This window comes from Diceros bicornis, chromosome 10 (assembly GCF_020826845.1).
Source record: "Diceros bicornis minor isolate mBicDic1 chromosome 10, mDicBic1.mat.cur, whole genome shotgun sequence".
Taxonomy (NCBI): Eukaryota; Metazoa; Chordata; class Mammalia; order Perissodactyla; family Rhinocerotidae; genus Diceros; species Diceros bicornis.
In genome coordinates this window covers 56,353,981-56,498,159 of record NC_080749.1, presented here as the reverse complement: position 1 = coordinate 56,498,159, position 144,179 = coordinate 56,353,981, and the positions used below count along the sequence as shown (strand labels likewise).

At 40.6% G+C, this 144,179-nt stretch overlaps 1 long non-coding RNA gene across 2 annotated transcripts; it reads right to left on the bottom strand.

Annotated features, from left to right (window-relative positions):
- Nucleotides 1-66,220: 66,220 nt before the first annotated feature.
- Nucleotides 66,221-122,177, bottom strand: LOC131410847 (uncharacterized). 2 transcript variants are annotated; one of them, XR_009221423.1, is made up of 3 exons: nucleotides 122,012-122,177; nucleotides 114,464-114,750; nucleotides 66,221-66,914 (listed from the first exon to the last, which is right to left on the bottom strand). It is a non-coding gene; the product is annotated as an uncharacterized LOC131410847 (long non-coding RNA). The 2 variants fall into 2 exon arrangements; XR_009221422.1 differs by lacking the exon at nucleotides 66,221-66,914 and adding an exon at nucleotides 84,273-84,584.
- Between the last annotated feature and the right edge of the window lie 22,002 nt (nucleotides 122,178-144,179).

Below are 144,179 nucleotides of genomic sequence, written 5' to 3'. Positions count from 1 at the left end.
CAACTAACCCCAGGTCATGAAGATTTTCTCCTAATTGTTTTATAGTTTTACATTTTATCTTTAAATCTGTGATACATTTTGAGTTAATGTTTGCATAAGGTGTGAGGTTTAGCTTGAAGTTCATTTCTTTGCATACAGATAGATGAACAATTGTTCCAACACCATTTGCTGAAACCTGTCCTTATTGATCAGCTAATAAATATGTTTATATTTTGAAAACTGCTTATATTTAATAAATATAATATAAATAAATAAATAAATATAAATATAATAAATATAAACATATAATATTATATATTATAATCATATGTTACAATATTATATATTATAATCATATGTTACAATATTATATATTATAATCATATATTATAATATTATATATAATATTATTTATAATCTATTATATATAATAATAATATAATATATAATAAATATAAATAAATATAAATATATATAAATATAAATGTATATAAATATAAATGTAAAACCAGTACCTTTGACTTTTCAGGCACCATCACTCAGTCAGTCAATAAGTCAGTCTGACAACCAATCAGTCAGGCATTCAATCATTTAGTTACTCGACAAACATATATGGAGTGCCTGCTTTGTGTCTGGCATTATGCAAAGTGCCCGCACTTCAAAAGTGTCTGGAACATGGTTTGTTTTCCTCCAGGGATTCATGGTCTGTGCAGGGAAACAAAGCAAGACAAACATCATATCAATCTGTGTACAAAATAAGACTCCCTTTGATTTATGTTATGACTTTAGAGATTCTTTATTTAATATCTAATTATCACTTGTGTGAATTCCTAACTCTCTAACTTTTGGCTTCTTTTCCTCACATCTGGGATCTAATCTCTAAATACATAAATGGTTAGAAGAGTACACTCTGTGAGGGAAGCTGAAGGTGATCCTTTTGCTAAGGGAAATAAATATGTGTTTGTTTTGTGTGTAAATACTCTTGGTTTCTCAGGTTTAAAGTTTGGATTTTTGTACAGTGGATTTTCTTAAAATGAGGCACACTAGCACCAAACTTACCTCTTTTCCTATGCAGAGGCTACAGCAGTAAACCAGGTCTCCTAAATGTGATGTAGATTAATACAATGCTGGGGCCCAATGGTCATGTAATTCTAGTTATTTTCAATAAACTTATGATCAGAATAATGCTGAGAAATAGAAAGTTGATGGTATTCCCTAAAGGTTAGACTCACTAAATACGTTGGCCTTTGAGAGAGTAGACAGGGGATCAGATTTAAGTCATGAAGCATTAGAGATCTCTCGTGTCTTAACCAGAAAGCTCTTTTTTTTTTCTTTTCCATTTAAATTGACATTCCAGGGTTGTTAGGTTGATAATGATGTGTGGTGGAGGCAGCTGGATTCTAGTTTGGGTGGCACTTAGGCTAGTCAGCTTGGGCTGCTATGCCTTGGCACCTTGCCTACCCTGCTTAAGTTAATGTGTGCAGAAAACCAATAGGAAGCAAGAAGAGCATGACTTATAGCACATAATAATAAAATAGTGAAAAAAACCCAATCATAATAGTAGCTAACTTTTATTGAGTGCTTACTATGTGTCAGATACTCTTTGAAGCTCTTTACGTAAATAAACACTTTTAGTTCTTTCAACCATCTAATAAAGTAGGGGTCATTATCATTCCCATTTTACAGATGAGAAAATTGAAGTACAGAGATATGGTGGACAGATTGTAAGATAGCCCCCAATGATCCCTGCCTCCTGGTATTTATGCCCTGTGTAATCCCTCTCCTTGAGTGTGGGATGGCCTAGTGACATGCTTCTAATCAACAGAATGTGGCAAAGGTGATGGGATGTTACTTCTGTGATTAGGCTACATAAAATAGTGACTTCTGGCTTTGATGAAGAAAGTTGCCATGTTGGGAAGGTCCATTGTCAAGGAATACAATTATTTTTCCACACAGAAAGACATTTTAGGGACTTTTGCACCATTGTCATCCAGCAAGAGGGTCTTGATAGGATCCCTGCAACCACAAAGTCTATAGGTTTTAAGTTGCCAACAGCCACTTAGGAACTGACACCCTCAATCTAACAGCCCTTGAAGAATAAGAACTAAAATTCTGCCAACAACCATGTAACTGAGCTTGGAAGCGAACACTTCCCCAGTTGAACCTTCAGATGAGACTCTTTCCCTGGCTAGTCCCTTGATTTCAGCCTGTGAGAGATCCTGAACAGAGGACCCAGCTAAACTGGACTGGATTCCTGATCTACAGAAACTGTGAGATAATCAACATGTGTTGATCTAAGCTGCCAAGTTTGTGATAATTTGTTATGCAGCAATAGACAACTAATGTAAGAGAGATAAAGTAATTTGCCCGTAGTCACGTATCCATCTGCAACATGCTATGGATTCCCTCTTAATGATCACCTCACATACAAATATCCCCAAAGTGTTTGCCACATGGGATTGGATTTCCCATTTAGAACATTGGAAGTTTTTGCTAACATTCTTAAACAGTTCTTTGAAAGAGAAATTGTATTTTTAAAACCTCAAGAATCTGAAGGAAAAGGAACCCAGAGAATCTTCTTTGGAGTATGGAGTAAAGCATCAGTCTTTACTTTTCCTTACTATTTTTATTTTGCTGTTCGGGGGACCACTAATTCTTTGGATTTAGTATCAGTCTATTTTCATTATATAATGATTCTAAAGGGAAGTAAGACCAGACAGAGAGGAATTGATGCTAGAAGATCAGTTGAGAACGATTTTTAACATCCAAATACCAGCCAGTTTAAAAAAAAGAGGCATGTGGTGGGTGAGTTCTTTCTCAGAGGTGCCTGTAATAAAAAGTGGTTTGGATTTTTTTTTTTTTTTTTTGCATTTAGAGACTTTAATGAACTATAACTTCATGTCTTTTAAATTTCTGGGAAAAAAATCAAATAATCATGCAAATCAACAATGCATTAGCATCTCTGATGGTACCTGTGCTCTTTCCCTCTCCGTGGCTAGCATTGCTTTAATGGCACACGATGTGCTTAGAAAACTGTCATGATCCCTGTGAAGCCCCTTCCCCTGCCATAATCACCTCTCAAGTAAAAAAATCCAACCCTCTCAGGAAGCCTTCATCTCTGGAGAGCACCTTGCTCTAGTGACAGAAACATGTAGAATTATATTTTTCCACAGAGAAGGACACGTTAAGCACGTTTTAACTTCAGTCATCCACGGAAAGAACTTCGGCAGGATTCTGCAACCATGAAGCCCACAGATTTTAAGTTGCTTAAGTCTTCTGGGATCGTGATGGCTTTCTCAGGCTACCGTTTCTTCTGTTAATCTGGATGGGCTGATGTCCTGAGTAGAAAGTTTCAGACAAACTGGATGTCCTGGAATGCAGCAAATAAAGCAACAAATACCTGTGGCAATTGGGGGTGTTTTGAAGCCAACCATCAGGAGAAAGTGTGGTAGATCTCTCTTCACATGCTCTGCATTTTCTAGTTCCAGCCTCCCACGGCAGTCACACCCTTCTCCCTTGTCTCTCTCAATAGATGAGGCTAATATTCAAAATACTTTGGGTTTGAAGATGAAAATCCTGACACAAACATCAATCGGTCATTACTCCTACATGCTGTGAAGTATTCATGATATTTTCTTAGAGAAAAAAAGCTCTAACCTGAGCTATAAATTGAGGTTTTCAGACAAGTCCTTTCTGACTTCGGACTAATAAAGGCTCATTCACTGGTTAAATTTCTGAGCATTCTTACACTTGCAGCTTTGGAAGCGTCCATTATAGAGCTGAGAGTGTCTTTTTTGGCGATATTTCTGGCCTCTTTGGACATTTTGGTTTCTAAGTTTAAAATTTTAAGATGATCTAGTTCCATTTACTCTTGGCATAGCTTGAAGAAACACCAGGTTAAAAGGCTCTTGGAAAGCTTTTGGAAGTCATTTTGGATGACGGCACATTCAGACCAAGACTGGGACAAGTTAAGTGTCAATGAATTAGAAACACGTGGATGACGTTTCCCTTAGCGAGTGTGGGAGATCAAGATTTGGCCCCCCTGAAATATATCTCTTTACCTCGATTGTTTTCTCTGAGGGACATTTGACCTCCCCCACTAACTGCCTAAAGAATTTGACACGGTGGCTCCTTCCTAGAACAGATCTTCTATCATGATGGCTGTAATGATAATGTAAAATAGATGTTACAATGGGAGGGGCACCAAGCCCCTTTTATCAAAAAACTCTATCTCTCCCTGACCACATTATCTATAGATGACCCTGAAAAGAATTGTCTTCCTGCCCTCTGAAGTCCCAGGCCCCTACCCGCCCCCAACACACTCCTCGCCTTTAGCTGCAATACTTAAGCAAGCAGCTTAGACAGAGGGACGAGTTGCTCATTTCTGAGTTTCTCCCATGTATACATGTTATTAAACTTGGTATTATTTTCTCCTGCTAACCTGTCTTGTTAATTATTTGGCCAGCCATTAGAACCTTAAGGGAAAGGGCAGAGGGAGATTCTCCCTCTTCCCTCGACACGAGCAATTGTGCTTTTAATGTGGGACTGGAATGCAGGAAGCCAGAGACGATTTCATTTGGTTAAATTCACAAGGCAAAGGGACATTGCTGAACTCCAGGACATCTTGCTACCGCATGGAGTCCCCAGTAATGCACGTTTCCTGTGGGCAGGACTTGTATCCCTGGAGTCTCACCTGTGCATCACAGGTGCTCACCACATTGGTTGCGGGCTAAAGCTCTACGAATATTCAAATCCCAGATTCTGTCTTTTCACCAATGATACGGAGGTTAAGTGTGTGAGCTCATGAGTTCAAATCCCTCCTCCTCCACTTACTAAACTGTGTGACCTTGGGTAACAGTGATGTAGCCTCTCAACCCTTAGTTTTTCATTCTGTAAAATGGAGATAAGAATAAAACAGAAGCCATTACCTAGCGTTGCTTTGAGAATTAATTGAGGTTGAATGTGGAAAAGGATTTACCGCAATTTCTGTCATAAAGCAAGTTTTCAATAAATGTTAGGTGTTATTATTGCTGATGTTATAATTCCTGTAATGGATCTAGATGGATTGTGCTGTCATCATCAGAATGTTTTAACATTTGATTTGGAGGTCGACTGAGATGCCTGGCCAATAGGATTATCATCCAGTGTGATACCATTGGCGCACAAGCCCTGGCTGGACGGCCTTTACAGTGAATTCAAAGCCTGGCACTTCCCACCTGCCTCTGCCTGGCTTTAGAACACTGTGGAATAATCTCAGATTTGGAAATGCCGGTTAGAGTTGATGACAGCAGGCTTTAGCTTCATTTGTTGAGAAAGCCCCATGACAAGGCATCTGTCCACGTCAGCGCTCTGCAGCGGGCCTCTTTTTGCTAAATGTGCACAGACGGGTGGTTCTTTTGTTAGCCGCTGTGACTCAGGTGCTCCATTTACATGCGCACTTTGTCCTCTTGCTGGCTGCTTCGCAGATCTCTTGTGCTTCACAATATAGTGCTTTCACTGGTGGGGCTTTTACAAAGCCTGAAAACGCTAGAGAAAGAAAAATTTGGTGATTCAGGAAAGCTTCAACCCAGCAAAGAGGCATTCATCCACACCATCATCACCCCCATCTTACCTGCCAGCTCTCTCTCTCTCGTTCCCTGGAACTAGCTTCCTGCCTTCCAACAGTCTTGGTTACTGACAGCCCCCGTGTCCACACCACCCTCCTGTTAACAGTCCACTTGTGTGGCAGATGGGGCAAAACGTTCAGAAGGTGCTTTTAGCATCCGAGTTCAAAAATAAATGCTTCCTTCTCTGTCTTCTTGTTTTAATCTCTGTGCGTGTGTGTGTGTGTGTGTGTGTGTGTGTGTGTGTGTTGATGTTGCACCTGACAGCAGCAAAGGCTGCTCTTGATGATGGCAACATAAGGGGGCTTGGTGGTTATTCAGAGCCATCATTTGTGAAAATATGTCTATTTTCGAGAAAAATAGATTCTGCAGCTCATGCTCTCTTTTAGCGCTAATCAAACACGTTTACTCACTGCTTTTAAGAATCAAGATGCTGTTTTGCACACAGGCTGTTTAGAAATTACTTGTTCATGTTCTGCTGATTTTAGTTAGTCTTGTTTAAAGTATTCCAAGCAGACCTCTCCTTAGACATTGGATTCTGAGTCCAGTTCATTTTAGATGCCTTCCATTTGGGAATGGGTGTAAGATGTATCAAGACACGTCCTCCTTGTCCCCATCCTCCAGCTGCATGGAGTCTGACGAAGGGACTCACAGTGGTCAATCATAACTCTCCTGGCTGTCTCTAGACTCCTCCATATTGGGCATTCGTTCACAAATGAATTTTTTCACTCAACAGACATGTTTTAATTTAGTGGCAATCAGATTGCAAGACACTGGGGATAAAAAGAGGAAAGACAGGGTTTCTTGCAAAGTAAAATGTGTTGTAATAAGGCAGGAATATGAACAAATTGGTCCATGCCACTTGCTAGGGGCTAACAGAGGTAAGCAACAGTCCTGCAGGAAAACAGAACTGATGACCATGATAAGAGGCTCCCTCCCCCAGGGAGGATTTTACAGGAAGGTGATGTTTGAGCTGAATTTTGGAGGCTGAGCTGGAGTTCTTGAGGACATGTGCAAATTCTAGGAGGTGTGAATGCGACTCCCGCAGGGAATGGCCGGTATTTTAGTAAGAGTAGTGTCAAGGGCTTCCAGAACCAAACCTCAGCCTCGGACGCCATGCATGTAAGATGTTTCTGCAAGGGATAGGGGATTGGTAAAGGTTTAGACTAAGACAGTGACATAGTTGGACTTTGAAAAATAAATCTAGTGGCCGAGTGGGAGGTGGGACAGGGAGAATGGCTCGCTGAGATGGCAGACAGGGAGGCCAGTCAGGTAGTGGCAATAACGACAGCCTGAAAGCAGGTAGAGGCTGGAGGAATAGACAAAAAAGATACGTTACGAGGAGAAAACAAAGTGTTTACTTTAAAGAGGAAATGACTGTAGCAGCGTCTCTCTCTAGGGTTGTGGGAGAATCCATCAGCTAGAAAAATTGGTTAGTGGGCATATTACGTTATACAAAGGAGGCCCCTTTGGGAAACAGTCAAATTAAAGTGTTTTACACAATAGAGCCACAGGAATTTTTAATTTTCTCCTGGCCATATGAGAGATGAGTTTTGTGGGGACTCTGGAACTTAGAGGAGCAATGGGAGACCCAGCTGTGGCCTGTATAAGGAAGGGGAGAGGGGCCAAAGGAACAGTGCAGATTGGCTTTCAAGGAGTTAGAAGTTCCCTGAAGCAGGAATAAGCACCTCAGACAAATGGAGACCAGTGTAATTTTCAGTTGTTTGCTGATCTGTGCTGAACCATGTTGTCTCCTTCTATTATTCCACAAGTCTGGCCTGTGTGAATGGTGCTTTGGGGAATGAAATGGTGGACAGTATGTGTGTGCTTGGGGTGGGAAAATGAGGGGGTGTTCAGGCTTCTCTGGGCTGGCATGGAGGTTTCATGTCCCCAGAAGGCCCAAGTTCTGGAAATTCCGGCAATGACCAGCAGAAAGTGAAGAGAGGCCCCAAGTAGGCACAAGAGCCAAGTTAGGAGCCAGGCAATAGCTGAGAAGCAGGCAGCAGGGTTGACTGACTCAAAGGCAGATGTGAAAATAACTCCCTTCTCTTAAATATACCAGAGGAAAGTGACCTCTGCAGGGATTGAAGAAGCTGGGTCCTGCTGCTACATGGGTAGGTGTCTCAGAAGGCAGCCATTTGGGATTTAAGAGATTCGTAGGAGGTGGGGTCATCAGAACATGGTGACAGACTGAACATGGCATGAACAGAAGAGGTAGGGATCAAAGATGGCAAAGGATGCCAATTATGCTACTAAGCTAGGGAGTTCAGGGAGGGTGGTGATAGAAATTCTTTTTTTTTGTGTGAGGAAGATTAGCCCTGAGCTAACATCTGTGCCCGTCTCCCTCTACTTTATATGTGGGACACCTGCCATAGCACGGCTTGATAAGCGGTGTGCAGGTCCAACCCAGGATCCAAACCTGCAAACGCCAGGCAGCTGAAGCAGAGCGCCTGAAGTTAATCACTATGCCACTGGGCTGGCCTCTAGAAATTCTTTTTGAAAGGGGGATTAGGGAATGAGAATAGATTATGAAGTGGTTATAAAATGTCCAAGTGGAGAGGTCCAGCTGGCGTCTAGAACCATAAATGTGGTAGCAGGGTAAAGGTCCATGATGAAGCTATTGTTTTCTCTTTTTGTTCAGAGGAAGCCAGGTGATTAGAAAAGATCACCCAGAGAGGGTCCAGAAGGAGAAGGAAACAGGCAATGGCAGAGACCTACATGGGCCAGCATTCAGGAGACCCTTCCAGATGGGTCACTTCTGGGCCGCCTTTCTGTAACACTTTGCTCTGTTTACTTGGACATTGCTTATTTCCTCTCTTCCCTCTAGCAGTGCTTCCAGGAGAAGGAGCTGTAGACGGGAATTACTCCTCTACCCAAGGGACAGTGAACTACGTTTTATTAGTACTTATTAATCTTCTATGAATCAGGAACTTTTCATTAAGGGCCTATTGTGCTCAGGTGCTGAGAATTTAGCAACGTGCTTCAAATATTAGCTCTATCTAAAAATGGTCACAGTTTATAAATTTACTTCTTGTACTGCTGCTTCTTGAGGAACTCTGAACAGGTCACTTCTGATGCAAAAACTAGAGTGACTTTGTATCCTGTCCTATCTTGTCCTCTCCTGTCCTGTGCTGTCCCATCCTGCCCTGTCCTGCTCTATCCTGTCCCATCCTTCTCCACTTCATTCTGCTCCATTCTATCCTATTTTTATACAAGCAGCCTAAATGAGCAGATTGTGTTCCAGAGGTAAATTTAGAAGTCAATTATTTAAAATTTGGATCATATTTTCTCATAGAATTAATGTTATAAAAACATGGTTCAACTCCTAGGCCTTAGCATAGGCCCTGGGGCAGATCCCCCAGTATGTGGCCAGAAGAGAAAGCCGTGAATGAGGGAAGACGTTTTCTATTCAAGGCTCTGGGGTAAGCCATCACCCCTTCTCCTCCATCCCAAGCTCCCAAATACCTGCTGTCTTTATAAGCCAGCCATTTGGAAGGACTGATTAAATAAATTAGTTGACTGGAACTCAAGGAGCAAGTCAATCAATTAATCCCTGAGTCAGTCCATTCCAAGCTACAAAGTCTGCTCTAGACTCTTCATATCTTTCCCCAGCAAAAGCCATGAACAGGAAGAGTATTCTAATTTGGAGACATCTATGAGATAAACCAATTAACAGGTTTAATATTGAGTGGGGCTAGAGGTGATGAGAAGTGTGGAGCTACAGTAGTACAGGGACGCAGCAGATCAATCTGAACTGATTGGAGGAGTTGATAAAACTATAGCAGGCGAGGTGGCAGGTACGTGTGGAAGCCTTCGAGTCTAAGGTTAGTATTTAGATCAGAGCTGAGGGGCTCTTCCAAAAGGACCAATACATTTTAAGTTAATCGGAGTAGCATTAATTAACTAATCAACTGTTTGTTGAAAACTGTGCAGGCGGCAGGGTGGACAAGATGGGCACAGACTTTGGCCTCTGGAGAGCTTACAATCGAACACCAGAGGTGGGTAAATTCTTGGCTGGGAAAAGACAGGGTGCTATGGAACCACCTAGATAGGAGCCAGTCCCTCACAGGCAGGAGGCCAAGGTGTGTGGGGACGGCTTCCTGGAAGAATGTGAGTTAGCCAGATGAAGAGAGGCAGAAGAAGGTTCCCAGCAGAAGAAACAGCATAGTGAAAGTGTGGATGGGAGAGAGAACCTGAAGGAACTTCGTTTTGCTGGGAGCTAGAATGCAGAAAGGCTGGAGAGATAAGCGTTTGGCATTTAGCAGTTTCTAGAATTTTGTTTCCTTGAGTCAACTGAAATTTAAAACTTTCATGTAAAAAAAATTTATGAAATTCCTGCAATAATGGAAATTGCCTAACCAAAAAGAGAGTATAAAGTATTTCCTAACTAGTATTAAAACTAGTTTTCAGAAAAGAAACTTATTTAATTTCTGCCACCAATTAGATTTTCCTAATGTGAACCTTGCATTGGATCTGGGAAGTTCTTTTGTTATTGAATTTATCTAATTTTAAATCTTTAATAAGCGTGCTAACAGAATTCTCTTTTTATATCTAAGAGATCCTAAAACCAGAGGCAAAAATTGTAAGAAGCCAAAGAGGATATTTTCATTCTTTCTTATTATTTGTTTAAAAATAGCAAAATGGTATTTTTTTCCTCCTTAAATGATCAGGCAAACATTTTCTCTAGGGAAATCCTTGAACCAAACAGGATTGTTTCAGTTTCCTTTACTTCCATCTTAAACATCCAATCCACTTTCTCTCCTCTCACCTGCTTTGGCTTGATTATAAGACCAGCATCCCGGTGGGTATCAGACATAGAAATGAACTGAGCCCTCAGGAGACAATTTCACTACCATTTGGCTCGAAAGCATAACAGGTAAGAAGTTAGCTTTGTCAGCCTTCACATTTAAATGATAATCAAAACGCAACTCCTGGTAACGTTTCAGAGGATTCTTCCTTGTTAATCATTCACATTCCTAAATCGATTTAACATTCTTGATTGGAAATGGATATATTTACATATAACTTGCAAGGGCCATTTTCTCTCTATAGGAAGAGGTTAGAATGTTTCAGGAGGGGAAACAGTGGTGCCAAGCAATAGTTCACTAACGGAGTTAATTTCATGGTCTCAAGTTTAGGTGTTGCCCCAGAATTTTTTTTTTCATCAAGTTGTGTGTGCGAGCATGAAGCCAATTTAATATTCATTTCTAAAAGATGTTTAAAACAAGAATTTGAATATTTGAATGACGGAATTTTAAAGGAAAAGTGCAGAGATTTATCTAGTTCATTCTTTAATATGATTCGTAATGAGTCATGTACCGTGTTTGTCTCTCCATCTTCTTTTGTAGCTAAGTAACCATGATGCCACCTGTTCTTTGCTACAGCTTTGATGGGCCATGAAGTACCCTCAGCCCCTTGATGATTGCAGCTAACATTTATGGAGGGTGTACCATGTGCCAAGCATTGTGCTAAGTGCCTGACATGTCGTATCTTGATGAGACTGCCCAATAATCCTGTAAGGCAGGTGTATATTAATATATTCATTTTACACACGAGGAAACTGAGGCTTGGAGAGTTTGAACGAATAGCCCACAGTCATGTCATTAGTAAGAGGAGGAGCCCAGATTTGACCAGGATGAACTGATTAAATAATCAGAGTTTCAGAGCCTGTGCTTTTAATTTCTGCATATTGCCTTTCTTGACAAAAACAACCATGCGGAATTTCATCCAGAAACATGGTGTTTTGAGATTTAAAGACAGAATTTCCCTAAGTGGACTTGATCAACCTGGTAAAGAATCCACCCGGATTAAATATCCATGAAGCAGTTTATAGACTCCCTCATGGTGATTTCCCAGAGACGTGGATTCCTGAATGGAATCACTCATGGAGACTTATACACTTGTCAGTTATGCAGGAATGCAATAAAACTGCTTTAATTATTACCCCACTTCACTCTTGTGCCTACAAAATGGAAACCTCCCTTTACAACAACCCTTTAGAGATGTCTTTATGAAACATTTGGGTCGTATTCTTGATAATTATTCAACATTAGATTGCCAAAGAAACTTTATTTTGAAGCTGGTGAGTGTGAAATGAATCATTAGGAACATAAGACAAATTTTCTGTAATAAATGGGAGTTCCCAGCCTTTATTTATTATTCAGTTAAAAAATTGTGTCTGATCTCAAGGAATTGTAAACTAAAAGGCTTTTTTAAAATGTAGCTAAAAATCACTCTTTAAAATACATCAACTTTATTGAGGCATAATTTACATATGATAAAAAGCACCCAACATAAGTGTGCAGTTAAAAGAGTTTTGACAAATATATACAATGATGTAACCACCACTATAATTAAGACAGAAACATTTCCATCATCTACTTCCTAGTCCACACCTAGCCCCACACCCGGGCAATCACTTATTTGCTTTTTGCCACTATAGATTAATTTTGCCTGTTCTGGAATTTCATGTAATAGAACCATACAGTGAGCATTAATTTGTGCTTAGCTTCTTTCATTCACCATAATGTTTTCAAAATCACCCATGTTGTTGCATGTTTCAGTGGTTTGTGCCTTTTTAGTGCTGAGTAGTATTCCACTATACGGATATGCATACCACAGTTTATTTATCCATTCATCTGTTGATGAACATTTGGATTATTTCTAGTTTAGTTATTATGAATAAAGCTGGTATTAACATTCATGTACAAGTGTTTTTGTTTTCTTTTCTCTTAGTTAAATGCTTAGGAGTGAGATTGCTGGGTCATTCATGTTTAACTTTCTGTTACGTTTAACTTTATGTGTTTTCCTAGGTGGTTATACCATTTTGCATTCCCACCAGCAATGTATGTGAGTTCCACTTGCTCTATATCCTTGTCAACACTTGATATTGTCAAAATCACTGTCTTTTAAAAATGTATGTTTTTACGTCTTAAAAGCAAGTAAAATACAGCCTCTTCAGAAAGCTAACTTTAAAAGCCAAATTCTGTCCATATTGGAAAGGTCAACAAATTCACTCTATGGCAGTCGGGGGTGGGGAGGAAAATGATTTGCATCTGCTTCTCTGGAACTAGGCTATTGGCAGCATTAGCTAGAGTCCCTTGGCTTAAAACCACTGTCAGGAAGCTTTTCGAGGGGGAAAGGGGAGGTGATTTCTTGTCTCCCCAGAGGCATTACAGAGCCACACTAATGACTTAAATGATGGTTGTTCCCTCATATCCAGCACTTTATACGGTGTCCAGATGTTTCACATGCTTCAGAGATTGTTGTGGGTTAGCTCTGTCTCCCAAACTTAATACTCAGCTGGGAGAGACCATCTGTTTATTCTTCCAGATATAGATGATGCTGGACACAGAGTAGGTGTCCAACAAGTCCTTCTTGTTTCTGATTCACTTTTCATAAGAGTCCCGGATGAGTAAAGAGTCAAACACAGCAGCAGTGGCAGGGCGCCCAGTTAATGTAATAAACGTGACATGACATGGATCTTGCGCTGCCTTGTCATTAAGGGACTGTTGACCACAGTTTGAGTTCTTTGCTAATAAGAAAAATGGTGCCAACTTTTGGAATAGAACGGCTAAAGTTTAGAGGTGGCTTATGTTTGGCCTACTTCTGACGGAAAACTCAGCAGTTAAGCTGACTGATATTGCTTAAGATAGACGCAGAATAAATTATAGTTTTTAAGAATTAATGTTGGGCTTTCAGAATCTAATCCATGTCTGCTGCTGGGGCAGGCAGTGGGGATACAAAGATGAAAGATGCACCCTCCCCTCCCCTCAGTGGAGGAGAAAGACAAGTTAGCCAACTACACAACTAAGTGTGCATGTACTGTAATAGGGCTAAGTACATGGTTTCCTGAGAGTACAAAGAAGAGGCAACTATCACAGTTTCAACTCCATTCCACAAATAGTTGTGTAGCTGTTATGGAGCATGCACTGAGCTTGTTGGAGCCATCCACTTTCATAGAACTTCTCGTCTAGTGGGAAGAGGGACGGAAAGCCAGTAAAGCAAGTGAAGCAGGTGGAGACTGTCACAGAGAAGAGAGGGAGCCTATGGCAAAGAGATTCCTCCTGCTTTGGAAGGGGAGGACACACTTGAAGAATGGTGGGAGTGAGGGTAAATGCTCTGATGAGCTGGTGGTGAGGGGAGGAGGGTTCCAGGCGAAGACAGCAGCACATGGAAAGTACCAGAATCCAGTGGGAATGTAGAGTGTGCCAGGAAAGGGAAAAAGACCCATAGGACCAGAGTTCAAAAGTGCTTGTCATAACACATGAGCAGTTCTCCCGTGTGGACGAACAGGGGCCAAACCAGAGAGGGTGAGGGTAGATGCGAGGTTGTAGTACAGGATGTCATCTCGGGCTTTTAAAGAAGGGGAGCTATGGGTGTATTTAAGGCTGGATCTGAGTATGAAGCAGCTTAAAATAATAGTTCTATCAGCATCCCGCTCCCTTAAATACACCACATCTAAATATGTTAATACTCACACATTTTAGCCAGCAAACATATCGTTTTACTTGGATCTTTAAGTGAAGCCTCCTTTCCCCCATATCATATAAGTTAATGTTTCTCCTAACACTGTTTTCCATGAACAGAACTAGACATAGCAACCTGTGACCCTTTAATAGAAAAAGCCACGGAGACCCGTGACAGAGCTGACCTGAACTCAGTGCTCTGGTCATTCTTCTCCTAGTCTCTCCTGTAGGCATATTTTCTCCAATAAAAGGCCTTATCAAATTGCCCAGAATCTGGAATTTCTTGACTTTCTTATTTTGGATTAAGGTTTCATGTTTTTCATAACTGGACAAATTTCAAAACTCCCCCCATTTCAAAAACTCCAGATGTTTTATTTGTTTTCTTGCCCAGATTATAGAGCGGTACTTGGAACATAGTAGGCCCTCAATGAATATGTCTTGAATGAATGAATGAATGAAAACATTGACAGTTAACAGATACTAAGAAATTTGGTCTGATTTTGCGTTCTTACTAACATACACAATCACCTTTATTCTCTACAAGACTTTCCTCCCAGTTTGAACTCCAAACTTTAGTAAAACAACCCTTGAAAATTCAGTTATTCATTCTGAAACCTAAATATTAGTCCCTGTCCCCCCATAACTACCCCTTCTTATTGCTTTTCAGAAATAATCAACCATTTGGGGGGAAATGCTTTCTGCTTTTTAAAATCTATATTTGATTGTTCCAAGGGCAGAATAAAAATTCTTCCTGTGTCTTTTCTCCTAATTTTTAAACTATATGATGAAAAAGTGTTAGCTTTATTTATAATGTGCTCCTAATCTTGTATTACTTCACAACCATCAATTCTTATTGCCTCCAGGTGGAGGAGACAGTGTAGATTTATAGAAACCACTGGCAGGTAGGCAATACTTTCTCATTTGCCTGAGCTATGAGATTTTCTCTCTGGAAAAGTGTTTGTTAATGAAAGGGAAGCAAATTACATTTTATATATCAAAAGTGTCATTGTCTTTATTCAAAGATGCTGCTGCAGCCACCTGCTAGACAGTAGAATCGGGAACAGCTCTGTCTTCAGAATGGGTTGGAAGGCAAATAACACAGGCATGGAATGTTCCTTTAGCCCATTTGGAAGTTAAATTGGAGAGTTTAAAACTCAGTGTTTTTACCATTTTCCTTTAAACCTCAGGTAAAAGTCTCAAGTAGGCCCCTGCGAGGGTGGTGGCAAGCTAGCTGGTTCTCCCAGGCTTCTGACTAATATGATTACAAATATGGACTGATGACAAGTCCCCAGAGGCTGGCAGTGAGGGAGAAAGAGCCCTGGACTGGGACCAGGTGTGGGGTGGTTTGGGTTCCTGATTTAGCAGTTCTGCGACCTTGGGAAATCCACTCAACACTTCTGCATCTAGCTTCCTCTTTGGCTAAGTGGACAGCTCAAGGCTGCATCTTCCTGGCCTGTCTTCTGGAGCTATTGTGAAAGCGCTTTGACAAGACAAGGTACTATATAAATGCAAAGCTGCATTCTGGAATGTGTTGAAGTTTTGTGGGCTAGGCAAGGAGAACCAAAGGTAGTAATTCTGAGAAGAGAGCTGTCTGGGACCAGGGCGCTCCACAGGTGTCTGAGATGGTCCCAAACTAGTGACCAGAAGAAATAGCAAGTGTCTCATGTGGAAATGGGATAGCCTTCACCCTTTCTGGACCCAATCACCAGGTAAAAAGGACTTCCTTCATCTGGCTGCACTCTCCACCCCTTTTAGGGTGACCACACACCCAGTTTACACCTGCTGTATCCATTTTACTCTTAATGGTGTCTCAATTCAGATGATAAATTATATGGTCACTCTACCTACTAGGTACTTGACCAGGCAGTTATATGGTAAATACCAAGGAAACTTGAATGTCAAAGGATTTTCAAGACTCTGAGGCCCAGTAGACACCTCTATTCTGGACCAGCAGTCTGCTTTAGCACTTATCTTTTCCCTGCTGTTTGATTACTCATCATTATCAATCAATAGTTCTTCATTGTTTTATTTATAAATCTTCTTGCTCATGGAAGCAGGAAGGAGAGTCTGTTTTCTGAGAGCCTCTGTTCAAAGGGTAAACATTTTGGTCATGTAATTTAATGAATAAGTGTGAATAAATTTAGGGCAGGCAACATAATGACATGCCCCCCTCCCCCACCAGCTGATATGTCCACATCCTAATCCCTGGAATCTGTGAATACGTTACCTTACATGGCAAAAGGAATTTAGGTTGCAGATGAAATTAAGGTTGCTAATCAGCTGACCTTAAAATAGAGAATTTATCCTCGATGATCTGGGTAGATCTAACATAATCACAAGCTTCCATAAAAGTGAAAGAGGAAGGCAGAAGAGATCAGAGTGGTGCGATGTGAGGACTTGTCTTGCTGTTGATGGCTTTGAAGACAGGAAGAGGGCTGTGGGCCAAGGAATGTAGGAGGTTTCTAGAGGCTGGAAAAGGCAAGGAAATGGATCATCCCCTACAGCCTCCAGAAAGGAATGCAGTCTTGCCAGCACATTGATTTTAGCCCAGTGAGACCTGTGGTGGACCTCTAACTTATTAACTGTAAGATAATAAATTTGTGTTGTTTTAAGCCACTAAGTTTGTAGCTTAATAGAAATGTTAGAAAACTAATAATAATAATGGAAAACTAATAATAGGAAACTAATACAGCACTCATCAATCAACAAGTATCTATTGGATATTTGCATGTGTCCACTACTATACTGAATGCTGTGGGGAAATCCCAGGGAAATAGAATACACAGAGCCTGCCCTCAAGGAGCACATTAAGACTACTGCATGCAGAACATTGAGAGAACAATTAATAAGAGCACTAATTAAACGCTAAGTATACTGGGCAGAAGAATTTGAAAAAAGAGATTGCAGGAGAGTGTGTATGAGCAAGAGGATAACGGGAAGAACGATGAATGAATGGGAAACTTTGGGAGTTTCTAATTGATAACTATCTCAGACTCCCAAGGAACTTGTTAATCAATGGACTTAGTTGCTGTGTAATGGAATTCTACATGGCACACTGAGTAAATATTGCAATTCCTCTAGGCACAGCCTTAGACCCCTTTCTCTTCTCACTCTCTATTGTCTCCTCAGGTGGTTTTATCCATATAACACATACATGCTGTAGTGGGTTGAAGGGTGGCTCCCAAAACATGTGTCTGCCTCTTCACCCCTGGAACCTATGAATGTGACCTTATTTAGAGAAAGAGTCTTTGTGGATGTAACTATGTTAAGGATCTTGAGATGAGACCATCCTGGATTATCTAGATGGGCCCTAAATAAAGTGACTAAGAGACAAAGAGAGAGACACACATACAGAAGAGAAGACACACAGAAGAGGAGAAGGCAATGTGAAGACAGAGGCAGAGACTGGAGTAAGGTGGCCACAAGCCAAGGAATGCCAAAGATTGCTGGCAGCCACCAGAAGCTGGAAGAGGAAGAAACGATTGTTCCTAGAGACTTCAAAGGGAGCATGGATCTGCTGACACCTTGATTTTAGACTTTCTAGCCTCAAAAACTGTGAGAGAATAAATTTCTGTTGTTTTAAGCACCATGTTTGTGGTAGTTTGTCAGGGCAGCCCTAGGAAGCTCATACACGTGGCTTCAGTGGCCAACCCCACATAGATGTCTCGTGGATCATGTCTCTGGCCCAGAGAGCCCTGAGAGCTTCCGGCCTGTTTATCCAACTGCCTATCGGACATCTCTGGATGTCTCAGAGCCATTTCAAATCCATCATGTTCAAAACTCTTCCCTGTTCCCAAGCAAGCAAGCCTGGTCCTTTTCCAGTCCCCCCCGTGACATCACCATCCATTCCGCTGGGCACATCAGAAGCTTAGGAGTCATTCTTGACACGTCTCTCTCCTACATCTTGAAAGTCCAATCACCAAGTCCTATTGATTTTACCTTTCAAATATTGTCAAATCTGTCTACATCTCCTTGAATTTCAACCATCACCACTGTTGTCCTTGTTCTCATCGTCTCTCACCTGAATTACTGCAACTCCTCCTTAACTCATCTCTCCACAAAGATGGGACTTGGCTGTCCCCAATCTCTTGTATATCCTGCAGCCATTGCGGCATTTGCAAAATGCAGCTGTGATTATGTTTGCCCCTGCTTAGAAACCTTCAGTGATTCCCATCACTCATATGTTAAATACAAAACTAATATGGACTAAGGAGTGCTACAGTGTTGAACCTCAGTCTTCACTAGGCTCCTCTTCAGTCAGCCTGGCCTGCTTTAAGTTCCCTCCTGCCACAGGGCCTTTGCACATGCTGTTCTCCCTGTTAAGAATGTTCCTTCCTCACTTCTTTGCCTAGATAACTCTGACTAAGCTTCTGATCCCAGTGTTACTTTCTCAGGGGAGTCGTCCCTGACTTTCCAAACTAGGTAAAAGCCTTCTGATTTTCAGACTTTCACAGTATTCTGTATCTCTGCTTCCTAGCTCTTGTCCATGTTGCAATTTTACATTTTTTGTTATTATTTTGTTAATGGATGGCCTCCCTTACTAGAATATATGCTCCACTGAGAACAGGGAAATTACGTCCCAGAGCCTAGCACAGTGAATAATAGGTGCTCAATAAACATTTCTTGCATGAGTCAATGAATGAAATAAGTAGTGTATAATGCTACCCATATTCTAAGAAGGTTCTTGTGTCATCTGCCTTTCCATTTGGGGTTATAGTGTTATATGGTTATAGTGAAGGGAGCTAAAAATGTGGTCACCAGGCACACATGTCAAGAGAAAAGATGCTCCCTCTCCTCCCCCCATCACCTTTTCTTTTTTTTAACCATTCAGGGACTCAGCAGCATCATCTGTCTTCTAATTTGCTTGAATATTACAAAGTGTCTCTCAGACCTGGTTTGGGAGGAATAAGTGTATAAAATCTATTTTCAGGAAGCATATGAGTCAGTTAAGCTTTTATTTCCCAAGTGCTATGCCAGCTTGTTATGATTTCAGCAGGATGCAACAGGTGCACATATTTTTAGCTTTTATGACAAGTATTGTATATTTATCCTCAGGAGTCCCCAGCTTGAATGTCCTTCATTGAAATGACGCCAAGCAGGGAAGAGCTTACCATGGCACTGTGCTAGTTTGGAGAACAGTAAAACTACTAGCAAAACCCCCCCCAAAAACAAAGAACAAAAAGCTCGTTACCCTTAATAGAAGCAAAGGCAAAAACATGAAGCTTTGGCTTATGAAGAGAGGGCACGGTTTTAGGAAAAAAGAGGCTGATTTTCAAAATTCAGACCATGATAGCTGTGAAATTAGCATGGAAACAATTGATTATTGCCTGAAAACAAGACACAAGCCCCTTAAATGTGCTTTGCTGCTCCTCCAAATCTCTAGGGAACTTTTCCCGTGTCAGGTGAAGATTTTGAAAAGTACTGTAATTAACTTGTATCAGAGAGACCGTATATAAGGAACAGTGTAAAGATTTCTTTAATTAGTGAATTTTATCAGGTCTTTTCCAACGTCCATCAGTAAAGTAGTTGGTGGGCTGCCCAGGTCCTTGGTGGTATATTCAGTCGATAAGCTATTCATGACTCTAGAAAGTAGCTAGGTTTTTAAACCAATGGGAATTTGGTGGACAATTTCCCTTTGCTAGCTTTAGCTACATGGCTAGAATCTATAAACTGTTCTCTTTGCGGGAAACAAAGTGCCAAGATGAGCATGCGGCCAGCAGGGTCTGCAGCAGACACATTAATTGCCTTGTTGAAGAAGCGTGGGCACGTATTTACTCTTAAATGTAACTAAAAAGAGGCTGTAGGATTATATTTGGTGGGGATTGGGGGCTAGGGGGAGAGAGAGGAATACCATTGTGCGTAACACGTATAGTGTTAATCCAAAATCATTTTCTTTTTGGTGTAATTTTGAAGAGCCACATGCATTTCATTGTCTTTCCAGAATGGCAATAAAGCCTAGAGAAAGAACTCGCTCTCTCAGTAAATCAAAAGTTAGCAGACAAAAGGTCAAAATACCCAAAGCCACAAGAACATTAACACTTTGGATATAAAGATTCCCTAAGAAAGAAATGCTAGCCCTCACTTTGGAGAAAGCAGACGCCTTATCTTTGTGAGTTTACAAAATGGAGCCAAACTGTACCCGTAGCCACTTTAACTAAACCAAAGCCTGGCTCTTTTAGCAGCCCACAGTCATTAAAGCTCTCAGAAAGCCTCCCAGGAGCCGATGTGCTTGCTTAAGTATATGCTGTAAAAGGTCCCAGAGATTTACAAGGGACTGCTCCACGCTAAACCAGGCACCATCTGATAAACAAGCAATTTTAGCTGCAGGCTAAATGATGCTCTTTGAGGCTTTGATTTACAATGCTGAAGATGATATATTTGTAGTTCGGGGATAGGTTCTGCTAGGGGCTTGCTGTGATTACTCACCCATGAGCAGAATTCAGGGCTCAAGTCTTCAACTTGGAGGTCAGAAAATTGCCAGTGGAATGAAAGAGGGTTGATAAGGTTTATTGAGATGCTAAATAGATATAAAAAAAAAACTTATGAAGCCAGTGGTTTTGAACACTTCTTAAGCTTTCTGGGGACCACAGTTTTTGTTAGTTTGCTTAAGTCCCAAAGATACAAAAATAATCAGCAAAATTGATCTGGTGGTCTAATTTTACTTTCATTACATCTAAAAAGCAAATACAGACTTAGTTTATTATTGCTGACATTTAAAAATAAGAAAAAAATGTCCAATTTAGCATTTACGTAATTGCTCGAAAGCTAAGAAATCTAAAGGCAACTTTGAAGCAAATCAAATACCTTCAAGAACACTGAGGAATAGACTCAGAGTACTCGAACCTGAATTAAGAACTGCAAGAATGCTTTTAAAACTCATGGTTCCAAGAAATGATTTGGCAACCTCCTTTGCCCAGAAGTTTTGTATTTAATGAATATGTGAGCGTCCACTAATATTGGCCCTGTACTAGTATAAATAAAAATAAAATATGGTCTCTCTTCTTTAGAAGTTTACAGGCCAATGGATAAAACCATAGATAATTTCAGTAAAATGTGAGAAGCATTAAGAAGGAGCTCTGTAGGATGCTGAGGGAGCACAGAGGAGAGGAACTAACCTGTTGGACTTAAAGGGGATTTGATAGACAGAGAGACACCTCCCTGGGTTCCCTTCTTCCCGTCCCATGACTGGCCAGGCAGCCAAGCACAGAGAGAAAAGACGATGGAAGGAGGCATTTCCAGCACCATTGGTATTCTAGCCTGCAGCACATTCAGAGCTATGGCCAAATGTTCCTTTACCGAGAAGACCTCAGACTCCTGGAGTTCTGGTTCAGGTGATACAAGGAAGATTCAGAAATTATAGAAACAACTTACTAGTAAAGGAATCAGTGGCTAATTATACATAAGGCAGTAGGCACAGACCTGAGGTCTAGAGCTGGCTCTGGGCTAGGATGTGGGCACCTACATTGGATTTTGGTCCACTCTGCCTTTGGAGGGTACGGGGAACACAGCCTCTCCCTCCTATCTCAGGAAAGGACCTGATGAAGTTATGCAGATTGTGGCATGCATGCCAGACACTTGGAAGGGTATATTTCTTTCCCAGGCAACTTGAATTTTTAGGCAGCCCAAAGCTGGAAGCCATGGGACTTTGATGATGCAATAGAGTACCATGGAATTGCCTTTTGGGGAGATTACAAGTAAGGAGGGTAGTTCTCTCTGCCAATCAACTTTCACCGTGCACTATTTCCTTACGGATAACAAAGCCCTGGCTGGGCTTAAAGGTTAGTAATAATGACTAACATTTATTGAGTGCTTACTATTTGTCAGGTACTCTTCAGAGGGTTTTATAGATATTAAGTTGTTTAATCTTCAAAGCAACCCCATGAGGGAGGTACTTTGTAATTTCTATTTTACATATAAGGAAACCATTAAACTTGCTCGTGGTCATATGGCTGATAAGGTCACACTCAGCTGCCTCCCAGGACAGTGAATGCAACAGCTAATTTTGCAGACAAGGACTCGTAGATTGGAAATTCAGGGCCTCACTGCCCTGACTCCCCAATAGTTGAATCCTTTAGATTGATGTTTCAAGTCAGCACTCAGAAATCCTTCTATTTTAGTCATCCCTCACCCTGAGCACCATGTTGCTTCTCTAAGCCTCAGTTTCACAGTCTGGGAAAAAATGCCCCCCTCCTTCTCCCTCTAAAATAATTGGAACATCAGCTATATAATGCCTGTAAAACACTTAAGACTATGCAAATGAAGTATATTATAGGGACACAAGGTGATGGTATTTTATAGCAGCCCATTAAGACATATGATTGTAAAGATAGTGGGTTGCATTGTTACATCCTTTTACCAGATCCTTTCCTGAATTTTAGCATGAAGTTGCATATGCTTTTAAAATCTGCCCAAGCTAATTGTCTTTATGAACACAGACCTCTGCACAAGCTCGACTGGATCTCATAAATTCCCCTGGCCAAAATATTTTTCAAGTATTATAGTGTAATTCACTTTATCATGTCCAGTCTTGGTCTAATAATGCACAACTCCCAGGAGCCAAGTATATTTCATGAAGCTTACAATTACTTTTATAAAAGTTGCAGTAAAGTGTAATGATTTTTAATGGCATCAATGATACCATTGTATATATCGGTTTCAGTTTTGAAGTAGACTTAAGTTCAAAGACCCAAGGGGACCATTCTCCTCTCGATGCACTTGTGTTACTCCCATTAATGCTAATGGGACAGACAAATGCTGCTCTGGAGGAGAATATATCTGCCCTTAGGAAGGTAACAGGTTTTAATTAGTAATGCTTTGAATCACACAAAAGCAGCTTGCCCTCTGTAAACAGCGAGCGTTCTCAGAGATGAGAGCGGGGATCCCAGCCCGGGTTACTCATGTGGAATCTTCAGATCTGAGCTCTATAAATGGTGGAGATGTAAGGATCTCGTCAACTGAGAATGAGAGAAAGAGCCCCAATTTGGGGGAGCTTTGTTGAAATAAAATCACAGAACGACAGCAGTATTTATTAAATTTCTGAGTGCCAAGTGGATCTCTGCAGTGGGATCATGACAATGACTCGGTCTTTGGAAAGCAAAGCTCAGTTAACCTGACGCTCTGGAAGTGAGGGCCTGATAGAGTACGGTCCGCCTTTATTTAATGGCAAGCTCTAAATAGAGAAGGTGAAAGTCTAGACAGGTTTACCCGGCTGGAGGGCCCGGGGTGGAGGTGGGGTAGGGGGTGAGTGCTAGAGCTTGGTCAACAAAGCACTGTCCTAGGAAGTGGTTCTTAGGCTGAAAGGATAGACACAGGACGGAGGAAGGGAAATAGAAAGGAGCTAGCATTTTAGCTCGTTGGCTGCTCTGCCTCATGTCTAGGCAGGTGTCTCAAACATGGGCTTCAGAGTCAGGAGACCAGAAGGTCAGTTTCCACATTCTATGTACACATTCCTAGCTTGCTTTCAAGTAACCTTTATGTTTTTGAATTTTTTTTAAATTGAAATATATTTGACATACAACATTGTGTAAATTTAAGGTGTACAACATGGTGATTTGATCCATTTATATATGATAATATGATTGCCATTGTAGTTACGATTAGCACCTCAATCACGTCACATAATTATCATTTCTTTTTAGTGGTTGGAATAATTAAGATCTAAAAGAACACAAGTAATTAAAAAAAAGAGAAAAAGAAAACAGTATGTGAAAATATAGTTTTTAGGTGTGACTATTCACCCTACATGATATACCACAGGTTTCAGTTAGAGTGTTTAAAATATAATATGTTCAACACAGAATTTTTGGAAATAAATTTGTCATGAAGTAAGATAAATTTACATGTATCACCTAGCTTAGGTTTTGTAAGGCTAGGCCCAAATGACCATAGATTTTGTGTTAACATTTAATGTATCAGTCTGGTTTTCTCTCTGAACAAGCAGACTGGCTTAGGATGACAATAATATGGAAGTAGGTATGTGTTTCTCCTTTTTGCTTTTTTAAAAAATCTTTTTAGATATAAGGAGGTTAATAAAAAACAGTATTCATTGTGCCTGACCATAATGTCTGGAACAGGAAACTTAGTGTTGGAAAGGCTAACAGTATGCAGAGGAAATTCTGATTGCAATAACATTCTACTGGTTATAAGCATAAAAATTTTTTCCATATAAACAGTTGGGGAATACTTTGCTTTAAAAAGACTTTGAAGAAATGCAATTATGGAAGAGGACACTCTCTGCCATTTCACAAGGAAAAATAGAAATATGTAAGGTAAGCAGTGTGTTTCTACTCACTTCTGTGGCTCTGTCTTACTTCCCCTCCTGTGACTCTGAAAAAATCCCATTTATATAAGTATTAAGCTAATGGTAGAAGAACTGTCATAGGTACATTCTCAAGCTCATGAATTCATTATCACACATATTCAGGCTGGAGATGTGAGGTGTAATGTCCTTTTCTCTGAGATGGCCCCAAAAGATGCACTCTGCTGTCAGGATGATTTCATTTAGACCCAATATCCCCAGATCTTTGAATGCTGCAGATGACTACTTCTGTTCTCTCCACATTTCCCCTTCTGACTTACTAGAGACTGTAAATGTATTAATTTTGAAGTGTCTATTTACGTCACTCTACAAACCGTCACCCTCCCCCACCATCCAACAAAGGTTGGGGTTTTAAGTCTGCACATTGGAAACAGCCTGTTAAAATCTTTTCAAGCTTAAAACAATCCCACTGCACAACACATCAGGTGGGGCTGAATTTGCAAACATCAGTCTGATTTCTGCCCAAACAGTAGCAAACTTCTTAATGCAAACGTCTTGGCTGCATTTCACTATGGTTGTATCATTTACATTACCATTGATTTTTTTTTTCTCTCCCTGTTTTGCTATCTTGAATCTCAATGTTTTTCCACCTCAAATGTTCTTCATCAGCAGCATACAAATTCTGAGAGCAACTTGGGGATACATCCTTTGAAAACACTCTGGATTATAGAATTACAGAATTCATTTGGGAAGTGTGGTGGTAGGCTCGATTTTGGATATTTAAACAAATTCAAGGCCCTGGTAATTTCTTCACCTAAACACTGGACACTTCAAGATTGTGCCACCCAAATTGTTCCACCATTACCACTGCTTACTGATTGTGGCAATGTATGAAACCGCATCAGCTCTCTTGGATCCGGAAATGGAAGCTAGGTGCAGAGAACAATGGAACTACTCTACCAGCCTCTGGACTGTTATTACATTAGAAAGAAATAAACTTCTCATTTGAGCAACCCCAGCTTTTGGGATTCTGATACATCACCTTAGCCTGCACACTAACTAGTATAATTCATAAGAAAAGGGAGTAGGGAAAAGCATTATATGGATTATGCACAGCTTTTGAGCGAAGGTGGGAGCTGGGTGGGTGTATGGGTGTCTGAGGCTGGGGAACAGGTGTTCAGGACTGCAGACCAAACCAGTGAGGGTGTGTCTTTTCATACATTGCTAAGCTTGGTTCTCATCGACTCAAGGTTTGGAAAGGTTGAGCTGATGGGGGGCAGGTCTTCCAAACCTGCAGCTGAGCAGTCAGGAATGCTTGTACATTGTGTTGTGCCACCATATAATGTCATGTCTTGGCCCCATCTTCTCAACTAAATTGGGTGTTCCCTGAGGGCAGGTTCTGTGTCTGCCATTTTGGTATTATTTATAGTGCCAAGCATGTATTTTCCATTTAGTAGGGACTCAGTAAGTAATGGTTTGTTGAATCACTTAAGTGGATGATACATACATTAGAGCAAGAATTAAAGAACTATAAATACCCAAGTACAATTAATGTCTTTCTCACCCATAGAAATGAAAAGAAACAACTTGCAAGATCCTCTATTTCGGCCTTACTTTTATAGATGAGGAAACTGAGGTCAAAAGAGGGAAGTGACTTGCCCAAGGTCAGGCAGTTAGGGGCAAACTCAGAACTGGTACCCAAAGCTTCTGTCTTATAAAAATCACTGTTTACTGTAACTGTGGTTCATTCAGAAGCTGGTCATGGCTTAGCTAGCAGATATGAGACTAGCCTGTTCTCCTCTTCACGTTTAAAGGGTTCTACATATAATAAAACATATTGAAAAGGAATGTCCTTTTTAATTTTTAAGCAGGAGAAAGTGATTTTTCCAGAGTAGTTATAATTTGGAAAAATTAGGATTCTTTGGAAAATACATTTTTTATTCCTTTGGAAGAGGTATTGACTAATGGGCTCTTGCTTTATTTGTACTTAGCTGGATGCTTAGAAAGAGAGTCTGGGACTCTAAGAAGTATCCTAAGGCAAAAGAGACTCCTATAACTCAGCATTACAGTGCTTACAATGTTAAAGAGTGCAAAGGAAGTGGGAACTTTTGGGAGGGAGTGTCTGTTGAGCTCATAATCAAACTATTCAAGGTAAAATTTAGTAATAGACTAATCATGTGATAGAGTGCCAGATTGAATCACTTCAAACTCCTTGGGAGTTCTAGATGATATCATGTCTAACCATACTGAAAGCTTCCCACTTAATGTGAAGCTATATTTTAGAACTCTATATTTCACAATGCATCCTGCTGTCTCTGTAGTGGGCTTTGTCTTCTGGAAATCATCACAGTACATTAAGGAAACAATGAACTGTTACTTGGATAGATTACCTCTGAAGGGCTCTTCTAAAATCCTCACTGGGCCTTTATTTCTCAGAGACTAACTTTGCTCTTATCAATACTTAAATGGGTCCCAAAGCTTGATAGCACAGGATGTGGTTTACAACGGAAAAAAAAATTATACAAGGATGCTTGCTGGTGGTGGTGGGACAGTGCTGAAGAAAGATAACCAGTGGGCACTCAAAACCTTAAACTTCAACCGCTTGGAAAGGAAAAGTGTATATTCTGTTAGTCAGGTTTCATGAAAAGTAGGTTTCCTCTGACAATGGTTTTTACAGATATAAGCATGTCTAAATGAAATCTAATTATGTAAATGGTAAAACTTTTTCTAATTTGCTCTCTCATTCCATCAGTAAACCTTGGTCTAGTTTTTATTGCTTTTGGCCAAAGGCCATTACAAGACTTACTGAGCATTGAGCAGGTTCAGTGAGATCTTCAGAATAAATTAATTTACAATTAGAAAAACATGGTTGTACGATACATTTGAAGGACTAAACTAGCTAATGGATTAAACAGGGTATGGGTTTTGATTTTAACTAGCAGGCTTATCCCTAAGATTGGCCAAACGTCCTAGCAAACATGGTTAACAAAGACTCAGGGGCTCCCAGTGGCGGGGGGATCACTTACAGCAGGGAGGGAGATTTGCTTTTCTTTCTCTTCCTGTGAGCTGATCCCGTCCTGGCTACCAGTGTATGTCAGCAAGTTCACAGCCTTTAATTCATTGTAAGTCCCAAGTTATTGCATGCCAGCATACTTCCAAGAAGAGAGATGTCATAGAAATCCAAGTTACATAATGGGACACCAGTACTAATCAAATCTTATGGTAGCAGTACTGTCCCATAGTAATTAGAATGACGCTACCAAGATTCTTGGCATTTATGCAGTGACATTTCCTGGATCATTTGACACACATTGTAGGATATCTTTCTTCATAAAGGTTTATCTTAGGCTCTCTATGGGATATAGATATCTGGCAAAAAGGACCAAGGCTGGGCTGTCACCAGGGCCTTCTAAACACTTGCTATTTTTTCTTACAAGTGAAATCAGCATAATGGTGATAACCTCTGAGTGTCATTGCAGCTCAGCACTTATGATACTCCAATCCCAGGAGTGGCTCAGAGGACCCAGACCTACGGGCATGAACCAGTGAAGACTCTGGGGTTCTATTACCCTAAAAGGAGGTCATCTTGGAGACATCTCACTTGCCTTTTCAGGATGGATCCCAGTTAGATTCTGAGTGGTTGGGAGGACGTTGAATTTTTTGCCTTGTTATCCAACTCCTTCTCCTCTCTCCTTCATTCTTAGGGAGAGAGATATAACCAACCTCCTTAACACTTAGTGGCATAAAATAACAACCATTTTATTATGCTCATGGATTCTGTGGGTCAGGAATTCAGAAAGGGCAAAGGGCTCTTCTCTGTTTCACATTGCCTGAAATGCCTCAAATAATTGGGGGTATCTCAAATGGTGGAGGCTGGAATAGCTCAGGCTGGAGATCTACTTCTAAGCTGGCGTCTTCACTCACGTATCTGGCACCTGGCTGGGATGGTTGAAGGATCCCTCACCTGAGTATCCGTATGTGGCCTCTCTAGTGTGGCAGTCTCAGGGTAGTTGGACTTCTAACATGGTGGCTCAGGGCACCATCGTGAATATTCCAGCAAACAACATGGAAGCTGCATGGCCTTTTATGACCCAGACCCTGGGGTCACGGCATCACTTCTGGCATTCTTTATGAGTCAAAGCAGACATAAGCCTTCCCCAATTCACGGACAGAGGACATAGAGCCTACCTCTTGATGGGAGGAATGTCAAAGAATCTCCAGCCATGTTTTAAAATTTCCACAGGAAGTTTCAAGTTAGTCTGGAAAAGCTCCAAGCACCTATGGTGGCTGTGGACTAGAGCAGCCCATTCATGATCTAATCTCTTTCTTCTCTAATCTTACCCTAAGGTAAGAGACTTGCCCCATACTAGTTAGGGTAAAGCCTGAGTAACTGAAATGGAGACATCCCAGATAAGATAGAAGTTTATTCTTCTGTCATACAACAGCCCAGATGTAGGTAGTGAGATCCAGGGTAGTCAGGAAGCTCTGCTTCCTAAGGTCATTCAGGGATTCAGATTCCTTCCATCTTGTTTCATCATTCCTCAGGGTGTTATCCTCTTCCATGTTATCAAAGGTGGCTTAACATCACCAGGCTTGCATTCCAGCACAGGGGAAGGAGCAAGAGAAAGTGGAAGGTAAACAACTTCCTTTTGAGAAAGCGACATAGAAGTTGCACACACCACTTTCATTCACAATCCATTGGCAATAGTTTTTTAACAAGGATATACTTACCTGCAAAGGAGGCTGGGACATGTAGTCTCTGGTTGGGTGTCCATGAACCCTGATAAAACTTGTGTATGTGTAGAGTCCTATCACTAAAAAGATAAAAAGGAGAATAGATACTGGGGAACAATTAGAAGTTTCTGCCACCAGCTTTGGAAACATCCCTGGACTATTTGCCAGGCATATTCAAGAACAGAGGTTGGCAAACTTTCTGTAAAGGGGCAAATAGCCAATATTTTAGGCTTTGTGGGCCTTATGGTCTGTCTATATTAGTTTTTTATTGTCACTATAACAAATTACCGCAAACTTGATAGCGTAGAACAACAAAAATTTATCTTACAGTTCTGTAGGTCAGAAGTCTGGCACAGGTCTCGTTGGGATAAAATCAAGGCTGCATTCCTTTCTGGAGGCTCTAGGGGAGAATTCACTTCCTTTCTCAATTTCTTCTTATGCTGCCATCTCTCTCATTGGCCACAGGTGGGGAAAGATTCTCCACTTTTAAGGACTCATGTGACAGTTTGAGGTATGTAAAGTAGCATATTCACAAGCTCTAAGCATTAGGATGTAGACACTTTTGGGGGCAATTGTTCTGCCTACCACACTGTCTCAATCATTCAACTCTGCCATTGTAGCTCGAAAGTAGCCATAGACAATATGTAAATGAATGGGCATGGATGTGTTCCAATAAAACTTTATTTACAAAAACAGGCAATGGGTTGTATTTGGCCTGTGGACTGTAGTTTGGCAAACTTCTCTCAAGAGTATGGAAACCAATTATTGACTTAGGCTCTCAGGCAGACAGAAATCTCTCCTGACTCCAACACCTTGGCACTTACACATGCCTTCTTCTGTGTTATCAGGGAAGCAGTTACTTCCTTTCTCTTAAAGCCACCTTTACACTCAATTGTAATTATTTCCTTCAGTGTCTGGTTTTTGTCCCCAGCTTGTGAGCACATTAAATGCAGAAACCTTATCTAATTTGTCTTTGTACCTTCCCTAGTGCTTAACAACATCTAGCACTTAGTAGGTGCTCAGTGAATGTTCATTAAATAAAGGAAACCTTATGTAATAGTTAAATGAGGAAGGCATGAGTTGAAACACACACGCACACACACATGCATGCACACATACACACAGACACAAGTATTTTTCATATGCTGGGGAATATGTTTTCTCTGGGCAGAGCTTCAATTTTGATAAGGTTTGACTGTTTTGGTTTTATTCTGCAGGTTCAGTCTGACACCTGTGAGTTTCTGTAAGGGTTCCTGAAGATAGAGCTTAAAAAAAGTTTAAAACCAATTTTTTGTGGCCTAATGAAACTTAAAGGGCAAAGCCAGAATTATACATTAGCTGGTGGAGCCAGTAGTATGCATTTGACAGACATTTAATTTCTGCCTGCTTTTGCCAAAATAACAATGTGACCAGAAGGAAATTTGCAAATGGAAGTAATATTTTCCTGAGTGTTTTCCCAGACATTGGACTTCAGCGTGGGTTGAAAAGTGCACAGAAAGGTTTTTGACCCATGAAGCCATGAGTTCAGCTGTTGTAGGATAAACACAGAACTCTGATGACATTAACAACATCTGAGGCTGAAGTGGGCCAGGAATCCATCTCTATCTTATTTATGTGAAGTGTTCTCCCACTCACAGCCTATAGTCAAAATAATAACTTTATAGGTGTATAGGTATTTGCGGTCTTTAACTGAAAGGCATTTTATATGTAAAGTATTATGAGAACAATTCCTTTCATCCCAGATGTTCAATGAAATTAAGATACACAGAGGGCAATTTATCTAATAACCAAGCACCAGCCCTGGGTTGGGACCTAGCATGGATGCTTATTAAGTTATATAATTATGTAAGACATGGCCATAAGACTACTCCACCCAATTGAAATGGGCTCAAGTCTCTTAGGTAAATTGAAGGAAAAAAGCCTCCATTCTTAGTACAAATGTCATGCATTTAAAGAACTCACGCTTATATTTCCACTTCAAGGCGGTAGGTCTAGAATTCCCTTATCTCTCTCCCAGTCTAAGAGAACCTTCTGAATACCCCACCTACATATTTTCTGCTTTCCTGGCCTCTATCAAACAAACCTCTTTCCCTTAAATTATTGTCGGTGGCGTAGTCAGCATGTCCTTTGGATCATTGCACATGCTAATAAAAAAGTTAAGATATCAGACCAAGGACTAGCTTTCTGGGACTGCCCTTATGCTGACATCAAACCACTAAAATCACATTTTGGAGCACAGCCCTACAACCAACAATAGGGTCCTGCCCATGTCATAAAAACTTTTATGTTAAAATTGTCAGCCTCAATAAAGTCTACGTATACTGTTTCTGTTGCTTTCTCTGCTTTTCTCCCTAGTTCTCTAGTATGACTTATACAGAAAATGAAAGACAACGCTCAAAAAAAAAAAAAACCAAAGCCCCATCTGATATAATTTACCCTTCGCAACAGTTTATTAGCTACCAGCCAGCCCCTTAACTCCTTCTGGAAATTTGGCATGAAATTGATGTTTTCTCTGGCACAGCTCAAGCCCTGTGATTCACAGGGCACACTATGCATGCCATGCCAACTTCTCTCCCCTGGCCCCCCACCCTCTGGAAACTCTTGGAAGTATTACCTGTTAGATCCGGACATTATGGTTGGCAGTTCTTTGAAGCTCTATGCTAGTTTACGGCAGGCCATGTTGATTAAAAAGCACCTGGCTTTTCCAAACTGTCTTCCAACCACCTCCTTACCAATTTTAGTTTGGTGTTTCACCTTCCTGTGGTAGGCTTTACATTTTTATTACTTATGATCTTAGGTAATTTTTCATAAAGTAAATGCAAGTAAAAGAGACTTTTTAGTTTTTTGTCTTTGTAAGGTCATTTACTGTTATGGGCTGAATTGTGTCCCCCGCCAAATTCAAGTGTTGAAATCCTAACCCACAGTACCTCAGAATGTGACTTTATTTGGAAATAGGGCCTTGAAAGAGGTAATTAAGGTAAATGAGGTCATTAGGGTGGGCCCTAATCCAATATGACTGGTGTCCCTGTAAGAAGAGATTAGGGTACAGACACACGCACAGAGGAAAGACCATGTGAGGACACAGCCAGAAGATGGCCATCTGTAAGCCAACGAGAGAGGCCTCAGAGAAACACCAGCGCTGCCAACACTGATCTTGCGCTTCTAGCCTTTAGAACTTGGAGGAAATAAATTTCTGTTGTTTAAAGCAACCCAGTCTGTGGTATTTGTTATGGTAACCCTAGCAAACTAATACATTTACTATAAATTTTTGTCTTTTTTCCTAATGGACATTGAGTATGCTTTTAATGTTTATAGATCATGCTGTAAGAGATCTGGGAGCATGTTCTGGGCCATGAGGAAGTGAGATGATCTCATGTAGGTTCTCCATGACTTGATTTTTAACAGCCCCCAGCAGAATGACCAGAAACTTCTATCATTACCAGTGCCATTACCGTTAACAATGGCCCTCAACCATAACCTGGAAGATAATTTAGTGTGGGCGTGACTGTTCTGGACTGTAAATTTTATAGAATGGGTTACAAAGTGCTATCCTGGGGACACAAGTCCTAATTGGGGAGCTCAAGGACCATGTTTGCCACAGACATGTTTGGCTCACAGAGTATTTTAAAACAAATTCAGCCACATAAAAATCCAAATTTCCTCCTGCTCTTAAAAATTTAGAATGCCTACCCTACTTTTCTGTGAACAAAGCTGAGCAAAATAGCTGCTCCCTTAGTAGGACCTACTCTCTGAAGTGCCACAGCCCACCCCACTCCCCTGTTCTCCCCATTGTTTACTTAAGTCTGTCTGCTTCTCTTATTACCCAAGCTGCCTGGTCCAGATAATGGAAATAAGCAGATTATCAGCTCCTAGTTGATCAAGTCTGAAAGATGCTCATTGAAAAAGGGGTTCTGAGGTGAAAAGTATTTGGGAAACTCAACAGATTTTGTATACACTTTCCTGGAGATTTTCAATGTACATTAACATATTAAATGGCCTGAGAAGTTCTGCTATAGAGAAATCTACTTACCTTTGTTCTCCAGCATTTCCCATTCCTATTTGACTAGGAAATCCCATTTCTTTGAATAACATATATTTGACATCCCGTGGAATTATTGTTCTGTGGAACACACTTTAGGAAACACAGAAATGGATTCTTACAGTCTGGTCCCACCAAGGCAAAAGAATGAATTAGAGAATTAGAATTCCTTAAATTATTAAATAATTTACATATGCATAAAAGAACACTTGAAAAGTAAACATAAAAACAAAGTAAATGTAAAGTTATTTTATGGTGAAGCAATATTATTTTTGTGATGTTATTTGATGCATCAAGGGAATCTACATAAATGACCACAAGCTACCAAATGCATGACCAATGTTATCTACTGCGGGAAACAGTCTTTATAAAAGTGAAATGCTTTGCTCATTGTGAACGAAAAATAGATTTTAGTTTTCAGAGAACTGTATTCCAATTATTTTTGTTGTGTTCCAGTGTCTTTGTTATTGCACCACAATGAACGCGTCACTCTCTTCATATTTCAGGTTAATGATCTTATTGGACTGTAAACATTTTGTTAGACAAAACTTATACCCATTATACTTGCAGTCATTTAAAACAAGGAATATGTGCAAATGAACCCAGATATCCTTTTGTATTAGCTATTTTATTAGAGTAATAATGTGCAAATCCTGATTTGCATGTTCAACTAAATGATTGCAAACAGTTTTTGACACGTAAATTCACAGCTGTTCTACATGCTTCCACTGAGTTTGGCAAAAGCGAATTGGTCTATTTGAGTTATCCTCCTTTGATTTCTCCAAGAAAATCAATATAATAAAGTAATTCTTTCCTGCCATCCTCTTCTTTGCTAAGCTCTTCTGAGAACAGTCAGAAGGTATTTTTCCTTCAATTATTTCAGGCTTGTTTGCATTAAATCCTTTCCAACAGGCGCCAGTAAATGTGTTCCCTTAATAAGGATGTCTCCCTTTGAAATAAGCTAAATAAAATTTTACATTTAAGGTGAGTAAGAACCAGTTATGGAGAAAATTGCTCAATATCTGTTCTATTCTAATTTCTTTTTCCATGCAAAGCGTGCTGCAGCTCTATATTGAGGAACAAGTGTGATGATGTGGCATGCATAATTCATGCTTCTGGCCTTCCACATGCACTTATTTTTTCCATCAGAATTCCACATATTTAGATAAGGTCAAGGATTATTCTTTACTGTTATCAATAAAACTTATTATTTTTGTGTGTGCGTGAGGAAGATTAGCCCTGAGTTAACATCTGTTGCCAATCCTCCTTTTTTTTGCTGAGGAAGATGGGCACTGGGCTAACATCCATGCCCATCTTCCTCTACTTTATATGGGACACCACCACAGCGTAGCTTGATGAGCGGTGAGTAGGTCCTCGCCCAGGATCTGAACCTGCGAACCCCAGGCAGTCGAAGTGGAGCACGCGAACTTAACCACTACGCCACAGGGCCAGCCCCAAGAAAACTTATTTTTAAGGACTATGACATAAAATATGTGGGTATTTTATTCTTCAGAAGAATGTTTGATTGTGGTAATCTCACAACAAAATATTTTTCCTGTGGGTACTTTAGATTTTGTTTGTTTTTTGAGTTTTTGTTTGCTTTGTTTTGTTAGGTGGCTGGATCCCATTTATTTAAGTGGATGGCATCCTTGTTTGTAAAGATGTCTAGAATGAAAGCTCACTTATTGAGAATTAGGACAAAATCATGGCACTCGGTTCCCACAGAGTTCACATTCTATGGAATTTCTCATATTGTTCTCCTTGCCAAAATGGTATTTTAATTATAAGAAAAGTACATCAAGTCTTCCACTACATAAAGTTCATTTCCTGTTCTCCTTTCTCAACTCCATTCTCTTACTCCTATTATGGCTGTTTTCATACTTCATTAAGACTGTTGATCTTCTCCATCTGGATAGCCACATGCATGTCCAACTCCATATGTTTATAACTAAATCCATCATCTTCCTCCTCAAACCTGTTTCTACCATGTAATGAGTTGCACAAGCCAGAAACTTGAGCGCCATCTTTGATTCTTCACTTTTCTCTGCTTGACACATCCAGACAACAGCCAAGTCCTGTCAATTCTACTTTCTCAATATTTCTTGAATCTGTCCTCTTCTGCTTTTTTATTCCACATTACCACTTCCTGGCCCAAGATGCCATAATTTCTTTCCTGAAATACCTTGTCACCTCACACGGACACATAGGTGCACATACGACAAACATTGCTCCTGCCCACAAATACACGCTCAAAAATCTAAACCAGATTGTCAAAGTGGTTGGAGGGACTGTAGAGAACTCCCTGTCTGGCATGTTTCCTTGTCCAGCCTTCTCCACTAATCACATTTATTGAGTGTCCACCATGTGAAAGGGCCACTCCATTAGGGGCCATGAAGAATCTAAGAAGAAGTTGTGATCTCTGCCCACAGGTAATCTAGATAATCCAGTAAATTTTTGTGGATGGTTCATGGCACTGGGGATGCAATGAAAATCACTGATCAAGTCTCAGCCACTGTGGCAATATTTCTGCATTGACAGTTTTGTCAGAAAAAATGTCCAAAGAAGCTCAATGGCCTCTACAATTTCCTAATTTGCCACCTATTACATTGTAATATTCTCAAGCATAAATTTTAATTTTTGAGATTAGGATTTCAACAGTGCGGGTTGCATCTGATTTCAAGGAACCTCCAAAGGTCAACACAATACTAAAATTGTGTCATCTCCACTCTGGTGGTCTGGTGGTTATAACTTCCTACCTCATTCTGTTTCCTCCTCAAGATCACTCAGGCCTCCGAGTATAGCCACATGAAGGGAGGAGGATTTTGGGGTCGCTTTGTGCAATTCACTCCTTTCTGAGATACCTTCTCGATAGCAATGGGTTTTCCTAAAGATCCTGGACGCATGATGCACGCCATCAGATTTTATATAATATTTCTTCCAGATGGTTTCCGAGTTGTCAGGGAAAGTTTTGCATCTACAGAGTTGTCAGCTTACCCATCTTCTCCCCTGCACCCCGATGCCCTTTGGCCCCCCTCCCTGTCCATTCTGTGTGCAGGATTCCAGGAGTGGAGCAGCGGCATTCCCATTAAACAGCAGTAGATAACTCAGATCAAATCTCCGTGGTAAATCGGCTTCTCAGCATCTGGTGCCATTCCTTTAATGAAGCCTTTTTCTCTCCATGATATGAATCCATTAGACACTGAGAAGCTGGAGTATGTAAAATATTTTGTTTATCTGGACCTTCTCAAAGGTACTGTCTGTCATCATAGATGTCTGCAGTAAATATAGCAACAGCATCACTGGATGTGTGAAGCGATCAGATTTATGAGGCACATAAACTGCAAAGCTTCTAATAACCATAATTCCTAACTTCAATCATAATACCAGTATTAGTGTCATGTTTTCTGGAGGATTTTATGTTTCTAAAAATATCTTAATTGTGGTTACCATATTTACCCTATAATTCCTTTAATTTGAAAGTGAAAGGGCTCTGCCAGAGATGAAGCTAGAGAAAACAGCCCATCCTTCTGAATTGTTTATATGGGCAATGGAGCAAGATGGATTGCCCGTCTCTCATGTTTTGCAATTAAATTAGATAAATTTCTCTGGAAAAATGAGAGTGCATACTAATAAGGAACAATTGATGAGAAAATGAAATGTGGGGGTGGGAATAAAGGGTAGGATTTTCATCCTGGCCCCACTCTCCCACCCCAATCCCTATCCCAAGGGAGAGTCTGTCTGAATGCACTTAGCATGATCTTCTAATTATTTGGCATCATTTGAGAAACCTTTGAAAGGATGCCAACCATCAGTCGATTTTCCTTGTGACCCAGGCCTGAGATGTTAGTTCAGGTGCTTGACACAAGATTCTTGGCCTGTGAAGTCTGTCTTTCACTTTTAGGAATAAAAGGAAGACAGACCCTCTTAAGTCTGCTTAGAACACACACACACACACACACACACACACACACACACACACACACTGTTTTGAACAATCTCTGAACTCAAGCAGAAAAAAATGTGTTGCATTATCCCGTGCAAAACTTGGTCATTGGGTCTTAACTATTTACGGTGTAGCTCTTTCAAGTCCACCACAACAACTGAGTGAGTGAATGGCTACTTTTACATCTTTGTAGAATTTGGCACATTTGATGGACAGGCTGGATTTAGCCATGGAAAGATGACTCTGTACGTACATCACTGAGTTTAAGACCCTGACAGGTGACATGGTGGACTTTGGCCAGAAGAAGGGGCACTTGCTCAGTGGATATTTTTAAAAACTTTTTTCTGAATAGAGACAGAATATAAGTTTGTCATGTAACATTCAAATAACAGAGATGTATAAAGTACGTAGTTTCACCCTCTACATATAACCACTGTTAACAGCTTGATGAATATCGTTTTAGGCTCTTTTCTAGTAATATCCAAATACATCATTATGTTACATAAATGGAATAACACTATACATCTGTTTTTATGGCTACATTTTTAATTTAATAACATAATGGACACTTTTCTGGGGAAGCGAATATACATTTGTCTCGATCTTTTTAACTCTTCTATGGCATTCCATAGCATGGTTGGACCATAGTTTATTTACTCTTCCCCTACTCATGAGTATTGAAATGGTCTTCAATTTTTTGTGCTTACAAATAATGTTTCCAAGAACATCCTGGTCCATGTATCTTTAGATTCTAATGAGAGTGTGTCTGCAGGATAAATTCCTAAAAGTGGAATTAAAACATTTACAGTTATTATCAAATTGATATATAGATATGTGTTAGAAAGTTGCTTTAAAATTGTGTACTTTTTTCCACTTTTACCAATGTTATATGAAAGTGGTGTTTCTCCACACTCCAATATGGGGATTAGTCATTCTATTTAAGTTTAATCTATCTCTTCACTCTTTGTTAGGTGCTCAGATAAAAGTATCTCACTGTTTTAATTTGTTATTAGTTGAATTAATAATAATGTGGGGAATCTTTTCATATAGATGTGTGTGTTCTTTATTTTCATTATTCTTTATTCATATCCTTTTTCTATTTTCTATCAGAGTTTTCATCTTTTCCTTATTAATTCATAGATACTTTTTGTATATTATGTTCATGATAGAAGCTGGAAATCATTTTCTAAGTGTTTTGTTTATTTTTCAACTCTATTTATGGTGTGCTCTATCATACAGACATTTCATATTTGTTTGGTAAAATCTATCAATCTTGTTCTTCATGATTTCTTGCCTTTGTGTCCTGATAAGAAAGATGTCTTCCACCTTAAGATGATAAGCATATTTGCCTATATTTACTTCTAGTAATTATCTGGTTTTTAAAAAATGTTGAAATCTTTAATAAATCATTATTTTATAAGAACAAAATAGATAAGAATCTAACTCATTGTTTCTCTCCAAATGGTTATTAATGATCTCCACATTATTTAATGAGTCAGCCCTCCTTTCCTTACTAAATTTAAATGCTATACTTAACAGTCACTAAATACTCATATATTCATGAATCTGTTTCCACATTCTCTGTTCCGTTAATCTACCCATACCAATACCATGTTGTTTGAGTTTCAGTTCCTTTAAAATATCTTTGAATCTGGTAGTACAAAATCCACTTTAATTATATTTCATTTTCAAAAATTTATCAGGATCCTAAACATTTACTCTTACAGATTAACTTTATTATCAATTTGTAAAGGTTAACTAAAACTGGAATCTTTGGAATTTTATGAATATACAGTTTATTTTGAGAGTTGTCGTTTTCTTCTAAGGACATGCCTCTGTCTTCTCTTATTGGGTATATTGTGAGTACTAACTGCTCTCCCCAAATGTATGTGTGAAGATGGTAGACAAAAATAATGTGGGCTAAAAATGTGGCTTTTGAGAAAGATAATGTTATGATTGGCTAGGAGATGACAGATAAGTCAAAGCATTAGTGATACAGGGAAATGGAAAAGGGTCTAGATGGAGGGAAGTAAGTATAGAGCAAGTGTATAATGTGAGAGTGAGCGGAGAATGGAAGTGAGTATAGAGGGAAGAGAGGGAGAAACAAGAAACCGAGGAGAAGGATTGATTGAAGGGCGACATAGAAACACTGACCTATGCCTGACTGGGCAGGGAAGGGCTGGAGGGGCTGGAGGGGTCCCACAGTCTCATTCATGTTGGGTTGGGCTGCATAGAACTTACTGAGCGATGGCTAAGTGGCTCTGGGATTACCAAGCCAGTGGTGGAGAGGGGCCCTGGGAAGGTGGAGGTGAACATGGAATCCTTTTGCTTATGATCTGAATGCTTGGCCAGAAAGAATGTTGAGTTCAGTCAGCATAGGGAGAAACAAGATTAATGGGGTACTGTGGAGTGGGATAATATGGGCCGGCAAGAGGGCCTAGATTAGAACCTGAAGTAGGAATTTGGATGGAGCTCTGCAAAGGGCTACAGGCCCGGTACACACCCAGCCTGAACTCTAAGGTCAGGGGCTTCGTAAGGAATATTCCTGACCATAGGGACCTTGTTAACTCCCCCTGCCCACCCTCTACCCACTTCCGCTTCCCATTTTCTGGGCCCTGCTACAGGGTTATACCTGTGCAACATAACTCACCCAGTCTATCTGTACCCGATTCGTGCAATGGTGGACACTTGACCAAAGCTGGGCCATGCACTCACTTCTCAAGGAGGTCTGGTGTTGGAACAGAGAGAGCAGATGAATCTTTCTAGAAGCAACTGCCTTTCAGTACATAAATTTCTGGAGGTCTTGGTTACTGGGCTTCAGCATGAGGACTGAGAGGCAGAGAAAAACAATCTACTTTAAGAAAGAATAAAACATATACACAGAAAGAGCAGAGACCAATTCTTCCTTCCAGCTTATCTTTGAGATCCAGCTGCATTCTATACTTTGAGCTTCATGGACACTCCAGAATCCCCCTTTGGTAATAAAGCTGGCTATGTAACACAAACACACTGGGTTTGTGTTACATAGAGTCCTAGAGGTCATAAATAACACGGGGACTAAGGAAGATAGGATGGCGAAGCTATGAATTTCCTTTTTAACGAAAAGCCAAGATCTAAATCAAAAGACTGAAACATCATTGGAATTCCAGAAAGCAGGGATTCAACAGGTTAGATTTAGAAATAGAAGTTAGGGTTCTGCGTTCAACTAGACCAAACTTGGCAGCTGGGGTGGTGGAAAGAGCCCTGGACAGTGAAGGAGAAAGCCAGGCCAAGGCCATGGAACTCTATAGCCTTGAATGAGAATTGCTGGACCTCTCTGGCTACAACAGGGCAATTGTGCTTGCTTTATGGTCCCTGCCACACAGGAATTTTTTGAGATGTGTGGCAAGGACCAGGTATACTCAGTCGGCTGTAAACACTATTTCCATGGAAGTCATTGCTGCAGCACCTTGCAGAACCTGTGTTATGATGCAGTGCTCTCTGGGGTAAAGTGCTTGTAAGCTTGGTAGCTGACTGATGTGTGATCGTGCACCGTGGTAGGAGGTAGGATAAGAGATGTAGGTAGGGCTGGGGTTCCACGCAGGGCCTCTGGGTAGCACAACTCCAGGGGGTGCCATTCTGGGGTAACCAGTAAGTGGGAATGGTGCCCTCTGGGACAGAACATAGAATACCGTGTGAATGAGACCCCCCAGAGTTGTGTGATATGGCAGTCTTGGTCCCAGGGTCACATCTAAAGAGAATGCCCTCTCATGCTTGGATTGTTGGCTGTGGAAAGGACCAGTGATTAAATATAAAAACAACCCTCAAATGGAGAAATTCCCCTGGCAGCTTCATCATAGCTGTGCTGTCCAAACCTTTGGGAAATGGCTGAAAACATTAGGAAAAGCATGGATCTGGCTGGTACTCGAAGGCATGCACCCCATAAACTGTGTCAGCACCCCATAAACATGCCACTTTTAATGACGAATGCATGTCCCTATTCACCACCATCATTTATTCTACCACAAAATCTCCCGGAACTTTGTTTCCAGAATTCCTTTTATCTTAACTATTAAACCAGCCTTTGGGAGATATTGAGGTCAGTAGTCTTGGACCTGAGTCATATCTCCCCCGACCTCACCTGAGTAGTAATAGCGACAAAGGCTGTTGAATAATGCTAACAGCCGTGTAGAAGTTTTCCTGACCAGGCTGGCATATGCGGAAAGCTGGACCTATCAATTGTCCCATAATCGTTTATGAATGTTCACCCCGAAATAGGGATACTTTAAAACATCTGCTTTGGTGATGATTAACATGTGTAGGTGCCTGGAAGTTAGAGGGTACATTAAAAAGTCATGCACACCATGTGGAAAGAGGGGCGCACAGCCCAAGATGCACATAAAAATGTGGTGTGATGCTGGGGCAATCGTGTCAGGAGGGCTGAAGTTGGAGGTGGAACTGGGGTTTGCAAAAATAAAACAAAACAAAGAAAAATCCAATGAAGTCAAATAAACCCACCCGCCCCCTAAGGAAAAAGAACCAAGAAAGAACAATGAAAAGAAATTTTTTTGTCAATGGGGAGCAAAAAGAAGAATAAAAGAATGGGACCCTGCTAAGTGGGAAGCCGTGTGCCAGAGCAGAGGCTCATCCTATGAGCTTCCAAGTTTCTATAAAGAGAAAGGGCTTCAGACAGCCAAGTCCAGGGCCAACACTGAGGGGGCACTGATGCTCGTGGGAGGCCAGTTAAACTACATGGATTGAGGTGTCCAGGCTGATGACACCAGAGCACTGAGGAGGAAAATAATTTGCAAATGTGGGGTGGGGATAGTAGAACTGTCAGCCATTTTTGAGAATTCATGGAGGATGGCCGAAGTGTCAGAGATCGGAAGGCAATTCTGTCTTGATTTCAAAAAAGAAAACTGACAAATATAGACCAAGGTTACTGCTCTCCTGCCTAATTTTGGAACAGATTCTAACGTGGTGTGGGAACCCCTAGAAGTAGAAAAAGGCTTGTTTATTAGGGAACTACATAGATTCACAAGAATAATTCATTTCAATGCAACCAACCCTTCTCTCCTCCCACTCTTCCTCCCTCTCTCTCTCTTTTAAGTTGGAAGTTGGACAGATAAGGGAATTATGGAGGTAAAGTATACCTATTTTCCTAAAAGGCATTTAATATCTTTCATATTTTTGTGAATAAGATGGAAAAATATGCAAAATATATTTATATATAATAACTATATCATTAAATTAAAGCATTATTATATAGTCAATATGTTATATTAATATATGATTATTGCCATAGGCTGAATATTTGTGTCCCCTGCAAATTCATATGTTGAAACCTAATCCCCAATGTGATGGTACTTGGAGGTGGGGCCTTTGGGAGGTGATTAGGTCCTGAGGGTGGAGTCCTCACAAATGGGATTGGTGCCCTTATGAAAGAGATCCTAGAGAGCTCCTCTGTGTCCTCTGCCATGTGAGGACATGATGAGAAGACAGCTGTTTTATGAACTAGAAAGCAGGTCCTCACCAGACACCAAATCTGCCAGTGCCTTGTTTTTGGACTTCCAGCTTCCAGAACTGTGAGAAATAAATGTTTGTTGTTTAAGCCGTTCAGTCTACGGTATTTTGTTATAGCAGCCCCAACAGACTGAGACAGAAATATTATCATATAATAAGTATTATATAATATTACATTAGAATATAGTTTTAATAATGTATGATAAAATTAACATATAATAATTTAATATTACTTTTTTATGTAAAAAGTTCAAAAATATCTGAGTAAAATGGAAAACTATGTAGTTAAGTGGCTACAGAGATGCTTAATGGATTAGTGTCAACCAGAGGAAATAGGATGGTAGAGTGTAGGATTTTATAGAACCCTCTGTGGATCTAATTAGAAGTACAAATCCCACCCACCCCAGACCTGTCAAATCACCAGGAGTGGGCCCTGGGAATCACTATTTTAAACAGATCTGCAGATGACTCTCAAGCACACTCACAAGTCTGTGTCTTTAGACCTGACTTCCCCCCTGAGTTCTGGACTTGTATACCCAACAGCCTTCTCATCATCTCCACTTGCATGTCTAACAAGAATCCCAAACACAACTTGCCCCAAATAGAATTCTTTATCCCTCTAAAACCTCCTCCTCCTTCAGTAAATAGTACCACCATCCATCTAGATGCTTGGCCAAAATCTAGGAGTCATTCCTCTTTCCCTCAAACCCTATATTGGCTTTACCTCTGAAGGAAATCATGATTCTGCCACTTCTGACATTGCCACCCCCACCAACCCTAATATAAATCAACACCAGCTCTCCTCTGGGCTACTGCAATTACCACCCCTGGTCTCCTTGCCTCCAGTCTTGTCCTCTACTCATTCTTCTTAGTGCAGCGGGTCTGATCTCTGCCACTCTTCAATAGCAGCTTACTGCATGGACAACTGATCCCAAATTTCTTACTTTGCTCTACAAGACCTCAATCTGGTTCCTGACTACCTCGGTTCATCACTCACTCTCTGACTCCCCATGTGCCCAGCTGCCCTAGTTTCTCTTATCCTTTGAGCGCAGCAAGCTTGTTTCTGCCTCAGGGTCTTTGTGCTTGCTGAACTCCTTTGACTTGACGTGACAGCGTCTGTTTCATCATTCAGGCTTCCTCTCAAGGATCATCTCCTCAGAGAAGCCCTCCTAACAACCCGAATTCACTCTCTACCTCATCATTGTTTCATTTTACTGTCTGATATTCTTAATTATCTATTTATTTACGTGGTTGTTATCTGACTCCTCAGTCGAATATAAACTCCACATGAACAGAAAATTTATGCCTATAACATTGCTTAGCATATCATAGGTACTCAATAAATATTTATTGGTGAATTAACCACTGGTATAACAGAAAGGGCTGGACTTTGTGATCAGACCTGGGAACAAATCTCTATTCCATGGCAATTCAAGCTTCCAGCCCAATACCTAAGCCTTGTGCAAAAACTTGGCTCCTTTGAGGCTCTTGCTGTCTGTCATCCATCATCTAATCACCCCCTTTCCCCACCCCCTGCAGCACATTTACTGATGGCTTTACCTGCCTCATAATCTTCTTCCTCTCTCCAAGGACTCACATGACCCAGGGGGTCTTATTGTCCACATGGTTGGAATAACCAGCATTGTAGCACCATAGTTCTCAACAGTGGCTGCATATTAGAATCAACAAGGAAGCTTGAAAACAATACCAGGTTTGAGGTAGCTGGAATGAGGTACCTAGAGGAGTTAAATTCATAGAAACAGAAAGTAGAATGGTTGTTGCCAGGGGCTGGGGGGAGGGGGAATGGGGAGTTGCTGTTTAATGGATACAAGGTTTCAGTTGGGGAAGATGAAAAAGTTCTGGAGATGAATGGTGGTGATGGTCGCACAATGTGAATGCACTTAACACCACTAAACTATACATTTAAAAATGGCTGGGGCCAGCCTGGTTGCATAGTGGTTAAGTTCCCATGCTCCACTTCAGCCTCCGGGTTCCGCAGTTTGGATCCCGGACTCAGACCTACAAACGGTTCATCAGGCCATGCTGAGGTGGCGTCCCACATAGAGCAGCTAGTAGGATGTACGACTATGATGTACAACTATCTAGTGGGGCTTCGGGGAGAAAAAAGGAAAAAGAGGAGGATTGCCAACAGATGTTAGCCCAGGGCTGATCTTCCTCAAGAAAAAAAAATAAAAATGGCTAAAAGGAAAAATTTTATGTTATATATACTTTACAATTAAAAAACCACAGAACAAAAAACACTAGCGTCCAGGCCCATTAGCATTTCTGGGGATAGGGCTAGGTTGTCGGTATTTTTAAAAAACTCTCTAGGTGATGCAGCCAGGCTTCACAGCCACCGCCCTCCCGACTTGTTCCCTACCTTCATGACTCCAGCCACCAACCTCCGTCCTCCATTTCAGCCACACCCTCCCGTGACCACAGCGGGGAGTCATCTGAGGGGGAGCATTTAAACTCAGCTTTGTCCTATGGCCACGTGTCTCTGTCTTTCAGTCACCTCCTTGTACACTCACAGCCCCTGTTCTTCAGTCCGTCCATTCTCCCGATAAGCACTTACCAAGCGCCTACCATTGCCATGCACTGTGCTGATAATGAGAGCACAAAGAAAAAAATACGTGCGATTCTTTACATGGCAGCTCCTGAATATCTCTGGACATTTTTGTTAATCTGACTCCGTGTTCATTGCTGCAGCCCTGGTATAGGCCCTCACTCCGGATTTTACTGTAACAACTTCCTCACTGTTCTCCTGGCCTCCAAACTCCCCTCCCCCCAGATCCATTCCTATTTAAAGCACAAAGCTCCTCAGGTCACTCCCTTGCTTATACTTCTTTAATAACATTATAGTATCTTTAAGATCCGATTTCTAATTTCCTCCTTTGCCTCTTTTTTCCCTTACCCTGAATAGGCAAATATAAAGGAATTTCTAGATTTTCTTTTTTTGTGTGTGTGGTAAAATATATCTATACAATTTACCATCTTAACCATTTTTAACTATACAGTTCAGTGACATTAAATATATTCACATTGTTGTGCAACCATCACCACCATCCATCTCCAGAACGGTGTCATTTTTCCCAACTGAAACTCTGTACCCATTAAACACTAACTCCCCATTCCCTGTGCCCCCAGTCCCCGGCAGCCATCATTCTACTTTCTGTCTGCAAATTTGACTACTCTAGGTATGCCATAAAAGTGGAACCATACAGTATTTGTCCTTTTGTATCTGGCTTATTTCCCTTAGCATAATGTCCTCAAGTTTCATCCATGTTGTAGCGTATGTCAGAACTTCCTTCCTTTTTAAGGCTGAATAATATTCCATTGTATGGATATGCCACATTTTGTTTATCCATTCATCTGTTGATGGACACTTGGTTTGCTTCTACCTTTGGATATTGCGAATAATGCTGCTATGAACATGGGCTTGGAGAGCAAAAGGCCGATGAGATGCGGAAGAAGGGAATGAGCCATAAGGAGTGCCATCAGGCCTTTAGGGGACCGTGATGTAGAAGAAAATATATTCATGATGTGTTGCTTCAGAAGGCAGTATTGGAACAAAGGACTAAAAGTTACAGGAAAACATTTTGACTCTGTTTAAGAAAGATCCTTTTGGAGCTAAGCGCAGGAAGAGAAGGAGCTGCTTTAAGAGCTTTCTGCCCCTAGAACTATTGATCAGAGACTAAATGACCACGGGCAGGAAAGTGATAGAGGGTTCCACGTCCCTAAGACCAGGTAGAGCCTGTGAAAATAATAACCCACCAGATATCGAGGGGGAAGTGGTTCAGCAGTGGTGTCCTTAACTTCCACTGCACAGACAGTTTCTATGTAATAAGGGAACCCATTTTCATCTTTCATTTCAAGAGGATACAACCCTTTTCACAAAAGGGACCCAAGCCATATAGTTTATTGACACAGTTGAGAGAGAATGTTGAGGCTAGAGCCAGAGATTGCTGGCCTATAGATAAGAACCAGATTTTTTTTTTTATATTATCAATTTTTTTTATTGTGAAGTTTTTGTTGTACATTATTGTTTATCAGTCACCATATAAGTGCATCCCTCCACCCCTGTGCCCACTCCCCACCCCCCTAGCCCCTGGTAACCACCAAACAGTTCTATCTGTCCGTGTGTTGGTTTATTTTCCACATATGAGTGAAATCATGCCCTTTTTGTCTTTCTCTTTCTGGCTTATTTCACTTAACATAATACCCTCCAGGTCCATCCATGTTGTTGCAAATGGGATGATTTTCTCTTTCTTTATGGCTGAGTAGTATTCCATGGTATATATATACCACATCTTGTTTACCCATTCATCAGTCGAGGGACACTTGGGTTGCTTCCATGTCTTGGCTATAGTGAATAATGCTGCGATGAACATAGGGGTGCATAAGCCTCTTTGGATTGTTGATTTCAGGTTCGTTGGGTAGATACCCAGTAGTGGGATAGCTGGATCATAAGGTATCTCTATTTTTAATTTTTTGAGGAATGTCCATACTGTTTTCCATAGAGGCTGCACCAGTTTGCATTCCCACCAGCAGTGGATTAGGGTTCCCATTTCTCCACAGCCTCTCCGGCATTTGTTGCTTTTTGTCTTGGTGATTATAGCCATTCTAACAGGTGTAAGATGGTATCTTAGTGTGGTTTTGATTTGCATTTCCCTGATGACTAGTGATGTTGAGCATCTTTTCATGTGCCTATTGGCCATCTGTATATCTTCTTTGGAGAAGTGTCTGTTCATTTCCTCTGCTCGTTTTTTGATTGGGTTGTTTGTTTTTTTGTTATTCAGTTGTGTGATTTCTTTATATATTATGGAGATTAATCTCTTGTCAGATATACGGTTTGCAAATATCTTTTCCCAGCTGATGGGTTCCCTATTCATTTTGATCCTGGTTTCATTTGCCTTGTGGAAGCTCTTTAATCTGATGAAATCCCACTTGTTTATTTTTTCTTTTGTTTCTCTTGTCTGAATAGACATGGAATTCAAAAAGATCCCTTTATGGCTGATGGTGAGTAGTGTGCTACCTATATTTTCCTCCAGGACTTTTATAGTTTCAGGTCTCACCTTCAGGTCTTTGATCCATTTTGAGCTAATTTTTGTGTATGGTGAAAGAAGGTGGTCTACTTCCATTCTTTTGCAAGTGGCTGTCCAGTTTTCCAAGCACCATTTGTTGAAGAAACTTTCCTTTCTCCACTGTATGTCCCTAGCTCCTTTGTCAAAGATTAGCTGCCCATAGATATGAGGTTTTATTTCTGGACTTTCAATTCTGTTCCATTGATGTGTGTGTCTATTTTTGTACCAGTACCATGCTGTTTTAATTACTATCACTTGGTAGTATGTTTTGAAGTCAGGGATTGCGATGCCTCCAGCCATGTTCTTCTTTTTCAGGATTGCTTTAGCTATACGGGGTCTTTTGTTGCCCCATATGTATGTTAGTATTCTTTGTTCTATTTCTATGAAGAATGTCCTTGGGATTCTGATTGGGATTGCACTGAATCTGTAGATTGCTTTAGATAGTATGGACATTTTAACTATGTTTATTCTTCCAATCCAAGTGCATGGAATATTTTTCCATTTCTTTATGTCATCATTGATTTTGCTCAATAATGTCTTATAGTTTTCATTGTATAGGTCTTTCACTTCCTTGGTTAAATTTACTCCTAGATATTTTATTCATTTTGTTGCAATTGTAAATGGGATTGTCTTCGTGAGTTCTCTTTCTGTTAGTTCGTCGTTGGTATATAGAAATGCAACTGATTTCTGTAAGTTGATTTTGTACCCTGCCACTTGGCTGTAGTTGTTGATGATTTCTAATAGTTTTCCAATGGATTCTTTAGGGTTTTCTATATATAAGATCATGTCATCTGCAAACAGTGAGAGTTTCACTTCTTCATTGCCTATTTGGATTCCTTTTATTCCTTTTTCTTGCCTAATTGCTCTGGCCAGAACCTCCAGTACTGTGTTGAATAAGAGTGGCGAGAGTGGGCACCCTTGTCTTGTCCCTGTTTTCAGAGGGATGGCTTTCAGTTTTTCCCCATTGAGTATGATGTTGGCCGTGGGTTTGTCATATATGGCCTTTATTATGTTAAGGTACTTTCCTTCTATACCCATTTTGTTGAGAGATTTTATCACAAATGGACGCTGGATCTTGTCAAAAGCCTTCTCTGCATCTATTGACATGATCATATGGTTTTTATTCCTTGTTTTGTTAATGTGGTGTATCACATTGATTGATTTGCAGATGTTGAACCATCCCTGTGTCCCTGGTATAAATCCCACTTGATCATGGTGTATGATCTTTTTAATGTATTGCTGTATTTGGTTTGCCAATATTTTGTTGAGGATTTTTGCATCTAGGATCATCAGGGATATTGGTCTGCAGTTTTCCTTCTTAGTATTTTCTTTGCCTGGCTTTGGTATCAGGGTGATGTTGGCCTCATAGAATGTGTTGGGAACTGTTCCATCTTCCTCTATTTTTTGGAATAGTTTGAGAAGGATAGGTACTAGGGCTTCTTTGAATGTTTGGTAAAATTCTCCAGAGAAGCCATCTGGTCCTGGACTTTTATTTTTTGGGAGGTTTTTGATTACTGTTTCAATCTCTTTACTTGTGATTGGTCTATTCAGGTTCTCTATTTCTTCCTGATTCAGTTTTGGGAGATTGTATGAGTCTAGGAATTTATGCATTTCTTCCATTGTCCAATTTGTTGGAATATAGTTTTTCGTAGTATTCTCTTATAATCTTTTGTATTTCTGTGGTATCTGTTGTAATTTCTCCTTTTTCATTTCTAATTTTATTTATTTGAGCCTTCTCTCTTTTTTTCTTGGTGAGGCTGGCTAAGGGATCATCAATTTTGTTTATCTCCTCAAAGAAACTACTCTTTGTTTCATTGATCTTTCTACAGTTTTTTCAATTTCATTTATTTCTGCTCTGATTTTTATTATTTCCCTCCTTCTGCTGACTTTAGGCTTTGTTTGTTCGTCTTTTTCTAATTCTGTTAGGCGTAGTTTGAGGTTGCTTATTTGGGCTTTTTCTTGTTTATTAAGGTGGGCCTGTATTGCTATGAGTTTCCCTCTCAGGATCGCTTTTGTTGCATCCCATATGAGTTGGTATGGTGTATTTTCATTTTCATTTGTCTCCAGATATGCTTTGATTTCTCCTTTAATTTCATCAATGATTCCTTGGTGGTTTAGTAGCATGTTGTTGAGTCTCCACAGCTTTGTCACTTTCTCGGTTTTTTCCTTGTAGTTGATTTCTAACTTCATGGCATTATGGTCTGAAAAGATGCTTGTTATTATTTCAATCTTCTTAAATTTATATAAGCATGCCTTGTTTCCTAACATACGGTCTATTCTTGAGAATGTTCCATGCACGCTTGAGAAGAATGTGTAATCTGCTGTGTTTGGATGGAGTGCTCTGTATATGTCTATTAAGTCCATCTCATCTAGATTTTCATTTAGGTCCATTATTTCCTTATTTATTTTCTGTCTGTATGATCTGTCCATTGATGAGAGTGGGGTGTGAAGATCCCCTACTATTGTTGTGTTGTTGTTAGTATCTCCTTTTAGGTTTGTTAATAGTTGCTTTATGTACCTTGGTGCTCCTGTAAGGGGTGCATATATATTTAAAAGTGATATGTCTTCTTGGTGGAGTGTCCCTTTTATCATTATATAATGCCCCTCTTTGTCTCTCATTACCTGTTTTATCTTGAAGTCAACTTTGTCTGATCTAAGTATAGCAACACCTGATTTCTTTTGTTTGCCATTAGCTTGGAGTATTGTCTTCCATCCTTTCACTCTGAGCCTGTGTTTGTCTTTAGAGCTGAGATGTGTTTCCTGGAGGCAGCATATTGTTGGGGCTTGTTTTTTAATCAATCCCACCACTCCGTGTCTTTTGATTGGAGAGTTCAGTCCATTTACATTTAGGGTAATTATTGATATATGGGGGCTGGTTGTTGTTATTTTATCACTCTTTTTCCAGTTCTTTTGCATTTCTTTTGTTTCTCGTCCCATGTGTTTCAGACTACCAATGCAGTTTGGTAGGTCTGTGTGGGGGTTCTCTTAGTTTTCTCTTTCTTTATCGTATGTGATTCTGTTCTGATTATTTGGTTAGTGGTTACCATGAGGTTTGTATAAAAAAATCTTGTGGATGTGATAGTCCATTTTTTGATGTCCTCTTATTCCCTTAGACTAAGTCAATTTGATCCCTTTTCTCTTCCCCTTCTATCTTATTGTTGTCACATCTTATTCCTTCTTGTGTTGTGAGCTCATGTTTAACATGATGAGGTTATATTTATGCTTGGTGCTTACCCTCCCTTGATCTTTGGTTTTATAATTAAGTATTTGCTAATCTATTTTGATGGAGGACTGCAATTTTTCTGGTTTTGTTGACCTATTTTCCTCCTCGTTCAAAACTTTGAATCCCTTTTTTCTTTTTTTCTCAGGGATGAGGGCCTTCTTGAGCACTTCTTGTAGTGGGGGTCTTGTGGCAATGAACTCCCTTAGCTTTTGTTTGTCTGGGATAGTTATTATTTCTCCATCATATCTGAAGGATATTTTTGCTGGATAGAGTATTCTTGGCTGAAAGTTTTGTCCTTTAGAATTTTGAATATATCATTCCACTCTCTCCTAGCCTGTAAAGTTTCTGTTGAGAAATTGGCTGAGAGCCTGATAGGAAATCTTTTGTATGTTATTTTTTTTTTGGTCTAGCTGCCCTTAATATTTTTTCTTTGTCATTGACTTTTGCCAGCTTTATTACTATATGCCTTAGAGAGGGTCTTTTCATGTTGATATATTTAGGAGATCTATTGATTTCATTCACTGGTATTTCCAGGTCCTTCCCCAGGTTTGGGAAGTTCTCAGATATTATTTCTTTGAACAAGTTCTCTGCTTCTTTATCCCTCTCTTCTCCCTCTGGTATACCTATAATCCTTATGTTGGATTTCCTAATTGAGTCAGATATTTCTCGGAGAGTTTCTTTGTTTCTTTTTAGTCTTACTTCTCTTTCCTCCTCCATCTGGAGCATTTCTGCATTGCTGTCCTCAATATTGTTAATTCTTTCCTCCATATTGTCAGGTCTAGTGCTTAAGGCTTCCAGATTTGTCTTGTCTCCTCTATTGTGTTTTTCATCTCTAAGATTTCTGATTGGTTTTTTTTTTTATAGTGTCAATCTCTTATGTGAAGAAACTCCTGATTTCACTGAATTGTCTGTCTGTGTTTTCTTGTATTTCATTAAGCTTTTTTATGATGGCTATTTTGAATTCTCTGTCATTAAGGTTATACATTTCCGTGCTTTCCGGGTTGACTTCTGAGTGCTTGTCATTTTCCTTTTGGTCTGGAGATTTAATATATTTTTGCATGGTGCCTGTTGGTGTTGGCTTACCTTTCCTCATAGTGAAAATATATGGTCACAGTTTCCTCTTGCTGCTGCTGGGTGGGGGTCAAGGGCTGTGTATTCTGGCCCGCCTCAATCCATGGGCACTCTTGTCGGCCTCTGGCTGATCTGCGGTGTGGCTGAGTGGAGGCTGCCGGGGTGGGGGGGAAGCGTGGAAACAGCTGGAGCTGGAGCACAGCTAGGCTGAAGCAGCTGGGGCTCAGGTGTGGGTGGGTTGAAGCAGCTGCAGCTGAAGTGCCACTTGGCCAAAGAAGCTGGAACTGGAGTGTGCTGGGCCAAAGAAGGAGGAGCTGGAGCACCGCTGGGCTGAAGAAGCTGGAACTGGAGTGTGCTAGGCCAGAGAAGGGAGAGCTGGAGTGCCTCTGGGCCAAAGAAGCTGGAACTGGAGTGCAGTGGGCCAAAGTTGCTGGAACTGGAGTGTACGGGGCCAAAGAAGGAGGAACGGGAGCGCCACTGGGCCAAAGAAGCTGGAACTGGAGTGCACTGGGCCAAAGAAGCTGGAACTAGAGTGCGGTGGGCTGAAGTTGCTGGTGCCAAGTCAGCTGGAGCCTGGGCACAGGCCAAGCCAAAGCAGCTGGAGCCGCAGGGTGGGAGGGCAGTCAAGCCGAAGGAGCTGGGGGCGGGGCACATTCCAGCCAAAAGAGCTGGGGCCATGGCATGGTGGTGCTGGGGAAGCTGGGGCCGTGGCTTGGTCCAGCTGGAGAAAGTGGGACAGTGGAATGGTGAGGACTAAGCTGCCGCTGCCTCTGGTGCTGGGGTGCAGGCTCGCCCCACTGCTGGTCGGGCCAGGCACCTGGGGGCTGCTGCCTCTGGGGACAGGGCTGAGCTGAAGCACCAATCGGGTGGGCCGGGTGGGGGACGGGTGCTTACTTTCGCCTCCCTGATCTCAGAGGTTTCTTGCCTCGCTGTTGCTCTCTGCTCTCCTGAGGGGCTAGCTTGTTGAAACTACCCTTGCAACAGATCTGCTTCCTCCGTAGGGGGATCCCCTTGGGCTGTGAGGGGTCTTGGAGAGCGCCGTTTTTCACGCGGTGAGCTGCCCCTCCCCCTCCTCTGAGAGCCGTGTGGTCTTAGTCTCTGGGTCGCAGTCCTTGGGGAAGGAAGGGAGCTCCTCTTACCTCCTTCCACTTCCTCTGGAGATTCCAGCACCTCAGTCCTCGGGTGTATGGCTGCCTGGGTGCCTCAGATGTCCCCAGTGTTGTGTGAATAGGTTCTGTTGGAATATGAATGTCCTTTTTGTTGTGTCGTACACGGGGAGAGTTCAATGGGGGAAGCTCACTCCGCCATGATGCTGATGTCACTCAAGAACCAGATTTTTTTTTTTAAAAAACCTAGCCTCATCTCTGGGGCAGTCAGGCTGGAGGGGCTGATTGCTGCTGCCAGCAGAACCTTCCATGGAAATCATCTGAGAAGGCCTCATACCTAAAGGTTGTGCTTCACCAGAGTGCATGGGTTTACATAAAGATTTAGAAACAAGAGCACTCCCTGAAGCAAGACTTGAACTTCACCTTGCAGAGTGTGTGGGTGAGAGCCATGTGGGATGCAGGAAAGGACACATAAAACAGTCCTCCAGGAATACTTGCCGAGTTCTTTCTGGGGACGATCCACACACTGAAAAATTCTTCATGCTTATGGCAGAAACATTAATGCCAAAACTTGCATTAAATAAAAGAACACAAGATTGTTGGTTTGTTTGTTTTTAAATCTTTGGAGGGGGGAGCATTTATGGGAATTTCTAACACTAGCTTTAATTTTCCTGTAACCCAGAATTGGAATTCAGCTTAGCAATCTTCATTTTCACCCCTCATCAATCCTGGGATTTATTAGGCTCAGTTCAGGCAGAGGGACGGCCGGTGCTACCTACCTCTTTCTCTCCTTCCTCAACAAGATTTGTCCTGAAGCTTTGGAGCACCTTGTTAAGATATGAAACTGCAGAGGCAGTGGGACTGTACTAATTACCTGTGGGTCTGCTTAGGTGAGCTGTGGCACTTCTCTTTTTCTGACCCCTTCCTAAGTGCCAAAAATTACTAATGAAGTCATAAAAGGAAATATGACATGTCAATGACTCCTTTTTCAATGGTATATGGAAAGAGAAAAACAAAAAAACCCCAACCCAACAGAACCCTTTGTTGTTCTGAGCTCTTATGGATATTTTGTCGCTGCTGATTGTTAATTACTGTCAGATAACACTTTGGGTGATTAATTGACCTTTCTTAGCCAAAACAATAAAGGCCGCTTAACTAATACAGCAGGAAGCTGAGAGCGCTTTCTGTTGCTCTGCTATTTCTGTCACTGGGTGGTTCTCTGCCTTGCCCTGCCTTCTCCTTGTTTCTGACCACACCTACTTGGGAAACAATTCTACAAACACTTCCTCCACTTCTTCCTGGGTCCTCGTCAGAAGGCTTCAAATCTATTTGCAAATACTATTTTTGGAGTCATTAGGACAGATTGTTTTACTCTGGAGATGAGTTGTTTCCTTAGTAAGTGAAAGAAAACAAGGAAGAATGCACAAGCAGGACACTATTCTTGTTTTTCTTGCAAAAATCTTTCTGGGCAGCAGTTCACCTCTACTTTAAGTTGGGCATAGTGGACTTTACATCAAAGCGTGTATCTACTTTCCTGGCGCTGTTAATATCTCATAGGGAGTTTCTATATGCAAAACGCTTAAGAGATAAAAAAATGAACCATGTCGATTTGACCCTTCAGGAACTCACTATGTAGCCATGAAGACAGACATATACGCAGGGTTTATTCGGGTTGCCCAGAGTCCTCGCTCAAGGTAGCCCTAGCTCTGACATGGCTTCTCTTGAAGCAGGTAACTCCCCACATTGAGCTCCTGCCCCGGCCTTGCTCCTGGCATCTCCAATGGAAAATGCCTACCCAGAACTCTCTGTGTTCCCTTCAAACCCACTCTTTCTCCTGAATTCCTTACCTCAGTGAATGGTGCCTCCAGTCACCTGGAGCCATCTGGGCACTGAGAGCCCCCTCTGCTTCAGTTACTTCAGTCTCTACTTCAGTATGCATTTGGATTTACCCCCTGGTCTTGTCACTTCTCAATAACTCCTCTCCAGTCCCACTACTACTGCCTTATTTCATCCTCTCCGCCCTCCATTATTTCTCACCTTGACTTTTTTTTTTTTTTTGGTGAGGAAGATTGTCCCTGAGCTAATATCTGTGCCAGTCTTCTTCTATTTTGTATGTGGGAGGCTGCCACAGCCTGGCTTGATGAGCAGTTTGTAGGTCCACGCCCAGGATGCAAACCCTCAAATCCAGGGCCGCCAAATCGGAGTGCTTGAACTTAACCACTATGCCACTGGGCTGGCCCCTTTCTCACCTTCACTTTTGCAACAATCTCCTAACAGACATCTTAATCCAGCCTCTGACTCCCACAGTCCTCTCTTCATCTTGCCCACCGTCGGAAGAGTGATCTCTCAAAGGAAAATCTTATCCTATTCCACTGAGTCTCTTTACAGTCATTCAGTGATTGTGGGTAAAGCAAAAACTCCTTAGCGGGGCAGACAAAAGCCACCCTGCTGGTCTGGACCATGCCTACCACACATGTCGAACTTTCTGCATTTCTGTTTTCTGCCTCTGTGCCTGGCCCTCATCATCCTACTTCTCTACTTGCCCCTTCTCCAGTGCCCACCTTCCACATCCTACCTCTCTCCCATGCCCACTCTTCTGCTGGAAACCTTCCATGTTGATTCACTTTAAGTGTGGTCTCCCCTAGGAGCATTTTCTGAGTCCGTTTAGATTTGGCCTCTCCCTGCGCCCCTGCTGCACCCTGGACTTGCTTCCAGCACACCTTAACATCACATGAGTCTTATTTGTCAAAGGTCTGACTTTCTCATCATCTGTAAAGTCCATTATGGTATGTTTATCCCCAGTAATCAGCACAGTACCTGTACCTAATATGTTCAATTATTTACTATAGAGTAAATGAATGGATTAATTACAGCTTACAGTGCCAGCCTTAGGGAAATTCTTAAATAGTGAATTTTTTTTTCTTTTTCTTTTTTGCCTTCTCTTTTCTTGCTCCCAAGCTTAGGTATTTAATGCTTTTTTTTTTTTGCCAGTTACGTATTATTTCTCCACTTCCTGCCTCAGATGCTATGATAATAGCTGAAACAAATAGAAAAAAACTCCAACTCTATAAAAATAGGTATCAAAGAATTAAAATGCTTTATTTTAATAGGTACTATGGATATGGTATCTTAAATCAGAGGTGTTGTGGACTGTATGTTTACATCCCCCCCCAAATTCATATGTTGAAGTCCTAACTCCCAACGTGATGGTATTTGGAGATGAGGCCTTTGGAAGATAATTAGAGTTAGATGAGGTCATGAGGTTGGGCCCTCATGTTGGGATTAGTGCCCTTATAAGAGGAGACACCATAGAACTCTCCCCTCACCCTCACCCTGTGTATATGAGCACACAGCAAGATGCCTGCCACCTACAAGCCAAGAGAAGAGGCCTCAGAATAAAATCTGTCTTTCTGGCACCTTGATCTTGGACTTCTCAGTCTCCAGAACTGTGAGAAATAAATTTCTGTTGTTTAAGCCACCCAGTCTATGGAATTTTTATGGCAGCCTGAGCAGACTAAGGCAAAAGGAAATATTTTACTGGTGTAATTTCATGTATTAGGGTAGACTGATGTGGAAACATATTTTGCAATAGCTCATCTATCTGTTCCCTTCCTCAAATCACACCATCTAGGGAGTTACCTTGGATAACTACAAAAATCTAATGTAATCTTATATAATATCTATTAGAATTACTAAATCTGGCCCAGTCCAAGAAAAAACAATTAAGTTTATTCTCATAATTCTGAACACATTTCTGGGATGAAATTTTTTGCACCAGTATAAGAGCTGATCAGAAAACCATTTTCTCTTGAACAGGTTCAAAATGAAGAACAATGTACCCAAATGCCAGAAATATCCGGGAAGTGGTCTGATTTTGTAACTGCTCTTGCTAAGCTCATGGCTCTTGGGCATATTGCATAAGCTAGGTCTGATTTCTCTAACCATACCAAGAGACGATGAGGACTCCTCTTAGCTTAAGAGAGAATGGAAAATCAGCAAAGAAGAGAGAGAGAAAGTGCAAATCATAGGACATAACCCATCCATGCAGGTTATTATGAGGGAGTATTGAGACATTCCAGAGGAAATGCTGCTCATTTCTTCCTACTTCTTATTCAGCTGCAGTGATGACAGTAACTTTATCTGTCCTCCTCATTGACCACCCCACCTTTCTCCTGCCAACAAACGGCTTGGTAACAGGTGTCGGGAAGGGAGACAAGCAAGGGCAAGATCTGACATGTCCTTTTGTGCTTCAGTGTGAGCCAAGATGGTATTCCAGAGCCAACCAGAGGCCACAGGGGATCAGTGCAGCTTCCTTGGAGCCATGATGAAGAAACATTCAGTGCCAAATAAACAGTCATGTTCTAAACTTCTAGCTTGAAAGGGCAGAGGTTTATGTTATTTTAATGGCAGTGTCCAAATGGCATCCATTGCTATTATCATCTTACTAGGTCTTCCTTAGACTTGGAAAAGAATTCACCTCTCTGCAGTGTGTTGGGCTGGAGTGTGTTCCATGTTTTTAGGATTGCTAGATAATGAGTAAACAAATAATAGTAATACATTTCACACAAACACGTGTACCTATTTATTATGATCTATTTAAAGTCAATCTCTATTTAAGCTACAAATCATCAGGAATTATGTATCATAGCACATTCAAATATCACTGCAAATAACTCATTTTCATTTCTAGTTCTTTTAAACCAGTGCTTATCAAACTATCAGTGGTGAAAGACCATTTAAAAAAAATTTCCAATACTTTCTAGATCCATACTTTTGTAAAATACAATAAATATGAATCATTAGGAAAAAAGACATAGAAAATACAAATGTCAATGTTTTATTATCAGATTCAGCAGACTTTGTTAAATTGCTATAAAATTTTTTCAGTGCTTGCTCTCTATTTCCCTTCTTACCTGTCGTTGACCTGTAACACGTGGGCAAATGACCACACTTTGAGTAGTGTAGACCAATTATTAAGTAAACAAACAGGCCCATAGGACTTCTCCTTGGCCCTGTCCTCAGGGCAGAGGGCTCATTATCTTAGAATTGCCCAGAAGGTTCTGGTCTATCAAAATCTGGGGGCTTTCCTCTGGGTTCACAATCTCCAGAATCTCTCTTCCCATGGGAGGGCGGTGCTTTGAGACATTGCTCCAGATGAGTTGGTTTGTAAGTCTCCTTCATGCTGGAACTAATTTAACCAGACAAGCAAGCTTGCAATGTCTATGAGCAGCAAGTTCAGGAAAATGTGGCTTAAGTGGTATAATGCCAGGTGACTTTTGCTCCAAATGATCTCTTTTGTGTATTGAAGACTTTTTGGAAAGAAAATCAAAACACACAAAAATGGTAAAAACAGCAAGTTAGTAGCTAAAGGTTATGGGGACTGATTGAGAGTGAAGCCTCATGGCAATGGGACGAAGGTCAAAATTATCAGGAGCTGGGGATACCAGGAGCAGAGAGAGCAGAGATGACAGGGAGCATGAAAGCTCCCCGAGAAACTCTTCCGTCTGGGGTTGGTTTTATTAATAAGGATTTCAACATTTTTTAATAGTTCGCCTCAGTGGTATGATAAAGAGACAGCGCCCAAGGACCAGGCCCTCACCCACTGCCCCAGGGTAAGCACAGGTTTAAGATGACAGAAGTCATCTCCTGATTTTGGAAAATAGGAACAAGCTACGTATTAGTGTGACTCCTCTAAAACAAAACCAAAATGTTATTTATAAGATTCATGGTAATCTTTACTGTCCATCATTTAGTCAAGAAACGATTCTTTAATACTCTTGCTTTCAATTTACTCAGCACATTATCTTCTTAAGAATTCCAAACATTTTCACCTATATTATCTCATTTTATCCACACATCATTGTTGAGATATTATTATTCATTTATATATTCAATCTATTCAGTCAACAATTCTTTATAGGGGCTTTCTGTATAGTGGTTAGCAATCTACCAAGTGGGTAGGAGCCCTAACAATGTCTTCTAGATTTGTGAGAATAGACTTCAAGAAAGAAAACATACTTAATGTTTTATGTATTTTTAAGACTTAAAAAACCATTATGGGGCCGGCCCCGTGGCTTAGCAGTTAAGTGCGCGTGCTCCGCTACTGGCGGCCTGGGTTCGGATCCCGGGCGCGCACCGACGCACCGCTTCTCCGAGCATGTTGAGGCTGCGTCCCACATACAGCAACTAGGAGGATGTGCAACTATGGCACACAACTATCTACTGGGGCTTTGGGGGAAAAAAAAAGGAGGAAGATTGGCAATGGATGTTAGCTCAGAGCCGGTCTTCCTCAGCAAAAAGAGGAGGATTAGCACGGATGTTAGCTCAGGGCTGATCTCCCTCACACAATAAATAAATAAATAAATAAATAAATAAATAAATAAATACCATTATGAATTTTGATACACGTTCTAAAGTGAAAGCAATGAGACAATCTGTGTTTTTTCCTTATGTTAAAAAGTGCTTGCTGGCTTCATCGTAAGGAAGCCTGTGAGGTTTACCAACAGGGAGAAATTTTTGAGTGTTTTTGAAAGAGTTTGCTAAACATGTGTTCCTGATTGTTTTTGCATTTATTACTATGCAGGTCCTAGCAACATAGGACCTGTCAGAATTAAGGAAGCTTTGGCTGAAATTTGTTTTCCTATTTGAGAATCCACCTCTTCCCTGTGTATAAACTTGCCCTGATTCAGTGCTTTTCGGCTGAGTGCTGTGAGAGGCTCATCCTCCATGAAGTGCCATGTGCGCTGGGTTCTCACCTGAAGTTAGCGAGCTGCAAGCATTTATATTTAACTCAGGATTTCCCACTGAAGCGTTTAAATGAAGTTGAAATAAATGAACACAACTTTCTATTCCGTACACACTAAATTGTTTCTTGTCTATGATTGATGCTCAATGTGTACACATTTATAATTACGAAGTGAACATTTTTATTTTTTGACTTCCCAAGTTTGAATCCCATTCCTGTGTTTGAGAAATTCCCACCTTAGGAGGCAAGGTAGGAAGCAGAGCCCACCTCCCACTGAGATGCTGAAAATGCTGGACGTTTTTTTTCTCAGTCTCCCCAGGGCTCAGCCCACCAAGTGCCCCGCCTGGGATTTGGCATCCAGAGTAGTGGTGCAAGGAAGAAGGAGCAGTGGAGAAATCCCTCTTGGGCAAGTGCGGGCAATGACTGGGGAAGGTGAGGCATCCAGTGTTCACTGGCTGTGGCAGAGGTGTCTTTGCTGGGCTGAGTCTACGTGTCATTCTGGTTCTTGTCCTGGCTCTTACTGGACACACATCTTTCCTACCTGTGTTCTGAGTGTGGTTTTCCAGTCTTTCCAGCGATTCTGTGAGCTACTCAATAAATTGCTTTCTGTTTAATCTCTCAGAGTTGGTCTCTGGTGCTTGCAATTAAGAACCCCAACTGATACACTTTTAAATATTGAAATTATAGGAAGTTGATCATTGGTATAATGTGTATTGTCCTCATCCCAAGTCAACCGAAGGAACAATTGCTTTTAGAGCATTTTGTGGAAACTTTCTGGCAATTCCTAAGACTTAGCTCTGGCCATTGTAAGGTAGAGCCAGGTGAGTCCTGCCCAATGTTGGGCAGAGCAGGCAATCTGAATTATTCTGGGATGCTCACACAGCCCATGCTTGGGTCCTCCGTGAAATGTTGCTGTCGGGGGCCTCCACTAGCCCATTCAATACCTCTAAGAATTAGAAACAGGGTCTCTTCCCCCAGATGGACACAGCCCCATTCCAGGATCACACTTGGTGGGTGGACCGGTGCTGGATTCTTGTCCTACTTCCCCTCTCAGTTGGGAGCTTGTGCAGGACCTGATCTGCACAATCATGTGTGGTAACCCTACTGCCCTCCACAGTCATGCCCCCCATAACTCTGGAAAAGGGCTACAGATGTTGAAGACTTCCTGATCTCAGACCTCAGGAAGTTTACAATCCTTGGAAAGGCAAGATAAAAACATGCAGAAAGGCTAAATAACATTAAAACTAAAGGATGATTATGAAGGCTGAAAAGTCCCAAGATGTGCAGAGTGAGTTGGCAAGCTGGAGACCCAAGAGAGCTGATGGTGTAATTCCAGTCCAAAGGTTGGCAGGCTCAAGACCTGGGGAGAGCCAATGTTTTAGTTCAAGTCCAAGGCAGAAAAAAGCCAATGTTCTGGTTAGAAGGCCATAAGGCAGCAAGAATTCTTGCTTACTTGGGGGACAGTCAGCCTTTTTGTTCTATTCAGGCCTTCACCTGATTGGATGAGGCTCACCCACATTAAGGGGGGCAATCTGCTTACTCAATCTACCTATTCAAATGTTAATCTCACCCAAAAACACCCTAACAGAAACAACAGAAAAATGTTTGACCAGTATCTGGGCATCTCATGGCCCAGTCAAGTTGACACATCAAATTAACCATCACAAGGTCATATCAAAGATTATGCATAATTAATTTCCCAATGAATTATGCAGATAATAATTACTCTGAGATGTCTGAGGGAGGCGGGAACTTGAGGCTGTGGTAGCCTTCAGGCAGATAGGTGAAGACTGATAAACTTGGGAACAGAAAAGTGAAAGATAAAGCCCAACACCTCAACAGGGAGTGTCTGCCTGGAACGTGGGACAGTGAACACCTCCCCTTTCCAAAGATAAAGCACCTAGCTCCATAGCATGGGAATAAAAGTCTTTGCAATTGGAGCCAAATCCAATCATTTTCATCTAATTTCTAAGAGGGGTCTCTTTCTGAGCTGTCCTATCACTCCATTCACTTCTTCAGCCAACATTTAGTAAGTCCTACTGTGTGTGAGACATGGCGCTAGATGCTACAGCCAAAACAGTTGATTCCTCGTCCTGCCCACACTCCTTGCCTCTTACTCATGTTCTATCCCCTGGGAATGAACTCTTTCCTTGCCTCTCAAATCCCGTTTTAAGATCCATCTTTACCGTGTAACTCTCCATTAACACTCTGTTTTACTATAAACACATCCCCTTTGAACATGAATACAATTATTTTTGGTGCAATTCATTTGAAAATAGTGGGAAATCAACTATTTTGTCTTGAACTGTAATTGAAATATTTTGTCTTTGACCTTTTTTTAAAACATATTTTATGTTCCTTTCATCTCTCCAAATGGATTATAGAATATGAGACCGTGTTTTCTGGTATCTTTTGTGAATGCTTTCAAAATAGGCATGGGCTGTTTGCTGCTTACACTCAAAGTCTTAGCTAGTGATAATGTAAAAAAGGGGCACATCAGCCTTGCTCATAGTGGCAGGTACACAGATTTGGAGTTGAGAAATCTCTCCAACCCAGCAGGGACTACTTGGGCAGTATCTTCTTTTTTTTTTTTTTTTTTTTTGTGAGGAAGATCAGCCCTGAGCTAACATCTGCCATTCCGCTCTTTTTTTGTGCACAGGAAGACTGGCCCTGGGCTAACATCCATGCCCATCCGTGGCCATCTTCCTCCATTTTATATGGGACGCAGCCACAACATGGCTTGCCAAGCGGTGCGTCAGTGCGCACCCGGGATCCCACCCGGCGAACCCTGGGAGCCGCAGAGGAGCGCGCGCACTTAACCGCTTGCGCCACCGGCAGGCCCCAGGCGCTGTCTTCTAAAGCGAAAGACAACCTGCTCAGGTTGTCATAAAGGTGATTCCTAGTTCAAATTCATCTGCAAGAATGAGGAATAAATGAAAGGGAGCGCTAGCAGGGCATAGCCTCGGAAAGCAAGGCCTAATTGAAGTTCAATTTGTAGTTCCTTTTAGAAACAGCAGTTTTTAATTGCAAGAAATATATAAATGAGTTTCCAAAGGGGCTTCAGTGCCTACTAAAAGCCCAAGTATTGAACAGAATGAAGGAAAGGAAGCACATTATCCTCCTTCTTTTTCCTGTACGAAGCAAACCACCAAGTTATCTGACATCTTTACAATTTCACTTAGAGGTCACCAATGATAACTCATTTCCTAATGCTGGACACTTACGTAGAAGCAGGTTACTGTGCAAGAGTAGAGTAAACAGCATTAGCAATAAAGCCAAGCATCAATTTTTCATTTCCAGCCTCGCCACTAAAGTTTTAGCCGAAACTGCATGTGATACATTATAGGTGTCCTTATATATCAATAACATTGATTTGAACAAGTTGAATCAAACCCACAATTAGAGTGAAATTGGCAACACTAATATGTGTTAATGATAGGTGGACCATCTAATTTTGAGAAATAGTAACAATTAGAATGCAGCCTTGAACGCTTCTATTGGACGTATTAGTGAACTTAACCTTACTTCTGGTTTTGGCTAGAGTAATACATACTTGGTAAAAGGAGCTCTTTTTCCGAGTTATAAATTGAATATTCTGTTACTGCTTGAAACCAAACTACTCAATGGATTGTTTTCTAGCTAAAACAAGGATGAACTGCCACCTCTAATTTGCTTAGCTGTACTTTCTTTATATAATCACTTCTACCTACATTTCATTGGCCAAAGCAAGTCATGTGGCTGCTCTGGAGGCCAGTGGGGGTGAAGACATAGAATTCTCCCATGAGGAGGAGCACCACAAGCTGCAAGGCCAAGCCTAACATCTGTGGGCTGGGGATGTATAATCCTTTCCCAGAGAGACGGGAACATATTTGGAATATTATAAAATCTACCTTAAAACATGATTGCATTTTTCCCTTCAACCTTTCAAAGATCTTCAAGAGAAGACTTTTCTCAAGGCTAAAAATCCTCCATTCCTTTTGCTGTTTTCTAAGACATAGTTTTAAGTTCCTTTCCGTTCTCTGAGCATACTTCACCATGCCTGCATCTGCCAGACGATGGCAGGGACGGTGTCTGTTTTGTTCTCCACCAGATCCCCAAGGCCAAGGAGAGTGCTAGAAGGCACTCAGTGTATATTTATTGAATGAATAAAATGTTCCTTTTAGGTTGTAATCTGGTCCATGCAGGTGCAACAGCAATATTGCCACCCTCATTGTAGACCTTGCACATCTTTTAATATAGCTTAGAATCCTGTTGTAACCACATGACCCTACCAACTTGTTCTGACTCCATTGTTGACTACAACATTTTCTGTAGTTATTGTTTTTAAATTTTGTTTCCCTCACATATTATCGCATGATTGGTTTTTTAAACGTATATGCACACTTTGACATTTACCTTCTTATAGTAACATCTTATTTCATTCAGTCCATTAACCCAGCCTGTCAGTATTTTCTGTAATCCTGATTTAGTCACCTAGTGTGTTTAGTGTCCTTCTCATAGGTGTTATATGCAATCATATGCAAATTAGGTAAGTTTACCGTCCATGGCTTTGTTCAAGAAACTGAAAAAAGCAGCGCAACAAACATCTTCCAAGAAATGTTTTGTGGCACCCTCAGAAATGTCCTTCCAGTCTGCCATCAATCTGTCATTGGAAACAGTGTTCATAGGGTTCCCCAGACACGCAAACCCGCGTGAGCCCACAGTACTGCAGGAGCCTGACTCCACCTCCGTCACCTTCTACATGCTTCTTGACATGTGTGAGCCCTGGTTTTCTCTCTAAATAATGGGAGAAGGTGGATTGGAGACGGCAAATACATTGGATTCATCACAATAATGTCTGTGAAATGCTTAACTCCAGGTCTGGTACCTGGTGCTAGAAATACGTGTCCTCCCTTTTCTGCTACCTTAAATGTCCTATTCACGCTCTTCTTGGATCTCTTTTCACTGGTTCAGAATTAATGGCAAATTTACTGAGCCTTTGATTCAAGTACAGTCCCTACACCCAGAATACCCACTCTGGATGTTGAAACATATATATAAACCCCCACTCCATGAATTGTCCATTCTCAGGTAGCGAGGAATCTTGGAAAAGTTTTCAAATTCACATAGATACAAAAGCACATGTATGTATATAATCTTAGGAATATCTTCAGAAACAGACCTGGATATTTACCTGGGAAACTAACTTACAGTTTCTAGAGATAAATACGCAAACTAACTCTAATGATACTTTGGGGCTACACTTTTGTCTTTTCGTTTTTATATTCTCCTACCTAATTGTATTTTGCTCAAGCACATCCAAATTAGTTTGAGTTGGGTAACAGAGGGAAACACAAGAGTGTTTGTCTCTGAAAAGCCACAACCTGGAAAATCTACTTATAGCTAATAAAGAGAAGCTTAGATGAGAAAAGAGAGGGCTCTGGGGATTTCAGGATGTTTCCCTTCTCTTTTCTTGATCTCAAATGTGAAGTTCATTTTAACCTGAACTTCTGACACATTTTTACTAATGAAATACCTACATATGTGCTCAGGACTGAACTGAAGTAGTAAATTTATGGTCTAACAATTATTCTTCACTTTAACTGGATGCGGAAGAATGCCCGAGTTTTAGTGCATCACGGACACTGCACATCGGTTTAAGTACCATTTTATTTGTGCTGGGTTATTCAGTCATTAGCCTAGTTAAGGTCCTTCTTCTGCTTGGGCTCAAACCCCACAGCTGGGGCCAAGGACTACGACGCATCCTGGGTCCCAGTGATAAAAGTGCTTTGAGATGCTTTGGCAGAAAGCCGCAACGTACAGCTTGAGACAAAGGCTGAAACACTTCTGGCTGAAAAGAAAGTGCAGGAAATAAGAGGGCTGGGCCGGGAATTACCCAGTATGAAAGATTTAGGCTCACAGGGAGTCACGCGGAGAAAGAAAGTGGAAGGCGACTGGCTCCAAGCACCTGAGATAAGGGCCTGGAAGAGTGAGGAGCAAGGGGCAGCTGACAGGCAAACCCACCTGACCAGTGGGGGTCAATCCTAAGCGCTTCTAAGATGTCAGGCCTCAAATCCCTGCTGTTTATCAGCCATTTCCTATCATTTTATTATATTATTTTGTGCATATTGCCATCCCTCTTGTGAGAAAAAACAGAGTAGGAAGAGCTATAGACCGTGTCAAAAAGTCTAAGTCAGATTACAGTTGCTCAAAAACAGCCCTTCATTGTATGGTAGTTGAACTTCATAAATTTGGACTCCAGGAACTCAAAATTTATTAAAATGGAGGCAGAGGACTTCCTGGTGTATTTTACATTAAAAAAAGAAAGTCTCCATGAAACAAAGAAATAATGGAAGTGGGCTTACATATCAACCTCATTAGGAAGGTATGCTGTTCCCAGTATTTCAGAAGCAAAAATTTGCTCAAAAAGTTATCAGTATGCTAATTAAAAGACATTATTATCTATTCATTAGAATAAGTCTGTAAGCATCCTTACTTTCAATAATTTGTAAGCTTCTGTCTTTTATTGGGTGTAATATTTTTTATTTTATAGGGTAGTTCTTTTTAAATAGTCCATAATTCAGACTAGGCTATCCATCATTAGTCCAAATCATTAAATATTTTTATCTTACACTAAAATGTCTATTGAGGGGTTTATAAACAGACCATTTTAAAAGCTATTTGGGATGTGGCCGTTCCTATTTAATGGAATAAATATCTGTCCATGGAAATGGAATAAATACATTTTGTATGGAAATTATTCCAGAGAATTTAAGAGATTATATTAAGGAAGAGGCACTAAAAGTGAGAAGAATGAAACAGGATGGGAAGTAACCCATGTCGAGGTTGTGAAATAAACCTGCTAGAGAGTTGGTGAGAAACCATATATTATACAGTATTTTGGTAACTTAAGAACGTACCAGAGAAAAGGAAATAAACTACCAGATGAGAATGAGAAGAACAGTATCCCTAATAGTACCGTCAGTTAAAGTGAATTTTAGGGGAAAGTATTTAGTCACAGACCTGGCTGTTTCCTGAGATATCACGTTGCAGACTCCATTTTCATCCTGAGTGATGGAGTGCAGACGAATGGTGGCAAGGGATCGAGAGGATTATATAAAGCGGAGCTATTGAAAAGCTCAGTGCAGAGGAGATGTGTTCCAGTTGTCCAGCATCCATTCTGGAGACGAGAAAAAAGTAAAGATGACTTCATACCCAAATGCTCAAGTCAATGCAAAGTGTGGGATAAGCTGACAGTCAAAGCCTCTGTTCCTTGTTGGGTGAATAGTGAACCATATGTGATAAAATCAGGACCAGATGGCCCAAAAGCTAATGCCTCCACTCCTCTGGAATATGCGCATGTGTGTCTATATATATGTATACATGGCTGTGGCATAGCACATAGGGAAGAACCACCATTTCATCTTTTTATTATGTAAAGCTTCAAACATTCACAAAGTAAACAGAATAGTAAAATGAACACCCAGGTACCAATCACTCAACTTCAGTCATTATCATTATTCTGCCTTCTTGCTTCCTATCTAGTTCACTCATTCCCTATCCCCTACTCAGTGTTTTGAGATAAAATTTACATACATCAAAAAGTCTGAACTCTATAATTTTGACAAATGGATATACTCATGTAACCCACATCATCATTCCATTTTAAGCCCCATGGTTTTCTACAGGGATCAAGACTGAATTACTTGGGTCTCATTTTAATGTCAGACTGGCCAGCCCAATGACAATGGCTTAGATTACATGAACACTTAGTAGTGGATGTGTTGAAGGGATGGTGGGATAGGGAGGGATAAAAAAATGTATGTATCCTAAAAAGATCTGAGGAGCAGTAAAGGAAGGAAATGTACCCTGCAAGTAAAGAAGTTGGACTTGAATAGTCTATGAAGGAAGATAGGCAAGCCACGAGAGAGAAGAGATTTCATAAATTCATGGACTCCACGAGGAAAAGAAGACACTTCCTACTTTTCACTTTTAGACGGCAATTAGAGGAATCCCAAAACAGGGCTTGAGAGATTACCTTGACCATCGGTGTTTTAAAGCTTCTCCATAGCCTGTTGAAAAGGCCTAGAATGAAGCTTTGCTCGTGCTTGGCACCAAGCCTTCAGTGCATGTCTCCCCTCTGTCCTACACCCCCAGCTCCCTCGTCATGGGCACCTTGCTTCTTTCCAGTGTGGCTTCCTGACCTGGTCGTGTTTTTGATCATTATTGACATTCCTATTGCCTCTCAAATCTCGGCATTTGAGGAAGATAAGGCACTAGCAGAAGCACAGTCCAGGAGAAGATCATATGCCCACTCTCAGGATGCCTTCTCCCTCTGCCCTTTCTCAAAGTTTCTTTCTGCATCAATTCCGTTTTTAGGGCAGTTGTCTAACAGGAAAGACCCATTTCTCTTTTCTACACAGTGCTGTTGAAGCAAACTGCTAGAGGGGATGCATCAATATGCTGCATCGTTTCCTGGTGAATTTCACCACCTTCATTTTTTTTTTCTCTGGATTCCATCTACATTTGTCAGATGATTGCTGTGTCTTAGCTCCAAGACTACTCTGGTGATTGGTTCTCAGTTCTGTGGCTTGGAACTATACTCAGAAATCTATTCCAGATGGCCCCTCATCTGCTAATCTCTAGCTCTTCTCCTCTTCCATTTGGTTCTGGATTGGTGGTATGGACCAAAGACCAGATTCAGCAATAGCTTCTTGCTTGATGGTAGGCAAAGGCAAGAAAGTTTGAGCAAATGACTATGAATTAGTATAGCAGGTGTAAGGGCAGGAGACAAGACCATTTTTCTGTTGATAGAATAATTTTCGTGTTTTTTAAAGGCATCTTGTTCCCATGTCTGTTGGTCTCCCCAGAAGAATATGGTATGGTAAAGCTTTAATATAATGCCCTCTATTTTCTTTTTTATGCAAAGAATGCAAACTATGTCAAGTTCAAAGACTCAGTATTCTATTTTTCTCAAGGTAGTGTCTTGTTTTGTAGCTTGATGGAAAGTGAGCTTTAATATATTTTTGGGGAGTGAATGACCAATATTGATCGATGAGGTGCTATTCATTCTTTCATTCATTTTTATAAGCTCACACATTTGGTTATGAATATTAGATTTGCCCCATAGATCTAATCATAGCACCTAAGCAGCATTTTGGAGGCTAACTACAACCAGTGGAAGTGTATTTAGAACAATTTTGGTTTTCTTCAATAAACTCTCATTTAACAACTTAAATTTTAGAAGTTGACTTAGAGAATATATATGTATACATACATCATATATAATATATGAGCACACTATTATTCTTAGAAAAATGAGTTTCTTTATTTTTGTATTCCTCCATAAAGTTCCAAGAATTGCTAGAATTTGCTAAATCGATGTTTATGCTACCCATGTATTTTGCTTTTTGATGTTTGGTTTTGTTTCTTCTCCTCACCCCCATCCCCATCCAGTCTTTGACTTTCTAGATAAGAAAACCCAACATTTCTTGGTACATAACCACATAGAAACTCTTCTAGCTCCTTGGCTATTTTAAAGAAAAATCTGGCATGTTTCTTTGTTCTATCATTCTTTGTGACTCTCGTTGAGCAATCCTGAGGTTTTGTTTGTTCTTAGTCATTCTTTCCTTCTCCCAGTGCTTGAAGAGTACAATCTGATCTTTGCTGAACTTAAAATACATCTTTTTTACTACTCAAGTGATACTTATCTTATATTTTTTGCACCACTTACATGTTCCTCTTTTTTTCCTCCACAAGGATTGACTTTCATGGTTCTTAAACCTCTTTAGTCTTTATGATATTTCCTTGTTTCCTCCTTAAAAAAAAAAATCTGGTATCCTCTGACTACTGGTGGCTTGATTTCTGATGGTTTCACTTCATATGAATACACAGTACTAAAGTGCTTTTGAATTGTGTATGAAATCCATGTCCTGATTTTTAAAAAATAAATTCACCAGATATATGCCTTTAAGGATCTGCTTTGTTTATTTCTTCCTGCAGCTGAGGACCATTGCTGGTTTAGTTTGGGTCCATGGGAGCAAATGAGCCTTTGAGTGTAAAACTGTATGTCATTTGGAACTGAGCTGCTTTCACACATTTCAGATGCAAAAATGCAAAATGATGAAAGCCTGGCATTGGTATAATTGCTGGAGGTAGAACTGCTGAGCTAGCTAAAGGTTGAAACTCCAAATATTCTGCAGCTAAATTAATCCCCTCATTTATTTCTACCTGGATTTCTTTTTTCCTCCTGGGCACTAAAGCCGTTTTCATAATGTGCAGTGATACCTGTAACCTGTATATTCTTATGTTAAATCTGAATCTATCCAGGTCGTTGTTAACAGAGAGCAAAGTAAACATATCTTGGTAGTGGTAAAATAAGTTTCAGCCAATCAAATTTTTGCCCAACTTTAACAGTAGCAAAAAATATAATTGCTGTGCTTCTAGCTTAGCAGTATCTGTGAAAATGTGTCCAAAATCATGATTAAAGTCTTGAATTTCTCCATCTTTGGAGGAATCTCTCATGAATACATTCTGCAGATCTGTTTAACAAGAAGAATCTCTAAATCCAGCCATATTATATTCAGAAAAACTCCTTTCCTTCCACAAGACTTCTTGATTTTTCTGGAAGAGAAATTTCAGAGGGAAGTTGGGAGGATCTTGATGTTGTTGCAGTGGAAGGAGGTCTTCTTGTCCTCAAAAGAAGAGAGCCTTGCTGCTCAGGATGCCCCACAAAGCAGGGATGGTACAAGGAAACTCCAGTTTTCTCTCATGGTGTGGATCACGAGGACAACCCTCCTAAGAGACATGGGGTCACTGGAAGAGTTCACAGCTGCCTCATCCTGTGCTCAAAAATCCATCCCTTTAAAGGAAACAAGGATGCTTTAGTTAGCACCAAGTCCACTGTCTTTTTTTTTTCTTCTGAATAAAGAAGCTGGAAGACACCATGGGAAGAGTGCCATTCCATTTTCCTTTTTTTTTTTTTCAAGTATTATACCCTGCAGAAATTGTTTAAGAACAATTTATCCTTAACCACTTCACCCTCAGAGGTTGCCAGCTTCAAGGTCAGGTTTGGCTTGGTTTATCAGTTCCAGAAATGGGATTCTAGCAGGTCGAAACTACAAGAAGCGATCTCAACCACGGCGCTCTAGTTCTGCCTTTGTGAATTTGGTAGGTCCTATAAAATCCAAGGAGGAACCGGGCTGCTGGAAGCTGGCACCTCCCTTTCATTCAGGCCGATTTCCCATGAGAGGACAGGGCCCCGCATGGAACTGCTTTACGGTGTGTGCGGTAGTTGTTTACTTTCATTCATGTTTCATTAACTTCTCCTCTGAGGGGTGTCCAGCTTTTTTTTTACTACATTTGTGTTGTTTGTTGCTACTGCCAGAGTATAAACTTGATATAGACTTTGGTTATGTTTATGGGCCTGAGCCGCTCAGGACTATAGTATTCAAAACTCCCTGGCCTTCTTCCAGAAGTTTGCTTTATAACCTTCACAATGATATGAAATGAGCTCTTAGAAAACAAAACCTTTCATTCAGACAGCCGTGTCAGATCTCGGCTTGCTTTTGCTTTTCTCTTACAGCGGATACCAGTGGATGGCGGATCTTCTCACGTGGGGGGTCTGAGGAAAATCCCACATGATTGACAGAGGCCCACATCAGGTCACTCAGGTCAGACTTGACATACGATCAGGTGAAAATTCAGCTCCAGAAACTTGGAGAAGACCTCAGCTCCGGAAACCATTTTTAAAGAAAATTAAACTTTCTGAATGGTTTAAACACATGTTTTTAATACTTGTTAAATGTCTTTTCTTTCTGGAAAAGACATGCTTCAAGAAAATGAAGAAAAAGATAAATATTTGGCCAAACAGTCTTTTCTACAAATGCCGCTGGGTAAAAGCAAATGAAAATTGTACTTATTATCAGGCTGGACTCTGTTCTACACCTGCATTTTATTTTTCTTTCTTCTCTCTTTATTGTGTATATAACAGTTTGCTTCATATGATTCTTAATTAAATATTTAACAGCACACAACAGTGGAGGTTGGGTAACGTTGGGCTGTGTTTTACTGCAGTAGCTTAATGTGTATATTTATACTTTGTGGGGGTGTTTCAAACCACATAGAGGGCTCCCTTCCGTGCAGAGACCTGAGTGCATCTCACAGAGGGGACTATGACCTCTGTTAGCTCAGAGAACCAACCTGCTGCAGGGCTAACATGCAAACCCTAACGTGTCCCAATTCAACTGCTTCCTTAGGGCAGAGCTCCCTTTCGCTCAGTGAGAAAGGATGCTTTGTTGCTTTGTCCTTCCTTTTAGAAAGCCTGATTTGTCTCTGTATAGAGTGGAAGAGGGGGATAGAGATGGAGGAACAGTCTACAGCAGGCAGGGCAAAATACAGTTGATTATTGGCAACAGGGAAATTGTCATTGACCTAGAGTGAGTCACAGAGTAGCCAGCTGGGCTTCAGAAGGATTTGGCAGCTTGCTATGTGTGTGGTGATACGTTGCGGTTGTGAGGGTGTCAAGGGGGGAAATGCCAAGGGCCATTAGTTGGCCCAGTGGATTCAAGAGCAGGTCATTAGAGAAACGATTTGTTCAAAGGTGAGTTGGCATTTGGACAGGGAGTCTCCTTTCTGCAAGATAACTGACTGCAGTGGTAGAGCTAGAGGGATGTGTGGAGAGGAAACTGAGGGGCCTTTCCCTGGATACAGGGGGAAGAGCCAGGCATGAAGTGAGGGTGCCAAGCAGAATTCCCTGTCACCTTTTGCCAAAGTCTAGAGCTGTGTTTCCTAAACCTATTTAGGTCGTGGACTCATTGAGAATGTGCTGAAGGCTTGCTATGGAACTTCACTCTAGAACAGGGTTTCTCAACCTTGAACTAGTGATGCTTTGGGGTGGGTAATTCTTTTCCGTGCATTGTAGGATGTTTAGCAGCATTGCTGGCTTCTGCCTACTAGAGGCCAGTACCCCCCGCCCCCAAGCTGTGACACCACTACTGTGTCCAGACATTGCCAAATGTCTCCTGGGGGAGGGGCAAAATTGACCCTGGTTTGAGAACCAGTGCTCTAGAAGTATATAAATATATCCAAAATTTCCAAGGGATGAGGGTTTGCTGATTCTTGAAACCTATTCATGATCCTCCCTAGGGTTAATAATATTAAAATATCTCTAGCACCTCCTGTTCTGACTTCTCAGAGAAGCTAATTCTCTATTGTCATAGAATCATGGGTCTAAGAGCCACAAGGGGCCCACTTACTCTACTAACTTTCTGAAAGGTATGGAGAATTTTTATCCATTAAAAACAGGGGGTTCATAAAATTTAAATTACTTAGCTCTGATCGCACTTAAATTACTTACTGATGATATTATGGGGTATGAGAACCCAGATTCCCTATCTCCTGGGACAGATATATCCTTGTCCAGTGGTTCTAGGCTACCGGCCTATGAAACTTGGGTGAAGTCACTGTGGCTAATAAGTACATCATTAGACTGCACTGCCTTTTTCTCCCATATTTCTCTTCCCTCATGTTCAACCCAGTGGGCCCTCAGATGTGGCTGCTTTTCTACCAGGTACCCCACACACAGAGGTGAGTGGAATTCTCAATGAATTATAGGGACTGCTCTGTTTGTAGCACTCCAAGGCAGCATTTCCTACAGGAAAGCAGGCATTGTTGTCAGTGCATTGTCTGTGGGACTTGCAGGTGAACAGAGATATCTAGGTCCGTTGTGAGTAGGGTAGACGCCAGCTGTGTATTTGTGGCATGCTTTCTGGGATAGCCTTGATATAAGAAGTCAGATATGGCCAAGGGGCAGGTACGTGTATGTCTCTCCAGGTGTGGATATTCTAGAGTCACTTACTGTCTCTTTGACTGAGTCTATAATACTTGTTTCCCTGTGAGGAGTTGAATTGATGACCCTAGTAAATGCAAATGCTTATGTTTTGTGCAATGCAGATATTTTCTGAAAATAGTGTTTTATTCACTTGGGTTATTACCAACTCTCCTTCAAGAACGTGGATACTATATAGCAGTGCTTAACAGTGGTTGTACTGCCTCCAGGTGGGGAGAAGGGGGGCATTTTGGAGATGTGTGGGGGCAATTTTGGTTGACACATTGATTGGGGGACACTACTGCCATTTATGAGCAGGGGCCAGGGATGCTAGATATTGAAGATTTGTGCCATGATCCACATGAATTTTGAATGTCTCACAAGATCTATTTATAATTTTTTGAACTTCAAACCTAATTCCATTTAGTAGAGAAGCACAAAGTAGTTTTGCTCAGTTTTAATGATCACTGAAATTTCCAGGAATGAAACTACCATTTAATTAAGAGGACATCATCCTTTTTGTTTGGAAATTTACAAAGAATTCTTCATTTTCGAAAATCATGTTATTGATGGCAATTGCTGATTTCAGTTACTGTGATGCAATTTATATGTATTAGTCTGCTTTGGAGTAGTTATGTTCATGATAATTCTGTGTGTGTTAATATAAATATATAAATATATATGTGCATGTGTGTGTTTACACATATGTATGTATGTCTATGTGTATGCATATGTATATTGTATATATATGTATATCAGTTTGCAATTACAGTGGAAGGACTACCATTTCAACATAGGTCTCCAACTCATAACTATTTGGAATCATAAGGAAACACTATGGTTCTCATCACAGAGTATTATTTTGTAGCTATCACCTTTAGCCAAATAGTCCACTGTGAATTTACATTTCTCTCTAGGGAATGTGAAGATTTGCACAATTCTTTCCGTGGAGCCAGACCTTCAGCTTCAACCACATCGGACAACAAAGCAGGACATTCTGACGCTGAAGGAGGAGAACAAGAGTTTCTCCAACTCAGTAAGAGGAAGCTCGTCTCTATTTTTCCAAGCATCTGTTTCTGTTTCTCTCTCTCTCTCCTCTTTTCCTCTCTCTCCTCTTGGCTCTCTCTCCTTCGATCTATGCTGGGCATGTTCACATGTCTCCTTCTTTTTCGAAGTTCTCCCATTTTCCATCTCTAAGCAGATGACCTGTTCATGTGAAATATCAAAATTACGAGGGCAAGGTTCCCACAACTCTTACTTTTTTCAGAATGATCCTCCCATTAAGTATTCCTTAGGTTATTTTTTTCCATTTAAAGTTGCTTAAATTTACGATTATCATCCCCATTGGTCTTGGAGGAGTAGAAGTTCTTGGACTCCAGAGCATAAAGACCTCTACATTTGCCATGGATACCTAACCCTCTCTTTATATAAGATTTTCTTCCTACTTTTAATGACTCCTTTACTGGCATCATTAAATTCTCCTGGATCTAGTATCAGCTATCAAATAAGATTACTTTTAGCTGACAATTGAAATGACCTTTTATTTCTTAGCTATTTCTCTAGAAAGAATAAAAACAGTTCACTTTATTGATTGCTTACTATATGTCAGGCACTGTTCTGAGTTCTTTATGTGTATTGTTTTATTTAATCCTCATAGATAACTGCATGAGGTAGGTTCTATTATTATTGCCATTTAGTAGATAAGGAATCTGGGAAAGGTTAAATAACTTGCCCAAGATATCATAATTAATAAGTGTCCTTCTCTGTCCATCAAATGTAAGTTATTTAATACCCTAAATAGAAAAGCATCCCAGAGAAAAATAAATTGAGAAAGCATAAGACTAAATCCATCACCAAGACATTCCCTCAGAATTGTGGTTGTGATAGGCCTAGCTTTCCCCTAAATGTTGGCTTGCAATCACATTCTCATTACTCATATCTAAACTATATATAGCACCAATATGTCATCTGGAGAAGAATGACTATAACAGTTTATGCTAACAGATTTCAGTGTATGTCTCTTTTTACTTTGATTGCTGTCCTATTTAATTGGTAAATTATTCCTAATCAGAGAACTGAAAGGAATAAATTTAAAAGCAAGTTACTTAGTTTCTCTGAGCCTAGATATCTGATCACAAACATATAACCTTTTTCTTTCTTTATATTGAGGGGCTGGAGAATGGAGAACAGAAGCGTGGATGACTATAGTTATATACTAATAATGCCAATGCCATGGTTTTAAATTCTTGCATGTAGGTTGTCTTTTCTCTGTGCTTTTACCCCAGATTATGCCCTTAATCTTGGTCCTGAACCATTTATCTTGAGAGGGACCAGAGGAGAGGGCAAGTCTATTGCTTCTGCTTAAAAACATATCTAAGAGTTGGACACTGAGTAGCTTAGCTGCATACTGTCAGTTGGTACACAGCTCCTCCCAGACTTTCTATTTTCTCGTATTTTGGGGACTGGAAACCTGCTCACTACATTACTCACACCCCTTTACAAGCTGGGTTCTATTGGGTTCTACCAAATAGAGGCACTCAGGTGAGACGAGAAGATGGCAGGAAAGCAGAAGTCATTCTGCCTTAGGCAGCAACGTCGGTGAGAATGTAGGCCTGTGGTTCTCTGCTCAGTAGCAGCATTCAGTGGCCTACGTGAGTTCACGGGCTCTGAGCAACACAACTTTTCCCTTTCCCTTCTCTAGTCTTAGCATTTTCTTGCAGTTACATATTTTTGGATAACCCTTTACCTTTTCTTATTTGTACTTCCAGCCCTTCCAATATTTTTATATTCTCTGTATTAAATCTCCACCTCCACACCCATTTGAAATAGAGTGGTTTCTATTTCCTGGCTTGGACACCAACTTGAAAGTAGGTACGGTGGAATTTATAAGAGCCAATAACATTGTCTTCACAGATAAAACACAATTTGATCTGTTGGCTGAATTTATTTATTGTAACATGAAAAGAAATTAAAGATAGTTTATATAAGGTAGAGTAATGGTAAGTAGGCATGTGTAATGTATCTAACTGGCCCGAGTGGATTATATCTTCAGAACAAAAAGGATTGCAATAAAACAAACAAGCAAGCTAACCAACCAACCAACAAAAGGAAAAAAGCACCATAAACTATTTTCACTAATAATATTGTAGGTAGAAGTGTTGGCATTGTTTTCTGAGATTCTTCTAGAGCATTATGTGATAAAGCAAATGAATAATTATGTTGGCATCACTGTGTATCAACTTTTTCAGAGTGGAAAAAAGGAGTTACAGATGTAAGATCCATGAGGTTAAGTTAAAAACTCTGTAGCCTGGAATTGCGATTGGAATTAACATTTTAAACTCATGAAGTATCTTACCTTTAAAAATATATTTCCTAGCTTTTTCCTCCCAAAAGGCCTAGAAGCAATGACCAATCCATCAGCAATGAGCACCTTTCGTGAACAGACTGTCATCTCTTAATATAATTTCCCACTTTAAAGAACCAGGGATTCTTGAAGAAATGGTTGATTCTAGGTCTGGGGTAGAAAAATGTACAAGATGATCCTATGTCACAAAATAAGAAAGCTCTCAAAGACCCATCTTGTGTCAAAAAAACTCAGGTGCCAACTTGAAGAAGTTTTCATTGGTTAACTATGGGTCAAATTGTATATCAGTAAGAGTAATAACTGTAATGGGTTGAAACACATAAAATATACTTAAATAAATGAGATTATAATAGTAATTTAAAACAGGAGACATCATTCACCACCTTTGGAAGATGCCAGGGAGCCAACTCGTATAGTAGATGAATAATTCTTTTATTCTGCCTTTCTTATATGAGCTGTATCTCAGAGTAACCAAATAATTGATTAGAGGAAATTCCTCTTTATAAAAGGATTCCAGGTAATAAAAGAAGGAAGGATAAAATTAGAATATCACTTTTTTGTTCCCTAATAAATTAATGGATCTAGGCAGTGATTATTAATGACTGCTAACATTACAAAAAGAGAGTGAACCAGATAGTAAGTTGAAATACACAATACCATCTTTAACATACTCTTGGTTAAAAAAAATTGAATCTAAAGCTAATAAAAAAAAATTGAATCTAAAGCTAATAAATCTGCTAGAACTAACTACCAAATTCAGAGAACAGAGGAAAATGTTAAACTACGCCATGGAATGAAGTCAGCAAAATCCAAACTGTGGGTTTTGACACATAATATATAATGTGGATTTTGACACACATAAATTGAAGGAACAAAGAAGAAGTTGTGGAGGGAAGCCTATAGAATAAAATAGACTTAAGAAATATCAAATAATTGCAATGTAGAGTCTTATTTGGATCCTGATGCAGACAAAATCATGAGACAATTGGGGAAATATCAACACTGACTGCATAATTAATTGTATCAGAGATTATTAATTTTCTTTTGGTTCAGTAATAATTCTGTGGTCATATTTTAAGAGTCTTTATTTTTTATAGATACGTATTGAAGTATTTTTGGAGAAATGATCCCTAAAATTTGCTTCAGAATGATCCAGGGAAGGGGGAGTTATGGGGATACATTTGAATCAAAATTGGCCATGAGTTGATAATTGTTGAAGCTGGATGATGAGTACATGGGGGTTTATGACATTACTCTCTCTGCTTTTGTGTATGTTAGAAATTTTTTATAATGAAAGGAGGAAAAAAACGTGGAGAGGCCTAATAGAAGATCTTAGCGCCCTGGTTTCAGGAAATTGAAGGCCTTCAGTTGTCAAGGATTGCTGCCTACTATGAATTCCTCAGATATTTCCAGGTATGGAGACCACATCAGAACTTAAACATGTTTCAGAGCCCCACTTTGTGCCCTTAATCTTGAAAGATATGAAGAGCTAGGAGCCTCAAAAAGAGTGTATCTCCAATTGCTGCTATAACAAATTACCACAAACTAGGTGGCTTAAAAACTGTGTTAAAAACCACAAATTTATTATCTTATAGTTCTGGAGGTCAGAAGTCCAAAATGAGTCTCACTGGGCTAGAATCATGCTGTCAGCAGGATTGCATTCCTTCTGGAGGCTCTAGGGGAGAATTGGTTCCTTGCCCTTTCTGTGTGTCTACATTTCTTAGGCCCATGTCTGCATCAGTCTGATCTCTGCTCCTGTCCTCACATCTCCTCCTCTGATGTGCTTTTCTCTTTCACTTATAAAGACCTTTTTGATTACATTGGTCCCACCTGGATAATTCAGGCTACTCTCATCTCAAAATCCTTAGTCACATCTGAAAAATCCCTTTTGCCATGTAGGGTAACATATTAAAAAATTCTAGGGGTTAAGATGTAGACATCTTTGGGGGGACCATTATTCTGCCTGCCACAAATACAAGTGAAAAAGTTGGGAAATAGGATTAATAAGGGAAGGTATATCAGTAGGATTCAGCCAGGAAATAGGAACCATTCTAATATTTTAAACAGAGGACATTTAATACTGAGTATTTGTTACACAAGAGGTGGAAGATCTGAAGAGCCAAACAACATACAGTAAAGTACCCCAGAGGTTAGCAACAGCAGAAGCTACTATTACTTCTAAGATGGGAAGAGCACCGGAAGGAGGTGGTGTTACCAGAATCCAGATGCTGGGGCTATTTTGTGAGAATCGTGGCAGAGGTTTCCCAGTGGAAATTGGGAGCAAGGAGATATGGACTGTCTGGTAGGAAGCTAGAGTCCCAGAGGAGACATGGGAATAAGTGGGTTCTTGTGATCTGTGGTAGTTGCATTCTATGAAGTCACCGTGAACACTGAATTAGTGAATACTGAACCATTGCTCCTTGGGGAAGTACAGGGTTAGGTTCCTGTGAGCCTCTGGTCACAACAATTTCCTCCACCAATCAATACACAACCTTGTTTTATGTGTGTTTCTGTTCAAAGTCACCTTACTTAATATACATTGTTGCGTCATTAACATTGAACTCATGGCACCAGCACTATAACGCATGCCTGAATGAAGCTTATCTAATACATGCATTTTCTCCATAAGATACATTACAGCCTACTTGTACTTAGGAACACCCAGACCGCACTTCCGCAGTATGCTTGGGGGCCATTTTAAACAGTGAAATCACTGACAAGAAGCACGAAAATGAGAAAAACATGGCACTAAATACACTACGAAAAGGACACATTTACAGTATGAAAGCTGAAATAAGAAGACAGAGCGTTGCCTTGTTTGACCTCAGCTGGGAACAGGTGCGTCAGATGATTCAAATTTTTCACTGCTCTATGCATGACCATGAATGACCATGAAAGGGCCACAAGTATCGATTTTGGGGTTACAAATAAATTTTAGTAAGTAGGCAAGTTTGCAAATATGGAATTCATGAATAATGAGGCTTGACTGTACTTCCCCAGACAGATAGGTGGAGGAATACCCTGGATTCCTCCCATCTCCCACTTTCTAGTCTTCCCCCAGGGTTTTCTTTGGGTAAATAAGTTGCATGGAAGTCTGGGAAACAGAGTTGGCAGGAGAAGGATGGAGAACACATCTGACTACCAAGAGACGACGCACAGCACAAAAGGTTTACAGGACTAAGATTTGGTGGTGAAAGAACTTAATGAGAAGCAGTTGAGGAATTTAATGATTGCCTTTAGATTTACAGACCTTATTATAGAGAGGATGATGACAGGCTGTTTTTAATTTCCATAGAAACAGTATCAATTGATTTAAATTAAAATTGAAGCTATAGATGGAAGATTTATGAAAACTCTTCTACCTGTAAAGACTGAGAGATCTAAAAATACTTTAGAAAGGATGGATGAGGAATTCCCTTCCTTAGAAATGTTAAAGGGTCAGGCACCTATTTACCATTGAAGTTATTTGGTGGCTGGCCTATCTGGAGGTAGGGGCATGCTCTGTGGGGTCTGAGCTGGCCCTCGCTATAATTCTGTTTATGGTTAATATCACCTTGAACTCTGGAGAGTGGCAAATGCCACGGCAGCTGCCTCTCTGTCTTGGGTCTGAGAAAGGACAAAAATCCTGTTGTGGCAGAAGGGTGGTGAATAGAGAGCAAATCAACAAAAAGATCATTTCAGCACAGGGTTGGTGGCTTACTTGAGTAAGTGATTTATGACACAATGTTTTTATTTGATCTGGCATTACAGGGATAAATTATTGAGTGCTAATTGTATGTTGATAAGCTGTTCCTGCTTGAATTTATTCCTTCCTCAGTTTGTGTTAATTGGGGCATATTGGAACAGAAGGGGAATGGCCCACTTACTGCCTGGTTTGGTTTACGCTGTTGCTAAAATGCCGAGTTGTAATTGTGTCTTTACTGTTTTTTACGCTAAGTGAATAAGGGAGCTCCTACCAGTGGACTTTTTTTCTTCCCATTAATGCATATTTCTTTTTCTCGTAACTGAAATGTTAAAGAATAATATCACTCCTATTTACTTGTTCAAGTTTACTCAACATGCAGCAGAAGGTGGGGTCAGAGGTGGACTGGCTGAAGGCTACGGAATTTTAAATGCATATTTTATCATTTGAAATTTAAATCTTTTTCAGATAAAGCCACCATGGGGTGGGGGGAGGTAAGAGGGCAGGATACGGAATGTTTCCTGCATAAGTGGCTTTATCTCTGACCAATCTCTCTCTCTTTCTTTCTCCCCTCTGTCTCTTCTTTCTCTCTCTGGCATGAAGAGACTTAAGTGGCAACGGAGTGTGAGAGGCCAGCAGTGAGAATCTGAGTGTGCCGTGTAGAAGTGTAGGTGTGGATGGCGTGAGGTGGTAACTGCCAGATACTTGGGTCTTGTCTCTCAAGGGTCTCTGTAATAAGCACTCAACTCCAGGCAAGTCGAGTGAGTCCAGATTTTCAGAACTCAATACAAACAAAAAGCAGCAAATGACCAGCAGGATTATAAGTAGAAAAGCTTAAAGGGTTGAGATTAAAGGAAACCATCAATGGCAGAGGAAATAGTAATACTCCAAAGAGGCACGCCAGATTCCGGGGACTGGAGGGCTGTCCACAGGAGTTACTGCACACGGCCTGAGGGGAGGCTGGTAAACACTAATCCCAGACACAGATTCGCTCTCTGCCTTGGTTTTATGAATTCTGCTGGATGTGGGCAGGTGTGTACTTGGCTGTAAACCAGAAAGAGGTGGACCCTGCAGGTGCCAGGAGCTCCGGGCTATGGCAGGGACAGTGGGTGCCGCTCTCCAGGCCTGTTCCTGGGACTTGAGTCTCCTTCCACCTCTCCACACTCTGCTGTAACTCTCCTCCCTCTCCTAGTGTTGTTCTTAGATGTCACATATAATCTCTTTCTTCTGGCTCTTCTCCCTCAAATCAAAATAGAAAAGAGTTCCATTTAAGTCATTGTTCATGCAGCTTTCCTAGTCAGAGTAGAAAGAAACTTGCTGGCCTCTGTGTAGAGAGAAGGAGGATTAGGTGAGTGTAGTTACCTAAAGATACCTTGCTCTGTAAGCACTGAAAGAACCTTGTAATTGGGTAGTTTACCCACCAAATTGCTCTCCAGGTGTGGATGGTAAGGGCAGAGTCATGCTGAAATTTCTGGGAATAGCTCTAGTTCATAGATAAAGCCATTTTGGCTGTTGGCTAGTTAATTAAAACAGGGGTCATAATTACAGAAAGATTAGTGAAAATGTCACCGTAACTATGATGTGCTTCCTCGAGGAAGGAAAACCAACTAGGTGTTGGCAGTGCTAGTCTCACTGCTGGAGCGTTGCGTGTTCTACTAAAGCAAGCCGTGGCCTAGCAATCCTTCATAGAGATCACAGAAAGTAATGGAAGGAGAGCCTGGGAGGAGACAGAGCCCTGGGTTCTAGCTTGGGTTTCACTATTGACATGACTCCTTCTACCCTTTTCCCAGCAGTCTGGGGACCTCCCAGAGAAGATTCTGGCACCTGGGGAGCTGGTGCCAGGAGCTGGAGCCTCTAAGGAACAGGACTGCTGGAGTGCTGAGACCTGGAGGGGAAGCCATGCCAGCATTCAGAGGAAAAAGCAGGGATTCAAGTCCCAGAGGCGAGGGGCCCAGGTGGGGTCCCAGAGCTGGATGCGAGACACTGGAGTCAGCTCAGTGTGCATTGTCAGTAGGTCCTGTGCCATGTCAGTCTCCAGGTCCCCGCCACCAAGATTAGCCAATGGCCATTGATAGCTTTAGACTTAAAGTAGGAAGCTAGAACGAGTGGAGAACCTAAAGCCCATCCAGTGTAACTCAGAAAGGTGAAGTGATTTGTCCAGAGTCACACAGCTGGAGGTGGCAGAGCCAGGACTAGATCCAGTTCTCTGAACTCCCAGGAATGCTGTATCTGTTATAACCTCCAGCCCACCTGTTGTATGCAGGTCCATTCTGACCTTGGGTGAAAGGGATGCTGAATTCACCCCAACCAACCAAACAGGGAGACAGGAAACTAAAATGGGATTCCAGAGTTATTCAAACTCTGTATTAAACTGTTTCTCTATTTTTTAACTGGGTCAGGTAAGAATTATAGGTGATGCTGACAAAATTCTTGAGAAAAAGTGGGTAGTGATCACTCTAGTAAAGAGAAGGTTGTAGATAGTTTCTGCTCTATCGAGCTGAAGGTTAACATCAATACAAACTTCTTTGGTTTTCTTGGTAATTCTTAACCTTCTTGATTTGATTGTCTGCCTCCTGGGCTGCTATGGTTAAGATCTGGCAGGTGTAAGTTTGCCCTCGATCTTGCTTCTTTGAGCGTGGTCCCCAGACCAGAGCGTCAGCCTCACCTGGGAATATGTAAGACCTGCAGATCCGTGGGCCCCCACTCTGGGCCCACGAGATCAGAATCTCTGGGGATGGGCCCAGAAATCTGTCTTAACAGGGCCTCCAGGTGATTCTGATGCACACTAAAATTTGAGAAGCCCTGAGCTAGAATAAAAAGGGAGTGTAGAATAAAAGAATACAAGAGGCCGTACAAAGCAATGGTTCAAACTCTGACAGTTACTAGCTAGGAAACCTTGGACAAGTGACTGTCTCTCTGTGCCTCAGTTTCCTTGATTCTGAAATGGTTGTGTCTGCCTCACGAGGTAGTTGGGAAGCTCAAATGAGATAATGCAGGAAAAGCCTGCATGTAGCACCTTGCCCATGTTTATTGGGTAGTCAGTTCATTTTACTTATTAGTCCTATGATTATTAGGATTTCAGATATCTGTAGCCCTGGCAGCCCACAGTGCAAGTTCCAGACCCTTCCTCGTGCACTCTCTCTCTCCCATGCTCTCTCAGAGCTTCCACAGCTCTGTGCAAACTTTGCAGCTACTGTGGGGTGAGTGCTGTGGGACTGGCTTGAGGGGGTCCTCCTGAGCACCTTGAAGAATGCATCTCCAGCCCCTCACCGGTTCCTGAGTGTCACAATGAAATCAAGACAGGATTAAACCATATTCAGTCCTATTTCTTGCCAAGGAAAACAGGTTGTGGGAACCTCATATTCTGAGCCAAAACTCAAGAACCATTAACCACAAGCATGAGCCTCCTTAGGCAGAGAGGGAGGCCCAAATCTCAACATTGGAACTGCCCTCAGAATTCCAAAGTGTCTGGCTGGGCTGGGTTAGATGATCCCACCCTGGCCATTCCCTGGGGCTACTGCCACCAGCATCCACACAGCCACTTTAGGAGCAAGAGGCCAGCCCCCTCTCCTGAGCAGCCTGTCGCACAGAATACAGACACAGGAGTGGCAGGCTGGAGCAGCAGCTGCCGCCGCCTCCCTCAGGGCCACCGTAACGTCTCCCAGGGGGCCAGCCCAAGCTTGGATGAGCCTTGGAAAATTAGTGAGCAATTCTGACTGGTTTAATTTTTCTCTCCTAAGAACTTGAGAGACCATGTCCTCTTAATCATCTTTTGAGACGAAAGACAAGAGAAAAGAGAGACATTCAAGAAAACGCAGAGCAATTAATCTGTTCATTCATGTTCAGTAAATGACTCTGTGCTCCGAGTACATTCATCCTTTTATTCCACAGACATTTCTTGGGCACCGCTCTGCGTGGAGCACTGGGGACACCAGGGTGGATTAGGAACATTTCTGCCCTCAGGAATTCTGCAAGCCTGTGGGGAGAAGGAGAGGCAAAGGGTACTACCATCAATGAGCATTTACTGTGTGCCAGACACTGGACTATGTGCCTAATCCTCACAAGAACCCTGTGAGGTCCGGATTCTTACTCCCATTCTACAGATGGGACATTGACACAAAAGCCCTTCTTTTCTTCACTCTACCATGCTGCCTCTGTGGGGGCGTGCTCGTTCATCACTAGTGTTGATGTGTTAAGGAACATGAGAAGGTGCAAGTTCAAAGGACCCCTGGCAAGGGAGAGAGATTGCTCCTGGCTGCCATGTGGGCCTTGAAGCAGAGTCTAAGGGAGAGCATGGGCCTGGGGAAGCTGGTGGAGGAAAGTTTTGAGCAATGCTCTGGGCAAGGCTGGGGTAGGGGCGGGATGGGCCAGGCAGGCCCTGAGTGGTTCTGTTTGCCCTGAGTATGGGCTGCAGGAGTCCACTGTGGTGAGGCAGAAGAATTAGGCAGCCATTATCTCAGGTCAGGCCTTGCCCTCAGCGTGATCCTGGCCAGTAGCCAGGACAAAACTTGGAATGTACCTTGCACTTCCAGATGAGGGTGCAATAACACCTTGTCAACATGTTACACTTGGTTTCATTTTTATCACCATCACCTCCCCACCCAGCCACATTGATTAAGTGGACACATGCATGAAGTGCTTGGCATAGGCTCAGAGCAGGTCGGAGGTCACCAACACCTCTCCTCACTCAGAGCCTCCCCCTTGTCCAGGCCAGTTCGTAGCAGCCGCCTCCTGCAGCATCACCTGAGAATGTCAGGAAGGAACTGGCACTCGCCAAGAGGTGAAAAGGGCCCAGGTGCTCTGACATGCATTGTGTACCCTTGCCAGGCAGTGAGATGATTCCCACTTCATGGATGTGGTCACTGAGGTTCAGAGAGACCAAGGGGTGAAGGACCCAGCTGGTGCAAGTGGAGCATGCTCTTTCCAAAGCTGGTGCCTTAGGAGCTAAGGGGGCAGTTGACAGGTTTCTGGGGACAAATAATAATCTGTGATAAATTTAGTTGATTTAAGTTAATCCATTAAAAGTTTAACAACTTTTTTCATCAAAGTTGAGACCATATTGATAAGGGGCAAAACAGACTGGATACTGCAGTCAGACAGTCCTGTGTTCAAACCCTGGCCCCACTTAGCCTTTCTGTGTGAATTCACCTCCTCCGAGCATTTCTTTCTTCATTCATAAAACCAGAATAATAGTACATACTCTATAGTGTCATTAAGGTGAAGTGATACAATTTATGTATAGTATGTAGTCCTGTTCTTGGCAAATGAGGTCTTCTCTTATGCCTTGTCTTTTCATCTAGCAAATGCTTGCTTCCAGATTAACTGGTTTGGACATAAAATATTGACCATTTTGATCTACTCAGCCAGAGTATTATTTACTTGAGATTGCATGGGTACCCAAATACCTTGTTTCATGGCCAGGCAAAAGAAAGCTAAGATAATTAGCACAAGGCATAGTTCTCCTCCAAGAATGCCAAATGACCTAAGTCTTCATGGTTAGCCCTTTGAAATTGTCTTGGTTTCATGATTTCAGGGCCCATGGAAGTTCCATGTGGCAGAGATTGGCTGGTACCAAACTTTTTCCCTTTTCCTCTCAGCTAGATTATACTTCCCATTCTCCTTCATAGTTAGGTGATTATGTGACTGAGTTCTGGCCAGTGGAACATGAGTGGAAATGATGGGGCTGTGGAATGAGGGTGAAAAGCGTGGCCTCTAAGAATCTCCCACAAATCCTCTTCTCTTCCCTCGTGTGCTGCTAGAGAGAGGATCCAGTGAAGGACTCCAAGGCTATGGAGGCTGGGGAGCCCCTAGATGGAAGGAATCTGGGTCCCTGAATGACTGCATGGAGCAGAGTAACCATCCCACCCAAAAACTGCATTGGGCTATGAGTGAGACATACACTCTCGCTGTGTTAAGCCACTGAGATTTGGGGGTTATTTGTAATAGCAATTAGCCTGCCCTAAATAATACAGCCTGCTTGTGGCTTATAGCAAGATATTTCCAGCCACCATTAATGCTCTCTCTAAATGGCCCTATAAAATCAAATACCCTGGGAGGGGTAATATATTTCTTTACATTAGCATAAATTAATTTATACGCTTAGCCTGCCGGGTCCAAGCAGGACCCTCCAGATATATGGCACTGTTTTTGATTGCAGGTGTGGCTGAGGAGGGAGATGGCTGGTACAGTGGTTCTCAAAGCATCAGTATCACTTGCACCTTGTTAGAAACGCAAATTTTTGGGCCCCATCTCAGATCTAGCAGATCAGAAACTCTGAGAGTGGAGCCCAGCGATCTGTTCTCACCAGCCCTCTGGTGATTCTGATGCATCAGGCTAGTGTCTGAGAACATTTGAGGGAGGAGGACTGCTGGAGACCTGGAGCTCACGTCTGGGGAAAGCAGAACAGAGTCGGGTTCACAGCCACTGCTCCCACGCAGACCAAGGGCACTGAGTGAAGGGGACAAGGGGAGAGGGACCAAAGATGAATACTTTACAATGTTCCTCATGGTTCTATCATTGACTATGGCACAGAGTTTAAGAATTTGGCTTGTCATTCCATAGAGGATTAATTACTACACCTGAAGATTTAGTGTTAGCCTGCTAGGGCTGCCATAACGAAACACCACAGACTGAGTGGCTTAAATGATAGAAATTTATTGTCTCACAGTTCTGGAGGTTGGAAGTCTGAGATCAAGGTGCCTGCAGGCTTGGTTTCCTCTGAGGCCTCTCCTTGGTTTGCATATGGCTGCCCCAATGCTGCCTCTTGACACGGTCATCCCTCTGTGTGTGCACACCCCTACTGTCTCTTTTTGTGTCCTAACTTCTTTTTCTTGTAAGGACACCCGTCAGATTGGATTCAGGCCGCACTGTAACGGCCTTATTTTAACTTAATCACCTCTTTAAAAGCCCTACCTCCAAATACAGCCGCTTTCTGAGGTACTGGGGATGAGGGCTTCAACGTATGAATTTGGGGGTGGGGGCACAATTCAGTCCATAACAGCTGTAGAATCTGGAATATTAAATTGATTTTTTTTTTTTTTGTGAGGAAGATCAGCCCTGAGCTAACATCCGTGCTAATCCTCCTCTTTTTGCTGAGGAAGACCAGCTCTGAGCTAACATCTATTGCCAATCCTCCTCCTTTTTTTTTTTTTTCTCCCCAAAGCCCCAGTAGATAGTTGTATGTCATAGTTGCACATGGAATATTACTACCCTCTTATTTTCCTGTCCCTCTTGGAACTCCCTTGAATAATCCTGGAGGCAAAGATAGTTACATGCTAAATTTAACATATAGTTTGGAATAAAAAGCTTGCTCCATTTTATTCCAGCAGTGAAGTGAGAATAGAGTTAGTACTTTGGACAATAAGTTGGCTGACTGAAACTAGATCCAGATAAAAATAACGAAAAAGTAAATAGGGCCTGTTTTAAATAGGTTTCCTGTGCCTCTCCGGCAGCTGGAGGTTCATTTGTGAACGAATGTAGAGTGTTTGGCAAATAGGATCTGCCAAACAACCTTATCATCTGGTGGAAACTTGCCTTTGGTCCTGAGTTGATGACCAGTTAATGCCACGGTAAATGAGAAAATACTTTCCTTGGTATTTTGGTCTTTGGAAATACACAGGAAGATACTTTTGTTAGGATAGAAAAATGAGTTTCTCCAAGATGCTTTTGAGACAGTTTGGTTCGTTAGTAAGCTCTGGTAATAATCGTAAATGATAGCTGAGTAATGCAGCAGGAATTATGTATGTGGAAAAATAGAATGGAGGCAAAAGAGATGGGCAACTTTTCTTAAAACTCATGTTTCACAAGCTCGTATGTTTTTCCCAAGAGAACTCTTCAGCATGTCAGGGGACCACGTTCTCTTTCATTCTGCATTCTCTATTCATGAGGGCCCTTCCCTCTACTCCCTACTCTTCATATTAATTAGCAGGGGTCATGGATTGGGTGCCCCCGCTGCCAGGGTGAGCTTTGCCATAACAGCTTCAGGTAGTCTAAACTTGGGGCAATTTAGCTGCCTTTAAAATCCCACCAAATGAACTTTCTTATCATTTGTTAACTGCCAGGGCATAGTTCACTGAAAAACATTCTCACTGCTAGTCTGTGAAACGGCGGCTGTTGAAGTCCTATGCATACGGGCACGTTAGCCTATGCTCAAAATATGCTTATGGGGCAAATTCTGATATGATTAATGTTGGCATCATTCAGCATACATTAGTGGAATTTGCATATCTATAAATTTGAATAATGTTCAAGGACATTAAATGATTTCAGATTTAATAATGATAATAATAGTTAACATTTATTCAAGTATATATCCCAGACACTGCTCTAAACATTTTATATAATGATTTAATTAATCCTCACAATAGCTCTATGCAATAGGTCCTATTATCATACCCATTTTACAGATGAGAAAACTGAGGCACAGAAAAGTTCAGTAACTTGTCCAAGGTTGCACAGCTAGCTCATAAGCAGCAGAGCTAGGGTGGCTCCAGCGCCTGCATTGTCGTGCCTGGTGTTACCCGGCCATAGTTGTTAAGCACACTGAGACAGGAAAATGGCCTTGCCCCGCCAGGGCAGGTTGTACGGGAGCCGAAGGGAGGCTTCTCTCTCAAGACAGGGCTTTAGCAAACTGATATGCACCCAAAAGCATTGTTTTGGGGAGTTAGAAAACAAAGTGTGAGTCTGTAGGGCTGGGATCCTTGGTCCTCCCCTCTGTCACTTTGGAGAAACTCTTATGCACGTAGGCCTGTGTGCATTCAACAAGTGTCAATGAGCTCTATTTGCTGGGCCCCTGAGAGCTACAGTCTTCACGGAGACAGCTCCGGCTCTCCAGGAACACAGCAGTGGTGGGAGGGCACAGACTCAAAGATATAATGACAACACAGTCTGACAGCACTGAGAGTAGAGGTCAGAGTGGGGGAGCTGGGCGAGGATCTGGGGAAGAATTCACAGAGGAGGTACTGACTGAGCTGAGTGTAAAAGATGAACAGAATTTCACCACGAAGTTAGGTGGGAAGGGAGTGTGCCAGGGTGGAGAGGGGAAGGGCCTGGGGTGCTCCTCACTAGGAGCACAAGTAGGGGCTGTGAGGGGCCATGAGTCCCAAGGGCTGGGGCTTGGACTGTCCTGCTGGGATGCACAGTCAGCGGAGGCTTGTAAGCAAGATAATATCACGATGACGTATTTGCTTTTTTAGCAAGATAAGGATGGATTTGTCCAGCTGGAATGTAGATGATTCACGAAAGAGTATTTATTATTCTAGGAATGGCCTTATGCTAGTGTGGAAGAGGTGGTGGTCTTGGTGCCCCAGCCCTCCCCCCCACCCACTTACACTTCTATATGTTTGCTGATGTTTGGAATCCCACAGTTAGAGATTTATTCCTTTGTTTAAATGCCATCTTCTACCACTTACAGGATATTCTCATAAGTCATTTAAACATAGCCACACTAGCAGACACAAGCAGCTTTCCTGAGAGTGGGTTTTGGTGAGATATAGCGGGAAGTGGGAGAGGAGGAGAACATGGAGGAGTAGAACTGGGAGTTCGAGCACATGGAGAAAATACAGCAGTAACCCAGAGTTGACTCAAGACTCAGTTACACTGAACAGTAACGTAATACCAGGGTCAAATTGGAAATGATGTGAGATGTGAATTGTTTTCAAATGATGAACCTAAATCTTTAGCTTATTAAAACCACAAAGATTTATCTTGACAATTTTGAGGGGCCATCAAAGGCTTCCTAGTGGCAGACAACAGAATTCAGTCCTGGCTACTTTAAGCAGAAAAGGAGTTCATTCAAGGGTATTCAGTAGCACACAGAATCCCCAAGAGGGCTTGTGAACCAGATGTGGAAGCTTTATCTACAGCCTGGAATGGTGACCAAAATCACACAGCAGAATTGGTTCAGCGGAGACCCTTCTGCTTCCACTGTGGGCACAGATACTGTACCAGGCGCTGCCAACACCACTGATGTTAGTGCTGAATGATTCCACCAGAACAGCCAAATCGCCTCTGGGAACTGCATCCACCTTCACCAGAATGGATTCTAGAAAATGCCTCCTTCTTGGGTCACGAGCTTCTACCAAAAAGTCTAGTAGGGATGCACCTGATGGGTGAGTCTGGATGACACGCCTGCTCCCATGGCCAGGGGTTGGAAAGTCGAGTATCTGGTGTATTAGGTGACAGGTGGACTCTCTCTGACCAAGACTTGTAAGGGGGGCAGTCCTCAAACCTGAAGGCCGGGGGCTTTGAAGGGAGCATGGAGGCCAAACAGAATGACAAAGGCCCACGACAAAGAGTAGCTTTTGCTCATGCTTCTGATGCTGCCAAAGAGTTACGCAGGGCAAACGGAACTTTAAGCCCTGCTAATAGCAAGACTGCTAAATATTTGAAACGAAGAGCCTTTAAGTTCTTCTCCATCCACTAGTGAAAAGCCAATGCAGTTATGTCAAAATAAGGAAAACAAATTGCTCAGTTTTAAAATAAGGTGTATGCCTTAGCTTTGGACTTAAGAATGTTCCCCCTCTGTCTTTGTCTTTTAAAGTGCTGTATCTGCCGTATTCTCCAAACCTCGTTAGAAATAATGCAAGTAAATCTTTAAAAAATATATTATGTGGCAAATAGTTCTAAGGATACGTCTTCTTATATGTCTAAAAACAAAGGCGTAGTTCTGACAATAAATTTTGACTCAATTGCAGTGGCTCAGTCGGAAGGGGCATGTCATGTGACCATGATGACAGGCGTTCATTCATACTTTGATGACTTCTCCACCTAGAATCTGGCAGCCTGACAGCCCACACCTGCTCAACCCCAGCCGTGAGCAAGGAGTCCCTCAGCAAACGAAGGGATGCGGGTATCAAGAGGTGTTTTATCATTCAATATTTTTTTGGTCTCATTGCCCAAGTATGTAAAATTCAGCCTAAAACCTCAAAGTTGACCATAAAAACGACCCGAGGACCTCATCATTCTGCACAAAGCTCAGGAGTTGCCTAGAGAAACAATTTATTTTCTGCAACTTTGCAGAGAGATAAAAATGAGTAGGCTGTAAAGAACATTAACAATTTAGTGTTGCAGTTGCTCTAAAATTTTCAATGTACATACCCACTTTGGGGCAATCTATTCTACAAAAATAAAAGCATCAGTATATAAGGATATGTTTACATAGATGTATTTATTTCAGTATTGTTTGTAGTGGGGGAAAAACCCTTGAATGTCTATTAGTAGAGGAATAGTTGAATAAATCCTGGTACTTTTGTACTCTGAATTACTATGTGTATGTTTAAAAGAATGATTTAGATCTGTATGTACTGACCGGGAAGGATGTCCATGTATATTGCTATATTTAAAAAACCATTGCCAAAGAGAGTGTAGAGTATAAACCCATCTTTATACAAATATATATGTGTTTGTGCATTTACATTTGCAGGATGAACGTTGAGAAGTATGTGGAAGAATACAAGCCAAATTGTCGCTTTTGCTAGAGGGTAGGGTTTAAGAGACTGTTTAATGTGTTACAACAAGCATATATTAGTTTTATAGCTAAAACACAATACAGAGAAGGAAAACTTAACCATTTAGGATTTGGTGAGGATTCAGTGAGACAATACTTGTAAAATGCTTAGTATAACCCCTGGTATCTAGAAAGCATCTGAGAAATGCTGGAGCTTATTACGTGCTTTTTCCTCCTGGACTGATGTAGCGCATGGCAGTCCAGCTCTTCCCTTCCCCCACACTATCATTTATTGCGTCTCCCTTCCACACAGCTTGTAGTCTCTGAGTACACCATGTGCTCTCTCTGTCACCCTTAGGCCTTTGCACGTACAGTTTCCATTCTTAGAACCTCAAATTTCCCCTCCTTCACCTGGTTAGCTGCTTTGCATCCTTCAGGTCTCAGTTTAAGTGCCTTTGCTGACCGACAAAGGAAAGTGAGAGACCCATCCTCTCTGGGCCGTCTGTCCTGCACCGTAATACTCACCCCTCTGTTGGAATAGTCTGTCGGTCTATAGGACTGTGTCTGTCCGTCTTGGCACCCTCAGCACCTAACCTAGGGCCATGGAATGGGTACTCGACAAACATTGATGGAGCTGCTGAGTGAAGGGGACGAACAGTGGCTGCATGAGCAAACCGGAAGAGAGAGACAGACTGGGTTTCTCAGGAAAAGCTTGGGAGCTGGACAAGCACTGTGTCCCTGTGTTTGTGTTCTAGGTGTGCTTGGGTTATCTATGGGCAGCGTTTTCATTTCTCTGGTTTTTGCAAATTGGAAATGAACTAAGGTGCTGCTGCTTTTTAAATGATTAATTTGTTCAGGTTATCATATAATATCCCTTCAATTTAGAAGTTATTAACTTGCCAGAACAGTTAATAACTACTCTTTATTAACTTTCTGCATAGGTACAAGAACCTCAGTTTAACCAGCGTCAGATATAAGCAATTGAGAAAATACATTGCAGAATGGGAATTCTGAGAAGGGCTTTGCACATGATGATGGCAGCTACAACATAAACAAGTTGTACAGTCCTTAATGGCAGAGGACTCATTTCTTGACCCTGTTCAAAATACAATTTTCAAAAAAGGTAAAATCATGATTCTCACACAGATACAAAATTAATACATTAAAGATTTTCCTTAACTCATTAATCAACGAGATAAATGTTATAGCTGATTTAAAAGAGAATCCAAATAGCAGACACGTTAGAGATGAGCAACATGGAAATGAATGAGAAAATGGAAGCAAAAATGAAGCCATAGTTATGGCAGGAAATTTTGACTCGATTGCAGAGTGGCTTATTCAGAAGAGGTGTGTCAGGTGTGGTAGCTAGCTTAGCAACATGGCTCTCAGTGGGAGATTATACTTGAAGTTACCAGAAGTCCTTTGGAAGGTTAATTTTACTCCCTGGGAATGAGCTGGTTGTGTTGTAAAGCTGAAAAAACGCCATCATAAGGGCCCAAATAGCTACTGGAAAGAACTTATTTCCTCATAAAAGAATAGATAACATGGTAGGGGAGGTTTCTCCCTCTTCAACTACAAGAGATGCAGACATGTGAGACGTGGAGGTGGATGAGGTGGTGAGGAATTCTAGACATCAGTAGCAGTGAACTAAGAACCCAATGGGGCTGGAGCAGCGGTAGATGAGAGTCATTCAGTATCAGCAGAGATGGCCCAAGCCACAAACGGTGCAGTAGAGCAAATGATATTGAGCCAGTGAGCGAGTGATGATGGAGAAATAGATCAGTGGAGGGAAGGCAGAGAGCAGATAAGTTACAGAAATTATAGGAAACAATTTCCCTTTTGGGAAAAATTTGAGTTCTTTCCATTTTGTGGGGAGGCAGTTTACTGGTCTAGTGGATTTAGAGATGAGCTGTTATAATGATACTCAAATTGGTATAGGGTTGCCACATTTAGAGGGAAAGAAAACAAAAACAATAAACAGGATTAGTATTAAATTTTATTTTCAGATAAACAACAATTTTTTTTAGTACATGTTATGTCCCATGCAATATTTGAGGCATATTTATTTTTGCTGTTTATCTGAAATTCACATTTAACTGGACATTCTGTATTTTATCTAGTGATCCTAAACGGGGGGATATGGGGCACTTTTGGATAATAGCTATATGAATTATGTTTTCCACCAAACCTGCTTCCTGATCTATGATCCACATTGCACCATGTGGCATCCTAATCTACCCTTAGCCAAGGTCACGTTCTCTCACCTTACTTACATCCAATTGATTCGCAAGGACTGGATTTGACCTCTGAAATATTCTCAAATCCATGCCATTGTCTTCATCTCTACTGCCTAAGCTTCAGATCAGGCTCTCATCCTCTCTGGCCTGGGAATTTGCAAATTTCCTAAACGAATCTTTCAGTTTTCATTTTCTCCAATCCCTCGTACACATTGTGGACAAGTTGTATTTTTGGATTAAATGTTCCCCTGCTTACTTCCAATAGGAGACGGTTCAAACCTCTTACCATGACCTTTCACAATGTGACAACATTCTATTTCTCTGATCATAACTGCCACCATCCTTACTGCCCCATCCTCCTTCTGCTCTAGACACAATAGTTGTTCACAACTCTGAGTCTTTGCACGTACGGTTTGCTGTGCCTGTAATGCTTTCTTCTTCTGCATCATACTCCCAACTCCTGCTTCAAGAGCCTACTTAAATGCTACCTCCTCCCTAAAGCCTCTCTGTGTTCCCAAGCTTTCCTCCCAACCTATTCAATCTTCCTTTCCTTATGCTTCCATTATAACATTATATTATTAAAGCACTTGTCAAATTGTATTGTCAATAATTGTACTGTTTCTGCCTTGCTCACTAGACTGCGAGCTTCCCCAGAACAAGGATTATGTCTTACTCGCTGTTTTAAATATACAATAGCTAGCATAGTGCACGATACATAGCATGCATACAATATCAGAATAAGAAGTAGATATGAGTAACTCTTATATCTCCATCAGTGAACGAAATTGTCATGGAGCTCCTGAAGATGATATTGCAGCACATGGAGGTAATAGGAAGCTAACCATTTAAAGAAAGAATACGTACAGATGTCTATTCTTCCGGTTCATTGGATTGTACACAAGTGATCATGCTCGCACGTATTTTAGCATGAGCGAGTGCATGTTTATTGAGCATTAAGCATTAAGCCTACAGGTAGGGATGCCTAGCACAGAATGAAGACAGCAGGGAATGAATACTCCTGGAAATGGAAGTTACTAGATGAGCCTTCATCACAGCTTCAGAACACTTCAAATCTAGGAAGTTGGGAGTTAGGGAAAGAGCCTGACTTGCTGCCTTTAATATCCCTCTGAGTGTGTGAGGCACAGATGAAACTTATCACTGTAACAAGATACATCTGATCACCTTCAACATAACAGCATACTTTTCAACTCTTCCAGAATACTTCTGAATACATCCAACTCTTATACTTGTGAACAGTTTCCCTCGTAGAGTTCATTTTCTGGCCATGGCCTACATATGAACTCCCAATAAGCCCCCGAACAATATCCCAGAAGCCAAGAAGAAACTCCTTACAAGCATTACAGTGTTAAGGCTTTTGCTTATTTTATTTCTTCCATCAGGAATGTAACTCATGAATTTCTCATAGCAGAATTAAAAACGGTGTGTCTAGATGCTATAGGTGAAAGAAAGAGAGAGAATGCAGTTTTAAAAATGTAGTCCAAGGATCACCTGCATCAGAACCCTTTGGTGTGCTTGTTAGAAAAGCAGATTACTGGAGCCAGCCCTGTGGCCTACTGGTTAAGTTTGGTGCGCTCCGCTTTGGTGGCCCGGGTTTGGTTCCCGGACGTGGACATACATCTCTCATCAGCGGCCATGCTGTGGTGGCAACCCATATACAAAATAGAGGAAGACTGGCACAAATGTTAGCTCAAGGTGAATCTTCCTCAAGCAAAAACAGGAAGATTGGCAACAGATGTTAGCTCAGGGCTAATCTTCCTCAGCAAAAAAAAAAAAAAAAAAAGGCAGATTCCTGAGCCAAATCTTCATTTACCAAGTCAGAATTTGTTGGAGTAGGGTTCAGAAATAGGTATTTTAAATAAACTCCATAGCGTATTATTATGTATAATAAAGACTGACAGCTGGTGGAACAGACACATGCAACAGGGCAGATTCCACATATAAGCCACTGAGGTAGTCTACTACACTATGAGATGGGTGATGAAAATTCACTTTTAAAAGGCCAGGCTCTTCAGGCCATCACTACAACCACATTATGGGCAATTGCTGTCATGGCTCTGCAACTGTCCAAACTATCACCTGTGGTCAATGAGGTTCAAAGCTGCTGCTTGCTGGCTGCTGTGTGAATCATTTGAGTTGGCAAGAGAAGCAGGTAACTCTGTGTGCTAAGTTAAGGACAGGTATTTCCAAGAGGATAAGACTCCAGGATAGTACCTAGGATATTGGTTGTGGAGCAAAAGGCATATTTCTGAATAGAGGATAAAGTGCAGTATGAGATCTGATGTCACTGAACGAAGGTTAAAACAGCAATATTTCATTCTTTTTTTTTTTTTTTTTTGTGAGGAAGATTAACCCTGAGCTAACATCTGTTGCCAGTCCTCCTCTTTTTGCTGAGGAAGATTGGCCCTGGGCTAACATCCATGACCATCTTCCTCTGCTTTATATGTGGGATGCCTGCAGCAGCATGGCTTGATAAGCAGTTGTGTAGGTCTGTGCCTGGGATCCGAACCTGCTAATCCCAGGCCACAGAAGCGGAGTGTGAGAACTTAACTGCTATGCCAATGCGCTGACCCCAAGGTTTCATTCTTGGAGGCTGGTTAGGTCCTCCTAGACACCCCACAGAAGACCAAATAAAACTCACATTTTTATGCTTGAGCATTCAGTTTCCTTAAGCCTCTTCTTATTGCTACAATACAAATCATTAAACACTTATTACCCACCCTTGTATTTCAGATTTAGAAATGTTGGCATTTGGAGCATGATGTAAAGAAATGTGACACATGGGCACAAGTTGGTGCCTTCTCTTCAAGCTTCAGGCTAAAACTTGCATCTATAGCTTTTGTATTGTTTATCTGAATCTAAAATAGAAAAGATGATTAACAGACTGTGCGTCTCTTCTCTCTTCCTGATTATGTAATCTCCATGCCTCTCCTTCCCAGCTGACTCCAGCTGCCTGCATGAGCAGAGAACTCACTGGGAGCATGCAACCCCCCTGCTCTGCCACAAGTCATACTTACTTCTCACTTCCTTTCTGATGGATAACTTTAATTTATTCTAAAATATTTCTCAGCCACAGTCCTGGAGCTCTCAGCATTTTGCACACTTCATGTCTTAAGAGGCTAAAACTTTTCCTTTCCTTTGTGAGCAAACAGAGAGCTTAAACGCTTGTAGTGGTTTCCTTATAGGCTTATAGGAAAAGCACCCAAGTCTGGGGCAGGCTTGCCTACATTATGATTTTGGTAGTGCTGCATCAATGTAGCAGGGACTCCTGTGGGTTTCATGCTGTTTCTTTTAATACTTTCAACTGCTTCAAGATGGGTGCTGTTATTGCTGTTTTACAGTTATATTCAGGCTTAGAAAGATTAACTGACTTACCCAAGGCCACACAGCTAGAGTGAAGTCAAAATCAGACTTGAATTCCAGGGCTGCATGGCTCCAAAGTGTATGTTCTCTACATCAGCCAATAGATTCGGTAGGAATGACCGACAGTGTCTGTGGAAAGCTGACAGCTGAGAGTAAATTTGTCATAGCTAGTCTTCCTTTGCCCTTTAGTGGCCTGGGTACAACTTAATCAGGGCAGATCTTGTAGCTATTTCAGGTTTATCTTTAGCGTGTATGAAAGAAACAGAAGCATCCAGGGTGCTAGAGAGGAGAGCAGCGATGAGGAATCCAGAGATGTTTAAGACAAAGGGAGTAGCAGAGGAACTAACAGGTAAATGCTGTACAAGAGCAGAACAAAAGATTTATGGTGTGAATATGCCTAATTCTGACTGATTTAATAAGAATCTGCCTGAGAGTCATTTGCTAAAATCTGTGAGCCTTCTTATGGGTGGGATATTTACCTTTAAAAAGCTTTGAATTTTTAGCTTTGATTTTTGATTTAACAAGGAACCAAAAGATATTCAAACAAAAAATCAGTGAGGTTCTTGTTTTTATACTAATTTAAGTGGAATTCCTATATATAAAACTGATGAATTGGAGCCGCTTGGATGAAGCCAAGTAGAAGGCATGGCATGTGGCCTTCCTGCCTGGCCTTGTCACCCCCTCCTACCGGTGACCCCCAAGGTACTCCCTCAGACTTCTTAGGAACACAGACTGCAACAACTGACTTAGGAGAAATAGGAAGTGATTAGTCTTCTGAAGGCCTGCACCTCATGTCTGCTCTACGATACCGGATTTATGACCTTGGGCAAGTCTGCACCACAGCCATGGAGATGATGAGGACACAGGGCCAGCCACCCTCACAGGGCTGTGAGAACCAGGAAACTGGAGGTCATGTGTAAATATCTAGTGGTATTATTTTGCAGTCATTTGTGGACGCGCTCTCAGTCTTTGAATATTTTATTTCTTCTGGAAAATTTTATGCATTATACATGCTTTCTGATACTCAAGAATTTTGTACCTTGTGTCCAGCTTACCTAATTTGTTAGGATATTCCCATTTCTCTTATTTTATCATGAGCTGTTTGAACTCCAAATCCTAATTGGTAAGAGTTTAGGGGTCTCCAAGACCACCTCTATGTTTGGTGATTCACTAGGAACACACACACACACTCACAGGACTCATCATATGATTTACTACAGTGAAAGGATACAAAGCAAAATGAGCGCAAGAAAAAGGTGCACGGGGCAAGGTCTGGAGGAAACAAGGCGCAGGCTTCCAAGAGTCATCTCCCTGTGGAGTCACACAGGCTGCACACAATTCCTCTGAAATCAAATTGTGACACGTGTGAAACACCGTCTATCAGGGAAGCTTAGCAGACACTCATTGCCCAAGGTTCTTACAGGGACCTGCTCACACAGGCACCATCTGCCTAGCACATGTCAAGAGTTCAGACTCCCTGATGGAAAGCAGGTGTTCAACATAAACCACAGTGTTGGTATAGATAGTTTAGGCACAGTGAGCCAATCTTAGCAGTTAGGGAATGGTGAGAACCCCCCGAAATTCTAATTCCCAGATGTCAGCTAGGGACCAAACTTGTGAAAGAGCCTTTCAAAGGATGGCAGTCTCAGGCCTCCTATGTTAACTCTTTTCTGCTCAGTAATCTTCAGTCTTTTTTTTTTTTCCTAGTTACCTGTTAAAACAATTTAGATATAAAAATAACTCAGGAAAATTTGGAAAGTGTTGTATTCATACTGATGATAGCATTTCTGAGATGAGAGTTCTCATTCAAACCCTCTGAACTCAGATAATTTACTCTGTTTTTATAAAAGCTCATAGTTGTATGATTAAATGAAATCAAAATAATAAAAATAAGCCAAAAACTAAAATAATCTAGTTAACTTTTAGAGATATTATAGCCAAGTATTATTTTATAAATTTTTTTTGCAGTAAGTTTCATTAAAATATTTAAATCTAAGTCTATCCCTAAAGCCCAACATTTTTGTATATAAGAAAATAATGAAAATACCTCTGAAAGCTTACATATTAATTAGATAAAGTGTTAAGCTGCTATAATAAGATAATGAGGTAGCTTAGAAAACAAAGATGTTTATTTCTCTCATACATCACGTTTCCGAAGTGAGGGGTTCAGGTGGATAGAGCAGCTTTGCCAACATCATCAGAGACTCAGCTGATGGCAGCCCTGCCATGTGCATCAAGTAGTTCTCCACATATTGTTTTCCAAGTTCTGGCCATTAGAGCCTGGAGGAAGCGGGTACGAGTAGAAGTCCAGAGCCAGGAATTTTCTCTTAAGCAAGTGAAGTGAAAATTGCTCACATACGTTCTGCTCATAGTGTGTTGGTGAGAGGTTGGTCACATGGCCACATCTAGCTGCAAGGGAGGCTGAGAAATGTAACCTAGCTACATGCCTAGGAAGAAGGAAAGAACAGATTTTGGTGGACTGCTAGCTGTCTCCCGCATAGCCTACAAGAGTTTTCCATTACAGGTGTAAACTAGGATATTTAGCGCTTTATTTAGAGATTATAACTTTCCAAGTAATCACAGAGGAAATCAAGAAATTTTCTAGAATAATATCCAAGCTATCACTTTAAAAAGTGCTATAATAATCTGCAGTGTGAGAAAATTTCAGGATAGAAAAATCATGCTGACAATTTAACTAAATGCTTTCAGTATATTTTATTATTCTTGATAGTTTTATCCCAACTCTAGTCGATATATTATTTCTCTTTAGTTTGCTCTTTTGAGCAATATGTAATGCTTTCCATCCCAAAACAATCCTTAGCTAAAGGGCTTTCCTTCTGTTGAATGCTTTTTAACTCCTATATTATAATTATGATTTCAAGGTTCAATTGTACTTCCTTAATGTAAATCTAGGGAAATTGAAAAATAAACCACCTAATTTCCAGTTTCTACATTTATATTACATCTGTTTTCTTACTTATGGATATAATATAATATCCAATTCCTTAAGGGTACTAGGTTTATAATTGACCTGCTTATGCTTTCATTCCTGACGTGCAAATAGTAGCATTTGATTTAAGTTTAAAGTTGCATTTTAAAACTGTTTAGAAGATTCTCGTATTGTTTTATTATATAATTTCCTATGATTTCTATAGCTTTATTTGAAAGTTGGTGTGAGTGAAAAGGGGTAGATACTAGATATTGATGACCGTAATAAGGGTTCATATATTTCATTGGCTGGCAATGCATAAAAACTGGGTCATTGACTTGGGCATTTATTTTTTTCAGCTCCCCATTCTGAGATTTTTGTATCACACACATGCACACACACGTGCTGTACACATGCATACATATGTGTGTGCATATGTATATATTTTCCATTTTAACTGTCTTTAGTCTAAATGTAAAATTTCCCTACTTGCAGAAAAGTATCCTGTTACTAAAAGTGTTGTCCTTTATGTGCTGAGATGGTACCACTGTGCACAATGATGAAGAATTACATTTTGTGTTGTCTCTTGGTGGTGGAGATAGCTTTGTACTGAGCTCTTCTTACTCTATCCCATAGTCCCTGGTATAATCAAAAATAGCCATTCACCAGATACCAGATTTGACTTGGGCACAGAGCATGTGGTCAGAGGACAGAATGCAATTAACCAATTTGTAGGGATCAAACCCATGACCTAGGATTCACACAAGATACTGAGCCAAACAATCCTTCAATGTTTTGAATTCACAGAGTGCTTTAAATAGATATATTTCTTTTCCCCTAGCTCTTGCTAATCTATTATCTCATGGTGGTTTCACAAAAGTTTGGAAAGGTATGAAGAGAGAAGCTTGACTAAATCTACTTTTCTTGTTCTCCTTATTTTATGTTTTCATTTTCTTCTTCTTCCCTCCACCCCTCCTTCTCTCTCTTCCTTCCTTCCTTCCTTCCTTATTTCCTTCTTTTTTTCTCATTCACAGAAAGAGAAACTAAAGGGGCAGAGATGTTTCAGTAAAATGTTTAGAATTCAGATCTACTAGCTGCAAACCTAGTGTAATTGCTACCATATAAGGACATAGATGGGGACAGAGGAAAGAGAGAGAGAGAGTGTGTGTGTGTGTGTGTGTGTGTGTGTGTGTGTGTGTTGGGTGGAGGGAATGAAGCAGTTCACAAGTGTTTCCACTTCAAACTTTTCCTTGGTTATTCAAATCTTTGTACCTTGGAAGGCACCCTAGGACCCATCTGGGTCAACTGGCCACCGCTGCATGGCACTGCTCCTTGATCTTGCTTTCTCTTGATCATTTCACAGATGAGATGCTCATATCTCACAAGGCAGCACATCCTAGTTTGGATCGTTTGTGTGGTAAGAACATACATTGGGTTGAAATTTGCCTCCCTGTGACTTCCACCTACTCTGAAAATACATATACAAGTATAATCTTTTCCTTGACAATCTCCAGTCTAGACACCTGAGAACACCTATCATGACTTCACCAACTTTCTTCCCCTCCAGGCAAGCATCTCTATTTCCTACAGCTTTGCCTCTCTAAGTTTACATTGCATTTTATCCCTGTCCTTCTTAAGATGGACAGAGAACTGAGAGCCAGACTCCAGCCCAGAGAACAATGGGCAGTTACTTTCCCTGAGCTGAAAGTCACGAGTGAATGGTGATTCAGAGCATCTCGGGGCAGACGCTGGCATTATTATCTTGACTTTGCCCCAAGATAGTTACCTACCCTTTCTCTACCTCTATTTTTTCATCTATAAAATGATGATACTAGAAATAAACGAAATAATGCTTGAGAGTAGTTTGGAAGAGTGCCTGACACATAAGTCTACGCGTGAACTGTCATTACATTCATGTTTTTGGCATTGCCACATTGATAGTCATTCCAAACTTTTAGTCAACTGGAGTCAACTAGAGACCATGGCCATTTATATACAGACCACTAAAAACCAATGTCCCTTCTCTTTTATATATGTGTGTGTGTGCAGTTTGTATGTGAGTGTATTTGAACCTAAATGAAGGACTCTAAATCTGTTAAAATTCATCTGATTTATTTTAGTGTATCTTCCAGCCTATTAAGTTTTTTGAATCTTAATGGTGTCATCCAACATAGCAAGTCTTCCTCCCAATTTTTTGTTGTTCTCTGGCAGTTTAATAGGCCTGATTTTTATGACTTCAACCTTATTATTGGGGAAAAAAGCCAAATAAGACTGGAACAATTACAGAGTACTTCTAGTTTACATCATCATCCGGCCTACACTTATTTCTCTAGTCCATGATAGTGCAAGCTATTTAATTTCATGTTTGTCTAAAATTAAAATATCCACTTTGCAAGGATTCTATATTGACTTACCACTGAGTATCCACGTATTCACACAAAAGGAGATTAGTTTGGCATGACATTTATAAAGCAAATTTTTGGTTTGCTCCTTCCTCAATTCTCTTAGCTATAAATAAATCACATTAAATACGTGTAGCATTGGCTATAATATGCACAGCTACCACCATAATTTTGCTTACGCACTTGGCTAGAACCTATCAATCATTTCACTATTTGAGGGCCAAATGAAAGTGTGTGTTTCTGGCTTAGCAGAAACTAATTACTATTAATCCATCTATGGGTTTTACTTATAAACTGTAAAAATGGTCTTTTTTTTTTTTCCTCAATAGTCTTCCAGTTCTTCACAGAAAATAATTTATTTCTCTTCATAAATGAACAACCCCCAAGAAACAAAGAAAAGAAGAAAAGAATGGAAAACCAAAGAGAAAACCATGTCCAGATATTCCTGGTTATTTCTTTGGGATAATCCAGGAGGTGAGTAACATAACTAGTACAAATCAGATTTCCTGTCTCCTCACTCAGTATTTTCTCCCCAGAGCAACTCAGCATTGCATTGCATCGGCCCTCATATCTCTCACGGGAGCACCTTATCAGGTAAGATTTCAACTAGAGCCTTCACATAGGTTCACGTGAGACCTCATATGTTTGAACTAACCAACCTCTGAATCTTTTGAGGTTCGTCCATCATTAATTTGCAGTTATTGTTTTGACATTGTTGATCTCTCAAAACATAAAAAGTATTCCCTAACAATAAAGGGGCTGTGATTTCATTAAGGATTTGTTACATTTCAAGGGGGAATACAACATTTTATGAAAAACAAAAGGAACCTTGTCATATTCCATTACAGCAATCTCCTAACCCCCACTGAAATTGCCTGAGGACTTACACAGCTCCTAATTACACACAGTCTACCTTGGATTTTCACATAATTTAAATGAATGGGTCTTGTACGGAATGTCTCATTTTTAAATTACTCAATGTCTCCTATTTAAATTGCTCAAACTCAATATTTTGACCTCCTTCCTCAAAGAGTCACCTAAGAGAATAGAAGATTCTGGAAAAAGGGAACCTGTGTCTCAGAAAGTTATCAAATTACTTATTATTTTCTTAGACTTGACTAGTTCACATTTTTTGCTAAAATACTGTAGAGGGTTTGCTATGGGAGGAGACAAATGGATGGATAGGTTGAAGAAAAGTGTTTTATCTTCCTAGCAAGATTAGAAAATGCTTATTACTGCTACCTTAAAATCTGGTCTGTAGGGCTTGCCCACTGCTACCTGCATACGAGGGAAGTGAACTGCCAGATTGTAAACACAGCTTGAGTTGCCTCCTTTCTGACGTTTGAACTAAACTTAGGTCCCCGAGGGATCTGAATTTAGCTTTGACAAAATGCAGATCTCTATTTCAACAAAGGATAAAAGGAAATCATCTTATAATGTCTCCTTCTTAAGTTGATTGTCCTTACCACGGTCATTTTAATGAACTAAGGTATAGATCTGGGGAAAAAATTCAAAATCAGTGAGAATTTCTGAGTCCTTGGTTTGAGGTGAGCTTTAAATTTTTGGAAAATATTTTCAGAGCTCAGTTGGACTGAGACGTGAGGAAGAGCAGGGTGGGAGAGGGGGAGGTAGAGAGTGTTAATTATTTCCCAGCTGTCTCTAAAGCTGGGTCAAAAAAGAAAAAATAAGAAAAGAAAATCAAATTGTTGGTCAACTTAAAACATATCCCTTTCCATGTCATACTTCATTGTTCTGAGGCCGCTGGTTCTATTGTACAAACTTTTCTTTATATCACCCAGTCCATTCACTGTCACAGTGATTCTCATTGAAATGCACAGATAACGGTGAACAAAAATTGTTTTGTAAAGTGTTATGTATGAGCACAGACCAGTGGTAAATAATAATACTGTTAATAACAAATCTAATAATAAAATGTAGTAATAATAACTGATATTTATGGAGGATTCACCATGTGCCTGACAACAGTCTAAGTTTCTTACATGTGCTGACTCACTTAGTTTTTACCCCAACCCTACTAAAGTACGCACTATTACTATTCTCACATTTCAGATGAGGAAACTGAGGCACAGGCAGGTAAGTAAATTAATCAAGTTGTCCCAGATTTAGGCCAATGCTACTTCATAGTTTGCTTTTTTTGTAGCATGAGCTTAGAGTTTTAGAAACAACTGTGGCCAGTAACTCACAGGAAAGGCATCACCTACATTCCAAATCGACTAGACTGGAGTCATGTCCTTATGTGTTGTCTTGGTGGTGCCATGTCAATTCCCAATGATAGTAATTAGCAACAATGTCTGGGGGAGGGACAATGGTGGGAAGTGGGAGCATAGGTTTATCATTGTGAAGAACTGAGACAAAAGCAAAAACTTCCAGGATAGATGTCTGAGAGATGTGTAGGACTTGGATTTTGGCCACTCATTGATTCGTTCAGCAAATATTCGTTGAACATTTACTATCTGCCTGGTGCCCTGTTCTCAACCGTGGGGATGCCACGGTGATCCCAACAGTTAAGGCCCTTTCTCTCATGGGGATGACATGGCCTTTTATGCAAAGCTCCTTTCCATTCACACTGTCTGCATTTTCAGATGTCCACAATTCTCTGCTTTAAAGGATGTTCCTTCTGTGTTTCAGCTACTTGTCTGGAACCTTCTCCCCATAAACAAGTTTATTTTCTGAGGCACAGAAAGGGATTACACACATTCAGTCTATAAGATCAGGGGAGAGAGAAGCTCCTACAGGTTATTTAAAATTTGCACAAAGATATATAAGTATGACTTACACAGTCCTGGGCTCCGGCCCAAGAATGTGCTGATCATGTCCACAACTACCAAACTGCGTAAAGACACACGTTAAAACAGTAATAACAGAGAAATGAAAAAAGGAAAAAAAAAGTCATGGAGACAGAGCAGAAAGTGTTCTTAAATTAAATCACTTTTATCTGGGCTTATTCGCTTAAGGATGCAATCAACTCACTATTTCAGCGGCTTGGGACCTTAGAAATGTATTTCAAGATTAATTATAAAATGAATTCTTTAAAATGGAAAAATATACTACTTTCCTATTACTCTTAACAACAGATTCTAGTTAATGAAGGCTTGAAGCAGTTTAGTGGTTTGACTGCCACCTACTGTTCATTTTTTGCCACAACTCACATGCAGCTTGAGCAGGAGGTAAGAAAAACGCCTTGGGCAAAACAATTTTTTAAAAAGTATTTTAACGTACATGCTATAATGTAGTTACTTAAAAATTTTAGGAGATCGGGAGAAGTGATCGATTCTTTTTCAAATAACTGTATTTGGTATTTGTCTTAGTAGTTTATGACAGTCACATTGGTTAAAAATGCAAATTCTATGGCATTCTAAAAATGTATATATATATATAAAATATGTGTATATGTATTCAGGACATTTCATTTAGTCATAACAAAGTGTTATACTTGAAATTTATAAAAATATGCCGCAGACGCGAATACGTCAACCTGAAAATATCATCTCATGAAACTGGCGTCTGATCCTTAAAACAGAAAAGAGATCTCTGTTATCATACTTTTATGCTTACACGGCTTGTGCAGACTTCAAAAATACAAGCACTTCTTCTATCTAAATAAGGAGATCAAGTACCACACATCCCCAGTTATTTCAGAATGACCCAGGCTTTCGACAGAAATCTGTTCAGTTCATACTGCAGTCCTGAGATTCTGTTAAAAGTTAGAACTCAGAAGGCAAGATGGGTTAGTGCATTTTTCTCTCTCCTATCTAAATTACTCATTTTAGAGTAAGAAGTCATTTTCTGGATACTACAGTGCTATTTACTGTTTAAATATAGAATCTTGGTGGAAACTTTATAAACATGTAATCCTAAGAATCAGTCTGTGTGCATTATTTTATTTTTTTAATTGTAACTTTTCAAGCTTTTGTACTAAATTATGCATGGAAAGAAAAATTTCAAACTGTATTTTTACTGATGTATTACATATATGTATAAGCTTTCATATTTTCAAATGTGTTCATAGACTGTTTCATTCACGCTTAAATCCAGTTATATTTATTACATTTTTTAAAGCATAAGGGAAAAATCACCTAGAATATGTTGGCCTTATTAAAATGTGCTTCCTACTAAAGCTATGTTGCAGTTTTCAATATAAAATGGTATCAATAAATTCTAACATTATAGAAATCTTTTCAGCTAACATTCCTTTTCTCTACCAGGGACGGGTACAGAGTAGTGGTGGTTTCATTTGTTAAGACGATATTGGTGAAAGACACCATAAATATCCTATTTTATTTTTTGCCATCATAGTATTTTTTTCTGATATATGAAATAGCTGTCCTAGATTTAAAAATCACTATGGGCTCTAAGGTTAGGACTCTCTGTATATAGTTTTACAGATAAATGCACACTGTTTGAAAATTTGTCCTTAATGATGCCAATAATGTAGACATAAAACGAAAGCTTTTCGTGTGACTTTATTTACAGTGCCGCTGGTAGAATTTATAAAAATGATATAAGATGATGTTAAAAAACATGAGCAAATTTGATCAAATATTAGTTTTATATCTTTTCCCCCTAGTGAGTCCATCCAATAACAATGACACTAAACCAAAGCCAAAGAAAAATAGTTTTACCTAAAATATTGGCGAAGAAGCTGAAACAAATAAAATTAAGCTGACCTTTTAATAAATGTCTGTTTATTGATTTAAATTCACTTTTTTCTTTTTCTGAGCCATGCTGACGAGGCCTGTTAGAATACAAGCATGTATAATAACTTGAACACAACCATTTTTATTTCTTTTGTGTGTCATTACGGAAAGATTGAAGCAAGCTTCACCTAAGTGTAGTGATGCAAAAATAATAGTATCCCGGTCTGGCTGTGCAAGAGCGGAGGCAAACAAGGGCTTCATATTAAAGTGCCTTCTAGGTAGCTGACATGACGCATCTAGTCAGACGTAAATAATGACAGACGGAAACTATCATGAGGTCTGTGAAGCATCAACATACTGCTATCATTTTCTCTCTAACCTTGCCTTGCTAGCAGCTCTCAGCCTCACAGGCTGTGAGATCATTTAAAAAGCAAATCCTAATGACTCTGCCCACTGTAACAACAGTCAGCGAGATTGGCATCAATTTAGCTCAGTTTAGAAACTCAGGATACAGTCATTGTTGACTCGTGACACCCTAAACTCAGGTTGTTCGCCACAAACCAACCCCCGCCCCCAACGCTACCCCTTCCCCGTGGCTATTTCCATGCCTCGTAAAAAGATTCTCCTCTCTGGTAGGAAAATGGTTCATCTCAGTTATTTGCTTGGCACTCTGCATATAGTCTCTTAGGCTGCACCTATTTTTCTGAACTAGCTCATTTGGTACAAAATGCTTTCAGTTCCCCCCTCCCCTTTTTCATGTGGCTCACATTATATTGTGTATATTATGTATGCACAGGGTAACAGTGGGTAAATAACATCCCTGTGTCCCTGTAGCTTAAGACTAACATGGTTATGGTTCAGATAAGCATGTCTGTACATGGCTGCCATAATCAATGTGGAATGGCAGAACGATTTTGCAGATGCGGTCCCAGGAAGATAAAAAAAAAAAAGCTGTCTTGTCCAGATTCGGTAGAATCTATTCACCAAGAAACCTGCAATAAAGCTGTCGCACGTTTTATTTGTTAAGACAGTGATGACTTTGCAAGCCAGTGGGAACTGAAGCTGATGTACAATAAGATAATAGCATTATCACTTTGCAAATCAGCGTGTGGCTTTGCCTGGGTGCCGGCAGAAGGGCATGGGGGTTCTGAGAGCTCTAGCTGGCAACCTGAAAAGGCAGGGAGATCAAACGGCCTGGCTGTGAGTGTAAATGGATGAGGATAAATTGCCATGAATCTCCTTCTGCTTGGCTAAGAATACAGCGCATTGCATGTGTGTGTTTTTGCCGTTGTATAAGGGGCTAGGAGGTGGATGTACAGGCCTGAATATGCATGTGAGTGTGTATGGTGGTAGGGCGGGGAAGCAGAAAAGAATGGGGACTCTCACAATAGCCCATCTTAATGGAGAGCTATTGATCTAATTTTCTAACACTTTAGTCTCCAACTAAACATCTTACTTACCTTGTGTAAAAGAGATGCCAAGTTGAAATAAGTAATAAACACAATATTTTAAGGACTTTTGAATTTTGCATGGTAATAAATATTAATGTAGCTTGTGACTCCCCCCAAAAATAGAAGGCACTTAATTCTGTTGTTGATAGCAGGTACTGTGCAGGTTGATTTCCCGAGGTGAAAGTGAAAAATGCACTATTTGGACTTAAATTTAGATTTAATAAATAACTAATTTAGGATCTTGTTCTATATGCAGGGATATAATCACAAGGCATTCGTTTTTAAAAGGTTTCATTTATTCTTGTGAGCTTAATTATTGCAAGGAAACTGTGAGCAATTTGTTTTTTACCAGTGTCTGATTTCTGAGAATGGTTATTAAATATTAAATGGATGCATAATTCAGGCAATTAAGAAAGTAATCACACAAAGTAATGTAATGGAAGTTAATTATTACTGCATAAGCAAATAGTTCATTAATGCTAGTAGTTGCTATGGCTGCATTCTTAATACATGCAGAACTGAAGCATGAATCCTCTGTGTATTCAGGGAGCTGGTAGGAAGTGTGATGCTACAGAGAGAGCGCCACTAATGAAAAACAGAAGCAAATAAGGCCATATTGACCCCTGACTTGTCTAAATAAGGTGGGATCATCATTACTTAAGAGAGTTTTATCGAAACCACGGCTGCACTAGCTGCTTATAATTTTTTTGGTTTGTAACACAAACCCTCACTTAAATCAAGGAGAAACCAAAAGGAATTCAGCTTGTTGAAACAAAAATCACCAATCATACTTCCTCTGTTCTTTTTTTAATCAACTCTTTTGTTAAATAGCTAAAGTCATCATTTTGTAACTTAAAAGACTCCATGGAATATTTCTTCTTATAAAAACATTACAGCTGGTAACAGACTTTATTTTGTCCTGCCACTCAACCCCAAGTGAAAATTCTGACATTTCTTTGCTAACATTATCTCCCTAAAGCATTATGCTTTATAAAGGCTATTTTGTATTAATTCAACACATAACGGATTCTGGACCTCTCAGGACCTCCAGTGCTGCTGTGAGGCAACAAGGTGGCCAGAGCAGCCCAGGCCAGGCAGAAAGGTAGGAGAGCAAACGATGGGCAAGGATTCTGCCCTGAACCCTTAGGACCAAGCCAGGCCTGCCTCCAGAGGAGATCAGCTCCTGTATGGGCTTCTCAGAACTACCCAGGGCTCACTGCCTTCCTGCAGCAACAGCACTGCTCCCCATCTTGTCAGAGAATTTCACACCGAGACAGGCAATTCTGTTAGGCCAGGTGCTCTTCCCCCATTCCGATTTAGGAATGAACTCATCGTAATCCTTAGATCATAGGGTTGCCTACATACGATGCCATTACCAAACTCTGCCCACCACCTCGCAGGCTGAGACTGTGCTAGGTGGGCACGGTGGAAGTCAAGAGACATTGGTCCTGTCAAGGGAATGCTTCCAGCCATTCAAGGACAGTCTCTTCTCTGTTCCTAGCACTTGGCTAGCCACTGAGGGAAAAAAAGACAGACTCCATCTCAGCTTACAATCCCCTTAGAACAGTGGTTCTTTTAAACTTTTGCAGGGTGGGCATGGAGTTCTTGGACACTCTAAAGCACCTGGACATTTACACAAAAATTTGCCTTCAATTTTAGAGGGTTCACGGTCTCCCTAATGCCATCCATGGATCTCTGATTTAAGACCCTCTGCTTTAGAGGAGACCAGTGTCTTTACAGATAGTGAACATTTAGGAGATAATCTGTTTGGCTCTTTGGCATATAGACTATAAATACAGCAGAGGGGTAGGTGGGGTCTGAGGTAGCTTGGGGAAGGCTTTATGAAACAAATGAGCCTTGAGCTTGACATTGAAGGATGGCTGGTATTTTGAAGCCAAAGTAGAGCATTTTGTGTAGAACAGCATGAGTAAAGGAAGAAAGGTAAGACTTCATTCATTTATTCATTAATTCATTCATTTAAAAAATATTGAACACCTAGTGAATTAGATTATTAGGGGAAAATAAAGGTAAGACATGGTTCCTTGACCTCAAAGAATTTACAGCCTAGATGGTAGAATACAGCAAGCATATAAAGAGCTATGTTACAAGGAAAATGTAACTGTTCTGAGCAAAATCCAAAAGAACTATAGAAGGGTGAATTCAGCTAAGGGGTTTCAAAATGCGTAACACAGGAGACACGTTTTAGCAGGGCAGTATTGCAAGGATACTGTAGCAATATGGGCAGAGGGAAAGCCCTGTCAAGATCTCACCTTTGGTCTGGATGTTGCACCTCAAAAAGAGGAGGGAAGCAGTCTGGGCAAAGTCAGGGAGGTGGGGAAACATGTTGTATGTTTGGAAAACATGTTTAGCTTGAATAAAGCACAGGTTATGAGTAGAGAAGCTTTGAAAGATGAATGGGACCAGGTCGTGGATGCTCCTAACTGGCAGATAAGGGAGTTTGAGTCAATCATGAAGAATCACCAGTCTTCCTTAAGGTGGTGTTTTAGGAAGGCATACCTGGCCATAGTGCCCAGGAAATGTTGGGGTGGAGTGGCCCAGCAGTAGGGAGAACTCATTGGCTGCTGCAATAATGCAGGAGGGAGCTACTGAGCGACTCTTGTTGGTATATGTCTAGGGGAATTAATTTAGTGAACAAGAGAAGGTGGCAGTGAAGGGGGAGGCATGGGAATTTCTAATTCACACCCACTTAGCGGGGCAGAGATGGGAAATGACTCATGGGTCACTTTCCAAAGGAGACACCATTTCTACTCATGAGGAAGGAAGCAGGCATGTTGTCGTGACAATGGACTTACATGGTATCTCTGCCACTCCTCTGAAGAAGCATTCTCAGCGTGCCCCTTGCTTTAGAAGGACAGGACATGCGTGCCAGTGGTACCATTTATTCCCCATAACACATTTTAGTATCTCCTCACTCAGAGCAGTGTTTGCTGCACAACACCTGGTGTATGAGTCCAGATCATCTCCATAAATCTTTGGCCTTTAAACCAAACTGTTACTCTGCGGAGGGTCAAAGCCATTTCCTTGAGTAGGGCTTGAAGCTTTCAGGATATGGGCTCTCTCTGATTTAGGAACAAGCTGCTCTTTCAGTTTTCTTAAGTGGAATCTCCTACCTTACCTCATTTGATCTCCATAAATACGAGAAGTAAATTGGGAAGATACTATTATTTCTATTTTGTAGATGAGATTCAGAGGAGATAAACGCCTAGCTTAAGATAACATAGCTAGTGAAAGATGACCCCAAGATTCAAACTTTCCACCCCCTGGGGATATTGATGTTCAAGACAGCCCTGAGTGAAAGGTCCCAAGAGCCTCTATTTTCTCTACCCTGATCCATAAAATTTCTTCCAGGCTCCTCAGTTCAATTCTAACATTTATAGGCTAAACTCAAGTTAGGTTCAGGCAGAACATTTGAAACTTGGAGCTTTGCCTTCATTTTAGGGAATACTTAATTTCCCATTCAGCATTAGATCTGTTCCTTACTCTTCCAGAGATTTCCATCGTGGTGAGCTTGTGTTCTAAATCACATTCTCTGCTGTGGTACTTTTCTCATTCTAGGTAAGTCAAATATCATTTCTGCACAATTCCTTGACTTGGGAACAAATCTCTCGTTCTCTTCCAAGTCATCGATGACTTTTAATGTCAGAACTTATCCTAGCAATACAAAGCGGGCACTTTGCTTGCTCATCTGTATATCCGAGTTCCATTGAGAGTCCAAGGCCAATGGTTTCTTAAACTAACTCTAGAAGTTTCCAAAGAGTCCCAAAAGACTTCCAAAGTTTAGCTGCTTCTTCCTCACTGATGAGGTGAAATGTTACCAGATTATAGAATTTTGCTGTCATGTTTGACATTGTTACGTCTGATGCCACAAAACTTTGCTTTAACACAGGCCAAATTACCTGCTAACCAGTTTCTTTCACTTCACATTTCAAAATCTTTAAACCCTGGAAAAGCAAGCAGCCACATCCCAGGCTGAAGACGTGTGCGTTGGACATTAAGCTGTTGTAATGGGCCTTTACAACGTCTCTTTAGGACTTTGTTCAATTCTCTTTTGGCAATCTTCATTGTGATGGGGGTGGCAGGTGAGGGGCAGGGTTGAAAGGAAAATCCCCATCTCATGTGAACTCAGGGCTGGCCTGCACAGCTCTTATTAGATAGCATCTAAGCTGCCAGAGGCTGGCTGAGCTCTCACACTGGAGCTCTCATGTTAAACTCTTCGCATCACCACAGTGGGAAAAAAACACGCCTTATGGGGACTAATGACTAATTCCCTACATCATGTCTAATGTATCCCAGGGTGCTAACTTCAGCACACCTGCCTGCACTGCTGGTAAGGTAATGAGAGTGCTTGTGAGTTACTGGTCACTAACAACATTTATAATATTCTTCAACCTGTCGTTATTGCATAGGTCAGTATGCTGTGTTCACTAGGAGTGAGTTCTGTCACCCCGGGAGCCCCAGTTTTATGGGTAGTTGGTTGGGGAAGTGGTTCAAAACCCTTTATAAATGAGGTGGATGCGTTTGGAAAGGTTCTAGGTGTCCCATGATACCCTCTTAAATTTTGTTACTAATTACATCATCAAGAGGTAATTACAGCACTCTGAGGCCACAGATTTTAAAATCATAACCATCCAGGAAATTTAGCCCATAAAAAAGGTACGCATTGGCCTGAATAACTGGGACGGCTGAGGGAAAGTGTAGGGGTGGCGTGGGACAGGGAGCTTGAGTTCAGTTAGCACTTAAATCCGTTCCTGGTTGTTCCCTTCAAGTCTGTACTATGGAGTTTGAGTGCAGCTGCATTAGGAAACACTTCTCAGTTTTAGAGAATCAAAAATTACCTAATTCACTCAGGAATGTATCTAGAATAATTATTTTATTTTTCTTTCTTAAACCAGTGTCTTTTTTGGTGGATTCTCAGAAAGCAGAGCTGACATTCATTTTAAAGCAAGAAAAGAAATGTGAACTTCCTGTGAGCACCATTTCAAGATGATGTAGCTTTTTTTGACGCCAAGTGGCCAAAGATAAATCCAATGCACTGAGACACATGTGTGCCTGGATTCTCTTCAGAAGAGCTCTTTAGACTTGGTCTGTTAATGTATCTCTATCCCTCTGTGCATTTCTGCCATGAATGAACTGGAGTGAAGAGCTTACTGCCTCCTCTGAGGGGCACTGAGTAGAGTGGTTAAGAATGGGGACTCTGCAGTCAAAATCCCTTGATTTGCTTTCTGGCTCCTCCAGATTAATCCTGTGTATTACTTAGGATAGCACTGGCTGCTATAACAAATAAACCCCAAATTATCCGTGCTTTAACACAATAGAATTTTATTTCTTACCCATGTGACAAACCAATGTTGATGTTCCTGGTGAGCAATCTTCCATATTGTTATTCACAGATAAGGCTCATTCATCTTGTGGTCCTTGCATCCCGTAGAACCTCAGTATCTTCTGCACCCAATCAACAGAAAAGTAGGGAGTGTAGAGAAGGCACAGCCAGTAATCAACAGGGCTGGAAAAGACACACATCCCTTCCTCTGCTTTCTGTTGGTGAGGACTAGTCACATGGTTCCACCGAGACGCAAGGGAAGCTGGGAAATGTAGTCCCCGTCTGGGCAGCTTGATTCTGGAAGGGGAAACACAAATTTTGGTGAAGAATTAGCTGTTCTTGCCATACTTGGGGTAGATACTTCAACATCCTGTACCTCAGTTCAGTTCTCTCATCTATAATATAGAGACAATAGCAGTACCTACTCCATAGAGTGCTATATGGATTAAACTAGATAACATATAAAATGTTTGGCATACAGAAAGCACTCAATAAGAGTTAGCCCTTATTTCAACAATTGTTATTGTTGTTGATTTTTCCTTGAGTAAGGAAAAATTCCTACCCAACAGAGATATTGATAATTAATATCTCACATTACTCTAATTAAAATAACTAGCCAAACAATATGAGATAAGGCTTGTGTTTATTTTCTGAACAAAGAGAATCTATTTGATGGGGTGTAAAACTACTCAGTGTGATAGTCAGACGGTCCCTGAAGGATGTGAAGCCTACCTATAAAATCATGGCCCCTGCCCCACTCCTGCTGTATGTTCTACACACAGAAGGAGGAAGAAGTTCGAATTTCTCAAAGGGGATGACAGAGCAGTTCATCATTTCATTGTCTACATGTTATTTTTCAGTATTTATTTCCATACCATTTCCATTAGAAATTATATGAAGTTTTTGTCTTTGAATCTATATCTGTATATATACTTAAAAGACAAAAAAGGGCACTTTCAACCCTTGGTGTGATTCAGTTCTATTTCAATAAAACTACTTCATGAATAGCAACCAATTCAGTACGGTCAGTTTTTCTTGCTGCTGAATTGCTCTTTCAGAGAGCAGAAAAATTCCTGTTCACCAACAAGAATCCCAGGAAAGTAAAAAGACATTAATGAAGTTAATCGAGACACAATTTAATACATCAGTGGGGGGTAGGGGGGTGCCTGCTGCTGATAGAGTGTCATATTCTCTACGGAGTTGCTTACTTTTATACAATTCCATAAACCGAACCCAAGCCCAGCCAAATCACACCACATCTGACCTGACCCAACCCAGCTTGGTTGGAAAGTTAGAATTCTGTCAGGACAGTGTAGTGGAGTTTTTAAGCAAATGGGCTCTGTTAGCAGAATGCCTGGGTTGGAATCTTGGCTTCACTCTTAGCTATACCTGCACAACCTCGGGCAAGTTATTTAACCTTTTTAAACTTTGGTTACTCATCTCTAAGTTGGGATGAAAATAATGCCTGCCTTATATATTTAATCCAGATAATTTATGTGATGTACTTAGCACAGTGCTTGCTGCATAAGAACAGCAAGTACTTATGTACTCTGTCTTAAGAGCTTTCCTGGAATGTACTTATTTAATCCTCATAATAACTCTTTGGGGACAGATACTATAAGTATCCCTACTTGAAGCCTGAAGAAACTGAGGCCCAGAGGGGTTGAGTAGTTGCCCAAGCTCACAAAGCTAGTTAAATGGTAAAGTCAAAATTCAAACCCATGCCCTCTGGCTTTAGAGTTCCATGCCCTTAACTTCTGTATTATGCTGGCTTTTCATAAAAGCTCAGAAATGTTATCCATTACTTACATTTTTATTAAAAGGTAGAGGTTAAGAATTTAATTCAAGAATGTTTAATAACATAGCTCTTAAGTTGGCGTTATTATGGGATAAGCGCTTGGAAAAATTTTGCTCATCAGTACATATTGAGTTAGTAAATGAATGAGTGAATTAATGTATGGATGAAAGCAAATCTCTCATGATGTGAAGCCGGGGATGCATCTCAGAACCATACTCTGGAAATTAGCATTGGTTGGAAGACACAGTCATTGTACTACCACAGCGTCACATTGAGCATAAAATGGCAGTTCCAAGGCACTAGTTGCATTTGAGGCATGGGAATGTCCCCTTGAGTCTCTGACTTCAGATGGAGGAAGGCTGCCACTCCTCAAGAAATACTCAGTGTGACGGTCCTATGTCAGTAATGTGCATGCAAATGTTGTTTCCCAGAATGCAGTGTTGGCCCAGGTAAAACCCACTTTTATCTGAGTTTCTAAAGCCACATTTGGCGTCCCATTAGCAGTGTGTAGGAGGCCCGAGTGTCCTCTGCATTACACAAATAGTTTAAGCATGACAGGTTATTATTTCAGTCAGAGGGGTAATGTAGATTAGGGGAAAAATAACTAGAGCGCAAACACAACTTTCTAGTTTTCGAGAAGCAATTATAAATAGATGAGAAACCAAAAAATATTACACGTGGGATGGCTTATCAGTAGGATTGAAAAGGTGGCTGGAGCCAGTGCAGTCAAGAGCAGGAGTGGTTCAAAGCTGACAAGTCTACAGCGATGATTTAAAAATAGCAATGGTAATTCTGCAGCAAAACAGAACAATGAAACCAAGAGTCACAGTGCTCAAAAAAGACATTGGCCCAATACAATGCTCTTTCATTGGGTAAGCTATTTTCATAGCAAACCCAAATTTCAAAATGTCAGCCTGATAAATAGGGAAGATCTGAAAGGATAAAGTCAAGGTGTTTTGTTTTAATACTTAAAGAAAAAAGAAACTTACTTTCATTTCTAATAATCTTATACAGCTATAAGGAAAGAGGATGTTGTGCTTTGAAAAGAGATCTAGTTGTATCTTGTCTAGATGCTATTTTAATATATACAAACATTAACTAGGTTTAGGTCATATTATGCAGCTCATTTTTTTCTCTGTAGTAGAATGAACATGGGTTAGAATTCAATAACCATGAAGAGCTATAAAAGTTTAAAGTACAGTGTCTTACTCTAACTTCCATTTTCTTTTGAATGTAAGTGTTATCTTGGTGTGTTAAGATTAGATAGGGTCTACCAGCATCTGGTATAATATAATATATACCAGCCGGCAGGGTGGCTGTGAGCACAGACTTTAGAGTTACGCAGTCTGAGGTTTAAGAACCATCTCTCTTTATTGGCTGGTAGAACTTGGACAATATTTAATATATCTCCAAGGTTCCCTTTCCTCATTTCTAAAATGGGAGTAAATAGTATCTACTACTTTGGGTAATTTTGAGGCCTAAATTAATGCAAAGCACTTAGTGTGAGCTAAATAAATAGTAGCTGCCATTATAGTTACTTTTACCGCTATTGCCTGTAATCTTGGGCAAGCCGTGTAATCATCTGGCAAGTCTCTTAATCTCTTCAGCTCTTGAATCTTTCCAGCGATTGGGCTAGGTAGCTTTGAGGTCTCTTGAAGTCCTTTTAAAACCAAACTCCATGTCTGAGATTAGAAATGAGGTCATAACTGATTTCAAGGACTAGGCAACCTGGCACAGCTGGCAAGAGCAGTTTGACTTTATACACCAGCTCTGTCTTGGAAGTACATTCTTATTTACTGATCATTTAAAAGTAAAGGAAAGATGTTTCAGGTCCTGTCTTGTTCTGCTCTAAATCCCCAGTTGAAAACACACCTAGAATTAGATAGGACCCAGAGAGGAGCAGAGTGCAGTCCTATCTTGATGTCCTCATCGTTGTTATTAGCCCTGTGATGGGAGAGAGAAAAGCCATCCATAAAGTTCCAAGTGAATTAGAAAGTGGTGCAGCTGCACAATCCAGGGCTGATTTCAGACTATATTTTGACATTGATTATGCCTGCCTTTGCTATTGTTCATCCAGTCAATGGGATTACAACAGGGAGTTTAAGTGAGCACAGAGAGAAAATGATACACAGAAGCACAAAGTAGTAAAAGGAAATGCTCAAGAAAGGCTAAGCTAGTTTGGGGTACTAGTGTTGAAAGGCCGGGATGGAGCCTCTATCAAAAAGGGTAACTTGAGTGCCAGACCATTCCTCCGGCCAAATCCTGCAGTCGTCACAGAAAAACTAAGATCAATTTCTATTTTCCATCTTCTCATCCTCATTTATGTTGAGATAATGTTAATTATATTTGGAAATTGTTTTGGATTGTTTCCAAACATATTAGGAAATTTTGTTTTAAAAATCTTGAAAAAAAATTCATAAAGATGTGGAAGACAGAGAATTAAGCACTCATTTCTGATGATAGTAATGTTACTTTTACCAACCAGGGTTGGTTCATTCAGTGGCTCAACATTGTCATCAAGACCCCCAGTTATTTCTGTCAAACTGCTGTCATTCGTGTTGCCTACATCCTCAGGCTGGTGGGAAGATGGCTGCTGTGGTCCCAGGCACCACAGCAAAGCCCAAATATTTTCAGAAGAGAATAAAAGATCATTTCTTCCCCCATGGCTCTCTCTTTTAGGAGTGAGAAATTTTGTCCAGAAGCCCTCCTGCAGACTTCCCTTCATGACACATTGACCAGAGTTGCATTGCCTGCACTTCTTGAAGCACTCATTGGCAAGAGGGATGGGGTTACTTTTAGACCAATTAAGCCTATTCCTGGGGCTGGGGGTGGGGTCAGGGTGCCCTGAGGCACATGGCTGTATGGGAGAGAGGTGAAGGACACCGGAACAGAATGAGGTTTATGTTAAAAAGGAAGAAGTGGGAAACGGACACAGGGTAGGCAACTTATAGTGTCCAGTGCACTCAATATATTTATGAAAGGAAACTGAGACTCGGAATGGGACAGGGATTGCCTAAGAAGTGGCAGAGCCATGGTTAAAAGAAGCTGTGTTTTTCATAAAGAGTGTAGAATATTCACAGAACAGAGAACGTTCTGGCTGGAGGAGACTGTAAAGGCCATCAAGTCCTTGATCTGTCCTAGTGCTTGGAGAGCACGGGCCTTGGTATTGCTAGCTCCTGAGCCGAAAGAGCTTACAAATGCATACCTCTAAATTGAACTTATGCCCCCACTCCACAGATCTTCCCTTTGAAGGGCAATGTGTGTGTGTCCCACAAAATTTTTGCATAATAGGAGAGCAGGCCAGGAGAGCTGCAGTCACTGAAATCCTTCCTGCTCCTGAGGGAGAAGAGTGTGGGAGGGGCAGGGAAAGGACAGGAACTTGTTTCTACCTGAGTGTCTCCCATGAGAGCCAGGGATGGGAATGGGCAGCCCCTGCTTACACTGAGCATCCTTCCCCTCCACCCATGTCCACCTCTGGGGGTCCTTGTGGCTTCCCTCTTTCTTTTCTCTATTTCTTGCAGTCCTTTCTGTCTTTTACTGCACCCCCCACCCCAAGTGCTGCTTCTTTTTCCCGTTGTCATTAAGTCCAAGTATTCATTTCTATCTGGTTTTACCTTGAAAAACCTAGAGTAGGAGCTGGGAATTGTTTTCAGGTTCTGCAAGCAGAAGGAGGTCAAAAGCAGTGGCATTGCCTGTTCTAGCCTCAGGGTGAAGCATCTTCAAGATAAGCAAACCTTTCTCCTGCAAAAATTGACTGACTGCACAGAGCATAATTCTGGTGTGTTAGTATGCTAGCTGAGTCTTTGTCTCTTTGCTGAACCTTATCAAATATTCCTAAGATTGTCTACATTTTAGCATAATTGTAGAACATCTTAATGCTAAAAAAGCCACTTTCCCCCACCTTATCAAAGACATTTTTATCCAAACGTGGCAGGGGCAGGGGTGGGTGTGCTCCTTATCACCAGGCCTGCTGCACACTGTCAGGGCTGTTGGCCACACCATCCCTGGCTGGGCCACCAATCATCTATCCCTTCGTCCTTGGGTCTCTCTCCCCAAGATTCAAAATCTGGGTGGGAGCATCCATTTGGCTGATCCTGGGTCAAATGTCCTTGCTCTGGTGTGTGCTTATGTGGATGGGCTGGGGGATGAGAAGGGGGAGCGAGGAGGACATTCCTGCTTCAGTTTTTGGAGTGGGAAGGGGTGCCCTGTCTTCCACCAAGACTAATCCAATGTCGAATACAGATGTCAGGGGTTCAAATGTTGAGCAGCCAACAATGACCAGAGTCCATGACACTGGGGCATGAATTGCCCAAATTTCTAGAGTGGAGGAAAGGCTCAGACCTGACCAGAACAGAAAAGTCAAATTAAAGAAAACTCACTAGTTAGCAGAGCAAATCACATGATCAAATGTTTCTTATAACCACTAGGGCAGCGGTTCTCAAACTTTTGGGTGTGTCCCAATTGAGTAGCACTTAATAAAAATACCAGTTTCTAAACTTCACCCCAGAATTATTGAATGAGACTCTGCTAGGAGGTGGACCAGGAATCCACATTATTCATAAACTGCCCAGATAATTATGATGCATTTGGTCTATGGAGCTCCTCTGAGAAATACTGCTATGTGGGGTCTGGGAGAGGTGATCAGCGTAACAAGAAAAATAACTAAATTTAAGTAGAACTTTCTATGTTAAGCACTTTACCCAGGTTAGCTCATTTCAACCTCACAATAGCTCTTGCAGGTAGTACTATTTTGCTCATTTTACAGACAAGCACAGAGATATTAAGTAACTTGCCTAAGGTCACACAACTGGGCAGAAGTGAATACAGGATTTGTACCCCACTGACTCCAAGCCCGTGCTCTTAAGCCTGAGCAGAGGGCTCCCTGCTAAGGACAGAGAGTCCAAATACTGAAGTTTGCAGCTGTGGGTCTTACTGAGGTTTATAGGTCCTGGGGATTGGTCCCACGGAGAATACAGAGCGAGAGAGAGAGAGATGATTATCACATCCAAAGAGAACGGGAAGCTTGAAGATGAAATCACTAACGTAATCACAATGGCTGTGTTCTACTTTAGTGTCTTTTAACATTCTACAATGTGGTCCAATAATCTTCAAACCAGAAAAGAGAGAGAGAGAAATGATGGATTCTCTATGACATTAGCTAAAATTGTATTCTTTTCTTATTTTTATTGGGGTAAAAATTAGCTAAAATTCTAGAATCCATCCCAGGTTCAACTAATAGCAATCCTCAGACAACTGGATTTATTCTCCTTGCTTTTATCCGGGGGGGAAAAAAAAGATAAATGATAACCAAAGAAAATTTTGTTTTTAAAAACATCACCCTCTAGGGCATGTTCTCAGACCAGTGCACATTGAACCAATATCCTATTCATTCTTTATTTGTGTCCAAAATACTGCCCAGCGAGACCTGACATTTGGAAAGATGGCCCCACGGAGTCTGCAAATCACAAGTCACATGACAAATGTGTGGGCGCTGTGCTGAACTTGTTAAGGAATGAAGATAGCTTGAAACACAAAGGTTTAATTTTAGTTGACCAGAGAATTCAATTAACCAGAGAGTCCCATTTGTTGAAAATGCAGTACTTTCCCCACCCCTCCTAAATATCGGGGTTTCTGTGTCTGTGTGGGAGGTGGAGGGGAAGTCTTGGTAGGGATGGGGAGAGGTCGGCCTCTGTAATGCATACGCTTTTGAAAGGAAAGGAGTAACCAAGTATTCTGTATATAACAAAAGATATCAGTCACCTTGATGAGGTTGGATTCAACATAATAAAAAACAGGAGAGCTTCAGAAAAAGAAGAGTAGTTTCCTTCCAGTCTGAGTGGTGGGTCCCATCGGGAGGCAGGGAGATGCACAAAAGTCTTTTTGTATCCATGATCCTTTGATCCTTTATTTTTATAGGAGATAAGACAGTCATTTTTCTACTGACCCACAGAAAGATTCCTAAGAGAAGCCCAGAAACCGCCCTGGATTATAGTAAATTTATAAAGCTAGCAGAAAGCATACATAAAGGTGATTTCTTTCACCTTATTTTATATATCACTTTCCGTTTAAAAAACAAATGTATTTTTTTATCCTACATCCTTATAAAGTGTGAAGAAGAGATATTGTGATACTGTTTAACAGATAGAGAAATAGGGGGATCTACCTGGCCTGCACAGTGAGGATCACAGAGAGGTGTCAGTCAGGAATTTAAGGATCCTTTGCTGCCCCCCACCCACATGTTATTCATTAACTAACTCTACCTTTCATTAATCATCCATCATTAGCAATGTAGCCTCAAGCTAGTTTCTGCTTGAAGTCCCACCCCATTCCCATCTGCATTATAAATAGCATCTTGGTCAAGAAGAAATGATTCTGAAAATGCCATCTCTTGTGAAAAGAGTTGTAAAAACAAGTAATTTCACTGTAGAAGTGAACTTCTTACTTAAAGGGTGAAAAATAAGACAGATGGGCAACTATGGAATTTCATAGAAGTTTTTCACGCGGCAGGTGTTGTGTGCCCGTCCTCCATTTGCAAGGCAAGTGGCCCTTTGTGTGTGTCTCAAAACATCCATTGGATTTCACCATCTATTTCAATGGGAGTTTTTGAGATGTGAGAGAGAAAGAGACTTACTGACCTTTAAAAAGCGGCTGATCCATTTGTAGTCTCTACTGTCGACTTTGCAGTTGCTTCAATATTTCAGTGGAGGTTTTTACTAGAAAGGAGGTTCAGGAACCACACATTTTATTTCTACTTGACCATTGGGCATTACGATATTTGACCATTTGGGAGGTATTTTAAATGTTCTTTAGTGTCACTTTACTAGATGGCAATCAAATAATAGAGCTTGTTCTGAGGAGGGCAGAGGATGGTAGCAGTATAGGAACTAGTGGATGTGGAACAAAAGAGCTAGTGAAAAAATTAGTTTTCCTATGGAATTAAAACAGACAAGTGAGTCTGTGGATTCATGACCTTTCACAATGTACAAGTGGCTGGCTTTCACTTGAGAAGGGACAGGTTAAGGGCAATGTTGAGATAAATGTTGTTCATGTGCTCTTGGTTGGGATAGAAGTTGTTCCCTCTCTGTATCGTAAAATTCTGAAAACAAAAGCAAAAACATTTGCCCTGTAGGGTTACTTTCAATGTTCTGGTTTCAGTGAAGTAACACGGAGGGTTTCTGTGATGGTCCAAGAAGTGCAAATGGGATAGTGAGAAGGAGCTGTTCACACGGGGGGACTCCCTGTCCCTTCTAACTAGCTGGAGAAGCGTCCCTTGATGATTACAGAAGACACATCCATAGCTGTTGAATAATTGCAAAGATACGTTGGAAAAAAATCTTGAAAAATAACTAGAACCACAGTGGTGGGATGTTGTAATCATCCAGGGGAGATATGATCAGAGCCTAATACAAAGAATGGAGATGAAGGGGAAGAGCAGAAAGATTACGTGAAGGTGCAGTTGGCAGTCTTTGGAAAGAGACCAAAATGTTGAGTGAAGGGAAGTGGAAGAGGTAACATTAATTCTGGGATTTTTGTTTGAAAGTATATAATTGCACAACATTGCCATGTGTGATGGGTAAACAAAGATGAATTTGGTGTTTGTTAGCAATTATGATTCACTTTGAACCAGTCTTGAAAATAAAATGGTACAGACACATGAACCAACGAGGACAAAAAGGGACCAGATGGATTTATGTGTCATCTATGTCTGTGTCTAGAGCTACTTGTGGTTCTTGCAGAATGGCTTATTTATAGAATGCTGGGAGTGTAATACAAAACCATGCTGAGCTACAGATAGAGTTGAGTAGTGTAGCATGTTTTGAAAATGTTTCCCAAATGATTTAACAAAGCCACAAAAAATGTAGCCAAAGAAGAATAAGCAAAGTCTACTGATCAACCAAAATGTAGTTGAATGTATTGAGCCAGTGAATAATTATATTAGAAACAAGGTAAGAGAGATCTCAATGTATAAATGTCTTCTGAAAATCATTTTGAATTCATTAAATTTTTTTTTTTAATTCCAGACTCCTTTTACTCCACTGACAGGAAAGAGAATATTCCTCAACTTTGTTCACCCACTATGAAGGACACTGGCTTTACATAATAAAAAATTTAAGTACTTGAAAATTCCAGTGTATTTCTTAGCATAAAGTTAGTACTTTATAAATGTGAATGTGTTGAATCTAAAATTGAGATTCTAACAAAGTTTGAGTTTTGTCCTTTTAGTTGAATTCCCTTCTAACTACCTGCATCCCTCTTCTACTCTTCTTTTAAAAACCATCTAGCTTCACTGAATCCTATTTCCTCTCTTCCAATCACCTGGCTTTGCCCACCCACCCTCCATTCAAACTAACCTGGAAGAAGTTACTAATTGCCAACTTCAATGGCATTTTCAGTTCTCATTTTACCAGACCTCACTGGAATCTTGACACTACTTTTTCTTTCCTGCATCTGTATCAACCTTTGGCTTCCTGGACGTTTCTCTCTCCCATTTCCCCCTAGTCTTTCTGAATTAGTCTTTCTCAGTTTCCTCTGAAAGTTCCGCTTCCTCTCTCTAGCCCTTAAATGCTGTAGTTCTTTCTGAGTCTATCCTTCTATCCTCTGTCCTGCTGTGTTTCTCTGTTTTGCATTTGTTTTTAGTATAAAAACACATCGATGGCTTCAGTTACTACCTTTAGGCTGGTGACACCAGATTTGCATATGCAGCTGAGGTCTCCCTTGGGTTCCAGAGGAGCAGTGCCAACTCCCCAGACACCTCCACTGGACAGTCATGGACAGTTCAACATTACCACGTCCAGAACTGAACTCGTTTTGACCCCCTGCCCCATAAGCTTCTCCTCCTATATTCTCTACCTTGGTGAATGATAGTACCATCCTCCCAGTTGCCCAAACCATAAATCTGAGACTCATCCTTAACTCTTTCCTCATGCCAAGTGACATGCATGTCAGTCCTCAACTACTGTTGATTATCTGTTCCACTTCTACTGCTATTATTTGAGTTAAATCCCTTATTATTGCAGCCACTTTCATCTTTCTTGCCTCCAGTTTTGCTGTTCATTAAGTCACACATCCATTCATTCATTCACAACACAATTATGGAGTATTGGCTAGCATCCAGGCATTGTGCTAGGGATGTGGTCCCAGAGGTGAGCATAGCAAACCTGGTCCCTGCTCTCATGGAGACTGCAGTAGGGCCACAGAGGTCACCTTAAAACCCAAATATGATCATGCCATTCCTTGTTCAGCATCCTTCAGCAGGTTCTCAAGCTTCAGGGCTATGGCTGCCTTTCTTAGAATGGTTTGGAATGGCTTGTGTGAGACGCTGCTCATTGCTTCCCCAGAGGAACCTCGATTGCAGCCTAACACAGGGCGACCTAGAATGCAAGACGTTGTCTTCCAGACTCCCATGAAAGTGGTGGCCACATGACTCAATCCTGACTAATGAAATGTAAGGCTGCTTAAAGCCAGTTAATGTAACCTGAGGGAGAAGCGGCACTTTTTGCCCTCTGTCTTTCTTCATTCTTCTGTCTTGCTACACAGATGTGCTGACTGGAGCCCAGCAGCCATCTAGAACAACGAGGAGACCTTGAGGATGGAAAGGATGTGTACTAAGATAGAGAAGTAGAAGGATGGCAGCTGGGTCCCTGATGAAACTGAAAACTGTGGAGCTCTACACCAGCTTTAGCCTGCACACCAGCACATCATTTTTGTGAAAGAGAAATACACTTCTTTTTTTTTTGGTGAGGAAGATCAGACCTGAGCTAACATCCATGCCAATCCTCCTCTTTTTTGCTGAGGAAGACCGGCCCTAAGCTAACATCTATTGCCAATCCTTCTCCTTTTTTTCCCTTTTTCCTCCCCAAAGCCCCAGTAGATAGTTGTATGTCATAGTTGCACATCCTGCTAGTTGCTATATGTGGGATGCCGCCTCAGCATGGCCTGACAAGCGGTGCACCAGTGCTCACCTGGGATCCGAACCCGGGCCGCCAGTAGCGGAGCGCGCGCACTCAACAGCTAAGCCACGGGGCCTGCCCAAGAAATAGTGGCTTGATTAAGCCACTATTATTTGGGGATTTTATGTTATATGCATCTGAATTTAACCTGAATAAATGAGACTTATAAAGACCTTGACAATGTGACCCTTTCTTACCTCTCCAGAGTTATCTTATCTTACTCCCCATGTAAGTACCGGAGTCCCCCCAACTCTCTCTCTCTCTCTCCCACAAACACACACACATTCACACTCACACAATACACATACCTTTATGCCTTTGTCTCTGCCCCTCCTTCTGTCTGGAACTCTCTCTCCCTTTACCTTCACCCCTTTCTTAGTCTAATTCTTACTGGTTTTGTTCAGACATCACTTCTTCAAGGAAGGATCCTTCACTCCCCTTCCCAGCCTGGTTTAGGTGCCCCTCTTAAGTGTTTCTTCTGTACACTCTGCTTAAAGCCATTTTAATATCATACCTAATGTAGTCCTTGTTTTTTTGTCTGAGTTCTCCACTAGGAGAACTCCTTGAGGGCAGGGACATATGGGTGCCTGTTTGAATGAACAGCTTGCACTCTAATTTCTCCTGCCCCTGCTGTCAATTTCACGGCTAGTCAATGGAAGAAGAGGTTTGAACTTAACAGGATTTAATGATTTGACCCAGGATGATCTTTGAATCAATTTGCCTATCCTCTTTTTTCCTTTTCTGCACTGTGTGCACATGTTTGTGGAGGGTGGGGTGACTTCATTTGAGATGGGAGAATTGCACTTGCTGAAGTGTAACCCTTCCTTCCAAGAGGAGGGGAAGTGAGTGCAGCAGTTTTCTAGATACTCTTATAAGACTTCTTACGATAGGCTACAAACCTAGGAACGTGCTCCACATGGTTAGTGTCCATTTGAGAATCTTTCCCGTACCCAAGGGCTAGACTGAGCCATCTAAAGTCCACGTCTTCGCTCCACCACTTAACAGACTTGAGTGGATCTGCTTCCTCCCTAGAAACGTCTAGCCTCTTTAATGGGCCGTGCAGAACTCGCCTCTACTTCTTTGGCCTCATCTCTTACCACTATTTTGTCTTTTCCTTTCCTCTCTGAAGTGCTTGTCTTTGCCAGATAGCCCATACTGTTTCTCACCTCCAAAACTGTGCTCGAGCTGTTTCCTTTGGATTTTCCCTACTTCCTCCTAAAAATGCTAACTCCACCCATTGCTTAAGGCCTTTAAAACTTGACTCAGGGGTCTTCCTCCTTCCAGAGCTCTTCCCCAGGACCCCACTGGCTGGGTGAGATATGTTTCCTCTGTGCTCCCCGATATCCTGTGCTCAGCTCACTCATTGCACTTGCCTCAGCATTTAATAACTCATTCCCAGTGCATTGGTCTCTCAAAGGCGAGAACTGTATCTTGTTTATCTGTGAATCTTCAAGTGCCTGGCACATGGCAGGTGCTCAAAAATATTTCATTGAATTAATAAATAGGAGAAATATTGAATGAAAGTGCTCTCAGAACCATGCAAATTACCTTACCACACAAGTTTTCCTTGACTCGCTCTGACAAGCCGTCAGTCTACCCCTTTGCACATTTTCACATCCTGAATGGGACTGATGATTTAATCAGCTCAGATCAGAGTTTGAAGTTGCATCTCAGGAACCAGCCCAGCGTTGGAGGAGGAGACGGCACCAACCATAAACCCCTTATTTAGCAGCAGGTTTTGTTTAATAACTATGAACATTCACCCCAGTTCTGAGCATGGTCATAGCTCCCTCTCATGCCACAGCACATCACAGAAGGACTTGAGGTGCTCCCTTCCCTCCAGAGAGTTATCGTTTGCCTGGAGAATAGCCTGCCATCCCATGAACTCCTCCGCCTGGAGAAACTGAGCCAGCCATTTAGCAGCTTAAAGACTCGTTGGTGGAGGTACCGCTGTCTACGTGTATCTGAGACACTTGGCTGACATCCTTCAAGACTGGGTTCCCCTCCTTCCAGATGGAAAAGGTGCCAGAGATTCATGTGGGAGCTCAGTTGATGCTGATAAAAGGTCACTTAGAACCTGTGTGATCTTGGATAAGTTACTTAATCTGTCTGTGCCTCAGACTCCTCATAACAAGCATGACAAAGCCTATGTCATGGGGTGATTGGGAGGACTAAATTAGAAAAATTATATACAGAGTCTTGCAGAGGCAAGGTCCATAGTAAGTGCTTGTAAATGTCAGCTACTATTATTATATTGTAATCATACTGGTCTGTGGTGTCTACAAAGAATCAACCTTGAATAGAGAATTGAGAGAGAAAAATGTCCTGGAGGGAAACTGAAATGAAAATGTAAACCAGCCTCCATGTTGGAATTCAGAATCATTTCATTAAGGAAGAATATGTCTCATGTCATTTAATGATCTAAAAACAAAAACAAAAACCAGAGTTTGCACGAAAATTTTGAATCTGTTGCAGTGTTGTATGGTTATGACTTATTTATTTTTCTTATCTCCACTTTTTGTGCTGTCACTAAATTCCCTGTGCAAAAGTCAGCTCTTGGGTCCCTCACGTCAATTTGGCTCAATTATCTCCCGGAGCCGCTCTGACCCGCCTATTTATGGGAAGTGGTAGGAGCTCTCTTTCTTCCCCCGGGGATCTCACTCCTCTTTTCACAGAGGAGGTTCTGACAGAAAGTGGTCTTTGTTTCTCTTAACTACTAAGCTCTCTTGCCTACTTTAGAAGATGTGGCTGGCATCATCTTTCTGGTCAAGCGACTACGTTTTCTACAGATGCTTGAGATGGAGCAAAGGGAAGGTGATAGGCACAGCCAGGGAACATTCTAGGTCCAAAGCAACCTCAATAGGTGGGAATCCTAGGGCCCAACATGTAGATAAGTAATAATTACATCCCTTTTGCTCTTGCATCCATTTTTGGCATGTCTATTTCCTCATTTGCCTCTTACCTCTCTGCCCGCTGCTTCTCCATCCCCTATGCTGGCTTCTCTTCCTCTGCTGGTCCTTCAACGCTCGTGTTCCTCAGGGCTCTGTTCAGGGGCCAGGCTACTCTTCACTTTCTCTGGACAATCTTAACCATCCCAGAGCAACAGGAAGCAGATCCATCTCCCAAGCTCCAGACAAGTACATCCAACTGCCTTCGAGATGATTCCTACTTGGATATCCCACAGCTCACTCAAGCTCAATATAACACAAATCACACCTACAGTCTTTCCTCCTCCCTCAGTGCTCCCCATTTTGGCAAATGGCACCACTCCCCAAGCTGTTACCCAAGGAGCAACCTGGAAGTTGACCGTGACTTTTCACTTTCCCTCTCCCTACCCATTCAGTCAATCACTAATTCCTGTCAGCTCCTCTAGTTTTTTTCTACATTTCCTCAGACATCATCCTAGTCCAGGCCACCAGCGCCTCTCTTCTGAGCCAGTGCGGGAGCACCCCTGCTGGCTTCTCTGCTTCTAGGCTTGTTCCAATCGCTTCCCCACCTTGCAGCTAGTGGGGTAGTCTAACAGTGAAAGTCTACCTGATCTAACACTTTCCTATTGCCCTGAGGATAATGCCCAGGTACCGAAACGTGCTCTAAAGCCCACAATTCAAACTTAATCTAGCTGTCAGCTGCATCTCTCTCAGCCTCTCATATTTTTATGGTCCAGTCACACTGAACTTCATTCCATTCCTCAGATGTCCCCATGCTTTTTCTCACCTCTGCATCTTTGCACATGCTAGTCCCTCTGCCTGTAGCATCCCCCCACCCTTGGTGCCTGGCTCACCTCTGCTCCTCCTTTACCTCCCAGCTTAAACACCACTCTCTCTAGGAGCCCTTCCCTGACCCCTAAGCTTGACCACATCCCCTGCTTATTGTTCCCATAGCTCTCTCTACTTCCACCAGCTTAAAACACGTCATAACTGGCACCATTACTTGTTCAAGATTTGCCTTGCTTGATAGTGTTGGAGGGCAGGAAACATATCTATCTTGTTCAATTGTATTTTCTTTGCCTGGCATACTGGGCACAGTCATTGCTCAATAAATACTTATTGAATATTTAAGTAAATGACCAAATAAGTAAAAATAAATAAATAAAAAGACCAAAAAATAATTTCTTTTCATTGTTTTGTTTTGAATTTTTTGATCACCAATAAGACTGAACTATTTTGGTATGTGTTTATTAGTCATTTGTTTTTTATTAGCTGCCATTTCATATTCTTGGCTTATTTTTTTGTTATTGATTGTGAAAAACTTTTTACAAATTGAAGGTATTAATTCTTCTATATTTTGAAAATAATTTTTCTAATTTATCCCTTATTTTTTACATTTGGTATTTTTCTCTTATAAATAAAGGCTTTAAATTGTTACATATTCAAATTGATCAATCCTACCCATGAGGATTAGGAAGGGTTTTCATACAGGCATATGTTTGTATTTGCAAAGTCTGACATATTTCCTCTGAGGGTTGATATGAAGGGCTATGCCTGTGAGGAAACACTTATCTCTTATTTTGCTATAATGTCATGAAGTTTTTTGGAGAGGCTTTTTTTCAAAGAAAAATATTTTAAATAACTATTAAGACTTCCACTTCCTGAAGATGGAATAGATATATTTTTTCCTATTCCTCTTACTTAGTAAAACCAAAAACCCTGGACATGATCTAAAAATCAAACACAAGACTCTGAAAGGTGGAAAGAGGGAGCCAGACCATCTAGGAACTTGCAACCCCAGGAACAACATGGTGGTGAGTTCCTGGGTTTCTTTTGCCTTATATATCCCAGTCTTGGAGCTGAAGAAGCCATTGCAACCCAGAAACGCCAAGGGGCACAGATGAAAACAGCCCCAACAAAAGCCTGCTCTCTCTATCTAAAGGACCAGGGAAAAGGCAGCCTGGCAAGATAGAAAACATTTAGACAATAATGCTCTACTCTAGTAAAACATCAAAGAGAAAACTGTGGCCACACTACCACCCATACACCAGCAAAGGCGAAGTTGAGAGAGTAACTTCTGCCCTCTTGAGGCTGTAACAAAGCACCCCAATCCCCCTCTCCCCTGCTGGTGTGGTGTCAGAGAAGACCAAGAAGGAAGCGGAAACTTTTCAAGGTCCCCTCCCCCCAGCGTCATTGGAGACCATGTGGGGAGACAGGACTTCCACTCCCCCTAGCAGTAATGAGGCACCCCTCCACTCCCCACGGGGGCAATATCAGAGGAAGCCTGGTGGAGAGTCAGGACTTTCACCACCACCCAGGGGTAATGAGGCCATCACTGCAGTGTTGGTGGAAGTGACATGGGGAGCCAGAAGTCCCACCCCACCAAACAGCATTCAGGATCCGCCCACCCCTCTGGTGTCAACGGATGCCAGCTGGGGTATCTAGACTTCTACCTCCACCTGGCAGTAATGAGGCAGCCTCCTGCATGAGTGTTGTCAGAAAAAGCCAGCTAAAACAGAAAGCTTAAATAAGATCCAGAGTCTCTAACTTAATATGCAAATGTTCAGGTTTCAATCAAAAACAACCCCTCATACCAAGAACCAGAAAGACCTCAAACTGAATTAAAAAAGACAATCAATAGATGCCATATTGATTTCCTAAGGCTGCTGTAACTAATTACGTACCACAAACTTGGCATAAAATGACAGAAATTTATTATCTCACAGTTCTGGAGGCCAGAAACTCAAAATCAATCTGTCAGCAGGGCTATATTTCCTTCAAAGGCTCTAAGAGAGATTCTGTTCTTTGCCTCTTCCAGCTTCTGGTGACTCCAGGTATTCCTTGGCTTACAGCTTCCATGGACACATTGTCTCTTCCTCTGGATTTCCCTTATAAGGACACATTTCACTGGACTTAAGCCCCACCTAGATAATCCAGGATGATCTCCTCAACTCAAGATCCTTAATTACATCTGCAAAGACCTTTTTTCCCAAATAAGCTAGCATTCACAAGTTCCAGGGATTAGGATGCATATATATCTTTTTAAGGGGCCACGATTCAACCCACTGTGGGTACCACCACTAAGATGACAGAGATATTAGAATTATAAGACAAAGATTTTAAAGTAGGCATGATAAAAAATACTGCACTGAACAATTGTGAACATGCTAGAAACAAATGAAAAAATAGAAAGCTTCACCAAGAAATAGAAAGTCTCACCAAAGAAATAGAAGTTAATCAGGAAGAATCAAGTGAAAAATTTAGAACATACAATAAGGAAATAAAAAGCTTAATAATGGTCTCAACAGCAGAATGGAGGAGACAAAGGAAAGAACAAGTGAACTGGAAAATAGAACTATAGAAATGACCCGATCTGAACAACAGAGAGAAAATAGATTGAAAAAAAACCAACTGAACAGAGCCTTGGGGATCTGTGGGACTATAAAAAAAGATCTAACATTCATATCGTTGGAGTTCCAGAAGGAGAGGAGAACGAAGGTAAGGAGAAACAAGTACTCAAAGAAATAATGATGAACAACTTCTCAAATTTGACAAGGGACATAAACCTACAGATTCAAGAACCTGAGAGAATCCCAGACAAGATAAAGCCAAAAAAATCCATACCAAGACATATCATAATTAAATGTCTGAAAACTAAAGGCAAAGAAAAAGTCTTAAAAGCAGCCAAAGAAAAACAATATCTTACCTATAGGAGAAAGGTAATTCGAATGACATTGTATTTCTCATCACAAAACATGGAGAAAGAAGTGGCACAATATTTTTCAAGTGCTAAGAGAAAAATGTCAAACCAAAATCCTACGCCCAGTGAAAATACTCTTTAGGAATGAAGGGAGAATCAAGACATTCTCAGATGAAAAAAAAATATTAGGAAGATTTGTCTTCAGCAGACCTCCCTTAGAAGAATGGCTAAGGGAATTTCTCTAAGCGAAAAGGAAATCATAAAAGAAGGAACTCTGGAACATCAGAAACGAAGAAAGAACACAGTGAGCAAAAATATGAGTAATACAACAGACTTTCCTTCTCCTCTTAAGTTTTCAAAATTACTTTTGATGGTTGAAACAAAAATCATACCAATCTCTGATGTTCCAAATACATGCAGAGAAATATTTGAGGCAATTATACTATAAACTGTGGAGGTTAAAAGGATGTAAAGAGAGGTAAGATTTCTATAATTTACTTAAACTGGTGAAATCATGACACCAATAGACTGTGATAAGTTATGTATATTTGATGTAATATCTAGAGCAACCACTGAAAAAGCTATACAAAAAGACATACTCAAAAATACTGTAGATAAGTCAAAATGGAATCTAAAAATATGCTCAAGTAACTCACAGGGAAGCAGGAAAAAGAAAATCGATTGACCAACAAACAAATAAAAGCAAGAATAAACAGAAAAGAAAAATAAAACAGCAAAATTAAGCCCTAACATATCAATAATTACATTAAATATAAATGGGCTAAATACAGCAATTAAAAGACTGGCAGAATGAACTAAAAAACATAACCCAACTATATGCTGTCTACAAAAAATATACTTCAAATCTGATATAGGCAGGTCACAAGTAAAAGGATAGAAAAAAATACATTATGTGGGCATTAATCAGAGGAAAGCAGGAATAGCTATATTAATACCAGAACAAAGAACACTACTAAAGACAGAGAGGGACATTACATAATAGAAGAGTCAATCTACCAAGCAAACACAACAATCCTAAACATTTCTTTACCAAAAGGCAAAGCCACAAAATATGTGAAGCAAAAACTGATAGAACTAAAATAGAAAAATCCACAATTATAATTGGAGATGTCAACACCCTAGTCTCGGCAATTGATAGAACAACTAGACAGAAAATCAGCAAGAATATAGATGAACTGAACAGCATCATCAACAAACAGGATCTAATCAACATTCATAGAATATTCTACCCAACAACAACAGAATATACACTCTTTTCAAGTGCCCTTGGAACACAAAACAAGATAGATCGTATCTTGGGCTAGAAAACAAACCTTAACACATTTAAAAGAACTGAAATCATACAGAGTGCCTTTTCTGACTACAATGGACTTGAACTATAAATCAATAACAGAAAGAACACAGGAAAATTTATTGCACTAACTGCATATAGTAGAAAAGCATTCTCAAATTAATAAACTGAATTCCCACCTCACAAACTTAGGAAAAGAAGAGCAAAAAAAGCCCAAAGCAGGCAGAAGGAGGGAAATAATAAAGATAAGAGTAGAAATCCATGAAAATGAAAACAGAAAAGCAATAGAAAAATCAATAATGGAAAGAGCTGATTCTTTGAAAAGATCAATAAGATTGACAAACCTCTAGCATAAATGACAAAGAAAAGAAAAGAGAAGACACAAATTACCAACATCAGGAATGAAATAGGAGCTATCACTACAGACTCTGCAAATATCAAAAGGATAATAAAGTAATACTAACAATAACTCTACATGCATATAATTGACAACTTAGATGAAATGGACCACTTCCTTGAAAAACACAGACTACCACAACTCATCCAATGTGAAATAGATAATTTAGATATTCCTATATCTATTAAGGAGATTGAATTCATAATTTTATAACTCTCAAAATGAAATATCCAGGCTCTGATGGCTTCACTAGAGAATTCTAAAAAGTGTTTAAAAAAGACTTAACACCAATTCTATACAATCTCTCCAGAAAAAATAAAAGGAGGAATACTCCCTAATTCATTTTATGAAGCTAATAGTACTCTGGTTTCAAAATTAGACAAAGATAATACAAATAAAAGAAAACCACAGACCAATATTCCTCAGGAATATAGATGCAAAAAATCATAACAAACTATTAACACATAGAATTCAGCAATGTATAAAATAAATTATACAGAATGATTAAGTGGGGTTTATTCCAGGGATCCAAGACTAGTTAATATCAGAAAATCAGTGTAATTCACTATACTAACTGACAAAGAAGAAAAAGAACGTGATTATATCAATTGGTGCAGAAAAAGCATTTGACAAAATTCAGCTCCTATTCATAATAAAAACTCTCCATAAAATAAAAACAGTGGAACTTCCTCAATTGATAGAGAATATCTACAAAAAACCTATAGCTAACACTATGTTTAATGGTGAAAGTCTGAATGCTCTTCCCCTAAGACTGGGAACAAGGTAAGGATGTCTACTGTTACTACTCTTCTTCAGCACAGCTCTGCAATTTCTAACCAGGGCAATAAGGCAAGAAAGGAACTAAAAGCCATACATATGAGAAAGGAAGAAATAAAACTGTCCCTACATGCAGATGACCGGAAAATCCTATGTAGAAAATCCCAAAGAACCTAAAAACGAAAATCCTCCTAGTGGTAATAAGTGAGTGCAGCAAAGTTGCAGGATACAAGATAAATGCACACAAAAAAATTGTATCTCTTTACACTAACAGTGAATACGTGGACACTGAAATTAAAACTACAAAAACCTTTTACAGTCACTCAAAAAAAATAAACACTTAAGTATACATATAGTGGAATGTGTACAGGATTTTTATGCTGAAAACTATACAATGCTGATGAAAGAAATCAAGGAATAAATTAATGGAGTAACATATATATATATGAATTGAAAGATTCAACATAGGAAAGATGTCAATTCTTCCCAAATTGATATACAGATTTAACACAATTCCTATCAAAATCTCAGCAAGATTTTGTTGTAGATATAAACAAAATTGTTCTTAAACTTATATGAAAAGGCAAAGTAGCTAAAATAGATAAATCAACTTTGAAAAAGAAGAATAATTTCAATAAATGTAATACAATCACAGTAATGAACACTGTATGGTATTGGCAGAGGGATAGAAAACAGAACAGAATTAAAAGCCCACACAAATGTGCTCAACTGATTTTTGACAAAGATGAAAAAGCCATTCAATGGAGGAAGCATATCCTTTTCACCAAATGCAATTGGACATCTACAGGCCAAAAAATGAAGCTTGGCCTAAGTCTCACACCTTATACAAAAATTAACTAGAAATGGCCATGAACCTAAATGTAAAGCAAAAACTTTTAGAAAAAAACATAGGAGAAAATCTTCAGGACCTAGGGCTAAGTAAAGAGTTCTTTGACTTAATACCAAAAGCCTAATCCATAAAAGGAAAAATTGATAAATTAGACTTCATCAAAATTAAAAACTTTTTCTCTGAGAAAGACCCTGTTATGAGAATTAAAAGACAAGTTACAGAGAGGGTAAAGGTTTTTGCAAATCACATATTCAACAGAAGGCAAGTATCTAGAATATGTTTTTAAAACTGTCAAAACTCAAACCAACAAAAAATATAATTAGAAAATGGACAAAATACATGAACAGACCTTTCACCAAAATGACAGATAAGCCCATGAAAAAATGTTCAACATCGTTAGTTATTGGGGAATACAAATGAAAACCACAGTGAGATATTACTACACACCTATCAAAATGGCTAAAATAAGAAATTTGACAACACCAAATGCTGGTGAAAATGAGGAGAATCTGGATCACTCATTCATTGCTGATGGGACTATAAAATGGGTACAGTAACTCTGGAAAATAGCTTGGCAGTTTCTTAAAATAGTAAACATGAAACTACCATATGACCAAGCATTGTACTCCTGAGTGCTTATCCCAGAAAGATGAAGCCTATGTCTATACAAGAACTTGTACATCAATGTTATAGCAGCTTTGTTTGCAATAACCCAAAACTGGAAACAACCCAGATGTCCCTCAATGGGTGAATGTTTAAGCAAACTGCAGTACATTCATACCATGGAATACCACTCAGCAATAAAAAGGAACAAATATTGATACAGAATAATCTAGACGAATCTCCACGGAGTTATGCACAGTGAAAAAAGCCAATTTCAAAAGGTTACATACTGTATGATTCCATTTATATAACGTTCTTGAAATGACAAAATTATAGAAATGGAGAACAGACTAGTGGCTGCCAGGGGTTAAGCAGGGGGTGTAGGTGGGAGTGGGTTTGGCTATAAAAGGGCAACTTTCGGAATCATTGTGGTGATAGAAATGTTCTGTATCTTGACTTCAATGTCAATATCCTGATTGTGATATTGTGTTCAAGTTTTGCAAGATGTTACCCTTTTACATGGGATCTCTTGTATTAGTTTTTACAAGTCCACATGAAGCTATAATTATGTCAAAATAAAAAAATTTAAAAACTCTGCTAAAACCAGATTTTAAATTAGTTTTATTTGATACTTTCAAGATGATAATACATAGAAAAATTAATTTGGGTTGTGTTAATATTAACAGAGCTAAAACAATTTGAGTTTTGATGGTAGAAGTTTCCTTTGACCCATTTAACTTGCTATTTCTATGCGGTAAATTGCTGGACTTGTTGGGTTTTTGGTTTTGTTTTTTATTTTTTTATTTTGTTTGTTTCTTTCGAGAAGCCACGTCTTTAAAAATCTAGAGAAGGATTTTTATTTTTTTGTGAGGAAGACCAGCCCTGAGCTAACATCCGATACCAATCCTCCTCTTTTCTTTTTTTTTTTTTTCTGAGGAAGACTGGCCCTGGGATAACATCCGTCTCCATCTTCCTCTACTTTATATGGGACACTGCCACAGCATGGCTTAACAAGCGGTGCATCGGTGCGCACCTGGGATCTGAACTGGTGAACCCGGGGCCACCGCAGCAGAGCGCGTGCGCTTAACCGCTTGCGCCACCGGGCCAGCCCAGCGAAGGATTTTTTTTTTAAGTATAACGCAATACTTGAATAAGAATCATGCATATTTAATAATTCAAATTACAATTGGCTTCTATCTGCCCTAAATTAAATCTGTGTAAGAATCGGGAAAAAGCGCTCATGGCTTGGAAAAGACTAAATTCAGATAATTGTGCTCTTGATCACAGTGAACCTTAACTTTCTTACAAAATACTTTGTTCTTGAGTATTGGAAACAAAACACAGAAAATCTCACTACAATACCCTTGCTCTTTCATGAATGGGGTTACCCTATGAGTAAACCACATCGCCTGTGTGCACGTCAGGTCATAGGGTGCTTCATTCATGGAGGCCCCACAGCTTTGTGACGTTGCTAGTTTAAGTTCAGTTATCAACAGGAACAGGACTAAATCCCGACTTTGTTCCCCTTGAGCTCCCATTAGTTAGGCCAGCATGGTGGGCTGAAAGAGCACGAGCCTAGGGGCCACAGGATCTGGGCTCAACTCTGCCTCTCTCATTTACAAGCCGTGCGACATTGGGAAAGTCACTTGAACTCCCTGAGCTAAGAATTTTTTATTTGTAACAAAAGAAAAATTAGATATTCTACCCAGGATTATGAGAAATGGAGATAAAATATATAATTAGACCGGCTCATATTATGAGCTCAGTAAGTGACCACTCTTACTATCATCGTTATTTGGGCTTGGTTTACGCTGTGTTGTGTTCCTATTTACGTTTGATTTATCCCTCCAACTCGATTGTGAGTGCCTGGAGGGCAGACATGCCACCACTTCACATTTGCAACCCTCATATCCCTCAGGATAACGTCTTGCACTCCATGGGGACTAAGTAAAAATATTAGTTGACAATGAAGATGGTGCTATAAGTGGAAAAATTGAAGGTAATAAATCATGCTGAAGTTCCTTTAACACAGCTGTGCACAAGTTTTAGTGCACTGGAATTAACTAGGGAGCTTGGTAAAACAGATTTCTGTTCTCCAACCCCTACTTGAGAGAGTCTGATTCAGCTGGCCTAGGATTCTGCATTTTAGCAAGCTCCCTGGGTAATTATGATGCAGGTGGTCCATGTACTGATGACATTCAGAGAAACCGTGCTTTAGTAGATACACCTATTTCCTGCTGAGTGTTAAGTTGTAAAGAGATGCCCATATAATACGTGAAGAAGGAACCGATGATCGTTTAAGTGAAAATTTGGTCTGCAGGGTCATTCAAAAGATCCACTTTATCACTGAGATGCCAGGCAGATATTATAAAACTAATCAAAACTTACTTTTCAGAAGTTAATTAACATGTTTTATGTCCTAGTTATCTTAGCCAAAACTATATATGTACATGCTGTCTTTTTGGCTCCAACTTGCCTGGTGAAGAGAAAATAGAAATGGAATAAAATGCCCACTGGGCATTAGACTGCAAATACATTTATCCTGCAGCAAGCATTAATTTATAAAGATAACTGCAATGCATTATGCATACAGTCCATCCTCATTTGGCCCCAAACCGGTCTCTTAGTGGGACATTTCCTTTCCCAGCTACTGCTATTTAGGACAAAGGCTTGGAACCAATAACAAAATGATTGCACTTCCTACGGGTACTACCCTAAAGCACTCCTTTTTAATACTAGGAAGAATTGATACAAAATTAATCAAATAAGAACTGGTGGCAAGAGTTATGTCTTCCTTCCACTATAGGGACATGGGGACCATTTAAGGACAGTAAAATAAAAGTGATTTTGTTCTTCATGAGAACAAGTAATACAGAAAAGAGCCGTTATTTCCTTTTGGTTTTCATCCAAAGACTTCAAAATATTGATTAAGAATAGTGCCCATTTTCAGATGGATAATATGGAAAAAAGAGGAGAAAATTTTCGTTTTGGGCTAAAGTAATGATTTTGACATCTTCTCCTCCATCCAGACATTATTTGCAAAACTACTTCTATTAATACATAAATTACCCACAATAAAATATAAGATCAGTTTACCAAGAAATCACAGGTGTGTAGAAGCCATTAGTGTATCATATATATATTCTGGAACTGTATTCTGAAACTCAATGATAATCCAACAGTCCTTGGCCCTGATACGGGTTCTACAGTGAAATGAGTATAACTGGCCCCTCTCGTAGGCCATCTCAAACATTTCCCATCCTGAGAATATGAAAATATATGGACTTTGAAAAAAAACCCCTATATTCTTAGATCTTAATTCTACTCCAATTCTGCAATAATTACAATAATTACAAAGATAAAGGGTAAAAGTCACAAAGTGCTGGCTGGGACATTCCAGAGCAGGAGAAAGCTTGGCGCCATTTTTATAGTTATGCCTGTTAAGATTTAATAGACGGAAAGTTTCATTAGTGAGCTGTGCTGCAATTAACTTCAAGGAGGTTCCAGACTACTGTATGTTGCTGTTACTGACCAAAAACTGTTTAGATTTCCCTCTTGAAAGAGTGTATTGGATTTTCAACACTTCAGTTATAAAAACTAGGAAGAGGCACAATTTTTAAAAATTTAATATAGAGGCTAGTTTTTTAAATCATAGAACACATAGTAATAACAGACTTTTATTCTTCAGTGGACATGCCATTTGCTGACTATCTGGGAGTGAGTTTTTTTTGAGGCTTATTATTATTATTATCGTCATTATTTTAGACAGAATGAAGGTACAAAGATATTTGTACCTCTTTTCACCATCTGTCCTCCTAGCTCATAAAATCATGTCCTAGTGGAATTGTGGCAAAGTTGGAAACTATTACTTCTCTAACTCAAAGATTTTCCTTAATCATGTACTCCACCTCTAATATAAAACGCTCGCTCTCAACTCTGACAAGTTGGAAAATGCCAGAGAAAAAAGACTAGGGAATCCAGTGACTTGCTATTCTCCAGTGGCTGATCAGATTCCAGTCTACTTTTGGAACTTCAAGTCTTGACCTTAGGGAAAAGGGTCCATAGGTAGGATTTTGCAGACTCCTCCTCACTGAAGGTTAAGCTGGTGCTCCCCTTTATATATGCAAACAAACCATTGAAGGTCATCCAAGATTATTCCTCACGCAAATTACTGCCAGACTCTAGGTTTTGTGTCCTTCAGTAGATTTTCTCTGTCTAGCATGTTATTTAATTTCGCTATCCTACTATGACATAGCTAAACTATTCTGGTCGTCACTGTTATATTTTATTGTATCAAACAGCAGACTGCTATGGGTCTTTTAATGACTTGAAGAATGAGACCTGCATTTTATGACATTTAAAACCTGTCTTGATACTCTTTCTTCCAGTTACAACCTACCTGCTCCCTTTCATTCTACATATGTTTCCGTTAACAGGCTGCAAACTTTTTAGGCGTGGTAAGCATGTAACCATGATAAGCACTTTCAGAGACATGTTAGCTTTTTCAGACCACAAGGATACAGTTTGGTGTCTAGGAACAGTAATTTAGTTTGACAAGCAGTTATAGAGTGCCTAAAAGACTAGAGTTTTAATCTACTTGGAATTATTCCATGCATCAGTGTGTTTGCTGCTTTGGGAGCAGCACAAATGAATCAATTTTCCTTTACTTGAGTGTGAAGTCTGGAAGTGGATGACATTATTTTACCTTGAATCATGTGTTAACACACTGTTGCTGAATTGTGGGTAGTTGGGAGACTGTGGTCTGTTTACAAGGCTAAACTTCTCCCTGAACTTGGTATGTCCTCAAAGTACCACATCCTCCCCTAGCAGATGATGCTCCATAAAGTTCTAGACCCTCCTTTTTCCCCTTGTCCTTTAATTTATCAGCCCTATCCACACCATGTCCCAAAACACGACAAGTGTGTGAAGAATGGAAATACAGTCATGGCAGGAAGTCATGCTCAGAGATTCTGCAATTCCCCAGGAGGTTACATGACTGGATACAGATCGTGGCACTGGGGTCACATAAGGACAGGTCCCTACAACACATTCCACATACCACAGTTTTGTGTACTTTGATTCCCTTTGATGTTTTAGAAAGGTAGGTTCTGTTCCTTGGAAAACCACTTTTGGTTTAGTTCTGAGAAAATCATTAATGCTTGGGTTAAGGTCAGGTCAGAGTTTAAGAGATCAGTATGTTTATTTGGGTTTTATATATTTATGGCTGGTTTTAGTTTCTGCTCTTAAACACCAGCAGCAAATTCTTGGGGTTTGTGAAGCATTGCGTCACTTTCTCTATGTCTTCTTGTGACATGGTGTTTTGATCATGCAGCTAGAAATCAGACTGAGAATTAATGTCTCTTTGTCACAACTGAGTTCTGACCTTAGGTGTGGTACCTTTGCATGATGTTATATATTTTTTAACTTCCCTGTTAATCAACTTGTTTGTTTATCAGTTCTCTCACTGGAGGGTAGTTAGAATTAATTAATCTTTAAAATGCCGGTAGGCAGTGTAACATTATCAGAACTAGTTTGTGGGTGTCAAATGGATTGCTACATTTTGCATATTTAGCTATCTTTATTGGTCTGCATTCTCATTTGAAGAAACATTTAACTTTTTATAAGCAAAGGCAGTATAATATACAATACTACTAAGCCTAATATTCAAGAATGTTTTCATACATGTCTTAGTATTAATTAGGGAGCAGTTCTTGTTTGACATGTTTACTTTTAATTCTTAATAGGTTTCCAAGTGGGGTAATGTAGTAAGTACCCCGAAAAACTAACAATTATCTAGTCTAAAGAGCTTCGGATTTCACTGTAAAATTAAAATTGTAGGGAAATTGTGTTTTCATTCTACTCATATTAACCTTTCCTTATCCATATTAGCTAAAGGTTAACTTGTTCTTGCCATTTTTATGAAGTGAGAAGCAGGAACTTTGTCTTTTTATGAAAGGAAGCACAGGAGTGCCAAGCATTCATTAGAGATTGAAATGAGAAGCGACTGTGAGATTAAGTTAGAATGTAGCTCATTGTACAAGCCCAATTTGGACTTTTGTAAGTGTTGATATTAGGAAGAGTGAACATAACTGCATCTATGGAATTTACCTTCATTTTACCCTGTCTGATGGCAAGTGCATGCTGGGAGGCAGGGCACTGCCACTTCCTGGGAGGAAAATGCATCTCCACAGGCGGTGTTACCACCCCCGGGCACAGAGTTGGGGGGATCTGTTTTAAGTGTAGCCCAGTGACCAAAGAAGATAATTTCTGTTTTTTTCTTTTCTTCTCTTTTTTTATTTTCCTGACTTCGTTACAGTATTACCAAACAGCTAACTCAATTTCTTTCTCTACCTCACACAATTGAACAATACAGCCCAAGGAAATATTATTAGTATCTTCACAAAATGGCAGAGTGGAAAAGGATTGTTAGGTTTCCAGATCTCATTCCACAAGTACTCAGGGAGTGGGAGAGCCTGACGGGGAGTGGAGGGGTCAGTGGTTGGCACTCTGGGGTTCAACGGAAGAGTAATCTCCAGTAATGCCGTGGCTTTCCGTAATGGTACTTTTTTCCCAGGAATGTGAGGAAACAAAAGTGGGAAATAACTCCTGTTTATTATATTTTTTAAAAGTTGATTGGAAACATTTTTAACCTCCCTGAAGAGAAAAAGAGAACCCCAATCTTTTAAAACACCAGTCTCTGGTTAGTGGGGTGAACATTTCTCTAGAATTCATCCCATAATTTCTAAATGAGTGAACAGAAATAAGAAAGGTATTATACTATTTTATGCTGAATTAACCTCAAGATTCCATATACTGCTTAAGATCTATCTCTGGAGACACATCATAAAAACTAAACACTTTTACCACCACAGCAGTATTAAAGAGTATTTCATATTTTACTATTAGGGTGTAAAATTACTAATCAAGGGTGGGAAATGACCAGAAGAAAACAGGAGAAAAAGAGACTCATTGAAACATGCTGAAATATAACCAAGCTCTCATGGAATGCTTTCACTTGTATTTTTCCCCTCATCTTTCAGGGCCAGCATCCTTTAAACAAAAGACAATCTGTTTAGAATAATAGGAGAATCAGAGTAAATAACTGTTGCAAATGAAGGAATTCTATTTTGTCCAATAGGATTGATCATCAAAGCAGAAGAGCTTCTTTAAATGCATCATTGATTTCAATGAAGGCCAAACTTCCTGTAGGTCATGGACCCCTTCTATATTGGAGAATTGCTTCTTCTCATGCCAACACAAAAATTACCACCCCAGAATTAAGGGAATGATTATGTTGGTTCTGGAAGGAGGGTTTTGAATTGGTGTCTGATTTTTAGTTAATACAAAAAAAAATTACGTTTTGAATAAAGGAATAAATATGGCCACATGTTTGGTAAACCATAATCTTCTGG